This window comes from Ovis canadensis, chromosome 1, assembly GCF_042477335.2.
Source record: "Ovis canadensis isolate MfBH-ARS-UI-01 breed Bighorn chromosome 1, ARS-UI_OviCan_v2, whole genome shotgun sequence".
NCBI classification, from domain to species: domain Eukaryota; kingdom Metazoa; phylum Chordata; class Mammalia; order Artiodactyla; family Bovidae; genus Ovis; species Ovis canadensis.
Window position 1 is genome coordinate 240,589,477 of NC_091245.1, and position 144,179 is coordinate 240,733,655.

The window sequence follows — 144,179 nt, forward strand, 5'->3', positions numbered from 1 at the left end:
GTTTTTTCTCTAGTAAGAGTTGCTAGTACACAGAGTAAATGAGAATAGCCAGTGGCCCCAGGGAATACTGGCAGCAACCTGCCAGCCAGGTTGTAACACTTTACTAGCCAAGCCAAGCGACCCAACACTGGCTCCATCCATTCCAGATAATTCTCAGGTCCTAAGCACTTGATCTCAACAGCTTATAACCACAAAGCCATAAACCTGTCTTACACAGTTATGATCCTGAATAGGAAGGAGGTTGTGTGCAGGGAATAAAGTCAATAATTAGAAAAAAGCAGACTTAACATGTCAGAATTATTAGAGTGGATATTATTTGAGAAACAGAATCCAAAGAATGTAACTCAAGTTTCAACAAGGTGATTTGAGACTTTATCAACATTTTGTATTCCTTTCCCATTCTCCCCAGGCCCCCACAAAATCTCCCCAGTTACGGTGGAGGCGCATAGAAAATGAGACCAACTTTACCTTGGATTTTTCTATTACATGAAAGTTAATCTTTTCCTTTTGGGGGGCTTAAGTTTAGAGTGGGTTTCCCTAGTGACTTAAGAACTCTACTGTGGTTACTACAATAAAACTAAGAGTATACATTTTGCCTACTCAGAATGGTAAAAATTTAAACTCTGCCTTGAGAAAATCTGGCAATTCAAATGCATTATTTTATACTCAAAGATTTAACATTTACTTTTAAAATACCCACCCCCAAAAGTCTTAATATATTAACCCAAAGGATAACAAATACACTGTATTGATAAAACAGATTAACTGGGACAATTAAACCCTCAATTTATTTTCTTTAAAACAATCTCATCTCATTCCGTTTCCTCTTTGAGGTTCTCATTTTACTGTCTTGTTCTTAGTAAGTCATTCTACAAATGTGAAGTGAATGTGCAAAATCTTCTTCTGTTCCACAAGTTACATTTGTCCTGAGTTCTTTGCACTCTGACCTCTGGTACCTCTGGTACTGTGCTCTGCGGTGTGGACCTCAAACTGACAGCATCAGCATTATCTGGAAGCTGGGCTAAAGTACAAATTACTGGAACCCCTCTCAGACCAAATGAATAAGAATCTCTAGGGACAGGATCCAGGAATTTGCCTTAATTATTCTCTCAAGTTGTAAAACCACTGCTATTACTCCTTTGCCTAGATATCATGTTGTTTCCTTTTATTTGCTCATGCTTAACAAAGGCAACAAAAGACATTCTACAAGCCTCGACAGAATGGGTGATTTAACACTCTTCCCACTGTTCCTGAGACCAATTTCTATTTTTCTTCAGTTCAGATCTGTGTCTGCTTCTATTTGTTTTTAAGCCTAGAGGAAAGGAGCCAGGGACTTTGAAGGAAAAGGCTCAGCTGGATTTAAGGAAAAACAACTTTGCTTTCTCTTCTGAGATTATTAAATGGTCTGTATCAGTCAAGACAGAAACCCTCATTTTATTTCTCTCCAGATTTGGGGATGTTAGCATGACTTTCACAGGGATTCTGGAAGTTAGGGGTGAAGGACAATAATCTAAACTGCTCCTCTTTGCTCCACCTCAGCAAAGAACATACCACAGAGCTATTGAAAAGTAACACAGAAGTACACACAACTGGACCATAAGGTTCAGGAAGCAGGTTAAGGTCCAAGAGTAGTTAAGACTGGAGTGCCAAACTGGGGCTGGGGGTTGGGTGGGGAACGGAGGCGTGTTAGCACTGGTTGGGTTAGGAAGCCATCAGAAAACACTACTTGGTAACAACTTATACAATGTAAAATTTCCCAAATACAGTTATCAAGTGTTCTAGCACAGATTCAGCTTCAGAAAGGAGGGATTCCTTTCACATCAGCTTAACAAGTTTATTTTCACAATGCTGTAGAGGTAAGCCCCTGAACTTTACAATTCCTCATGTTTCTCTCAAAAAAGATTTTAAGTCTTAGTATTAAATATCAAATCATGCTTTAAGGTTCTGTAGGCTATTTTTAAAAATCAAAATTAATTAAAATTGTGACAATGATAAAATGCCAACCAATCAAAGTCCCAAACTAATAAAATTCAAAATAAGAATCATCATTAGGATCCTGTTAAATTTTGATAGTCATGTTTGATCAACTGCTATCATTAATCTCAGTGCCATGAGTTAATAATGCACATATATTCTGAAAGCCTATGTTTTTTGTACATTTTGTTGCTGAGGTATAAAGCCAGGTTTTACCAACTTTTTTTTTATTAATCTAATATATAACCTCTTCCACAACAGCAACTACGTAAACACCCCAATAACATTAACCAAACTGGTGTCACGTTCTATGGTCTTCTAATTAACACAGTACATAAACATTTATAAACTATACAGCCACAGCAATTTATAAGCAACTATGTAATAAATTTTGAAATGTTAGGAATATAATAAAGCCACATTTTAAATAGCTCTTTTTTGTATTTTTTTATATTCACACATTCCACTAATTTCTTCACTGGACTCTATTAAATCTTAAATTTAAATATGACCAAACATAAAATAATATTAAAGGGTGTCAACAAAATAGTTGAGTTTTATCAGTGACCATGTCACTTAAAGCTACTCTTCAAAGGACGAGTCATTCACCCAAGGCAAACATGGAAAAAGTTAGAATCAAATCTTAAATTCTTCAGACACATGGGACTATCTAAGACTCAAGTTTGGAAGTTCTAAATGTCAAAAGGCTAACCATCATAGTGGAATGTCTGATGCTGAAGAGAGTTCCTAAACAAACTCAACAGTGTTTTCAACTTGTAAGAGGGAAAAAGTCTGGGCTGGTACAAATCAAGTTAACAGGGCTTTAAACCCTAGTCAAAGACAGCGAAATGTTATTACACCTGAGTAATAACCTCCTAGTAACCTCTAGCTTAAATTATAATGACTCTTGCCACAGTGTGATCTTAGGTTAACAGTTCTGCAGCCTTAATTAGAAGGATAAGGCATTTAATCAATTTTCTGTCATGAATTGTTAGGCTAACTTCTGTTCAGCTAGGGACTATAGTGTGTTCTACCTTGAGGCTGTCACAATCATGATAATAACCAGACATGCATTTTAACAAATATTCACTGACAAATGAAGTATAACATTGTGCAAAGTGTTTGGTGGACTCAATATTGAAACATCTTATAACTTTTCCATAATCCCTTTTCTTACACTAACAAAACTGGACCTACCACTTCTGTTCCTACATGGAAGCTGAAGTATGTTACGACTGTTGCTATATGACTATTTTTCTACTTTATGGCCCTATTTCAGCTAAATTATATCTTTATCAATTTAAATTTAAAAAAAAAACCTACCTTTTTAGAACTCTGGAAAGACATTAAATTCACCAAATAAAAAACTTCAATTTTGTTCCTCAGATATAGTAAAATTCTGATATATGATGTCAAGTTTAATTATTAGACAAGTGATCTCCATGTACCTAACATTAATGTTGTAAAGAGGTTTAACTAAACTTAACTAAACTTTCTTTAGTGAAGCAAGTTTCAATTATCCTAAAAATGGTGATTGACCTATTACTTATGTGTGAATCTAAAGTGTGTCGCCTAGGAAATTATTAGTGAGTCAAAGAACAAAAATTTAGGTAGACAACTGTTAAATATAATGTTAACAGGTACGCTGGGCAATAAACTTGAACTTTTTATTTAACTTATGTCTGTTTAGTTTTTTATTGAGTTAAGTATAAAGGCCCAGTTAATCAACTCATTAAATTGGTCAAGGCAGAACACTTGAACTACATAACAGGATTTAAAAAGCGGTTGGTCTTTTAGTAGTTCTCTGGTAATCACACATGCGCACACACACACATACACAACTGGTAGAGTACTCTGGATATAGGATTTCCCCCCCCATAATCTTATATAATATGCTGTTCACAATCTGCAGTATTTTGAAAACTATATAAATTGGACATGACCAAATTAGAGATGTCTGATAAACTCTTATAAAGTATTTGGGAACTTCAGCTCTAGTCCCCAAAAGATCAATTTTAAACTATAAAAAAGGAAAATTCATATAAAATCACAACAGATTTAACAGAAATCTTTGGAAAAAAAAAATTGTAACGCAATTTTCTACTTTTGACCAAGAAAAAAAAAAGTATAAGGAGTATGTCTGCATTTTTTAAAACTATTAACTGAGTGGATCTGGGGAAGAAAAAAAGCTATACAGTATTATTGCACTCCACGAATGTGCAGAATTCCAAAATGTGCCAGCACTGAAAAACTGCCTTGCATTGAGGTTTTCCAAGAGGTACAACGAGCCTGCCAAGAAAGCATCTGGTCTGTACTAACAGCTTGCTGTCTTCGGTACAGGCCTTCATAATGTCAGTCACGCTGCTCTTGCAAAAATCCCTTAATGTCTGAAAGATACAGAGAAAAAAAAAGAGCATTTTATTTTAAAAATTCACTCATAAAATTAACTTGCTGATCAGAAAAGAACCGAGAACATCTCTGCTAAACAAAATTAACTTTCACCCCTCCATGTTCATGCACATTTGCTTATAAATTTTCTATCGTGAGCATGTGAAAAGAAATTGCATAGTCTTAAGAACTAGTTATTTGAAGGTAAAGGGAGGGTTTATATGTACAATACAGATATAGTACATGAATCCTAGTTATTAGGAGTTCGTAGTCAAAAAAATGCTATTACAGGCCCTATTATTAAGCCTTAAACATAAAACTAATAGCACAATCTTACTTTATGGTCCAAACTCTCTTGGACACTTATAAATTTTAATAAAAAAGACATTCATTTGTTAAATCTTAAATTGGAAATTCAATTGACAATAAATGTAATATCTATTATTATATATGTATATCTAGTATACTAATATAATATATATGTAATATCTTACTGATTCGTGCGAATTAACTGATACCTATAGTTACTGCATTTTTAAACTACTTACAAAAGAGTTTTCAGTGCTGATAGTTGGGGCTATGATCGATGATGTGGGATTGAATCCATATGCACGTTGAGCTTCATTTCATTGTCAAGAATTTGAACAAGCTGTTGCATGGATGGAAGGTGACCAGATTCCAACTTAGACCACACAGGTACATCTACAAAAATAAATGGTACCGCCCTCTCCAAATTAAAGATGATTCTATAAAAGACATTCATTCTACAAATATGTACTGTACTCTATGCACACAGCTGGAGACAGAATTAAGCTTTTTGCTTTTATGAAGTTTACATTCTAGTAGAGGAAATATAAAAAGAACTATACAAATAGCTACAAAATTACCCTTGTACACTAAAAATTAAAACGAGAAGATGCTACAAGAGGGATATATGAGGCTGGGAAGGAGCCTTTGTACTTAATATTATTAAAACAGAGATACTATTAAAGTTGAGAGATATTACTATTAAACATAAAAGCTAAAATATAGAAGAATGGTACAAACGAGGCTGGAGAGGTAAACAGGGATTAGATCAGGGATCAAAAAACTATAAAGGGTCAGAGAGTAAGCATGTTTAGTTCAAGAAGATATATAGTCTGTCTCAGCTACTTAATATCCATTATAGCCCCAAAGCAGTAACAGGCAACAGATAAATGAATGGGCATGGCTGTGTTACAATAAAACTTCATTTACAAAGCAGGAAGCAGAAGATATGTTACACAGGGCCATGGTTTGTCCGTGCCTACGCTATGTCATGCATGGCCTTTTGTCCATGTTAAATGTTCTGGTCTTTATCTTGAGAACAAAATAAAGCCATTTAATAAATTTGAGGCAGTGAAGCAACAAGATAAAAGGTGCATTTAAAAAAAATCTTCTTTTAAATGACTCAACTGTTTGGAGCAGGTATCAGCAAATTTTTCTGTATAAAGCCAGACAGTAAATATTTTAGACTTTACAAACCAAGAGGCAAAATCAAGGATATTATATAGGTACTTATATTAATTTTTCATTGATGAAACACAAGACTCTAGGTATGAGTACTGAAATTTGAATTTCATATAATTTCTATGTCACAAAATATTCTTTTGATTGTTTATCCATTAAAAAATGTAAAAAGGAATTCTCTAGTGGTACAGTGGTTAGGACTTAGCATTTTCACTGCAAGGGCCTGGATTCAATCCCTGGTCGGGGAACTAAGACCCTGCAAACCACACAGCGCAGCCAAAAAAACCCAACAAAACGTTAAGCACCACCTAGCAACAATGGATAGACCTAGAGATTATCAAACTAAGTGAAACAAGCCAAATATCATATGATATCACTTATAGGTGGAATCTTAAAAAAAAAGACACAAATGAGCTTATTCACAAAACAGAAAGACTCACAGACACAGAAAACAAACTTATGGCTACCAAAGAGGATAAGGATTAGGGAGAAGGATAACTTAAGAGGCTGGGATTAACATATATATATATGTTCCCATAAAGTAAATAAATAAGGACCTACTGTATAGCACAGGAAAATGTACTCAACATTAATAACCCAGAAGGGAGAAGAATCCGAAAAAGAATATATATATATATAGGAATCACTGTGCTGTATATTTGAAAACTACAAGCCATTGTAAATCAACTATACTTCAATTAAAAAAAAACTTTTAATAAAAATAAATAAGTAAAATTTAAAACTGTAAAAGCCATTGTTAGCTCATAGGCCATACTATACTTGCCACCATACTATACTTGCCACCTACTTGCCATAGGCCATACTATACATGCCACAATATGTTAAAGGGTAACGATAATTGTGGCTTGGATTAGGGTGGTTAGCAATGAAGATAAACAGAAGCTGACCTTTGAAAATTGTAAAACGTAGAATTGAGAAAAACTGGTAATACATTAGATATGGAGAGCAAGTGATGTTATCCTAGGCTTCTGACATGAGCAACTGGGTAGAATGGTAACGATGCCATTAAATAAGTGAAAGATGCCAGGAAAGGAGCAAATGGAACATAAAAGAACTGCAGGAAGCTGAGGTAATCAACCGTTTGGGAGTAGGCAATGCTTAGGATTCCTGGCTACATACAGAACACAGAAGAGAGGTCTAGAACTCTCCAGACTATACATTCAAGGGTCATCACACAGATGTTACTCTAAAGCCATGGAGTAGCTGAGGACCATACAAGGATATAATTTGGCATATTACAAAAAATAGAAAAGCCTGATGCTTAATATAAATCATTTAAAATTTATTACAAAATGCAAACTACTCAGAACCTACCATTCAAAGTTATCTCAAATGCACCTGTTGACATACACTGGTTTTCAATCATGTTGCTCAAGAAGAATACCATCATACATGCATAGACCTAAGAGAAAATACAACCAAATACAACAGGTTAAGTCAGTCTCAAATCAAAACAACATGACAAGTAAATACAGTCTCATTTTTATTTGGTAACTGTTTTTATATCTACCTGAAGATTATATACAATTACTCCCTTTCCATATATTCAGATAATGTACACAGAAAACTGCAACACTAATTCGCAGCTCTATATACTCTGAAGAATTTACACATGTTATTCCTAATGTACAGATAAAATTTCTGGGGACTTCCCTGGTAGTCCAGTGGTTAAGACTCCACACTCCCACTTCAGGGGGCATGGGTTTGATCCCTAGTTGGGGAACTAAGATTCCACACGTGGCCAAAAAATTGAAAAAAAAAAAAGATAAAAAATTTTAAAATCTCATAATAGCCTTAATAAGTTAAACAAAAGAATACCAGCTTAAGATGGATTCATTTTAGCATTTTTATGATCTAATGTATGAATTCCCAGGAGACTAGTGATGCAATCATCAGCAATTCCATGTATTCAATACAACCTGTCCATGCTCCAAACAAGTCACGTGAAGTCAAACTGGAAAAAAGTAGGTTAGAAAGCACTAGCATATTAAGTTATATTCATTCACTTCCTGAAGGCAAATCCATACTCTCCCAAGAAATTAAAAGCTCCTGCTAGACAGAAAGGTTTTAATTTAACAAAATCACCCAATCAAAAGTAGGATGTAGTCAGGATGTCAATTCACAGCAAGCTGCTCAGAAAAACAAATTAAAATGCCTACAGCAGATAAGAAGGCGCTTTCCCCTAGTCACACTTGAGCTAGGTGGGCTCTGATTTCATAGAAGTTATCCCGGTATTTAGGGACAAAGTTTGCTTTCTTGAGAACAATACACAAGGAAGTGTCATGAAAGCTATAGCTTTCAGGTATCCTCTTCCACAGTAGATCAACAATGTTTTAAGTCTATACAAGTAAACTGCACTAAAGATAATGTGGAATCAACAGAATTAACAAATATGGCACAAAACATTGTCGTAAGTACTCTTAATCCTATGTAAATCAACATTTTGTTAATAAGAGTAGATACATATCTCAATTAGAAGTAGCACCTGAGGATGTTTATTTTAAGAAGTCTTGGCCTGCTACTGGAAATTAAGTGATTCTGTAAGAAAAAGAACAGCTTTGTTATGAGCTGGCTAAAGGTTGTCTCAGCACAGAACTAATGGATAAGACAGAGAACTCCAAAAGACAGTAATTCTTAGAAGGAAATCTAAGCAATATCATTCAAGAGAGAAACAAAAATTAGTCCTATTTCTCAGAGAAGAAAGGTAGACCCTGCAGAAAAAATGATTTTAAGTAAAACAGATGAGAGCTCTAGAAAACAGTCCGCTGCAACAAAGAAGAAAATGGCACAAGACCCTTACATCTATTTATACTGATTTTTTCCAGTTAATTTGCTTTAGATTCCTCATGGACAGAAATGTCAAAGAACAAAGAATAAAAACAGAGAGCTGGATAAGAGTAAATTGGTGGAAATCTCATTTTTAATGTGAATAAACCTATTAATACTCATTAGTTTGTATAAAAGGCCTACATTGTGTATACACTGTTTTGCTGTATGACTTGGCCCAAGTTATACAATCAAAATCAGGTATGAAATTATTTTGTGCCCAGGTTCTACTAAAGTAACACTTCTTTAGCTTTCAAACAATAAAACATAAGACCTAATCATTCTTAATATACAAATATGGAGACTATGGCCAAAGGAAGTTAAGTGCTTTGCCAAGAGGAAAAAAAAAAAACTGATTTAAGTTGATATAGCACATGTAAATGGCAAAAAGTACTTAAAAAAAGAAAAACCCACTAGACTATTTCATTGACAACCTAAAAACCTGTAGGTATCAAACCTATTATATTACATACCTTATTTTCTTGGCCCCACTGCCAGATGCTAGGAGCTTGCATGCCAAAGAAAGCAAAAGGATCCTTGCCAACAATTATTAAGCCTATTAATACTAGCTTGAAGACTGACAGGAAAGATGCTATGTGTCTATCAAAAGAAAAGAAATAAATTAATCAGAAGCTGCAATTTCTATTTCAAAATTTCATAACTCAAGTCTATGTGTATAGACATTTTTTAAACACTAAATCTAAAAATTGCTAAATATACCAGGAAAAAGCTAGTAATTAATTTTTTTCTCTTCAGTAAGTCCTTGTTGTTTATCCATTTTAAATATAGTAGTGTGTACCTGTCCATCCCAAACTCCCGTAACTAAATTTTATTGTGCAGCATAAAACAAAAATGTTTAAGATCTTGGAATCAACCAAAAACTAATTTATAAAATTATATATAGCACTGATCTCTAAAGATACTATTATTTTAACAGTACACAACTTTGAACCATTGACTTGATTTACTGCCACAACAAAAATTAAGAAAACACATCTTTAGAAGGGTTGCCATCTCTGAAATGTCTTCCTGTTTCCCTTCTTACAGAAAAATTATTTGGTATTTACAAAACTGTTCTCTGTAAAGTATAACCAACTAAGAAATTATAATAACCAAGGATAGTTAATTCAACCAATTCATAAAAGTTTATTGACAAATGAGAAAAAAATTCATTTAAAAACTCCTTAATAAGCCAACATTTACTTACCTATATATTGGTTGAGGGAGGTAATTCTCTCCTTCTATGCGGATGTCAGGGTACCGCTGGCTAATAACCCGCATGTACTCCTCAAACACCCGCCTGTAACCTCAGGAAACACTGCAGAAAAACAGAAGTGTTTTCATTAAGTGGTTTAGAATGTGACTAGATTTATTTTGTAGTTATGGGACTTCCTTGATGACTTAGTGGTAAAAAAAAAAAAAAAAAAAATCTGCCTGCCAATGCAGGAGACACAGATTTGATCCCTGGGTCAGGAAGATCCCCTGGAGAAGGAAACGCAATCCACTCCAGTATTCTTGCCTAGAAAATCCCATGGACAGAGGAGCCTGGCAGGCTACAGTCCAAGGGATCGCAAGAGTCAGATATGACTTACTGACTAAACAACATTTTGTAGTTAAACAACAACATTTTGTAGTTATACAAAACCTAAAAATTATTACCAAGATTAAAAATCTTTCTCAAAACAGTTATATATTAGTAATGACTGATGGTGTATAAGTGGACTTTTCTCACAGATGAGTTATCTTACCTTCAAGTAAATTCTTCTATTAGAACATTAAACTTTATAGATGTGGGTTATAGAAGCAAATGCCTATTTACAGAAGTCACCATATTCTCAACTTCCAAATACCGTTTTTCTGTTTGTTTGTTTTTTTTTATCAACAACTGTATAAACAATGAAATGAAAACAGCTCATTTATATCTGAATTAGAGACATTCAAAATCTGGACATAGGGGACTCTCCTGGTGGTCCAGTGGTTAAGAATCCACCTGTCAACACAGGGGACATGGGTCTGATCCTTAGTCCAGGAAGATTCCACACACCCCAGAGCAAGTAAGTCCATGCACCGCAACTATGGAGCCCTCGCTCTAAGCCCATCCCCTGCAACAAGAGAAGCTACCACGAGAGGCCCATGAACAGCAATGAAAAGTAGTCCTCCCCTGCCATAACTAGAGAACACATGTGCACAGAAATGAAGACCCAGTGAAGCCAATAATAAATAAATATAATTTTTTAAAAAGTCTGGGCACAGGAATCTTAAAAAAATGCTAAGGCGTTAGACACGACATATTGTTTCTTACTCCAACTCTACCCTTAACTGCCTGCTCAATCACAATAAAAGAAACTTTACAATTTCTTAGATCCTTTCTGACTCTCTACTTTACAAATAAAAACAGACTGAGAAGACACTTTTCAGCAATGACAGTAATCCATGTCATTACTCCAGAAATTAAGTCAACAGCATCCAATCATCTCCATTAAAATCTCTGAATAACTAAACTGTGGATCTATATGTTGCTCTAGGAGGAAAAGGAAGATATGCCACCAGAATGCATATACAGGGGAAAAAAGTACATTGAAAACTTACTAGTAAGACACTGATTAAAGAAACTGAAGACACAAATAAATGAAAACATTTCGTGTCTATGGATCAGAAAAATTTATATTGTTAAAATGTCCACATTTTCCAAAGCAATTTATAGATTTTATGCAATGCCTAACAAACTGCAATGACATTTTTCACAGAAATAGAACAAATAATTCTAGTATTTGTATAAAACCAGAAAAGACCCCAAGTAGCCAAAGAAATCTTTAGAAAGAAGAATAAAGCTGGAGGCAACATGCTTCCTTACTTCAAACTATGTTACAAAGCTACAGTATGTATGGCAGGTGTATAAAGGCACATAGCGCAATGAGACAGAATCTAGAAATAAACCCACACATATATGCTCAAGTAATTTATAACACAGGAGCCAAGAATATACAATGGGAAAAGGACAGTCTCTTTAATAAATGGTGTTGGGAAAAGCGGACATGTAAAGAATGATGGTCTTACATCATACACAAAAATCAACTCAAAATGGAAGTTGAACAGAAGATCTGAAACCATTAAACTCCTAGAAGAAAACACAGGGCTAAGCTCCTTGACATTGATCCTCACAATGAATTTTTTAAAAGCTTCTGCACAGCAAAGAAAACCATCAACAAACAAAATGAAAGGGCAATCTATAGAATGGGACAAAATACTTGCATATATAACTTCCAATAAGGGGTTAATATCCAAAATATATAAGAAGTTCACATAATTCAATAGCCAAAAAAATCAAAACTCTACTTCAAAAACGGGCAACAGGGGAATTCTCTAGCGGTCCAGTGGTTAGAACTCAGTAATTTCACTGTGGGAGACTGGGTTCAAGCCCTGTTCCAGGAACTAAGATCCTGCAAGCTGCAGTGTGGCCAAAAAGAGAAGAAAATATGGGAAAGGAACCTGAAAAGACATTTTTCCAAAAAAGACATAAATATGGCCCACAACACTTGAAAAAATGCACAACATCATTAATCAACAGGGAAATGCAAATCAAAACCACAATGAGTTATCACCTCATACCTGTTAGAATGTCTATCATCAAAAACACATTATAAAGCAATGAAGGTACCACTTGGTAGGAGGAAACAGGGTCAGTAATTGATAGCAGGACGAAACCTGAGGTGCCAGCTTTGTCAATCATACAATCATCCAGGAAAAAAAATATCAACCACCACCATCACCAGCCCAAACTAACAGCATCAAATTTACATCTGACAGGGAGAACAAGTCCAAATGTTAGTAGATCTCAATGTAAGAAAACTCACAAAAAAAAAGAGAGAGAGAAATTCACCACTCTTTCTTTACAAATAATACTTCTACACTGAGAATGAAGATCTCACAAAAGTACGAAATTTTTGCAAAAGGAGACAAGTCTCTATTAACTAAACAAAAGAACTTAAGAATCTCCAGACACTTTATCTTTACTAATAAACATTTACTTTATCCAACATTTTATTATGACTATTGTTAGATTCATCAAGTATGTCTTTTTGCCACAACAGCTTTCTATATAAGATAATTTTAATGTTGCTTTTGTTTTGTTTTGCTTTACATTACAAAAATAACGTAAAGCACTTATGTACCTTTTTATACTGTGCATGAGGTTCAAACCAGTCAATGTGGAAATCAAACCAGACAATCCTAAAGAAAATCAACCCTGAGTATTCATTGGAAGGACTGATGCAAAAGCTGAAGCTCCAATACTTTGGCCACCTGATGCGAAGAGCCAAATCATTGGAAAAGACCATGATGCTGGGAAAGATTGAAGGCAAAAGGCAAAGAGGGCAGCAGATGAGATGGTTAGATAGCATCACCAACTCAACGAACATGAATTCAAGCAAACTCCAGGAGATTAGTGAAGGACACAGAAACCTGATCACAAAGAATCAGACATGACCAAGCGACTGAACAGTAACAACTTACACACCTAACTACCTTGAAGCCAAGAAATGACACATAATTTCAATGCCTAAGTTTGCATCAGTATTTACAATGGAGTTGATGATCCAAAATGATAATATATAACTTTTAATGCAGTATTTGAGAGCTGGAGACTTGAGTTGAAATTTCCTTTTTTATAGACAAAGAGGAAAAACTAAATCCCAGAGAGATCAAATGACTTCAGATATGGTCCCCCTTAGTCAGGGCTGAAACTGGAACACAGACTTTGTGATTTCAGATCCTAGGCCCTTTCCATTAAACCTCACCAAGGCAGTTACTGATGCCTGTGTCCACAAATCTCTGTGTCCACAAATCTCTGCTACTTTAAGGCTACAATCAAATACCCATAAAGTAGCAGAGATCTCTTGAGGTTCTTCTGATGAAGATACAGATTCTCCCGCCAGGCGAACTAAGCCTGTGGGCCCCAACAATCCTTGTGTTTGCTCTAGGAGTTCCAACCCTTCTTCAAGGGAAGCCCCAAGAGGCCCAGCTAGAGAGGAATGTCTAAGTACAGGCAACACACAGGTTAGATTCCTCCCAGTCACCCAGTTTTCTGGCTACTGTGCTCAAAAACCTAAGTCTATCCTTGGTTTTCCTGGTCCCAACTCCTCAGTTCAGTCTCTGATCTTTGTATCAAACTCCACACTATAATCTTGAATCAACCCATAATCTTGACATCTAAAAAGGACTTTAAATCTGTAACTTCCTTCAAATTTCCAGTTATAAAATGAATAAGTCATGGGGATGTATAATGCACAACATGGTGACTATAAACTAATAATACTGTATTTCATATATGAATGTAGCTGGGAGAGCAGCTCTTGAAATCAAGTTTTCATCATGGAAAAAAAACCAACAATGTAACTACGGCGTATAATGGCAGATGTTAACTGGACTTACTGTGTGATTATTTTGTAATATATACAAATATCAAGTCACTACACTGTACACTTGAAACTGTTATATCTCGAAACAACAACTGTATATTTATTTCTGAAAAATGAAGCAATTTACAAGACTGACAACATATTCTTAGACAAGCTTACTCATACGTAAGTAAACATTCCTCCCTATATTTGCCTTCAGATGTGTGAAGAAAAAAACAGGTAACTTTTTTCCTATATAATGATTTCCCCAAAATGTTAAAATTGTTTTGAAATTGCAATCATTACTGCTGACAGATGTTTTCCAAAATAAAACATATCTAGTGTTTACTGAGGTATGAAAGATGTTAAATTAAAGGCACACATGGTAAGGAATCAGTAATCATTTCACATCTACCACTACACCCAGCTCTTTCCACTTTTCCACTCTTTCTGGGTCAGTGAGTAAAACTACATAACTCATAGAATACCTTCAACAAAATAAGTAGGTGAACATACTAAACTGTAGCTGCCCCTGAACCAAAGTCCTTAAGAAGTAAATTAATCCACCTGCAGTGCAGGAAGGGAATATTAATCCACCTGCAGTGCAGGAAGCACAGGGGACGTGGGTTTGATTTCTGGATTGGGAAGATCCCCTGGAGAAGGAAATGACAACCCACTCCAGTATTCTTGCCTGGGAAATCCCATGGACAGAGGAGCCTGGCCGCCTACAATCCATGCGGTTGCAAAAGAGTCGGACACAACTTAGCAACTAAACACATAACCACTCTGCAAATCTCTTCCTTGTAATACAAAAATACCTTACAATAAGAAGTAACTTTTGCAACTGCTAAAGGTAAAATATTTCACATAATACTTCTCAAAGATTAATTTTCTAAAAGAAAGAACCTGCATACAAACTAGATGATCCTTCTGTAATGAACAGAAAGGAAATTTAGGAATGACTGTGTTGTTTCAAATACATTCTGTGCTTTTTTCAGTCCTTCGTGTTTCAGCCTAATTCATGGTACCAACCATCCCACTTTTCCTTTTCTATACCACATCTGCCCGTAACTGTAGTCAAATGCCTGCTTACATGAAACCCTATCCCTCCTATTTCCTTACTAAAGGAAAACAGGGCAAAATCTCACCTATTTGTTGTTATGAAATAAAACCTTGCGAGTTCTTTCTATTTCTTGCAACTCTTGAACTTACCGCCCTCTCCCCTTTTATTCAGAATAATCTCCCCTCCAATCATCCAACTACCCACACATAGGACTGGCTCCTGTTTATACAATAAAACTCAACTTCCTGCAGTATCTGATGTTGCATTTGCAGAAATGCAAACCTGTCACAGGAAGACTTGAGTGCCCTCTCTAAAAATGAAGAACCAGGATTTTAAAAAGTAACTATCAGGACTTCCCTAGGGATTCAGTGGCTGAGAATCTGTGCTCTCAACGCAGGGGGGCCCAGGTTTGACCCCTGCTCAGGGAACTAAATGCCAGTAACTAAGAGTTCACATGCAGCAATGAAGACTGAAGACCCAGCACAGCCAAATAAATAAAAAATATTTTTTTAAAAGGTAACTCTCCAGACAGGTGAACATTTAATCAGAGCTGTTGTGGGTAGAGAGGGGTAATCTTTTAAAAGGCCTAGGGAGAGGAGGTAAATCAATCTTCACAGAGAAAAAAATAAAATTTTTTACTGAGAAAAGTACAAGTGTGAGCCAGGGGAAGAGTGAGCAAAGTCCTCTCAGATGCTTCAGTCCTATATTTAGGCCCATCCTGAGCCACAGTTTGCATTCCTGCCTTTGGATTCTGTACTATTCTTTTAGTAATTTTAAATGGATTTCTAAATATGTTTTTTAAACCAGTTTAGATTGGGTTTCTCTTCTTGCATTCTAAGAATTCCAACTAATATTTCCCCTGTGCTGAACCCAGAAAATCAGGAAGATATTTGGTAAATACCACGTCTTATAAATATCAACAGCACTGACCAGTCCAACAGTTCACTGATCATCGAAAACTGCATTTTTAGATGTAATCTTTATTTCCCCTTGTTCTGTTTAGTAGACAAACTAGTAATAGACATTTGTCTAGGGCATCCCCTGCTATGCTCTAAGTGCTTTAAGCAATGAAATCTGAACAAAGGGTTCTATAAACCATATAAGAAACAAGATATTTGGGGTAAATAGACAAACCTGATAAATGCTTTTTAAGAAAAACTACAAACAAGAATGCTTACACAGTGTTCATAGCAGCACTATTTATAACAGCGAAGACATGAAAGCAATCTACATGTTCACTGACACATGAATGGATAAAGAAAATGTAGTACCTATATACGATGGACTATTACTCAACCAGGAAAAAGAATAAACCAATGCCATTTGCAGCAACATGAATGTACCCAGTAATTATCATACTAAGTGAAGTTAACTCAGACAAATACATGATATCACTTACAGGTGGAATCTAAAAAAAGATGCAAATTAATTTATGCAAAAAACAAAAGTGAGACTCACAGACATAGAAAATAAACCTATGGTTACCAAAGGCAAAAGGTAGGAGACAAATAAATTAGGAATTTGAGATTAACAGATAAACACTACTATGTATAAAACAGATAAAACAACAAGGACTTACTGTATAGTACAGGGAATTATATTCATTATCTTGTAATACCTCTAATAAACAAAAATTGAACCACTATGCTGTACACCCAAAATACTGTAAATCAACTACACTGTATTTCAATTTTAAAAAAAGAGTGCATACACACTCTGCCTGAAGATCAAAATGGAGACCAGAATTTGCTCAGCATTTTTAAAAGTTGCAAAACTTTTAAACAGGTATGAGCTTACCAGGTTTAAGAACGGTATTCAGTTCAGTTGAGTCACTCAGTCGTCTCCGACTCTTTGCGAACCCACGAACTGCAGCTCGCCAAGCCTCCCTGTCCATCACCAACTCCTGGAGTTCACTCAGACTCACGTCCATCAAGTCGGTGATGCCATCCAGCCATCTCATTCTCTCTCGTCCCCTTCTCCTCCTGCCCCCAATCCCTCCCAGCATCAGAGTCTTTTCCACTGAGTCAAATCTTTGCATGAGGTGGCCATAGTACTGGAGTTTCAGCTTCAGCATCATTCCTTCCAAAGAACACCCAGGACTGATCTCCTTTAGAATGGACTGGTTGGATCTCCTTGCAGTCCAAGGGACTCTCAAGAGTCTTCTCCAACATCACTGTTCAAAAGCATCAATTCTTCGGTGCTCAGCTTTCTTCACAGTCCAACTCTCACATCCATACATGACCACTGGAAAAACCACAGCCTTGACTAGATGGACCTTTGTTGGCAAAGTAATGTCTCTGCTTTTGAATATGCTATCTAGGTTGGTCATAACTTTCCTTCCAAGGAATAAGCGTCTTTTAATTTCATGGCTACAATCACCATCTGCAGTGATTTTGGAGCCCCAAAAAAGAACGATATTATATGAAATAAAAAAATATCCCTTCCACTTGCCTAACTCTCCGAACACTGCAGTGGCCACCATAGCAAAAACACTTAGGATTACAAAATACACCTAACAAAGCTTCTAAGATTCCAGGTTTCTTGAGTTTACTCCAAAGATTTGACAAACTTAAAATTCAATAAATGATCTGTTTTTATTCTCTTTATTCTTTGTGTATTATTCTTGAGGTCACTAGTTCCTAGTTTCCCTATACCTTTGGCATAATATTTCAGGAAATCTGCTGCTGCAGACTATTCCATAAAGAACTAATAAATTGTGTAAATTCCTCAGCTCTCTGTGGGGAAGGGCTTTTATCTCTTTAATCTGGAAAGCATTTCTCATCAACAGATTTATAAGGTATGTAGCCATTCAGTAAAAGTGATTTGATGAACGCATTCAATAAATGGCAATTCACCTGCATTTTGCAAGAATTTTTGTCTCAACTTAAAATATTTCACATAATTTCATGCTTTTATTCTTTTCAATACATTGTTTTAAATTGAGGTATAATTCACATGCCATAAAGTTCATCCTCAGTACATTTTTATAAGTTGTCAGAATGATTAGGAAAAAAACAACAACACTGTGTTCTATGCTAATTCATTGGCCAAACCAGAGACGTCTCCAGGCAGCTTTACAGCTTTGCTGTTTCTCTTACGCTTTTACCAGCATGTTGTAGACTGATTTCAGATATTAGAATAAACTCAACAAAAAGGCCAGGAACCTTAGCAAGAAAACCACCAACAGGAACCTTAGAAAGAAAACCACCAACAGGATAAGTAGTAGGGGTATCTCAGAAATGAGAGCAGCAGGAAGATGACGGACAATAACACGAGGAATCTTGGAAGGTTAGCCCCACCAGTAAAGGCGGCAGCCAGGTAAAAAAGGTCCCTGAGTATGGAGTACATTCAAAACCGATGTTTTACATGTGTCACATTCTACGCCTAAAAGCTACCAAACTGAAGTAGAGGTCAACCAGGTAAAAATCCACCTGAAAGGAACAATATTAGAAAGCACTGTTCAACACTCCAGTTAGAAATGTTTAAATGGGGGTGCGGGGGAGAAGACAGATTATGTCATGACCAGAGTGGACTGCCATGGGATTGTATTCATTTTTTCGATAAATACTGCCTGATGGCAGGTACTGTTTTAGGTTCTAGATATTCAGCAGCAAGCAAAATAGACAAAGATCTATGCTGCTGTGATTCTAATGAAGAAAAGAGAGTAAGCTGGTAACAGTCTAATGGAGAGGATACAATTCATCAACTGATAGTATCTGAAGCTGTTTTCCTTGTCTTGCTTGAGAAACAGGAATGAAAAAAATGAAACACCTGAGGGACTATGCAACAACTGTCACAAATTCAAAGAGTAGAAACAGCGGGGGAAAAAAAAAGATTCAACTAAAAGCCTACATCCAAAAATATTCTGCAAGAAGAAAAAAAGAATGATAAAAGAGATAAGGGAGGACTGTAAGAAACTGTGAAGCCAAAAAGCAGAATAAAATATATATATATTTTTTGAGGCCCTTAAAGAAGAAAATTGATGGGTGAAAAACTGAATCAGGTGAATAATACACAAAAATTACAGATTTGAGTAGTATCATCAGTAGAGGGAGTTTGTTGATAAACCAGCATTTTTTTCCTGTAGAAAACACCCTGAGAGACCACGGAATATTTACAACAGTTGGTCACAATTGGTCACAAAGAAAGCCCATAAGTATGTGGATGAAGAATGTCGTCAGCTATCTCAGTGAGCAAAGGATGCTGCAACCGTGAAGCCATCAGCCACTGCAGACACCCCCAGCTGCGCACCCTGAGGGGATTTGGGAGGGAGAAAAACAGGATACTGGACCTAGACAGTTAAAATACGTATCAAAGAAATGTCAGTTCTTGCAACTTCCCATATATGGAAAAGCGCTAAATTCATTGACTTGAGAGGTTTTTCTTTCATTCATTCTTTCAGTAATCTGACGCTCTGATAACCATTTTTTTCCCCCCTGCAAAAACTCCTGGCTCCTCCCCTACCTCTTTGTAATAGTCCCTTGTTGATGAGAGGCTGTCTCCGAGGGCTAAGTCCTCAGTATGTCCATGGAATAAAATATAACAGCAATCACGTTCTCTAATTACAGAGCAATAAACTAGAGAATTCTAAAAAATCCAACCTACTTTAAGATCTCCTAGTGAGAGTATTACCTAGTTTAACTATGTCAAAATTTTAAATGTGATAACCATTAATGTAATCATAATATTTTACTTCTATGGATTTAGTTTATGGAAATAATTGGACAAGTACACTAGATAACTGACAATCACCTTAACAAAGTAATTTTATGAAAAATTAGGATTAACATAGGACTTCTCTGGTGGACCGGTGGTTAAGAATCCACTTGCCAATGCAAAGGACACAGGTTCGATTCCTGGTCTAAGAAGATTCCATAAGCTCAGGCACCACAACTGCTGAAGCCCATGGGCTCTAAAGCCCATGCTCCGCAACAAGAGAAGCCAGTGCAGCCAGCAGCCTGTGCACCGAAACTAGAGAAAGCCTGTGGCAGCACTGAAGACCCAGGACAGCCAAAAATAAATGCATTCTAAAAAAAGAACACTTAGGTCAAACATAAATGTTAAACAAAAGATTGAGTAGCTTAAATAAATTAAAGAACACCTGTGGACTTCCCTATAGCTCAGATGGTAAAGAATCTGGTGCAATGCAGGAGATCCAGGTTTCATCCCTGGGCCAGGAAGATCCCCTGGAGAAGGAAATGGCAACCCATCCAGTATTCTTGCCAGGAGAATCCCATGGACAGAGGGGCCTGGCCGGCTACAGTCCATAGGGTCACAAAGGGTCGGACACGACTAAGTGAGTAACACAAAAAGAATACCTATCTTATGGAACACTATGCCTGTTGATATAGAAAGTGTTTACTGATATGAACAGATAAGTGGTGACGGGGAAGGCAAATTTCATAAAACCATACAACTATGAACTATGAACTCATTAATATAAAATATAGCATGTGTCTGTGAAGAGTCAGCTTGAAGGAAGATTCTTCAAAATGTTATCAAAGAGCTACAAACATTTTTCATTTTCTTCTATATACTTTCTTTTTAAATTATTTTTACAACAAACAAGTTATTTTCATAGTGAAACCAAGAAGGAACCTGTGGGGCTCCTTGGTACAGAAGCCTTTTTGTCCCTTGTTTCTTGTAGCTAAGACTCTAACCTCCAGGACACTCCCTGAGTTCCAAAGGGCAGACGAAACAATTGCTTTTAAGGAAAGGAGTAGTCAAGAAACCACCAGAGGTGAGATTTAAGAGACTACAGAAGCTCAACAAGACCACCTGGGGCCCTGCACACACACTAATCCAGTCAGCAACCCATCCTGAACTACTGTAAAAACTCATCAAATCCCCCTGGGTTGGGACACAAAGCAGGAGTCTGCTCTGTCTTCCTTTGCTTGGCAAACCAATGAAAGTGAAGTGAAAGTGAAGTCACTCAGTCATGTCCGACTCTTTGTGACCCCATGGACTGTAGCCTATCAGGCTCCTCCATCCATGGGATTTTCCAGGCAAGAGTGCTGGAGTGGATTGCCATTTCCTTCTCCAGGGGATCTTCACGACCCAGGAATCGAACCCAGGTCTCCCGCATTGTAGGCAGACGCTTTACCGTCTGAGCCACCAGGGAAGCCCAATAAAACTATTCTTTTCTGCTGCTGATGTGTTCAGTTGCTAAGCTATGTCTGACTTCTTTTTGACCCCATGGACTCTAGCCCATCAGGCTCCTCTTCCGTGGGATTTCCCAGGCAAGAAAACTGGAGAGGGTTGCCATTTTCTTCTCCAGGGGGTCTTCTGACCCAGGGATCAAACCCACATCTCCTATTTGGTAGGCAGATCCTTTTCTACTTCACCCAAAACTCTGTCTTTGAGATTCAATTCCGCACCAGTGTACAGAGAAGCTAAGCTTTCAGCATCAACAGTCAGTGATCTATCTGAATTTTTTTAAGGCGAAAGCCAGTAAGTAAAGCTTTCAAAGGTTTATTTACTGAAGTTACCATTATAACATTACGAGAATACAAACAATAAGTTACATAACGAGCAGCTGATAAATGGCAGTAGCAGTATACTGTGCTGGGTGTTTTTAACAGATTATCTGACTCCAGCTCTACTTATTTCCTGTCTGTTCTGCCTCTGTGCTGAGTCAGGCTTCATTTGCATGTGTTCTTCCTTTAGCTAGTAAAGCTCATCCTCTGTATCTCCTGATAGGGTTCCCCATACCCTTCAAGATTTCATTTCCTTCTCTGCAAAGCCTTCCAACCTCCTGAACAGGTAATCTTTCTTCCCTCTGGGTTTTTAAGACTTCTTTTAGAACACTCAGAACAGAATGTTTTACTGTAATATTGTTTATATGTCTGTCTCTCCTACCAGACAACTGGTTTTTAAATGTTACAGTTAAAAACAAAAATCATGTCTTCCTAAAATTTGAACAGAAAGGGAAAACAAATGGTATGAAAAAGGGGGCATTAAAAACCAAGGGCTTTGTTGAGGTTTGACAGAAAACAACAATTGTCCTTCAATCAAGAAACAAATTAAAAAAAAAAAAAACTAAGGGCTTGATTATCAGTTCTTGCTAACATCTACGTGGCCACGATTTCTGAACAATTTCAGGCTGCATCTCAATCAAGATAAAGTATTTGAAAACATGATTTTCCTTTTTGGAAAGCAGGGAACATCAATCAGATGAACTAGAGGACTCCAACTACACTCTTAAGTGACAAAGATGTAAATGAGACATACATACATGCTTTCACTTTTTTCCTTTAAGTTTCTTAACGGTACTTAATAGAATATAAGAAGTAACAGTGTGGAGATTCCTTAAAAAACTGGAAATAGAACTGCCATACGACGCAGCAATCCCACTGCTGGGCATACACACCAAGGAAACCAGAATTGAAAGAGACACGTGTACCCCAATGTTCATCACAGCACTGCTTACAATAGCCAGGACATAGAAGCAACCTAGATGCCCACTAGCAGACGAATGGATAAGGAAGTTGTGGTACATATACACAATGGAATACTACACAGTTATTAAAAAGAATGCATTTGAATCAGTTCTAATGAGGTGGATGAAACTGGAGCCTATTATACAAAGTGAAGTAAGTCAGAAAGAAAAGCACCAATACAGTATATTAATGCAAATACGGGGAATTTAGAAAGATGGTAACGACCCTATATGCGAGACAGCAAAACAGGCACAAATTAAAGAACAGACTTTGGGACTCTGTGGGAGAAGGCGAGGGTGGGATGATTTGAGAGAATAGCATTGAAACATGTATATTATCACATGTGAAATAGATCCCCAGTCCAGGTTCAATACATGAGACAGGGTGCTCAGGGCTGGTGCACTGGGATGACCTTGAGGGATGGGATGGGGGAAGGGGGTTCAGGATGGGGGACACATGTACACCCATGGCTGATTCATGTCAATGTATGGCAAAAACCACTACAGTATTGTAAAGTAATTAGCCTCCAATTAAAATAAATTAATTTTTTTAAATAAAAATAACTAAATAAATAAGTAACTGGAATACAACCAATATCCTTATTGTACAGAAGAAAAAGTGGAAAGCTAAAGAGATATATAATTTCTCCTAAGTCATTCAGAAGATAAAAAGGCAGACCGTTTTAGACCTCTAAACTGCTGGTCCAGTAAATGCTCAGCTTCCCAGTAACTATACCATTCAAAATTTATGAGGTTTCTAAATGATATATTAAATTTGATTTTGGCTACCACTTACCTTAATGGCAAACTATAAGGAAACAATATTCTAATTTTCTGTAAGAGGAGATAAAATCTTAAAACCATTCATATTTTACTTACATCTAAATGCTTTGAACTAAAGTACTTCATTCATTATTAAGAAGAAACAACTATTATACGCACAGCACTCAGTTAGCTCCTGCTATTTATCTTCAAAATGGTCAAAACAAAATGATGACTAAATTCTATATAACTTTAAACATATACCATAGTGGCAGGTGCAACAGCTACCATTTTATTTATCTCTATAGCACTCTACCACTACTCTACTATCTGGATCAACTTCCTATTACTCCTTTATTTCACTGTTTCCAAGTAGTACATTCTTCCCTTTTAGCATCTTTCTAAAAACCAAAATTTATCTCATAATCATTAGGGTGTCACAGTTTAAATGGCCATATTTTTTCCCTTCTGAGTGCTACATAAAATAGTGGTGTATCGTACAATCTATCATATCTTAGGTTTGGAGAAATATAATCCCTGCTATTTAAGTTTTTAGTTTCAGTTACTGTGACTATTTGGAAGAGATGAAACTTTCTTTGTAGGATTTTGCCCTGGCTACTCTGTTTTTAGTTTTAAAACTGAACAAACAAAACAAACTTGTGGTTACCAAAGGGGATGGGGAGGTGGTAAATTAAGAGTTTAGGATTATCAATATGTACTGCTAGATATAAAACAGGTAAACAGGGACCTACTGTACAGCACAAGAAACTACATTCAATATCTTATAACAACCTACAATGGGGAAGAATCTGAAAAAGAAAATATATATAATATATATAGCACTTTACTGTAGATGTCAAACACAACATTGTAACCTACACTTCAGTTAAAAAGAAAAATTCAGGATTCTTCCCCTTTCATTCCCCCACTACACACACACACACAAATCTGCAAAAAACTATTCTCTCTTTTAACCATTTATCATTAGACATCACTCCAGAACTGAGAAGCCACGTTTGACAAGTCTCATTCCATGCCACCTCTCCGGCCCCTCAAATATGTAATCACTAGGAACTAACTTAATCTCAGAAAGATCTCTTAGACCTGTCCCTTTACTTCTACCACTATCTTTCTATTCCAAGCTCCACTGTCTCTTGCCTGAGCAATTCCAAGAGTCCCCCTAAATGGTCTCCCCGCATCTATTTTTTGTCCCCTGTAAGGGGCTTCCCTAGTAGCTCAGACGGTAAAGCGTCCGCCTGCAATGCAGGAGACCCAGGTTCGATTCCTGGGTCAGGAAGATCCCCTGGAGAAGGAAATGTCAACCCACTCCAGTATTCTTGCCTGGAGAATCCCTGGACAGAGTAGCCTGGTGGGCTACAGTTCATGGGGTCGCAAAGAGTCAGATACAACTGAGTGACTAACACACACAATGTCTTTCCCACAGTGATACCTACTGATTTTTCCTTAACGTGGCCCTCCAGACCTTCCAGGGTCTGTGCCACCTTCTATCTGGTCTTTGAGGTCAGAAGCCTTGGCCTCAAGAAATTATGTTCTCTCCTACTATAAGGCCACCAAACGTGTTATTTCCGTTGCTCAAAAGTGCTCTCTAAATATATTTTAACCTTCAAATCTCTGTTCAAAGTTCATTTTCTCATGGAAACCTTCCCTGATCCTGTGACTAGGTCTCTCTCATACTATATTACTTTCCTATTGCAATTAACACAACAGTAATTTTATGTGTTGTCATGGATTAATGACTGCCTTCTATTCTTGCCTTTAACATCTATGAGAGCACTGAACTGAACTCCCAGCACCAAACAAAGCAGCTGCATAGACTTGGGGCGCAAAAATTTGTTAAACATACAAATATTTGTCTAAAAAACTATAACTCAAGATTTCTCAGATTTCTTCCATTCAGCATTTTACTAATCTTGATCAATATTAACATCCAAATCAGTCTTTGGTCTTTATTTTCTTGCCTCCATACTATGAAAGCAAAGGCTAAAAACTGGCATAAATTTAAATTAAAATGTCTTCTAGTAATTGTTCCATTTACTTCTTAAAACTCCATTTAGAAATTGGTTGTCCTAAAATTATAGCAATGGGTTCTTTAACAAAAATTGGAAAATTCTGATGCATTCCGCTTATGTTTTGAAATCTTAACTTTAATCTACTATTCTTAGAAAATCAATTGTCAAATGTTGACTAAGTATTAACCATGAAGAGCTGCAGATAGTAATCTCTTTAAACTGTAACAACTGATACTATGCTGTAAGTATGATTACATGTTAATTCACATATATGGGAGGAAACAAGCATGCATGCAAACATGCCAAACAGTGCCTGTCAGAATACATTTACACAAAAATCACAGGGAAAAAAAAAGTGATAAGGGAATTTTAAGTTTTGATCAGAAAACTTCCTTTTTTATGCTTAATGCTTAAACGTCCAAGTAAACAGTATAAATTTTCCTCCAAATATGCAACATCCTTACATGCATCTTCTTCAACTGCTTGATCAACTGATGTAATAAACCAAACATTCAGTTATATTGTGCTTCTCGGTAGGCTTTGAGAGGAGCCACATCTGCCCTGCTCACCAAGTTATCTTTAGCCTTTGGCACAAGCGGGTCTTAAATGAGGATTTACTGAAAAAATACATGAAAACAGAATAGGAAGTTTGTTCAAGCTACTCAGCATGCTTGATCTCTCTCTCTTCAATTCCATTATGCATTATTTTGTTCTATTAGCAATTACAAAAGTGCCACAATTAACAGATGGTATATTGAGTTACAGAAAGAGTACTCATAATGAATATAAAATAATAAAAGGCAAAAGAAATGGAAAGGAAGGGAAAAATAGCTCATGTACACACTGCTACATTTAAAATGGATAACCAACAAGGACCTATTTATTGTATAGCCATGGAACTCTGCTCAATGTTATGTGCCAGCCTGGGGGGTTTGGGGGAGAATGGATACAGGTATATGCATGACTAAGTCCCTTTGCTGTTCACCTGAAACTACCACAACATTATTAATTGGCTACACATCAATACAAAATAAAAGTTTAAAGTTTGAAAAAACAAAAAGTTTCAAGTTTGGGAAAAATGAGTTCTCTGTTAACACTGGTAATTAATGAAAAGCTGCACTTTACAGCACTTTGATTTTAAATGGAATTAAAATAATTTTCACAGATTTATCCTCGTCTTAACTTCCTTCTTTTCCCAAACTTGCAAATAAATGCCCAAGAGATTCTATCAAAATCAGAAACCAAATATTCACTTTACTATATACAGATTAGTCTCAGGGGGAAAAAGTAACAAGCTAAATTTACCTGTATTTGGTAGGGCATAGGGCATATTTTTTAAATTAATTTAATTGGAGAATAATTACAATATCGTCATGGTTTTTGCCATACATTGCCATGAATCAGCCACAGCTGCATGTGTCCCCCCATCCTGAACCGCCCCCTCCCCCTCTCTCCCCACCCCATCCCTCTGGGTTGTCCCAGTACACTGGCTTGAGTGTGCCCTGCCTGTTTCATGCATCAAACTGGCACTGGTCCTCTATCTTACATATGGTAATATACATGTTTCAATGCTATTCTCTCAAATCATCCCACCCTCACCTTCTCCCGCATAGTCCAAAAGTCTGCTCTTTACATCTGTGTGTCTTTTGCTGTCCTGCATATAGGATCGTCATTACTGTCTTTCTAAATTCCATGTATATGCATTAATATACTATTGGTGCTTCTCTTTCTGACTTACTTCACTCTGTATAATAGGCTCCAGTTTCATCCACCTCATTAGAACTGACTCAAATGTGTTCTTTTTTTTGCTATAGCTGAGTAATTCCATTGCGTATATGTACCACAACTTCCTTATTCATTTGTCTGCCGATGGACATCTAGGTTGCTTCCACGTCTTTAGCTATTGTAAACAGTGCTGAAATGAACATTGAGGTATATATGTCTCTTTCAATTCTGGTTTCCTCAGTGTATATGCCCAGGAGTGGGATTGCTGGGTCACAAATGGGCACAGGGCATATTAACAGGTTTTTTTGCCATATACAGATATATTTTTTTAAGAGTGAAGCATTTTTGTATGTAACATGCTTAAGATGACTGCAAAAGAATTTAGGACAAGTCTGTACTTTTCTACTTAAAGAATAAAAGGAAACAAAAACTAAGTAACAAAAGTTCAACTGAGGGCTTTCCTGGTGGCTTAGTGGTAAAGAAGCTGCTTCCCAATTCAGGAGACACTGGTTCCATCCCTGATCCAGGAAGATCCCACAAGCCAAGGAGCAACGAAGCCCGCCACAACTACCGAGCCTGCGGTCTAGAGCCTGGGAGCTGCAACTACTGAGCCCACATACTGCAACGACTGAAGCCCCGGCGATCTTCCCTTGTGCTCTGCAACAGGAAAAGCCACCGCAATGAGACACCCCTATGCCGCAACTAGACAGTGGCCACTACTCATCACAACTAAAGGAAAGCCCGTGCAGCAATTAAGAACCAGCACAGCCAAATATAATTAAATAAATAATCTTTAAAAAAGAAGTTCAACTGAAGTACTTATGACGTTTTTGAAGCTTAATTTTAAGAACTGAATGCCTTTCCCTACATTTATTTATACATTTTCAAAACTTTGCTGTGTACCTAAGAGGAAGGTACATTTGTTAAATTACTGTGACAAGTAAACCGATATAACCAACTGTAAAAGAATATTTTTGAAAAGCACAAATGAAACCCAGAGATAAGAAACAGAAAAATTACTTAACTTGGAAAATGCAGTCTTTTTTTAACTACTTAAATCCAAAAGTATCACACTTAATTCTTATTAATATTTATAAGTTAGTAAGAAGACTGCCACTTTCAAAAAAAAAAAAAAAGGACGGGGGTGGGGGGGGTGGGGGGTGGGGGGAGTCAAGCCAAAATTCTCATTTACAGTATCACAAATGAAAGATGATATACAATGATATATGCCAGGCACACAGTAAACACTACAGGAAGCTTTTTTCAATCAGAAAGAAGCAAGGTTTTAGTTTTCACTTCAAAAATCTTATTTTCTGACTTTCTTTAAATATCACTTAAACTGATTTAATTTTAAAGATTTGCTTAGTCTTTAAGATTGAGCAAAAAGCTAATTGGATAAGCAGAAAATCTAAATTTTAGTACACATATTAATACATGAAGCTTGAAAAAACTGACTTTAAATGTATTAAGGCCAACACCAGTATTCAAAAATAACAGGATTCTCCAGATTTACTAACCTGACCACCGTCTTCTGAGGAAAGAAAACAAAAAAACAAACCATCTTTTGAGATACAGGATTCTAATTTCTACAATTTTACAATTTTGTTTTTTGTTTTTCATCGGAGCCTTTCAAACGTTCCCCAACACCACTTACCTTATCGCATGCCTTGCTATTCTGCTTCTAGTACTTATCTAGGTAACAACAAACTTACAGAAAATTGTCAAAAACTGCCGGGTTTGGGGGGATGAGGGATTGTTTTTGCTATTTCTCTTAAGGCCCAAGAGATCTGAAAGGTGGAGAGAGATGCCAGGGCAAGGAACTCCCGGGAGTAAGGGGATTGGAGAAGAAGATGCAGTTGTCTGGGAGTGAACGCTTGTCAGAAGGGCAACGTGCTCCTTTTCAAAAACACTTTGGAAATTGCAAACGGAGAATCAGCTTCCCCATCCAAGCCCATCAGCTATCAGAATCCCGTCTCCCTCATCCAACAGTCACTTTGGCGGATCCTGGAGAAAAAGACGTCTGTCCCTCGCGGGATCCCTCCAATGGCCCAAGTTAACCTTCGTCTAGCAGGGCAGCGAGGCCGCCAGGCGTTACCCGAGAAAGGCGAGGGGAAAAGTGAAGCCAGTGACAAACGCTGGAGCTCCCGCGCTGACACTGCGCCGACTCATACATAACCCACCTCCGCAAGGCAGCCGGATGGCCGTGGCGTGACGCCGCCGACCGGTTCTCCGTACTGACAAGTGTCCCCAAGCCTTCGCCTTTCAGTATTTGCCATTCCCCTTCCCTCCGTTCCCATTCCATTCATTCGAGAAACCAAAGAAATAAAAATAAAAACAAAGTGAGCGGCTGTGCTTGGAGGCAAGGAGGGCGGCCAGGCCATCCCCGGGAAGAGACCGGAGGAGGCAGGCGGCGGAAGGCTGCTGGCGCCGTTCTTCCGGGCCGGGGAAGGTTCAGCCCTCTAGGCCGCGGATCCGGGGCCTCGCGTAGTCAGAGGGGCCGAGCAGAAGCGCGTCCGGGAACCGGCGTACCTACTTACCAAATCTGGAACTTGAGCAGAGGCCCCGTGGCGTACTGCATCTTTAATCTCTTGCCAGGCACGCCGCCGCCCAAGTTGGCTGAGGCATCGCTCCGGACCACCGCCGACGCCGCCACCAGCAGAAGTAGCAGAAGCCTCATCTTAAACGAGCCAGCCACTTCGGCCGCCCTCACAGTGAGACCGCAGCCAGCCCAAAGCCGAGCCGGTGCTGAGAACTGATCCCCACCGCGCAAACGCGATCCGCCAAGGTCGACGAGTGAAGCAGGAATGCGCATGCGCATCCCGGCGCCGGCGCAGGCTGTGAGAGGGAAAGCTGACCCATTTTACTGTCCTGACCCACCATGTTGGGTGTGCGCCGGAGGCTCTGGGGTGGGATGACAGGAGGAGCCAGTTAATGAAAGCTCGCGACACAACTGGATTCTGTATACAGTTTAATTCAGACATTTATATCCCCGAGACGTTTAAGAACACGTGTTTAACAGTCTTGATTCAGGTGTGGGAGCTAAAAGAGAAAGCCCCTGCCTTCCGAACGGAGAAGGAAATGGCAACCCTCTCCAGTATTCTTGCCTGGAGAATCCTGTGGACGGAGGAGCCTGGTGGGCTGCCATCTATGGGGTCGCACAGAGTCGGACAGGACTGAAGCAACTTAGCAGCAGCAGCTGCCTTCCGAACAGGAGTGCTTCAGTCTTTCTGGCCGCGTGCTATGGCCTTTTGTTTGAATTTCCTTGCAATATTGCTCTTTCCTAAAGGAATCTTAAAAAAAAAAAAAAAGACCTTTGGAAAACTTAATTATATAGTGGTTTTAGTCGCTAAGTCGTGTCCCACTCTTGTGATCCCATGGACTGTAGCCCGACAGGCTTCTCTGTCCATGGAATTTCCTAGGCAAGAATACTGGAGTGGGTTGCTATTTCCTTCTCCGGGGGATCTTCCCAATCCAGGGACTGAAGCCTGGTCTCCTGCAGTACAGGCAGGTTCTTTACCGAGTGAGCTACCAGGGAATTCCCAAAATCATATAAAAGAACAATAATTACCTTACTCACCGTTAACAATTACTGGCATTTTGACAATCTTAATTGTCTGTAGTATAGCTCTAACTGCTTTTCCCAAAGGGAAGATAGTAGGAGACAAATAACTTCATCTATAGATTTTTAAGGGTGTATATCTAAAAAATAACCATCTGGGGGGGAGGGGAGCGGGAACTGATCACAATACCATTCAGTTCAGTTCAGTCTCAGTCGTGTCCGACTCTTTGCGACCCCATGAATTGCAGCACCAGGCCTCCCTGTCCATCACCATCTCCCGGAGTTCACTCAAACTCACGTCCATCGAGTTGGGGTGATGCCATCCAGCCATCTCATCCTCTGTCGTCCCCTTCTCCTCCTGCCCCCAATCCCTCCCAGCATCAGAGTCTTTTCCAATGAGTCAACTCTTCACATGAGGTGGCCAAAGCACTGGAGTTTCAGCTTTAGCATCATTCCTTCCAAAGAACACCCAGGGCTGATCTCCTTTAGAATGGACTGGTTGGATCTTCTTGCAGCCAAGAGACTCTGAAGAGTCTTCTCCAACACCACAGTTCAAAAGCATCAATTCTTTGGCGCTCAGCTTTCTTCACAGTCCAACTCTCACATCCATACATGACCACAGGAAAAACCATAGCCTTGACTAAACGGACCTTTGTTGGCAAAGTAATGTCTCTGCTTTTCAATATGCTGTCTAGGTTGGTCATAACGTTCCTTCCAAGGAGTAAGTGTCTTTTAATTTCATGGCTGCAATCACCATCTGCAGTGATTTTGGAGTCCAAAAAGATAAAGTCTGACACTGTTTCCACTGTTTCCCCATTTCCCATGAATGGGACCAGATGGCATGATCTTCATTTTTTAAATGTTGAGCTTTAAGCCAACTTTTTCACTCTCCTCTTTCACTTTCATTAAGAGACTTTTTAGTTCCACTTCACTTTCTGCCATAAGGGTGGTGTCATCTGCATATCTGAGGTTATTGATACTTTTCCTGGCAATCTTGATTCCAGCTTGTGCTTCTTCCAGCCCAGCATTTCTCATGATGTATTCTGCATAGAAGTTAAATAAGCAAGGTGACAATATACAGCCTTGACGTACTCCTTTTCCTATTTGGAACCAGTCTGTTATTCCATTTCCAGTTCTGTTGCTTCCTGACCTGCATATAGGTTTCTCAAGGGGCAGGTTAGGTGGTCTGGTGTTCCCATCTCTTTCAGAATTTTCCACAGTTTATTGTGATCCACACAGTCAAAGGCTTTGACAATGCCATTATTCCACCGTAAAAAATGAATTATTGCTTCATACCAAAATATCCACCGTTCAAATTTCTCCTGTCTTAGTATTTATTTTTATTGTTAATTTTTCAAATTGTTACTGAACCAAATGGGTCTGCTCACTACAAGCTACTGACATTGGACTGTAGTGAAGGAAAACGCAGCATTTACTATAAATGCGCCAATACAAAGGGGATGAGTGCTTTGTGCCTAAAATCCTGAAATCTTCGATGGTTGGGGGGGATAGTTTTATAAGCAAAATTTGGGGTGAGGCCTCAGTGTGGGTGGCTTTCTTTTGATAGGTTGGTGGTGAAGTAATGGTGGTGTACCGGGAATCTTGGGCTCAGCCTTAAATTACCATCCTCCACCTGAGTAGGGGCCTTGTAGTCTCTGCCTATTTCCCAAGACCACACTGTTGTGGCTGCACAAATTCTCTTTTTTTTTCTTGGCTTCATCCAGTCTTAGTGTTGGCACTTGGGATCTTCACTGCGTCGTGAAGGACCTTCAATGCAGCTCAAGGACTCTCCAGTTGTCACACAGCAGCTCAGCAGTTGTGGCATTCTAGTATAGCTGGCCTAAGGCATGTGGGATCATAGTTCTCTGCATTGCCAGGTGGATTCTTAACCACTGGACCACCACCCTGCCCCCTTTCTTGACTGCACTTCTCTGGTTTCTGCATTCTCTAACTTCCCTGACAGCAACCTTTTGAATCTGCTCTTTGGAACTCAGGGAATGTCAAAGAGGCTAAATGAAGCCTACTTTCTGCAACCAAGAAATTGGGAACACAAAAAGGACTAAAATCAAAAGCAAAGTAAAAAGTAATCCATTGCCATTGGTTGATATCTGTTTTAGGTCCCATCAGAGAAAACCTTAAGGTCAAGATTACACCAGGAATTTGTAACGTTTCGTTTATTATTCAATGCAGCATACACCACAGGAATCAAGGAGGGTCTCAGTAAGAGGGTTTTAGGAAAATTATTATAGTATATGGGCTTCAGATGATTTGGAGAAGAGTATTGGGAATGCCAATAGAAAATTTGGCCATATTTTTGAAAAATAAAGCCTCAGAATTAGTAAATTTTAGTCATTTTGAATCATTTAGCCCAGATACCATAATTAATGAAATGCATCAGGTATGAGTTCTAGTTCTCAACAAATGTGTATGCCCATGAGTCAGATGTCCAAGCTAGATTTAGAAAACGCAGAGGAACCAGAAATCAAGTTGGCAACATCTGTTGGATTGTAGAAAAAGCAAGGGAATTCCAAAAAAATCTGCTTCATTACCTATGCTAAAGCCTTTGACTGTGTGGATCACAATAGACTACAAAAAATTCTTAAAGAGATGGGAATACCAGACCACCTTACCTGTCTCCTGAGAAGCCAGTATGCAGGAAAAGAAGCAACAGTTAGAACCAGACATGGAACAATGGACCGATTCAAAATCAAAAGGAGTATGTCAAGGCTACATTGTCACCCTGCTTATTTGACTCCTATGCAGAGTGCATAATGCAAAATGCCAGGCTGGATGACTCACAAGCTGGAATCAAGATTCCCAATCAACAATCTCAGGTATGCAAATTATACCACTTGAATGGCAGAAAGCAAAGGGGAACCTAAAGAACCTCTTGATAAGGGTGAGAGTGAAAAAGCTGGCTTAAAACTCAACATTCAGAAAACTAAGATCAAGGCATCCAGTTCCATTACTTTATGGCAAATAGATGGGGAAAAAGTAGAAACAATGATTTTCTTTTCTTGGGCTCCAAAATCACCATGGGTGACTGCAGTCATGAAATTAAAAGACTCCTCTCCTTGGAAGAAAAGCTATGACAAACCTAGATGACATATTAAAAAACAGAGACATTACTTTGCCTAAAAAAGGTCCATATAGTCCATGCTGTGGTTTTTCCCAGTAGTCATGTATGGATGTTTCTGGGCTCCAAAATTACTGCAGATGGTGATTGCAGCCATGAAATTAAAAGATGCTTACTCCTTGGCAGGAAAGTTATAACCAACCTAGACAGCATATTAAAAAGCAGAGACATTATTTTGCCAACAAAGATCCATTTAGTCAAGGCTATGGTTTGTCCAGTAGTCGTGAATGGATGTGAGAGTTGCCCTATAAAGAAAGCTGAGCGCCAAAGGACTGATGCTTTTGAACTGTGGTGTTGGAGAATACTCTTGAGAGTCCCTTGGCTTCAAGGAGATTCAACCAGTCCATCCTAAAGGAGATCAGTCCTGCGTGTTTATTGGAGGGACTGATGCTGAAGCTGAAACTCCAATACTTTGGCCACCTGATGCAAATAGCTGACTCACTTAAAAAGACCCTGATGCTGGGAAAGATTGAGGGCAGGAGGAGAAGGGGATAACAGAGGATGAGATGGTTGGATGGCATCACCAACTCAATGGACATGGGTTTAGGTGGACCCCGGGAGTTGGTGATGGACAGGGAGGCCTGGTGTGCTGTGGTTCATGGGATCGCAAAAAGTCGGACACGACTGAGCGACTGAACTGAACTAAACTGAACATGTATGGATGTGAGAGCTGGACCATGAAGGAGGCTGAGTGCCGAAAAATTGAAGCTTTTGAACTGTGGTGTTGGAAAAGACTCTTGAGAGTCTCTTGGACTGCAAGGAGATCAAACCAGTCAACCCTAAAGGAAATCTGTCCTGAATATTCATTGGAAAGACTGATGCTGAAGTTGAAGCTTCAATACTTTGGCCACCTGATGCAAAGAGCCATCTCATAGGAAAAGACCCTGACGCTGGGAAAGATTGAGGGCAAGAGGAGAAGGAGATGACAGAGGATGACATGGTTGGATGGCATCACTGACTCAGTGGACATGAGTTTGAACAAACTCTGGGAGGTAGTGAAGGACATGGAAGCCTGGTGTGCCGCAGTTTAGGGGTTGCAAACAGTCAGGCACGACCTAATGACTGAACAACAGCAACAGTTTCTCATATCCAACAGTTTAAATGAAACACATGATCAAAATTGTTTTCTAATTTAAGAATGTAGTGAAAGTCTGAAGACGTTTCTGAATAGTTATTTCAGTTCACTCTGACTAAAGCAAGTCATATATCTTAGTGAGACAGGAAGAGGGCAGGGCACAATCTTTCATCGACAATTTTAAAATGTAATAAGAAAAAAAATTCCCTGGTGGCTCAGTGGTAAGGATCCACCAGCCAATGCAGGAGATGTGAGTTCAACCCTGGGTCAAGAACACCTGGTGGAGAAGGAAAGAGCAACACATTCCAGTACTCTTCCCTGGAAAATCACATAGAGAGGGAATACTGGTGGGCTACAGTCCATGGGGTCACAAAAGGGTCACAACTTGGAGACTAAACAGAAACAAAAATTACTCCCCAGAATAAAGCTAAAATGAAATGTGCAAAACTTTTACAAAGAAAAGTAAATAACTTTCTATTTACTCTTCCAGGCCAATTCACTGTTCAATGACGTTTACCCTTAATCCTTCCTGCACTATACCCTTAAGGCACTCAGCTCTGACCGCCTACCTAGTCATTATGCATCATTGTAATCAGTTATTACTATGTCAGACTCTTCTGCTTTTAGCTGAGACTGGCAAGGGCAAGAACTGTCATTAGTCCTTGTAGTCCAGGTAACTATGGACTTCTTGAAATAACAACAGTGAGAATAAAATGAGAACAAATAATATCAACTACTATCTATTGAGTGCCTGGGGCTTTACCTTTATTATTTTTTATTTATTAATTCATTCTGACACAGCAAATAATGTTTGAATGTGTGTATGTCCTGGATGGTAAAAATTTTAAATAATGAAGAAGAAAAGAGAATATAAAAAAAGCCAGGAGCGGGGTGGTTGCATGACTACCGTGCTGGAGAGGGCTCCATTAGGGGATGAATGGGAAACCAGAATGGAAATGTAGGTGGGGCAAATTGCGGAAGTTCTTGAATGCCAGGCTAAGCAGTTTAAATTTTTTTCCTATAAAAAAAAGGGAGCTATTGAAGATTGGCAGCATTATCAAAGCACTAAAGAAGACTGATGTAGTAACCGTGTGCATCCCTGAAGAAAGAAGTGTCTAAAGGTAGGAAGTCACATACAACATGAAGATGCAGACAATCATTATAAACCACTTTGACATAGCACAGAAACAGGGCACAAGGGGACTTCCCTGGTGGTTCAATGGTTGAGAATCCCCCTTGCAACGTTGTTGTTCAGTTGTTAAGTCATGTCCAACTCTTTGTGACCCCATGGACCGCAGCATGCCAGGCCTTCCTGTTCCTCACTATCTCCCAGAGTTTGCCCAAGTTCATGTCCATTGAATCGTTGATGCTATCCAACCATCTCATCTTCATCCTTGCAATGTAGGGGACACAAACTCGATTCCTGGTCAGAGAACTAAGATCCCACATGCCACAAGGCAACTAAGTCCAAGTGCTGCAACGAAAGATCTCACATGCAGTAACTAAGACCCAGTGCAGCCAAATACCTAAAATAAATATTTTTAAAAAGAACAGGGCACAAGGAATAACTAGACTTGTGGGTTCTTGAGGAAAGACTTCTTAAAAGAGGGTCGCTATAGGATAAGAAAATATTTCAAGTGGAAACAATAAGATGTGCAAAAGCAGGCTAATGGAAAAATCTCATTTTTCACTGCTGGGGCTCGGACATGTGGGGTGTGGTTGGCAAGTAAACACATGTAGATTGTAGGTGGAGGTGGGGGGGACATGCAGTGAATCCTGGGAAATAAAGCATTTCAAGAGAATGAACCAGGGCTTCCCTGGTGGCTCAGTGGAAGAATCTGCCTGCCAGTGCAGAAGACACAGGTCTGATCCAGAAAGATCCCACATGCTGTGCAGCAACTAGGCCCATGTGCCACAATCATGGAGCCTGTGCTCTAGAGCCTGTGCTCCACAGCAAGAGACGGTACTGCAATGAGAAGCCTAGCACCACAACTAGAGAGTAGCTCCCGCTCTCTGCAACTAGAGAAAAACTAGTGCAGGAAGGAAGACCCAGCACAGCCAAAAATAAATTAATTAAAAAAAAAAAAAAGAGAGAGAGAGAGAGAACAAGCCAAACAACATAGAGCCCAGGCAGCAACAGAGCACAGGTCTCTGGAAGAAAGATGGTTCCAACTCCAGCATAAGAATACTGTCATTCAGATTGCTTCCCCAAGCCAGCCTAACTCGATTCAAAAATAAGTTAATAGGTCTAAAAGTCTAAGAATGAAGCATGACATTGGAACCCCAGAAGCACTGGTGGCTCAGACAGTTTTTAACAACTCTCTCCCAAAAGAATACAATGCAAAAAGGAGAGAGATTCTCCATCTCACCCAGGGTTACTACATATGGTATGATGAAGCTCTAGCATCTCAGGATTGTGATATGCTAAATATGCACAAATGTTGAAAGCAACCTCAGGGCCGGGTGGAGCAGCAACAGGTGCCAGCAGGGGTTGGGGTCTTCAGCAAAGGTAGCACTCATCAGAAGACTTATGGGGCAAGTGGAGGCAGTGGCAACACTTGGTAAGAGTGAATTCATTTGCTGACCATACATCAGATATCCCCTGAAGCCTCCTAGACATACCTGGAAGTGGGGTGGGGATGGCAGGCATAAGGAAAAGGAGAAACCTTAAATGCATTATTACTAAGTGCAAGAAACCAACCTGAAAAGGCGGCATACAGTATGATTCCAACTATATGACATTCTGGAGAGGGCAAAACTATGGAGACAGTAAGATCAGTGGCTGCCAGGGAGAGAGTGGGATGAATAGGTGGAGAACAGAGGATTTTCCAATCAGAGAAACTGTTCTGTATGATTCTATAATGGTGGATACATGTTATTGCACCTGTGACCAAACCCATAGAATGTTCAACACTAAGAGTGAAACAATGTAAATTATGGACTTTGAGTGATTATATGTCAAGGCATTCACCAATTGTAATAAATGTACTACTGTGGTGGGGGATCACCTCAATTTTGCTGTGAACCCAAAACTCATCTAAAAAAAAAAAATCTTCCCTTCCTCTGCAGCAGTCTTGTTAGAGTCAGCCACCATCTCTTTCTCCTCCAGGTAACAGGGGGATGTCCAGAAACCTTTGGGTCACTTCTTTTACGTCAGAGGGAATTTGGTTCCTTACAGCTTCTATGCAGGGTTGGCATCATGGCTGCACAACCTGTGCAGGTGTACAGGGTCCAGCATGTAAAGACCCCGCGCACTTGGTTTAATGCTTTGCTATCACCACTTCGAAATTCTTATTTTTTGAACAAGAACTCCCTATTTTCATTTTGCACTCCCCACTCCCCCCACACACACCCACTTCTATGTCTAAGGCTAATCACCTCTCTGCTCCAGTCAATATTATCAAACACGAAATTCTCAAGTCTTTCATTGCCAATGTTTAAATGCAAATGCATGCTTGAGTTTTGTTGTCCAAAGGTATTTTTTCAACCAATAAGTATGCCTGAATTGTCTCCATTATATGACTGTGGGCTTGGAAGAGGAGAGACAAGCCCGGGATTCTAAACTCCGTAGCAGGGTACCATTCACCCCTGCTGGGAAGAAGAGGGGAAGGGACACAAGAGCAAAGAAGACGGGGCACAGTGAAAGTGTCTCTCTGGTGACATCACAATTTTAGGATTTGACCTGTTTAGTTTCAACTGAACATAAACAAATAAACAAAACTGTCCAGAAGTAATTTTGCCTGAGAATGTGAATGCAAACAGCTCTGCTTTGCCAGGTCTTTCAAGACTTCAAAAATGTAGCTGAATTTTCTTCTAAAGGGAACTTAATTCCTAGGAGAATTGTGGAGGCATTCCCAAGTCACATAGTGCCTCATTTGCAACTATTTCTGGGTTACACACTGATTTCCTTTTTCAAGGGTGCCATCCTTCCTCAGCTCAAAAAAAACCCCCAACAACCCGAGATGGCACCCTGACTGTGATGGCTCCGATCCAATTACTTCCAGGGTCTCTTTGCTTCACTTCCCCTTTTCTCTCTTTCTCTGTCCATCTCATATATATCCTTTTCTCTGAAATGGTCTTTTTCTCGTTCCCTCTTGCATCCAGTTTTTGCTTAGTGATCTTAGGAAAAATCTTTCTTTCCTTCTCTTTGTTTCACTGATAAACACTCAGTGACCTTAACTGTGGTAGAATTTGAGAATAGTGATAATTTAATTGAGGAAGGGAAGATAAGTTTATGCGTATGGAACACAGAACCAGTATCTAAAGTGCAGAAAAATTATCAAAAGTATTTAGAATCCCCTTAAAATTATTTTCTTCTTTTTCCATCATTTAAGTCTGTTTTTTTTTTTTTAAAAAGTTAGCATTCAAATTTTCAAACAGAATTCTCATTTGGTTTTCTTCTATTGGCATTAATTTTTAAAAATGAACTTATAAATGGCATTTTTGTTTTAATTACTATATACCCAGTTCTTCCATGTAAGGTTTTCGTGGGATAATCTCAGCACCAATAACCACTTATTATCTCTGTGAGAAAACATGCAAAATTTCATTTGTAAACATTTGACCTACAAACAATCTCTTGAGACATGATTTATTTGCAACCAATAGTTCCTGACAGAACTCAGGGGTAAGGTAGGAATAAGTCTGATGGCAAGGAGCTAACAAGGGTTAATTCAAGGAGTTTGGAGAAATAAAAGCAAAGAGCAGCAATACAGGCGATTATATTTGCAACTAGTTGCAGGGTGTAGGCTTATTTTACCTGTGGCATGTGGTATCTCAGTCCCATGACAAGGAATCAAACCCGTGTTCCCTGCATTGGAAGGCGGATTCTTAACCATTGGACCACCAGGGAAGTCCCTACATTTGCAACTTTAAGTGAGTGAACATATTTTCCAGGTATGTTCTACAATTTCTAATTCCTTGCTGCTGCTGCTAAGTCACTTCAGTCGTGTCTGACTCTGTGCGACCCCATAGACGGTAGCCTACCAGGCTCCCCCGTCCCTGGGATTCTCCAGGCAAGAATACTGGAGTGGGTTGTCATTTCCTTCTCCAATGCATGAAAGTGAAAAGTGAAAGTGAAGTCGCTCAGTGCTATCCGGCTGTTAGAGACTCCAGGCCTTAATTTCCCAATATTCTGATCTTTGAAACCCTCTAGTGGCCATAACAGGAATTGCGTTTTGGGGGGAACCTGCATCAACATATGTTCCTTGTTTTATGACTTTTTTTCCGTATATGCTAAAGTGAGAAATAGATTCAAGGGATTAGATCTGACAGACAGAATGCCTGAAGAACTGTGGACGAAGGTTTGTGACATTGTACAGGAGGCGGAGGTCAAGATCATCCCCAAGAAAAAGATATGCAAAAAAGCAAAATGGTTGTCTGAGGAGGCCTTACAAATAGCTGTGAAAAGAAGAGAAATGAAAAGCAAAGGAAATAAAGGAAAGAAATACCCATTTGAGTGCAGAGTTCCAAAGAATAGCAAGGAGCGATAAGAAAGCCTTCCTCAGTGATCAGTGCAAAGAAATAGAGGAAAACAACAGAATGGGAAAGACTAGAGATCTCTTCAAGAAAATTAGAGATACCAAGGGAACATTCATGCAAAGATGGGCTCGATAAAGAACAGAAACAGTGTGGACCTAACAGAAGCAGAAGATATTAAGAAGAGGTGGCAAGAGTACACAGGAGAACTGTACAAAGAAGATCTCACTACCCAGATAATCACGATGGTGTGATCACTCATCTAGAGCCAGATATCCTGGTATGTGAAGTCAAGTGGGCCTTAGGAAGCATCAGTATGAACAAAACTACTGGAGGTAATGAAATGCCAATTGAGCTATTTCAAATCCAAAAGATGACGCTGTGAAAGTGCTGCACTCAATAGGCCAGCAAATTTGGAAAGCTCAGCAGTGGCCACAGGACCACTGCTGAAAAGGTGTTTTCATTCCAATCTCAAAGAAAGGCAATGCCAAAGAATGTTCAAACTACTGCACAATTGAATTCATCTCACATGGTAGTAAAGTAATGCTCAAAATTCTCCAAGCCAAATTTCAGCAGTACATGAACCATGAAATTCCAGATGTTCAGGCTGGATTTAGGAAAGGCAGACGAACCAGAGATCAAATTGCCAATATCTGCCGGATTATCAAAAAAGCAAGTGAGTTCCAGAAAAATATCTATTTCTGCTTTATTGACTATGCCAAAGCCTTTGACTGTGTGGATCACAATAAACTGTGGAAAATTCTGAAAGAGATGGGGATACCAGACCATCTGATCTGCCTCTTGAGAAATCTGTATGCAGGTCAAGAAGCAACAGTTAGGACGGGACATGGAACAACAGACTGGTTCCAAATAGGAAAAGGAGTACATCAAGGCTGTAATTTGTTACCCTGCTTATTTAACTTATATGAAGAATCCATCATGAGAAACACTGGGCTGGAAGAGGCACAAGCTGGAATCAAGATTGCCAGGAGAAATATCAATAACCTCGGATATGTAGATGGCACCACCCTTATGGCAGAAAGTGAAGAATTAAAGAGCCTCTTGATGAAAGTGAAAGTGGAGAGTGAAAAAGTTGGCTTAAAGCTCAACATTCAGAAAATGAAGATCATGGCAACTGGTCGCATCACTTCATGGGAAATAGATGGGGAAACAGAGGATACAGTGGCTAACTTTATTTTTGGGGGCTCCAAAATAACTGCAGATGGTGACTGCAGCCATGAAATTAAAAGACGCTTACTCCTTGGCAGGGAAGTTATGACCAAACTAGACAGCATATTAAAAAGCAGAGACATTACTTTACCAATAAAGGTCCGTCTCATCAACGTTATGGTTTTTCCCGAAGTCGTCTATGGATGTTAGTGTTGGAGTATAAAGAAAGCTGAGCGCCAAAGGATTGATGCTTTTGAACTGTGGTGTTGGAGAAGACCCTTGAGAGTCCCTTGGCTTCAAGGAGATCCAAACAGTCCATCCTAAAGGAGATCAGTCCTGGGTGTTCATTGGAAGGACTGATGGTGAAGGTGAAACTCCAATACTTTGGCCACCTGATGCGAAGAGCTGACTCATTGGAAAACACCCTGATCCTGGGAAAGATTGAGGGCAGGAGGAGAAGGGGACGACAAGAGGATGAGATGGTTGGATGGCATCACCAACTCAATGGGGATGAGTATGAGTAGACTCCAGGAGTTAGTGATGGACAGGGAGGCCTGGAGTGCTGTAGTCCATGGGGTTGCAAAGAATCAGACATGACTGAGCGACTGAACTGAACTGAGAGATCTCTTCAAGAAAATTAGAGATACCAAGGAAACATTTCATGCAAAGATGGGCACAATAAAGGATAGAAATGATATGGACCTAAAAGCAGAAGACATTAAGAAGAGGTGGCAAGAATACACAGAACTATATTAAAAAGATCTTCATGACCCAGATAATCATGATGCTGTGATCACTCACCTAAAGCCAGACATTCTGGAATGCGAAGTCAAGTGGGCCTTAGGAAGCATCACTATGAACAGAGCTTGTGGAGGTGACGGAATTCCAGTTGAGCTATTTCAAATCCAAAAAGATGATGCTGTGAACGTACTACACTTGATATGCCAGCAAATTTGGAAAACTCAGCAGTGGCCACAGGACTGGAAAAGGTCCAATCCCAAAGAAAGGCAATACCAAAGAATGCTCAAACTACCACACAATTGCATTCATCTCACACGCTAGTAATGTTCAAAATTCTCCAAGTCAGGCTTCAAATACATGAACTGTGAACTTCCAGATGTTCATGCTGGATTTAGGAAAGGCAGAGGAACCAGAAATCAAATTGTCAACATCCATTGGATATCAAAAAAGCTAGTGAGTTCCGGAAAAACATCTACATCTGCTTTATTGACTATGTCACATCCTTTCACTGTATGGATTACAGTAAACTGTGGAAAATTCTTCAAAGGATGGGAATACCAGATCACCTTACCCACCTCATGAGAAATCTGTATGCGGGTCAGGAAGCAACAGTTAGAAGTGGACATGGAACAATAGACTGGTTCCAAATAGGGAAAGGAGTACATCAAGGCTGTATATTGTCACCCTGCTTATTTAACTAATATGCACAATACATCGTGAAAAACAGTAGGCTGGATGAAGCACAAGCTGGAATCAAGATTGCCAGGAGAAATATCAATAACCTCAGATACACAGATGATACTGCCCTTATGGCAGAAAGCGAAGAACTAAAAACCCTCTTAATGAACATGAAAGAGAGTGAAAAACTTGGCTTAAAACTCAATATTCAAAAAACGAAGACCATGGCATCCGCTCCCATCAGTTCAGTTCAGTTCGCTCAGTCGTGTCCGACTCTTTGCAACCCCATGAATTGCAACACACCAGACCTCCCTGTCCATCACCAACTCCTGGAGTTCACTCAAACTCACGTCCATCGAGTTGGGGTGATGCCATCCAGCCATCTCATCCTCTGTCATCCCCTTCTCCTCCTGTCCCCAATCCCTCCCAGCATCAGAGTCTTTTCCAGTGAGTCAACTCTTCGCATGAGGTGGCCAAAGTACTGGAGTTTCAGCTTCAGCATCACTCCTTCCAAAGAATACCCAGGACTGATCTCCTTTAGAATGGACTGGTTGGATCTCCTGCAGTCCAAGGGACTCTGAAGAGTCTTCTCCAACACCACAGTTCAAAAGCATCAATTCTTCGGCACTCAGCTTTCTTCACAGTCTCTTACATCCATACATGACTACTGAAAAAACCATAGCCTTGACTAGACGGACCTTTGTTGGCAAAGCAATGTCTCTGCTTTTTAATATGCTATCCAAGTTGGTCATAACTTTCCTTCCAAGGAGTAAGCATCTTTTAAGTTAATGGCTACAATCACCATCTGCAGTGATTTTGGAGCCCCAAAAGATAAAGTCTGACACTGTTTGCACTGTTTCCCCATGTATTTGCCATGAAGTGATGGGACCAGATGCCATGATCTTCGTTTTCTGAATGTTGAGCTTTAAGCCAACTTTTTCACTCTCCTCTTTCACCTTCATCAAGAGGCTTTTTAGTTCCTCTTCACTTTCTGCCATAAGGGTGGTGTCATCTGCATATCTGAGGTTATTAATATTTCTCCCAGCAATCTTGATTCCAGCTTGTGCTTCTTCCAGCCCAGCATTTCTCATGATGAACTCTGCATAGAAGTTAAATAAGCAGGGTGACAATATACAGCCTTGACGTACTCCTTTTCCTATTTGGAACCAGTCTGTTGTTCCATGTCCAGTTCTAACTGTTGCTTCCTGACCTGCATATAGGTTTCTCAAGAGGCAGGTCAGGTGGTCTGGTATTCCCATCTCTTTCAGAATTTTCCAGTTTCTTGTGATCCACACAGTCAAAAGCTTTGGCATAGTCAATAAAGCACAAATAAATATTTTTCTGGAACTCTCTTGCTTTTCCATGATCCAGCAGATGTTGGCAATTTGACCTCTGGTTCCTCTGCCTTTTCTAAAACCAGCTTGAACATCTGGAAGTTCACGGTTCATGTATTGCTGAAGCCTGGCTTGGAGAATTTTGAGCATTACTTTACTAGCATGTGAGATGAGTGCAATTGTGCAGTAGTTTGAGCATTTTTTGGCATTGCCTTTCTTTGGGATTGGAATGAAAACTGACCTTTTCCAGTCCTGTGGCCACTGCTGAGTTTTCCAAATTTGCTGGCATATTGAGTGCAGCACTTTCACAGCATCATCTTTCAGGATTTGAAATAGCTCAAGTGGAATTCCATCACCTCCACTAGCTTTGTTTGTAGTGATGCTTTATAAGGCCCATTTGATCTCACATTCCAGGATGTCTGGCTCTAGGTGAGTGATCACACCATTGTGACTATCTTGGCCGTGAAGATCATTTTTGTACTGTGTATTCTTGCCACCTCTTCTTAATATCTTCTGCTTCTGTTAGGTCCATACCATTTCTGTCCTTTATTGAGCCCATCTTTGCATGAAATGTTTCCTTGGTATCTCTAATTTTCTTGAAGAGATCTCTAGTCTTTCCCATTCTGTTGTTTTCCTCTATGTCTTTGCACTGATCACTGAGGAAGGCTTTCTTATCTCTCCTTGCTATTCTGGAGAATAGCATTCAAACTCTGCATTCAAATGGGTATATATCTTTCCTTTTCTCCTTTGCTGTTTGCTTCTCTTCTTTTCACAGCTATTTGTAAGGGCCTCCTCAGACAGCCATTTTGCTTTTTTGCATTTTTTTTTCTAGGGGATGGTCTTGATCCCTGCCTGTTGTACATAGTCATGACCCTCTGTCCATAGTTCACCAGGCACTCTATCAGATCTAGTCCATTAAATATATTTCTCACTTCCACTGTATAATCATAAGGGATTTGATTTAGGTCATACCTGAATGGTCTAGTGGTTTTCCCTACTTTCTTCAATTTATGGCTGAATTTGGCAATAAGGAGTTCATGATCTGAGCCACAGTCAGCTCCTGGTCTTGTTTTGCTGACTGTATAGAGCTTCTCCCTCTTTGGCTGCAAAGAATAGAATCAATCTGATTTCGGTGTTGACCATCTGGTGATGTCCATGTGTAGAGTCTTCTCTTGTGTTGTTGGAAGACAGTGTTTGCTATGACCAGTGTGTTCTCTTGGCAAAACTCTATTAGCCTTTCCCCTGCTTCATTCCGTATTCCAAGGCCAAAGTTGCCTGTTACTCCAGGTGTTTCTTGACTTCCTACTTTTGCATTCCAGTCCCCCATGATGAAAAGGACATCTTTTTTGGGTGTTAGTTCTAAAACGTCTTGTAGGTCTTCATAGAGCCATTCAACTTCAGCTTCTTCAGCATTACTGATTGGGGCATAGACTTGGATTACTGTGATATTGAATGGTTTGCCTTGGAAATGAATAGAGATCATTCTTTCGTTTTTGAGATTGCATCCAAGTATTGCATTTCGGACTCTTTTGTTAACCATGATGGCTACTCCATTTCTTCTAAGGGATTCCTGCCCACAGTAGTAGATATAATGGTCATTGGAGTTAAATTCACCCATTCCAGTCCATTTTAGTTCACTGATTCCTAGAATGTTCATATTCATTCTTGCCATCTCCTGTTTGACCACTTCCAATTTGCCTTGGTTCATGGACCTGACATTCCAGGTTCCTATGCAATACTGCTCTTTACAGCATCAGACCTTGCTTCTATCACCAGTCACATTCACAACTAGGTATTGTTTTTGCTTTGGCTCCATCCCTTCATTCTTTCTGGGGTTATTTCTTCACTGATCTCCAGTAGCATATTGGGCACCTACTGACCTGGGTAGTTCCTCTTTCAGTATCCTATCATTTTGCCTTTTTATACTGTTCATGGGGTTCTCAAGGCAAGAATACTGAAGTGGTTTGCCATTCCCTTCTGCAGTGGACCACATTCTGTCAGACCTCTCCACCATGACCCACCCATCTTGGGTGGCCCCACAGGGCATGGCTTAGTTTCACTGAGTTAGGGCTGTGGTCCGTGTAATTAGATTGACTAGTTTTCTGTAATTATGGTTTCAGTGTGTCTGCCCTCTGATGCCCTCTTGCAACACCTACCATCTTAGTTGGGTTTCTCTTACCTTGGACGTGGGGTATCTCTTTACGGCTGCTCCAGCCAAGCGCAGCTGCTGCTCCTTACCTTGGATGAGTGGTATCTCCTCACCGCCGCCCCTCCTGACCTTGAACATGGAGTAGCTCCTCTCAGCTCTCCTGCGCCAGCGCAGCCATCACTCCTTGGACATGGGTCCCATCACACTGGAAACAGTGAGAGCCTAATTTTGGGGGCTCCAAAATCACTGCAGATGGTGACGGCAGCCATGAAATTAATAGATGCTTGCTCCTGGAAGAAAAGTTATGACCAACCTAGACAGCATATTAAAAAGCAGAGACATTGCCGACAAACGCCCATCTAGTCAAAGCTATGGTTTTTCCAGTAGTCACGTATGGATGTGAGAGTTGGACTATAAAGAAAGCTGAGCGCTGAATTGATGCTTTCGAACTGTGGTGTTGGAGATTGAGAGTCCCTTGGACAGCAAGGAGATCCAACCAGTCCATCCTAAAAGAAATCAGTCCTGAATACTCATTGGAAGGACTAATGCTGAAGCTGAAAACTTCAATAGTTTGGTCACTTGATGTGAAAAATTGACTCATTTGAAAAGACCCTGATGCTGGGAAAGATTGAAGGCAGGAGAAGCAGATGACAGAGGATGAGATGGTTGGATGGCATCACCGACTCAATGGACATGAGTTGCAGTAAACTCTGGGAGTTGGTGATGAACAGGGAAGCCTGGCATGCTGCAGTCCTTGGGGTAGCAAAGAGTCAGACACAACTGAGCAACTGAACTGAACTGAACTGAACTGATAGAGACTGAATGTTTGTGTCCCTTCAAAATTCATACATTGAACCTTGTTCCCAGCACCATGGTGTTTGGAAGTGAGGGCTCAGCAGAGCCCTCATAAAGGGGTCTAGCACCTTATAAAAGTAGCCCCTAGAGCTCCCTCCCACCTGCCACCGTGTGAGGACACAGTAAGAAGACAGAATGAGGAAGCAGCCTCTCACCCACTTCCAGATCTGTCAGAAAGGAATTTTTGTTATTGATAAGCAACCCAGCCTATGATATTTTGTTACAGTAGCCCTGATGGATTAAGACACCTGGCCACATCTTTTGGCAGGAATCTTCAAGTATCTTTTACTTCAATTCAATGAACTTCTAAATACACTATATTTCCTTTGTAACCTGCACTTTACACTATAAACAACTGATCTATGTAGCTTAAAAAAAAAAAAAGCATGAAAGTTATTCCTTCAAAATCTGATTTGATTCTATTACCTTTGGAGCCAAAGATGACCCAGAGAGTTAGGCACGTAGTGTTTGCTTATTCTTCCTCCTGCCTTTTAGAAATTTAAAACAAAAAAACACTTAACTTTGGCAAAATTGGAACAGCAAGGTAGTCACAGTAGTTTGTCATTTTACTACTTATAAATTCATACTTTTCCCCTGCTCTGGACAGTAATGTATTAATATTTTCAGAAGTGGATGAACCCAAGAACTGCTTTGAAACCTCACTTCAATAAAAAAAATTTCAATATTCCTAGTTATCTTTTCTTGTATTTCACTAACTCAAAGAAATATACTGCAAAACTGATCACAGTTAAACTGAGTATCCAAAGACCTAACTTAGTTTTTTGACACTCAACTTGGGGTTTCCCTGGTGGTCCAGTGGTTAAGAACTTGCCTTGCAATGAAGGGTACGCTGTCTTGATTTCTGGTCTGGGAAGATCCCACATGCCAAAGGGCAACCAAGCCCATGTGCCAGCAGAAAGTGAAGTGGAACTAAAAAGCCTCTTGATGAAAGTGAAAGTGGAGAGCGAAAAAGTTGGCTTAAAGCTCAACATTCAGAAAACGAAGATCATGGCATCTGGTCCCATCACTTCATGGGAAATAGATGGGGAAACAGTGGAAACAGTGTCAGACTTTGTTTTTTGGGGCTCCAAAATCACTGCAGATGGTGACTGCAGCCATGAAATTAAAAGATGCTTACTCCTTGGAAGAAAAGTTATGACCAACCTAGATAGCATATTCAAAAGCAGAGACATTACTTTGCCAACAAAGGTCCGTCTAGTCAAGGCTATGGTTTTTCCTGTGGTCACGATGGATGTGAGGGTTGGACTGTGAAGAAAGCTGAGTGCCGAAGAATTGATGCTTTTGAACTGTGGTGTTGGAGAAGACTCTTGAGAGTCCCTAGGACTGCAAGGAGATCCAACCAGTCCATTCTAAAGGAGATCAACCCTGGGATTTCTTTGGAAGGAATGATGCTAAAGCTGAGGCTCCAGTACTTTGGCCACCTCATGCAAAGAGCTGACTCATTGGAAAAGACTCTGATGCTGGGAGGAATTGGGGGCAAGAGGAGAAGGAGACAACAGAGGATGAGATGGCTGGATGGCATCACTGACTCAATGGATGTGAGTCTGAATGAACTCCGGGAGTTGGTGATGGACAGGGGAAGCCTGGCATGCTGCGATTCATGGGGTCCCAAAGAGTTGGACACGACTGAGTGACTGAACTGAACTGAATGTGTTACTATATAGGACATGCTTATAAATCAGTAAGATGAAAGCTAAATACTCAAATAGGGAAATGGGCCAATGAAAAGGAAAAGCAATTCACTAAAAAAATATAAACCACCCTCAAATGTGGAAAAATACATAACCCATTACTAATAAAAAGAAGTAACAAAACCAAAAAGTATCATTTCCCCTCTCTTGATTTAGTAAAAATTCAAAAGCCTTATAGATTGGATAAGAATATGGGAAACTTTCACTGGTAGAAGTTAAACTTTTACAGAAGGCAATTTGGCAGTATCCATGAATACTGAAATGTGCACAGTCTAGCAGTCATGCTTATACAATCTACAACTACACTAGATCAAGTGCATAAGGATATATTACCTCAGGATACAGAAGCAATATTATCATAGTGACCTAGAGCACAAGGACTGTCAGACTGCCTGGGTTTAAATCCCACATCCTAGCTTGGTGATACTGGCAAATTTCTTAATTCTACAGCCTTAGGGTCATATACATTACAGAAAGATCATGTAGGTACTCATTAATAATAAAAACAATTATACGTGAATCAGTATGTGAAGTAGGAGTCAAACTCATTTTTTAAATAATAGATAACAGACCAGGATAAAGATGGATCCCAACTTAATAGGCATTTATAAGAGAATACAGTAGATTTTCCATATTTACTTGCTAAAATTTGCTAGGGGAAAAAAAAATGAGAAGCATTTTTGCAAACATTTACCTTACTCTCATGCTGCCTCAGTTATTAGGTGACATATTCCAAAGAGCAAATGAATTGTATGTTAATACCTATAACATTGAGTCCTTACCTTAGATATTACTGGTGTATAGAAGGCATAAAATTGAACTGGAAGAGAATTTCCTAGTTTGAAGCCTAGTCTCAGTTGGTTATGATTTTAAAATTGTACAAAATTATATTTTCCTTTATGTATAAAAAATTACACATTTCAGATAAAGCTAAAGTTCCTTTTCACCACCCTCCACTCTAGTAGTCAATGTCATCAATTTAGTGCATACCGGAAGCAAACCTTTTTCTCTAAGTTTACATACTTAAAAATGTAACCATCAAAAAATGCAGTTTTGAAACATTGTTATTATTTGGCAACATACATGTCTTGACATTGTAGCTCTATTTCTTTTCTAAGAGAATTCTTTTTTTTGGCTATGAAAGTTGAGTTTTTGCTTTTTCTCCTCCCTCTCTGGGAAACTTGTGTAACTAATCAGAGCCTTTGTGCTACTGAAGGACCTCCCCTCAAGCTTATAATGTTCTTCACAGATGCTTATGGCAAATGCCATATACGTTTTTTTTTTTTTTTTTCCCAGCCATGCTGTGCAGCATGTGGGATGTTAGTTACCCTACAAGGGAATGAACCCACGTTCCCTGCATTGGAAGTGCAGTTTTAACTACTGGATTGCCAGGAAAGTCCTCCAAATGTATTTCTGAGAGGATTAATGAAAAGAGAGTTATGAGAATCCAGGAATTACATTTTTTCCTTTATAATGAATACACAACAACATATTTAAATTTTCAAGCATACTTTCATCACTTTATACACTTTTCTATAACCTTACTCATACTGCCAGAAGATAACTTCTAAAGCAGCCATAAGGTAACTGTAAAAAATACTAACTCATTTCTTTTGAGAGAGTAGATTCATTCATTGTTTTATAAAATATAATGTAATATGCTTTGTCCTAATTCCCATATTTTCAACAATTTAAAAGCTGGAAAATTTTAGATCATTTCATTAACTGGATAGTTATTTTTTCTGCTCAGATGGAGATTGGCACATGAGCATGGAATAGGCCACCAGTATGAATATGAGAAAATCTTTTGTCATCAGTGACTACAAGAGTAATATGTAGTTACACATTTTTAGTTGTATGTGTCTGAACTCATTTGCTTTCTGCATGTCCATGTATAATGAACAAGGGTCAAATGCAAGTATTTGTTGTTCAGTCGCTCAGTCATGTCTGACTCTGCGACTCCATGAATGCAAGTATTATCATTACTAAAGATAGTTAGAAGTTTTGCATAATAATGAATATCAATAAACCTACTAGTCACATTTTTTGTGCCCTAAAGAAATATATATATATATTTAAAATAAAAATAAAATATGTAGTCCAAGAACATCTCAGTGATTTTTACATTGATATGTGTTCAGAAATAAACATGATGCTAGACTGTGCAACGTCACTTTCACTTTCATGCCTTGGAGAAGGAAATGGCAACCCACTCCAATGTTCTTGCCTGGGGAATCCCTGGGACGGGGGAGCCTGGTGGGCTGCTGTCTATGGGGTCACACAGTCGGACACGACTGAAGCGACTTAGCAGCAGCGGCAGCAGTGGTAAAAGAACCTGCCTGCCAATGCAGGAGACACGGGTTTGATCCCTGGGTTGGGAAGATTCCCTGGAAGAGGGCAAGGCAACTACTCCAATATACTGCCTGGAGAATCGCATGGATAGAGGAGCTTAACAAGCTACTGTCCATAGGGTCGCAAAGAGTCGGTCACGACTGAAGCAACTTAGCACACAGAAATAAAACATTTCTTTGGAAAAAATTAAATAGATTGATTACAGAAATAAAGACAATTTAAAAACTGAGTCCATGCAATCTAATTTTAATAGGAACAGTCACCTTGGAGCAATTAAAAAGCATCTGACTAAAACAAAAGGTTCAATGATAATACTTCTAAGATAAACATTTCATTAAAAAAATTTGGGGGGGTGCCACATGGCATGCAGGATCGAATGCGTGCCCCTTACAGTTGAAGTACAGAGTCCTAACCACTGAATCACCAGGAAATTCCCATACACTGATTGATAAGATTTATTGATTACTGATTTACTCACTGTCATGGCACACAGTGTGTGGGATCTTAGTCCTCCAACTAGGGATTGAACTCAGGCCCTGGGCAGTGAGAACACCGAGTCCTAATCACTGAATGCCAGGGAATTCCCTTAAGAAGAACATTTTAAAAATGATTAATATATTTGCTGTAAACTGGTAATTAAAAACTCCTAAATTAAGAAAGCTTAGGCTGCTTGGTCAAAAAACATTATACTGGCTTAAGGTGAATTACTTAACATTTTATTAGAAAAATACATTGTTTTTACAATATATTACTTTTAAAAAGTTTATATTTCTATTATCAAAAATGAATTAATGTTGAAAGAAATTATATGTACACGAGTGTGTATGTGTCCACATTCACTCGGCACACAAAACATTTAAAATACCACTCAAGGGACTTTGACAGCGGTCCAGTGGTTAAGACTCTGTGCTTCCACTGAAGGGAAAAAATAAAAACAAAACACTCCAACTTTAATTCATTAGATCTGTACCAAATCTTATTTGTAGCTTTGGGACATCAGGAAGCTCAGTTACCTGTGTATCTCTCTCAAAGTATTCCTAAATTCTTTTCTTTTACTTAGCTTAAATATTAGCTCTGGATAATTAAAATCTGTATCAATGTAAATGTAATAACTTCAAATGTAAATCAGATTTTAAAAAAGTAGCTGTAACAGACTCCAAAACCAAATATAAATCAGTTTTGATAGCTGAATGTCTTGGGTTACCAGTACATCTTTTATTCATCATATAAGTGAACAACCACAACAATCAAGACAACTACAGCAAAATAATCATAGTTCACATTTAGAAACTATTACCTTGTCATTAAATGGCCAGGTTTATTATCTGAGATATCAAAATGTCTTATTTTCTTTTTTTAAAGTTTATACTTTAAAACCAGTCAGAAAAACTTTACTTCAAATACTACCAATAACATAAACAATTTAATATATTTAGTACAACCTGATTTTAAGGCTTTTCTTTAATGTTCGACCATAGAATCTTTTAGGATCAAGATAGTTATGTTATATATTCAAAGGAAAAATTTCCCAAACTTGTCTTTGTAAATTAATAAAGAACTTGTTAACTGAAGAACTTAAAACAGAGTCGACAATGATTAAAATTAAAATTTTTATTCATTGATATGGTAAATACTGTCTCCTACTAAAAAACAATGACATTAGTCTTTCAATCTGTCAAGCTTAGCTAAACAGAAAATCATATGTCTTCTTTCTGTATCGTATGTTGACATGATACAGGATGCAGGATGTAAAAATTAATTTAACAGACAAGTAATTGTATAGATATGTAGAATCTTAGATAAATGGTCAAAATTATAAGTGAACGTTAAATGTGGGCACATGGATATTTCTATGTACACTGATGGGTTTAACAGAAAATACGTTTGCAGTGATTTCTGGTAACCAGCTTGCTTTTGTGAATCTTTAAATACCCAGTTCCAAATCTTCCAGCTCTTGAAGAAGGGCTTTCTCTTTCTGAATTTTCTCCAACTAGAAAAGTTTAAAACAATAGTTATTAAACAGGAAATGAAATAATTATTAGATCAATAGCCACATAGCAAAAGAGAAAAAATTTAGAGAAAGAATATACCTGAGACTTTACCAGATTTTTTGGTAACCACAGATTTAAAAAACACAGATTAGAAACAAGGTCTAATTTGTTGTCTGATATGAATCAAGTACTTGGATGCAACCTCAAAAATGACAGAATGATCTCTGTTCATTTCCAAGGCAAACCATTCAGTATCACAGTAACATAAGTCTATGCTCCAACCATTAATGCCAAAGAAGCTGGAACGGTTTCTATGATGACCTATAAGACGTTCTAGAACTAACACCAAAAAATACATCGCTTTCATCATGGGGGACTGGAATGCAAAAGTAGGAAGTCAAGAAACACCTGGAGTAACAGGCAACTTTGGCCTTGGAGTACAAAATGAAGCAGGGCAAAGGCTAATAGAGTTTTGCCAAGAGAATGCTCTGGTCATAGCAAACACCCTCTTCCAACAACACAAGAGAAGACTCTACACATGGATATCACCAGATGGTCAATACCGAAATCAGACTGATTCTGTTCTTTGCAGCTGAAGATGGAAAAGCTATCTACAGTCAGCAAAAACAAGAGTGGGAGCTGACAGCAGCTCAGATCATGAACTCCTTATTACCAAATTCAAACTTAAATTGAAGAAAAGTAGGGAAAACCACTAGACCATTTGGATATGACCTAAATCAAATCCTTTACGATTATACAGTGGAAGTGACAGATTCAAGGGATTAGATCTGATAGAGTGCCTGAAGAACTATGGACAGAGATTTGTGACATTGTATAGGAGGTGGTGATCAAGGCCATCCCCAAGGAAAAGAAATGTAAACAGGCAAAATGGTTGTCTAAGGAGGCCTTGTTTACAAATAGCTGAAAAAGAAGAGAAGCTAAAGGCAAAGGAGAAAAGGAAAGATACATCCATCTTAATGCAGAATTCCAAAGAATAGCAAGGAGACATAAGAAAGTTCTCCTCAGTGCTCAATGAAAAGAAATAGAGGAAAACAACAGAATGGGAAAGACTAGAGATCTCTTCAAGAAAATTAGAGATACCAAGGAAACTTTTCATGCAAAGATGGGCACAATAAAGGACAGAAACGGTATGGACCTAAAAGCAGAAGATATTAAGAAGAGGTGGCAAGAATACACAGCAGAACTATACAAAAAAGATCTTCATGACCCAGATAATCATGATGGTGTGATCACTCACCTAGAGGCAGACATCCTAGAATGTGAAGTCAAGTGGGCCTTAGGAGGCATCACATGAAAAAAGCTTGTGGAGGTGATGGAATTCCAGTTGAGCTATTTCAAATCCAAAAAGATGATGCTGTGAACATACTACACTTGATATGCCAGCAAATTTGGAAAACTCAGCAGTGGCCACAGGACTGGAAAAGGTCAGTTTTCACTCCAATCACAAAGAAGGGCAACACCAAAGAATGCTCAAACTACCACACAATTGCACTCATCTCACATGCTAGTAAAATAATGCTCAAAATTCTCCAAGCCAGGCTTCAACAGTACGTGAACCGTGAACTTCCAGATGTTCAGGCTGGATTTAAAAAAGGCCAAGGAACCAGAGATCAAACTTCCAGCATCCACTGGATCATAGAAAAAGCAGGAGAATTCCAGAAATAAATCTACTGCTGCTTCATTGACTATGCTAAAGCTTTTGACTGTATGGATCACAACAAACTGTGGAAAATTCTGAAAGAGATGGGAATACCAGACCACCTGACCTGCCTCCTGAGAAAGCTGTATGTAGGTCAAGAAGCAACAGTTAGAACCCAACATGGAACAACAGACTGGTTCCAAATTTGGAAAGGAATACATTAAGGCTGTATATTGTAACCCTCCTTATTTAACTTCTATGCAGAGTACATCATGCAAAATGCCAGACTGGATGAAGCACAAGCTGGAATCAGGAGTGCCACGAGAAATATCAGTAACCTCAGATATGCAGATGACACCACCCTTATGGCAGAAAGTGAAGAGAAGCTAAAGAGCCTCTTGATGAAAGTGAAAGAAGAGCGTGAAAAAGCTGGCTTAAAACTCAACATTCAAAAGACGAAGATCATGGCATCCAGTCCCATTACTTCATGGCAAATAGAGAGGGAAATAATGGAAACAGTGAGAGACTTTATTTTTGGGGGCTCTAAAATCACTGCAGATGGTAAGTGCAGCCATGAAATTAAAAGATGCTTGCTCCATGGAAGAAAAGCTATGACCAACTTAGCATATTAAAAAGCAGAGACATTGCCAACAAAGGTCCTTGTCAAAGCTATGGTTTTTCCAGTAGTCACGTATGGATGTGAGAGTTGAACTGTCAAGAAAGCTGAGTGCCACAGAATTGATGCTTTCTAACTGTGGTGTTGAAGAAGACTCTTGAGAGTCCCTTGGACTGCAAGGAGATCAAACCAGCCAATCCTAAATGAAATCAGTCCTGAATATTGACTGGAAGGACATGCTGAACTTGAAGCTCCAATACTTTGGCCATCTGATGAAGAACTGACTCATTTGAAAGACCCTGATGCTGGGAAAGACTGAAGGCAGGAGAAGAGGACAAGAGAAGATGAGATGGTTGGATAGCATCAGTGACTCAATGGACATGAGTTTGAGCAAGCTCTAGGAGTTGGTGATGGACAGGGAAGCCTGGTGTGCTGCAGTCCATGGGGTCATAAAGAGTTGGACACGACTGAGCGACCGAATTGATCAATCAAGGAGACAAAAAACAGAGCTGTCTTACTGCATTCTCTAAGTCTAATAAATCTTCCATTCTACATTTGTGCTTCGAAGTGTGGAGGACAGGAGGAAGGAAAAGGGGAAACAGGACAGCGCAACCTGAGATACAGAAGAGAATCTTCTATTTGTCTAACATAAGAAGCCAGCAGCTACAGCATCAGTATGTGTCACAGGAAACAGGGAATCCCTCATTCACCATGATCCACATTTCCCCCATCCTTGTGTATTTCCAAATAAGTTTTAAAATCTATATACTCTTTAATCGGATTAAATAGTTGCTTGTAATAAAAAGGGGAAGGGTGGTAGTAACTATGAGCCCGAATGAAAAATGCAGAAAAGACCTGATTTTTCTCTAGCTGTTTTCCAGCTGCTGCTTGTTCTTTCAGCTGTTCAATTGCTTTCAGTTTCTGTAAACACCAAACAGGAGGCAAAAGGAAGAAAGAAAAAGCAATTTCAGAATGCGCAATCTACTTTCAAAATTAAACATAAAATTGTATACATTAAGAACATGAAATTTGGTATTTTTCAAAATTTTAATATTACTATACATGTACATCTATGTATATATATATACATTATGTAAATATATGTCTAATTTCACCATTTATTTCAGTACCTCATGATACCTGGACCATGTCTTTAGCTTTAAGAGAAACTTCGTAACGTAGCCTGGGAAGTGCTCTAGAAACCTGATTTTACCTCCTAGGCCACCATCACACAGTGATTGCATTTGACAAGTCAATAAACTTCCTTTTGTTCCTCTTTCTTCATCTTTAAAAATGAGATGAATATCTGTCCTACCTGTCTCACAAGGGTATAATGATGTAGTGAGTATAAACATGTTCAAATGTACATTATTTCTTATTACTCTAAAAATCAACAATAAAGGACTAATATCCCTTAGACATCTGTGAATAAAACTAAAATCAGTGCCATTCCTAAGTTACAGTATTTCATGGTGAGAAAGCAACAACAAGGATTGCTACAAACCTCTCAGATGCCTGTCTTTAGGCATCTAAACACTATTTCCTTTATATAATTCTCATGTGTTGTTTCAATAAACACATGCGCTTTTCACTGAAGCCTCCCACCTTCTTTAGGTTCTTGATTTTTTTGTCTGTCTCAGGGTCCCCAGAAGTTGACTGAGAAATAGTATTTCGTGGTGTGCTTTGTGGGGTAGGAACAGGTACCATATCTGGACTCTTGTCAATTCTTGCTTCCTGCAGGAAATATTTTCAAGAATTAAGTTTTCAAAAATGAAATCATTGAAGTATTTCAACAAACATAGCCTTTCATAAAACAAAATATGATTTTATCTTTTATGCACTCTATATAAAGAAAGCAAATGAATTGCTGGCCTCAAGTATGTTATATCATCCCATAATAGTTATAATGAAGCTTAAAAAAATATTTCAGTACAATGAGATATCCAAAAGGCAAGATCTGTAATTTAAAGTAACATAATAATAAAATAAAAAACAATAGCATATTGGGGAATTCCCTGGTGGCCTAGTGGTTTTAGGACCCTGTGCTTCTACTGCAGGGCACACAGGTTCAACCCCTGGTCCAGTAACTCAAGACACGTGATGCAGCGAAAAAAAAACAAGGATTTTAGTAATATTAGCAAAATGTAATAAAAATATTGTTAGTAATGTAAAATATAATTAGTAATATAATAACAAAGGGAAAGAGATGAAATGACCTAGAAATGAAATAAACAAGGAGATTATTGTTTCAGCCAATAAACATTCTAGATTTTTGGTTATTTTGGGATGTGTCATTATATGGATGATTTGGAAATGTGAGAGGGCTTATCTAACTAAGGTGTGTGAAGTTTCACTCTTGGGATATCCTCCAAAACTATGAGTATATAAACTCAAGTACATATAACAGACGATGCTACAGGGTAAGTCCCATAGAGATTTATTTACAATCAGATCAATTCAGCTCGGCAACACTGTGCCATGGAAAACTTTTTAAGTAGGGCTTCTACTTCTTCCTTACAGAGTTCCCAATGGAATACACAGACTCTGCAAGACTCTAGAACCTCTTAGAGTTCTGGGTAGAATACTCCAAACTCCCAAAGCATCCCAGGGGAACATGGGACAGGGTATCACTTCTAGATCTCCAAACCTAAAAACGTCTGCCGGAGAATTTTTAGACACTGCAGAATTGGAGCATTTTTTTTTTTTAGAGTCATGTTGGTTCTAATTCGTACACTACAATCCACAAATGTTAATTCCTAACCTTTTATATGAAAACATTACTGAGCATTTAAGAGTATTCAGAAAGAAATTATTTAGTTTTGACTCTTAAGGAGCTTGTAAATTCTAATAATATGGTGTAGTTTGGTATTTTTCATAATTAAAAATTAAAGGAGAAGAGTAGATAAAAGGAAAATAGACATACTTTGCCTACCAAAATTCACTTTTGAAATCTGATTAAAAAAAAAAGAAACTTAAAAAAATTATTTATTTTTATTTATTTTTGGGCCGTACTGGGTCAAATAGTACTGAGTCAAATCATACTGGGTCTGATCTTCACTGCAGCACGCAGAATCCTTTAGCTGTGGCATGTGGGATCTAGTCCCCTGACCAGCAATTGAACTCGGGTCCTTTGCACTGGAAATGCAGAGTCTTAGCCACTGGATCACCAGGGAAGTCCCCCACTTTTTTCAATTTAGTTGTTTGTGGGAATATCCTGGCAGTCCACTTTCACAGCTGAGGGCCTGGGTTCCATCTCTGGTGGGAGACCTAAGAGCCTGTAAGCTGGGTGGCATGTCCAAAAAAATAAAATGTAGTTGTTTGTAATCAGCTGAGAATACTAATTTTCTAAGAAGATTAATATCATATAAAAAACTATTAAAGTTAAGTGAAATATGACACAATTTCTCCATATTTTAAAAAACAAAGAGTAAGTCAAGGTGTCTATGTTACTGTATTTAAATTCTGGTCATTCTCTGGAAAGGCTATGCAATATGATAAAATTAAACTCTTTGTTTCAATTATTTTTGATAAAGATGATAAGTTCATAGAATCACCATAAATTTATAAAAGTACTTGGTTAGATTACATACATCTGACTCCTTCTCTTTGGTTCCTTAATTCAGTCAGGCATACAAAAGAAGGTCTGGTTAAGGTGAGGTCCTATCATAGACTGTTTACCTTCATTCTACCACACAATCATAACTTTTACTAACTTCAACCAGTTGTCTCAAAAAAAATAATAATTCTTTGCATACTGATAGAATTATCTTGAAAGTAGAAAACATTTTGCTCTGACGGAGAAAACATGCAAAGAGCAACTCCATAATGATGGGTTAGTAGTATCATCTTTAGTAAATAACATGTGTCGGTGATTATATGGCTGTATGAAGTGGGTGTGGGAGAGTGTTTCTGTAATTATTACGTTTTACAGTAAAAGCACTCATTGTTTTTTCAAAAGAGCCACAGGGATATCATTAAGAAAGTCACTATTTTAATACTAGTTTTTCTAAATTAGAAAACTGAGTCTACAACCCTCTTCCCAAACTTTTATGTATTCAAGTATCAGAAAAACACACAAAATAAACAACTAATATTTTATTACAAAGGGAATTTACTTAGCTCAGTACCAGCAATGGTCATATTAAAAATATCTTTTGATAAAGAGGAAGAAATATCACTTATAAGAATAGGATTCTGTGTTGAAAAGATTTCTGAAGACCCTTAAATTTCAATTAGAAGGAATCTTATACAGTCATTGTAAAAAACAGGATGGCAGTTCCTCAAGAAATCAAACAGAGCTACCATATGATCCAGCAATCTCTCTTCTGGGTATACATCCAAAGGAAACAAAATCATTATCCCAAAGAGGTATCTGTACTCCCAGGTTTGTCGCAATATTATTTATAATAGCCAGGGTATGAAAACAAGCTAAGTGTCTGTCAACAAAAGAATGAATATAGAAAATGTAATATATAAACATTAAACATATATAGAGTAGAATAGTATCCAGCCATAAAAAAATAAATAAATAAAAAGGAAATCCTACCATTTGTAACAACATCTATGAACCTGTAGGTCATTATGCTAAGTGCAAAAAGCCAGAAAGAGAAAGACAAACAGATAAATACTGCATGACGTCACTTATAAGTGGAATCTAAAAGAGAGAGAAGTCAAAATCACATAAATGGAGAGTAGAAATGGTGGCTGTCAGAAGCTAGAGGGGATGGGGGATGGGAGAAATGGGAAGGGGCTGGTAAAAGGGTACAAACTTTCAGTTATAGGATGAATAAGGTTTGAGGATATCATGTATAATATGGTGACTGTAGTTGATAATATTGTATTATACTGAACACAGTGATTGAAATTAGGTAAGAAAGCAGAATTTAAATGTTCCATCCCACAGAAGTAAATACGTAAGGTGATATATGTGTTAATTAACTTGATTGCAGGAATCCTATTACAATGCATACCTATATCATATCATCATGTTGGACATTTTAAGATTTTTATTTGTCAATTACACCTATAATCATTAGCTGGAAAACCAACAACAACAAAAAAGGAATCTTAGCTACTAGTCTGTAACATTCGGGACCAGCAGAGGTCCCTACCCACTCTGATGAGAGGCTAAGTCCTGCTTTCACACAAGTCTAATACGTGGACTAGATTATTTTACTTGGAATCACCAAAGCCTGGGTTATTTTTACATGTATTTCTGGAGATAAAACTATATCAACTACAAAAGAACACACCAATATTTTAAGCCCAGATTTTAGCAGAATATGGTTACACAATGAAATTCTACTGGAGAAGGAAATGGCAACCACTCCAGTATTTTTGCCTGGAGAATCCCAAGGACAGAAGAGCCTAGGAGGATACAGTCCCTGAGGTCACAAAGAGTTGGACACGACTGAGTGACTGAAGATGAAAGAAATTCTGTACCTTAAAATAGTAACTGCCTACCAAAACGCCCAAATAACCTAGAACTGTCAAAATCTAAGCATTAATAGGCAAGACCAAACTGTCTGAACCTCAAAAATGTGATTACCACAACTTTACTAACCACATATTTCTAGCCCAGCTGGTCTCACTACTACCATAAGCCACAAGCCATCACTATTTACTTGTCAATTGTTGTTTTTCAACTACGAAGTATATAAAAAAATTATTTTAGAAAAATTCTGTTCGGATACTTCTGGTATTTAGATTTCTAGTTGAACAATTTCCTGTAGCAATCTACTGAGTGACAAAATGGCTTTATAATCATGTAATTTCTGGTGTGTCCTAAATACATGGTTTAAGAAAGCAAACTATACCACTTCACCCAGGCTCCTCCAAACAGTCTGTTGAAAGTAACACACTACATAATCCCACTAGGGTTTCAGGTCTTAAGGTCAGTCCCAGTTCCCTCAGTCCCACGTTACACATACAGGACTACTGAGAAATTCATAGGTAAACACAAAAGAGACATTTTGGCTACTTATGTCTAACTCCAATTACATTTTATAATCTACCAATCAAGTTTTTAGGACTACAATTCTTTAAACTTTAAGGCATAGAGCTAATTTAACTGGTTTGGTCTGTTTGGGTTTGAAAAGATAAGTGTCCCAAGTACCTGCTTTGCAGCTTTCTTAGCCTCATGCTTCCTTTGATTTTTAAGGGCTGTTTTTGATAATGGCTTATCATTTCCTGGTTGTGGTTTCATATTCTGAGGTGGTTCTTCTTCATGCTATGGAAAATACAAATAAATGATTTTGAAATGGAGTCCATGTTTTTAAAAACATATATAACAAATTATACAATTTTGCTAGTACACGACAAATTTATTTTATCAAATTTATCTTAAGTTCACTGACAAAGAATATTTCAAAACTCTTGTGGCAGGTTTACTTCGATGGTCAGGATGGATTTAATAAGGATCTTCCTATTAGTTTATATACGATATCTTTCTATTATATAAGAGCCTGCAAAATTCACTTTATTTTTGTTTAAACAATGGCATTTTTCTTAGTACTACCACTGACACATGATTTTTATAAAATTAGATACTAACAATCGCTTCTTCTGTGGTCCTTTTGGATCTGACTACTGACAAAAGAAATCCAGTTGCCTCAATTATTTTCTCTGCACAAATAGCCAATTCATAGATCTTTACTTGCAAAATCAGAGATTAGAAGATAAATGGAAAAAAAACCAACAGTAAGAAAACAAATCGAATAGGAAGGGGTAAATAAATTACATAATTATAAATCCAGCTAACATAATGAAGAAGTCTTTAAAAAACTAAGCAACTTGTCAGACTATACAATGAAAACAAGCAATCATTTTCATCATCAGGTATTTCTATAATTATTAACTACATTCAATAAGAGGGTGAATTACACGTAGGATCAAGAAGGATTTAATGTAAAACATGATGACTATACTTGATAACACTGTATTGCATAACTGTACAGCTCAAATCCCTTGCGAGCAGAATTCAAATGTTCTCAAAAATAAATAAATAAGGTGATGGATGTGTTAATCCCCAGGTGAGAGGAAACCTTTTCAATGTATAGCAAATCACCATGATGTACCCTCTAAATATCTTACAATTTTATAGGTAAATTATGTTCCAATGAAGCTGGGAAACAGTAACACCAGAGTAATTTCAGGCAACATGTAGTACAAATAATAGTACTCAACTTCTTATCAGATTCATCTACTTATTGATTTCTCCCAACTTTGCTATAATCTGAATGTTAACTGTCTCTTAAACTATCCATATTCAGCACATCAAAAGGACCAGATCTCCATGAAGTGTTTTGAGTACTAGGTCTCAGAGCTGTATTGTACTTCAGTCCAGTTCAGTCGCTCAGTTGCGTCCGACTCTTTGTGACCCCATGAATCGCACCACACCAGGTCTCCCTGTCCATCACCATCTCCTAGAGTTCACTCAAACTCATGTCCATCAAGTCAGTGATGCCATCCAGCCATCTCATCCTCGGTCATCCCCTTCGTCTCCTGCCCTCAATCCTTCCCAGCATCAGTCTTTTCCAATGAGTCAACTCTTCGCATCAGGTGGCCAAAGTACTGGAGTTTCAGCTTTAGCATCAGTCCTTCCAAAGAACACCCAGGGCTGATCTTCAGAATGGACTGGTTGGATCTCCTTGCAGTCCAAGGGACTCTCAAGAGTCTTCTCCAACACCACACTTCAAAAGCATCAATTCTTTGGCGCTCAGCTTTCTTCACAGTCCAACTCTCACATCCATACATGACCACAGGAAAATCCGCAGCCTTGACTAAACGTACCTTTGTTGGCAAAGTAATGTCTCTGCTTTTGAATATGCTACCTAGGTTGGTCATAACTTTCCTTCCAAGGAGTAAGCGTCTTTTAATTTCATGGCTGCAGTCACCATCTGCAGTGATTTTGGAGCCCCCCCTAAATAAAGTCTGACACTGTTTCCACTGTTTCCCCATCTATTTGCCATGAAGTGATGGGACCAGATGCCATGATCTTTGTTTTCTGAATGTTGAGCTTTAAGCCAGCTTTTTCACTCTCCTCTTTCACTTTCATCAAGAGGCTTTCTAGTTCCTCTTCACTTTCTGCCATAAGGGTGGTGTCATCTGCATTGTACTTAACAAGTGCCATAATCAAATGGGCAGGGATCAAACATTTAAGATACAGAGTAACAGCAAAAAATCATAAGGTGCACTAACCTTAGCAGCTGCACTAACTATAGAAAGCATCAAGGTTCTATGTGTGAACATACCCTACTTGAAGCAACTGAATATATGAGAATCCATATTTGTATAAGAAACAAATTTGCACAGCAAGCCTTTTACTTTTTTTATATCCACTGCTCATAATGATAGTTAAAAATATACTAATATTTACTGAACATTTGTGTTATACATCAAAATTACTGAACATTTGTGTTATACATCAAAATTTTTTCAATTGTGAGCTCTTCTATATAGTATTTTGCTTTAGTTGAAAAGTTTCCACTCATGAGAACTTCAAAAACAGACAAAGCAATTAAGAAAGATGCAATAAGAAAGGATGAAGTCTCTTCCACTCTATAAGCATCATGTAGCCATTGACAGACTTTCATTTTAGATAAAAAAATCCACACAGTTATTACGGATCACAAGCTTTTCTGGCTTTAGTATGTGTCTACTCAACTTTGCTATAATCTGAATGCTGCCTTTAAACTATCCATACTCAGCAATTTCATTCTTACTAATAAAACTTGTTTCTTCAGTAACATTAACTCTAACATCGTTTTGATGAACACACTGTATAAAATTGAAGCTTTAGATGAATGGATAAGACAGCTGTGGTACATATACACAATGGAGTATTACTCAGCCATTAAAAAGAATACATTTGAATCAGTTCTAATGAGGTGGATGAAACTGGAGCCTATTATAGAGAGTGAAGTAAGCCAGAAAGAAAAACACCAATACAGTATACTAACACATATATATGGAATTTAGAAAGATGGTAATGATAACCCTCTATGCAAGACAGCAAGAGACACAGATGTATAGAACGGACTTTTAGACTCTGTGGGAGAGGGAGAGGGTGAAATGATTTGGGAGAAAGGCATTGAAACATGCATACTATCAGGTAAGAAACGAATTGCCAGTCTATGTTCGATACAGGATACAGGATGCTTGGGGCTGGTGCACAGGGATGATCCAGATATGATATGGAGTGGGAGGTGGGAGGGGGGGTTCAGGATTGGGAACTCATGTACACCCATGGCTGATTCATGCCAATGTATGGCAAAACCAATACAGTATTGTAAAGCAAAATAAAGTAAAAATAAAAATTAAAAAAAAGTGAAGCTTTTCTGAAAGCCAAGAAATACTTCTTTAATTAATATATAAACTTTTTATTTATTAAAAAAAGTAACCTTTTTTCTTCAGGGGGAAGAATCCAAACACATTCTTTCCTCCTTCTTCTATGTAACCCTCTTTCTTTGTGAAATTATCAACCAGGCTATCTTTGTTTCTAGTAATTTCTTGACAGTATTTAATTTGCCATTTAGCTCTTTTCTGGAATTAATACATACAAAAATTTCTCATTCATAGGCATGTAGCTCCTTCAACTAAAATGATGTGACAGGGTCACATAATCCCCAGGTTATATACAAAAGCAAAAATTTAGTGGAAATCTTAACTGTCAAAAAAGTTTGGTTTTAAGAAGCTCTTACATAGTTTTTTTCCCACTATTTTCAAAGTATATTCTTTCTATTTTAATTTTTCTCCCTCCACTGACCAAAACAAATTAATTTTATGAGTCAGAGAACAAAAATATATACTATTAATAATTCAGAATTTCTTTCTCTTGTGCTAACTTGCACAGATTCAGAAAGCAGGATGGGTTTAGGTCACTTCTTTTTTTCAATCTTGTGTAAGAAAAATTTCAATTGAGAGAGAACAAATTTTAAGACTAATATGTCCTTTTTAAAAAATCTAAAGACAAAAATAGTAAATAGGGCTTAATTTGTTATATATTTTTACTAAATAACAATGCAACAAAAATGTTTAAATATTAAGCACAGCACAGCACATAAGTGGCATAAGGGAAGCACAGAAATATTTATCCTTTGAAAAAGTATCTACTTCCCTGAGTGCCTAATCATTTCGTGACTATATAGTTGGACAGACTTAGCGACTGAGAACAAGCCCATACATTAGGTGTATATTAGGACAGTACACCTAATGTATAGTCTTGGGTTTGTGGTCAGTCACTAAGTCATGTCCAACTCTTTTTGACCCTATAGACTGCAACCTGCCAGGCTCCTCTGTCCATGGGATTTCCCAGGCAAGAATACTGCTGCAGGTTGCCGTTTCTTCCTCCAAGGGATCTTCCTGACTCCAAGATCAAACCTGTGTCTCCTGCATTGGCAGGCAGATTCTCTACCACTGAGCCACCTGTAAAGTACCTTTCTATTAATATCAGTAATTTTGTTGTTCATTCTTAGAGTAACTTGATTCCTCAACATCATCACAGAAACTCATGTCATTAATAAATGCTCTCTCCTGAGCTCTGAAACATTTTATAGTAGATTAGAATCTGACCAATACTCGAACCACAATTTTGCATCAGAGGTAAGAATCTAATGGTCCAAGGACAAGTATGTTTTGTTTGATCAGTGGTGTCTTAAAAAAATTGAGGCATTTCATACAAGCATCCAGACTTGTTCTGTCTTGAAAAATCAAACATTTTGGCAAACTGGGCCTAAAAATCTCCTGTGGAAACAAAATGCTACTGTTGTGCAGTTGCTATGGCCTTTAAAGAGGGAATGTTCTCTCTCTTTCACCCCTCCCTACCACTCACCACTGTCTCACACTACCAGCCTAGCTTGAAAGGCATTTGAATTTGAGCCCACACTCTACAGCCAGTTAAGTCACACCCACTCATCTTTCCCAAGATTTTACATTAATTACTTTGCCAAGTTAACAACCTTTCACCATCTTCAGCAGCAGGTCCTCCACAATTTCTACCCTAGAGTTTATATCTTCTAATCAGACACCAAGTAACACAAAAACATGCATGAGAAAAAGATCTAGGGCATAAAGAAAGGATATATGGATACCAGGGGGGAACGAAGGGGAGGGATGAATTGGGAGATTGGGTTTGACATATACACTACTGACACTATGTATTAAATAGATAACAAATGAGAACCTACTGTATAGCACAGGGAACTCTACTCAGTGCTCTGTGGTGACCTAAATGGGAAGGAAGCTTTTAAAAAAGAGGGAATATATATATATATATACACATATAGCTGATTCACTTTGCTGAACAGCAAAAACACACACAACATTGTAAAGCAATTATACTTCAATAAAAATTAATAAGTAAACTTAAAAAAAGAAAAGATCTAGGGAACTCTGCATTGAAAAACCTTTTCCTACCAAAGTAGTAAAACTCTACTTACCAGTTTGGAATTGGTGACTGGTTTATTTCTTAAAGCTGGGGGTCTATAAGCTGTTGCAACTTTAGGTTCTTCACTAGGCACATCACTTGGAACTACTTGGTAAGTTATTGCCTTTTCTGGAAATATTCCATCTAAGAATGGCTGCCAAGAAACCTGCCATAATTCTGCATTTGATGGTACATCATACTTGTGCAAGACAGAGCCCGTATAATGCCAAATCTTGTACCCATTATTAACACGTAACCGTGGAGCACATGTGGCTGTTAAAATATGCTCACCATCTGGGCACCAAGCAAAATATGTAGAATCAGAGGCCACTGGTTTAGAGATAAGTTTGTACTTTTTAACATCCCACACTTCCATTTGTCCCCTCAGATTCCCAAAACCAGCTAGTACTAATATATGTCCATGAGGGCTGTAGTAGGCCGCATTACGAGGGCCAGTTCCAAAGTCAAACACAGGATCGCACTTCAGGTTGAAAACTGTCGCTTTGGCAGGCATGAAACCATACACGGCACAAAACTCAGTAGAACTAGAATTCCAAACCACATCGTAGATGGGGCCGTTTTTTGCTGGAAAAAGAAGATAAAATCTGTTAGTGATAAAGAATTATAAACAGGAATATAATATTTAGTAGCACAAGTTATAATCATACAATACTCATAAACAAGTCAAATAAGAAAAATCCAAAACTTTCACAGTGTGATAAAATTAAGATTTTTTACATGACATACTGTGGAAATTAATGTAGAACTATAAATTTATTTAAGAACCCCTAATAAATCTCAATTTCTTTTAAACATTTTGGCAATTTGGACTCATAGAAGCATCAGCTATTATTATTATTAAACTATTGACAGTTTTCCTTGAGAGAGGAAATACATGTATATAGCAATAAAAACACAAACTATATAAAAAGACATGCCTCAAAAATAAGCCTCTCTGGTGGTTCAGTGGTAAAGAACTCGCCTGCCAATTCAGGAGATGTGGGTTCCATCCCTGGGTCAGAAAGAGCCCCTGGAGAAGGAAATGGCAACCCACTCCAGTACACTTGCCTAGAAAATCCCATTGACACAGGAGCCTAGCATGCTACAGCCCGTGGGGTCGCAAAAGAGTCAGACACAACTTAGAGACTGAACAATGACACAGACAACCAATCCTCTATCATATTTCCTGCATATTATTTCAGAATATTTTTGTTGAAATTAAGCATCTCTCCCTTAAATACATAAATGCACACACACAAAAAAAAGTTTTAAACCTTTCTTGTTTCATTTAATACTCCTATATTGGAAATTTTTCCATAAAAGCACATTGAGCTTTGCCTCATTCAGTTGCACTGTGTTCCATTACAAACCCTGTATTTACTTTCCATTTGTGTAAATGTACACAAATAACACCTGTAAGAGAGAAACTGCCTGGTCAAAGGACATATAAATTTACTTGATAATGTACACTGAAATGCCCTTTAAAGAAGTTGCACCCATTTATACTACCAATAATTTTTGATAGCAAAGACTTTTCTCTCACTCTCACTCACTGTTTCATATTTTTATCTTTGCCAACCTACTAAGTGGAAAACTGTGTCTTGTTTTCCTTTATTATAAGCTAAGCACCTTTTAATACACTTACACATAATCTTATTTCCTTTTTTAGTGTCCTGTAATAGTCCTGTGGACTATTTTTTACTGTCCTATATCTATTTTTCTTTCCTATTATTGGTCTATGTTATACTTAATATACTATCAAAATTCATCTTTTCTCATACTCATCCCTTTTCTAAAAATATTTTTCCCTAATTTATTGTTTGTTTTGCTTAATTTATGGACTCTTTTCTTCCCCTAATGTAGAAATCTAAAATTTCATATACTCAGACTTATCACTTTCCCCATATGACTTCTGTCGTGTTTAGAAAGTCTTATTCTACTTTAAGATTAGCAGAAAATTCTCCCGCATTTTCTTCTAGTTCTGTAGTTTTAGACATACTTTTTTGGCCCAGACAGAACTCATTTTGGTAAGCAAGTAGTAGCAAAACCTTTTTGTTACAAATAGCCAACTGTCCCCAAACCATGTATTAAAAGAGCAGTATTTTTACCCATGATTCAAATGCTGACTTAAGTCAATGGCTACAGAAGTATGGATCTATTTCTGAATCCTGTTGTTTTCCACTGATTTATCTGCCTATCCATAACACGAACCAAACTGTCTTCATCACAATTGTTTTACATCTTGATAGTATCAAAATCCCTCTTTCCTTATTCTTTTTTTACAAAGTTTTCAAACCATTGTTGCATGTTTATATTTTGATACCAACTTTGGAACGAGCCTATCTAGTTGTAAAAAAAGAAAATCCACTGGCATTCCAATTTAATTTTTAGATCAGTTTGGAGAGAAATGACATCTTTGTAAAATTCTTACAAAAGGTTAGTTTGCCCTTCATTAGTTTTAGTTTTCTTCCCATCAGCCCTATATATTTCTTGTTTTTTTTATTGCCATATATGGAATCTTTCCTTCCATTATGTTTTATAAGAGGATGCTGTTTATACTGTGACAATTGTATGAGCTGAAGTGATTTGCTTTTCACCTTTCAAAACTGTATACTTATTCTTTTGATCAGGAACACTGACTAGGTCTTTCAGAATGTTCAATAATAGTAGAAAGTGCATGGGTGGGAGTCATCCTTGTTTGGTTCCTGCCTTCAATGGGAATACATACGTTTTTAAAAGAAAGTTTACCTTACCCTTACATGTTTAATTCAAAATAAAAAAGATTACTGAGTTGTAGGAATTTTAAAACTATTAAGTTACTTTAACTCCTTGAAACAAAGTATGAAGTGGTTAACACTCTTCAGTTCTGAAGACAATGCTAAACCCACTAGATCAACTTGCTGTCATAGTGAGTTAAATAAGCTCCCAAAGAGCTAATACAGTAGAATTACCTCACTCAGCCAGTTCCCTACTCAACTTACAGCAAAACTAAATTAACTAATTGGATTCTGTCAAAATAGAGTATGTTTGGGGATGAGTTAAATTCCTTAATGAAGATAAATTTTATCTTAAAGGTTGTTAAAATATGTGAGTTCTATCACTTGATCAACAACTTAGATGTGGACTTCCCTGCTGGTCTGGTGGTTAAGAATTTGCCTTGCAATGCAGGGAAAGTGGGTTCAATCCCTGGTCAAGGAACTAAGATCACACATGCTGTGGAGCTACTAAGCCCATGTGCCCAACTACTGAGCCTGCAAGCCACAATTAGAGAGTCTGTGTGCTGCAGCTAAGACCTGACACAACTAAAAAAAAAAACCAAAAAACTTAGATGATAACATTTTTATGGCACAGTATTTTTGACTATCATCGATTCTACCAAAGGAAGACTACTGGAACACTCACGTAATTGCACCACAGCACTTTCTCCATTTGTTGCAATGTAGTGCAGCGTCTGTTCCCCATAGTAGGAAGCTCCTGTCTTGTCAACATCTGTACTAGCTATTACCAACACAGCAGTAGCTAAAAGGATAAAAACTGTAATTAGGTTTGAAACATAAATTAACCTAATGTTGATAAGAAAAGCATTAAAAAGTATAATAGACCATATGTAAATTTTCAATAAATAAGCACTGGTAACTTTTCCTTTTTCTATACACACAGGAATATAAGTCTAAATTAATGCTTAACAAACAAAATGGGAGATAAAAAGATATTTATCATACCTTTTTTATTCCATAGCATTGTGACCTTATCAGCCTTAAAGAAACTTTTATTGGCTAAAGCTGCATGAGGTTCATCAAAGTTGGGGTACTGATATAATCTAACAAATGAAGGTGCACCCTTACTTCCTGGAACATAGACAGCCACCTAAGATACACAGACATAAATAAATACTTAATATTTTGAAGCATATAAACTAAGATGGACATGTCTTTAAAGTCACTAAAAACTAGGAAAAGGCTTAATCTCATACCATTTCACATGAACAAACAAAAACATTAGCAATTACCTTGTACGGTTGGGGTCCAGGTGATAACACAAAATCATTAATTTTTTTCAAATGCAATTTATTTGCAATTGTGTCTAAAAAAAAAGTAAATGGTGTTAGGTTAATGAGCAAAAGCTAATAGATATCTGTCAAATTCTGAATACATCATAAAAGGTTAATGTAACTATACACAAAATGTAGTCTCATGTAGGCAAGGCAGAGCTACACAGTAGAAAAAAGCATGGGGTTAGAGCGAGATAGACCTATGCTTGAATTCCTACTCAGTCACTACTAACTGTGTGACCTTCGCCAAGTAAGAGAATCACATACTTAATTCCTAGCACACAGTGCCAGGCACAAAGTAGGTATTAAATAGGTATCAGTTCTCTTCCCTTGAACCTCTCAACTAATGTTGTCTTAGAGCCCATCTGATGGGAAAGATGACTTTAGCTTGCTACTGTAGAATGCAGATATGAAAATTTCGTAACTAACACGATACACAGATCCATAACAATGATAATCACAACAACAATGACAATGGCTGGATATTTGCTGAATGATTGCTCTGTGCCAGGCAGTAAGAAACCATGTTATCGACACTACTGCTCTCATGGTCAGTGGGATCAAGAGCTATTACTCTTCCTTTGTTCAAATACAGAGACCAACAGCTGTCCAAAAGTAGCCTATCCAGCTGTTAAACTGGCAGCCCCCTCCCTGCAGCATGCTCATTAAGTGGCAAGTAAGATAAAAAAGCAAACTAACCCCAAATCAGTGGGAGCAGATTAAGTCTCAAAAGCAGGAAATTTAGTCAAAAGCTAAATGACTGTGTGGATGTTATCAAAATCAGCCTGCACACCATCTCTGGTACATGTGAACAGTTTCTTATTCCCATTTTACTTTCTCAACTTACAACACGGTTATGTCCTGATAAACCCATTTTAAGTTGAAAATATCTGGTTCTATGGATGTACTATTCTCAAACTATCACCCCTGGTAGCCCAGGGAACCAGATTCTCAGTGTTAATAAAAAACAATACAGATGAAAGAAAAGAAAGAAGAAAAACAGGAGTAGAAACAATGATCAATCAACACAGTAGCAAAGAGAATCCTCTACACCCAGACTGTAGTCTCTAAATACCATTTTCCACTAAAAGAGAACAGAGTGTACTAGAGAATTGGCTGATTATAGGTATATAGCAAGAAATAAACAAGATAATCCTAGAATGACTTGTCCCACCATACAGCAAAGAAGTCATTAAAGACCAATGACAGGACAATTTAAGCATTAATAAGAATAATTTTTAAAATGGATTAATCGTATATGTTTATTAGGTTGGGGGGAGGCTAACTTGCCTAAGGGATCTAGTTGCTAGTGAAAGAATTCATTTGTTAAAAGTGATAAAGGAAAAGAATATTTATCTTGCCTTTCCGATATAAAAAGTAACACTAGATAACCAAATAGTAGAAAGGGGAATTCTCTTTACAGTGGTAGTATAAACTAACAAATGAAATGAGAAGGAGGGAAACTTTAATATCAGCAATTTCTAACCACTCATGAAATAATCGATCAAGGCACTGAATATTAGTGCCAATTAACTATACAAAATTAAAGACAATGAGACATTAGGTGCTTCTTGATAAAAAAAATACTGCCTTATGATGATGTAGTCTTATCCTCATATCTCCCAAAAAGAACTTGAAACTGACCAACTCTAGATTCAAATAGTTATTTATAGGAAATAGATGAATATGGTAAATTACAGAATAGGATACAAGAGCAAAACTTAAGTTATGGGAAGATATATAATACAAGTAACCTTGTTTCTAAAATAATAAACTGCAAGCGGAAAAAAAGAATAGAGAGGAAATCTGTATTTAAAGAAACATATATATATATCAACTGTAATATGAAAGACATTATCTAGATCTTGAGTTTTAAAAAACTTATATTTGCAATTATTAGAAATGTGAAACTGACCAGATTATTTTATAATCTGTGATAATAGTATTATGACTACCTTACTGAAATATTTACAGGTAAAATTATATGATGTTTACGATTTGCTTAAGCAGAGTAAAAGCGATGGTAGGTGAATAGATGCCTGGATGAAGAATGACTGGCAACAGGCTAATGATTACTGGGACTAGGTGTCTACTTTTGTGTTTGAGATTCTACACAACAGTTTAAAAATTCGTATCACAGAATTTCAACAGCAACTAAATTCAGTAAGAGCTATTCAAATATATTAATTTAGTAGTAATTAGATGGTAAAAATTTATTATAAAATAGTATCTTTGTGTTATAACATTTTACTAGCATTTAGACTTCAGTTACTCAAATGAATTCCTGTAACAGCAACTGTTAATATAAAAACAGTATTTAGGAGAACCATATGATGCCATATAAGGCAATAAAAACTGTACATATTTATAGTAAATAATAAAATTATTTCATAAATCTTTCCATACTAAAGTTGTTGTTTTCAAAAAAGTGAACTTCATTGTTAACATTTCGGGCACAAAGCGTTTCATCTTCTGACCAGGAAGGACACCTACAATGAAGAGCAAAAATGTAACTATAGCATGTTAAAGTTTATGATATTATTTACCATTTAAGGAAGAATACTTATAAACAAAGAAAGATCAAGATCTTACTCTATTACATTTCCACGTACAAAATCCTTAAAGATCTAGATTTTGATCTGACAAGTTATATTCTATATTATACCAGAAAAACAAACAATATACAAAAAAGATATTTAAAATATTTAAAAATAACTTATATCTTAAAGCACTTATTTACCAATTTTGCATTTTTTTCTGAATGAAGGACTTCAAACATGTTCCAGTTTTCACATCATAAAGTTGCAGATTGGGTATCCCAGCTGTATCATCTTTAGAAGCTGCCATAAAAACAAATTTTTTTGCAGTAACTGTGTCCTAACACCAGTAAAAAGATTTCATTCTTAGAAAAAATTTCAAAAAGATTATAAAGATCAGGTAAGAGATGCTTTAAATCAACTTTCCCCTCTAACGTAAATTACAGATTTAATCACCCATTCCTAAAGCCATGACGATATGACAGCTGTTTGAGAAGTTCAGTATTTCTGAAATGAGTCAATTACTACAGTTTTCAAAAATACTTAGGAGATTTCTTGTTTGTTAAGTCTGATGTGGTTTGCTGCTAAACAGATTAAACTGTCTTATCATGAAAGCTGTGTCTATAAGTCACACTCATGAAAAAAAGTTACATAAAACCACTCATAGTTCTCAACTGATTCTCCAATTCTCTTTTACTTACTTGGAAAACTAAGATTCATTACAGTCCATGCCTCTTGGAAGAACAAACTCAGAAGGTTTATAACCAAATAATCAACTAATTGATGCTGGGAGGGATTGGGGGCAGGAGAAGTGGACGACAGAGGATGAGATGGCTGGATGGCATCACCGACTCGATGGACGTGAGTTTGAGTGAACTCCGGGAGTTGGTGATGGACAGGGAGGCCTGGAGTGCTGTGGTTCATGGAGTCGCAAAGAGTCGGACACGACTGAGCAACTGAACTGAACTGAACATGTATTTATTCAACAATATCCACATTATTACAAAATGCTTTTTAAAGTAAGCTCTATACCAGTGCCCAATATTTTATTACTCACCTACAAAGCAGTTACATGAAACGCTCATATAAAGTATATTAGATCTTTAATTGTGCCAGAAAATGGCACACCATTTCCTGCTCTGTCATATCAGCCACATTTCTTAGATGATGTGTCTACTGTACTTCCTCTTTCATTTATGCTTATATAAAACATTTTATTTTAAAGTTCATTATTATTCTTAATTTTGAGATCTTCTTTATCCAGTGATTATTTACTTTATAAATTTTCCCTTGAGCTTTTTCTTTTCCTCTATCTCATGACAAATCTAATTTGAAATCATTTAAAGTATACTATATTTGGGGAATGCAAGATTCATTGTTTATTAAAAACATTCTTAAACACTGCTTAGTATCATAAAGATTAATTACTTTCCTATAAGGTTATAACCTCCTCTTTTTTCCCCTACTGAATTGCATTGGTCCTATCAGAATATTTTTACAATTGGAATATACTTACTAGTGTAAGGCTGCCACGTTGCCAGGACAGTGTTTTTTGGCGAGAACTCAAGGCAAACTGCCTTTGGAAGGTCAAAGGAGTGCAGCAGTCCCTTGTTAGTGACACTGATAACATTTATTCTGGTTTCAAAAGAAATACTTCAGCAATGAAATACTGTTTCACAATAGTCAGCACTATCCAAAACATTCATACTTCTTTTTAAATACAAATCACTCTAAAGTGCTCATTTTTCATAAAGATCAATTTTCAGTTAGTTCTAGAAAATATCCAATAAATAACATTAAAAAGTGTATGTTTTACTAAAAGGCCCCTATATAAGGCTGGTGCTGGGAATTAAAATAGAATTTTCAGGAAGACACAATAGATGATACCACCTTTAGCCAAAAAGGAAATAACAGGCCTTTGAGTGAACACAGTGCAAACCCAGACAAGCAAAGGAATATCAAATTCAAGAGAAAACAAAAGGTATATGTTTTAATTTGAGTAAATGGAAACTGCAGCAGCTGGGGAAATAATCAAGGAGAGTTTTGATGTCTATTAAAATCTCAGAAGCATTCTCCAAGAATTCTATAAGAATTATCATGATACGATAAAGACAAAAATGATAATAACTGTATATTAAAAAAGAAGTTTCCACTTTTGGGGAATATTTTTTACGTACTATGTTCTGTTTTAACCACTTTATGCACCTTTTAGCATTTAATCCTCACAACAATCTCATAAAAATAGATATTATCATCTCCATTTTACAAATGGTAAAACTGAAGGTTAGGAAAAAAAAAAGTGATATGATTTGATAATTTGCCCAAGATCATACTACTAAGGCTTTGAAACCCGTTTGGCCTGACTTGCTCTTGTGTAGTCCTTAGGATTAAAAAAAAAAAAAAAGATAGTCATTCTCACTGCAGAAATTCCTTAAAGTTATTTTGTTCAACTCAAGTTTGAGAATACTGGGTTAGGATAAGCAAAAACTGCTTAAACACACTGACACACACACTTACAGCTGTAGATTCTTTACAATTTACTGTAAATTACATATTTTAGAATTACATGAAGTTTTTTGTTGTTGTTGTTGTTAATAAACTTTGAAGTTATTCTTAGTTTAATGAAAGGTGTATATTTTATACACATATATTTAAGGAAAACTCAGCTACAGCTTCTGACTTAACTAACCATGGACTCAGCAAAGACTACAATCAATACACTACATCTGTTTCTCTTGCCCCAGGAACAATATGTACTGTTGTGGCTGCAGCACCTTAAGGAAATAAATACTAGAGCAAGGTATGAAAAAATATATTAAAAACATGAATGGACACAACATGTGGGGACATAGTAAAAGGATTGAGTTGAATTCAACAGAAAGCAAAGCAGAGATATGACATATAAAATAATTAATGATAATTGCCAAAGTGAAAATAAACTTAATAAACTCTAAGTTATCGGAATAAAGGATACATCAAAAAGATAATAGGCAATGAAAAGATATATAGTATATCCTATCAGATAGTAAATTTCTATCAACTTATTACCCAAATAGTACAAACTAAAATATGGATTTAAAAACAATACAACCCAACAGGTTACACCTAAAGAAATAAGTTGAAAGCGCATCCTTTCTTTTGAGACTAAGACGTTAACATTGTGAATAAGACCCGATATAATCACATTCTTAATAATTTGATAGTAGTTTGTTGATTGTATTTAGTAACTTACAAAAAAATACTAATGAACATTTTTAATTATGAAAGTGAATCCTGCCAGCTACTTATAGTTGTAAAAGGGAATCAACTAACTCAACACAATCTTTGTAGCACTTTTAAAAATCATGTGTTTAATCCAACTTGACCTGATAGTCGAAAGACCTGAGAATCTATTACTATGGTATAAGAAACATTTAAAATGCACTTTTCAAACTCATGTAATCGTTTTTTCCCCTTTAAAAATCTAAGCTATTGTATCTGGCTAAACACAACAACACTAAAATAACTTTAAATCAAGCAACAAATATTTGGGCATTTTTCCTGGTTCTGTTAATTAAAATACAGTGACTATGAAAAATGGAAAAGGATTCATTTTCTGAATGAAATTATGACACTGAAGTCTAAATACTTATTTTGCCGTAAGACCAATTTTATAATCAGATTATTTTATGTAATATAGACTATACCAAACATACTTCTGAATAACTTATACTTAATGACATGCTGTTATCTACAACAAAATTAAGAGCAATAAATACAGCTGTTAAGTAATTTAACAGCAAAAATATAAAGTATCTAAGATAAAGGAGCAAAGAGAACTACCCTCTAAGTATTAATGCAGAACTCAAAAAACCCTAACCAGTAACTTAGAGCACCACTTAAAACAAACTGTTGGCATTAAATTAATAGCCCCTTTTCATATGTTCCTTTTTAATTCTAAGAAACTAGAGAACTCAAACAAGTTTGACACATAAATAGAAACTAACAACTTTGGAGATGTTCTGTGGATGTTATACTGGAGATAATACCTAACTGTACCAAGATTATAAAGATGGAGTTTATAAATGACATCCAAATACATGTTACTCAAATAAAACAATTATGTTTTATATTCATGACATATACAAAAAAAAGTTATATAAATAAACACTAACTTTTCTCCATTGCCCCAGGCAAACAAGGTCCCATCCTTACTAAAGGTATAGGCTTTGCAATTTTTCCCAGATTCTCTGAAAAATGACAAAAAAAAAGCTTACATTAATAAACATTAATACTTTTAAAGAATCTAATCACAAGTCCACAATCTTACTAATTTAGTGACTAAGAACTTATATAAATTTTAGAAAATAATTCTACCATGCTTTAGTTTGTCCAAAATACTTTCTCTCTTAAAATGTAGCATTGACTACCAGTGTAAAGTAAGCTGGAAATCGATTTTTATACCAACAGATCAATCTTAAGTAAAAAATAGAGCCCTTTGGGGTGAATAACTAGTTTGTCTGAAAACCCAAAAAAGTAAGTGTATGTGGAAACTAGGAGTTCCCAGGTGGTTCAGTGGTAAACAATCCGTCTGCAATGCAGGAGACCTGGGTCTGACCCCTGGGTCAGGAAGATCCCCTGGAGAAGGAAATGGCAACCCACTCCAGGATCCTTGCCTGGGAAATCCCATGGACAGAGGAGCCTGGTGGGGCTATTCCATGGAGTCACAAAAGAGTCGGTCAGGATTTAGCAACTAAAAACAAACCACAATGTGGAAGTTACCAGCTGTCAGTCCTTATCCTGAGACAGCTTGAAGGATTTCAACACAGCTTTGTAAAGAATTTCCCAAACTACCAGCGTAACAAAACAATGGTGGATACAATATCCTCAAGTAGCCAACAAGTGCCCCTGGATTTGAAAGACAAAGATCTTCTATCAATTTCTCCTGTGCAGAGACAGAAAGTATTAACAACCAGAAGAGGATATTCACATTAAATAAATATGGATGCAGGATTCTGTACAAAACTAACCTGTGGAACTTGGGCTTATTGGCAATCTTCTATCAAATGATCAAAACTTTAAGCACTGTATCTCTCAAATGGAGATGGCCACTGTGAGCACATCTCCCAGAGAAAGTGAAGACCCATAAAGAAATGTGTGTGTGTGTTCAGTAATGTCCATACATGTAGTCACAACACCAGATCAGAATTTTGTAGCTAATAAATATGTAAAAGCCTGACTAGAAGCAGGTTTTAAAAAATCTTCATAGAAGGTAAATACTACACTGTTCCTATTGCAACTCACCAAGAGACATGCAATGTCTCCTTGTTCTACTCTTAGTGATGCTGAGATTGTATTGGACTCATTATGCGCCTCCTCAGATCCAGCGAATCCTTCCTGCTCCCAGGTGCCAGCCATTCAAGAAAGAGATGTGGCCACCTCATCTCCTTGACACCACTGGTGGTCTCAGACTCTTCAGGAATGAGGGCCACATTTCAGCATGGCTTCCATCACACCTACTGCATTAGCAGGAAGAGGAGCACTGGCACTCAGATTCAGCCCAAAGAGATCAAAAGAGACTCTGGCTGCAATCAATTCTGTACCCATCCTCTTAACAATAGGTTGCTCTAAGGCACAGTGGTTTTTTACAACCTCACTGGAGAGATTTGCATGACCAAGCAACCCGGCTGGATTTTGTGAACTGGTGGTCAGCTCAGTGTATCCTATTCTATGTTTCCTTTCACTTCCTTTTCTCATTTCCCTTTCTCCCTCAATCCTGCTGCCTTGGGACTGCACACCCCAATGAAGCGCAGCACAAAAGCTTTAATACAGACTCATTTTCTAAAGTGGTACTTCTCAAACATTAATGTGCATACAAATCACTGAGGACCTGGTTAAACTACAGATTTTGATTCAGTAAACTGAGTAGGGCCTGAGATGTTATATTTCTGTACTGACTCAAGGTGTTGCTAATACCGTTGACCTTGGGCCCATATTTTCTGTAACAAAGTTCTAGAGAACTGGATCTCATAAAAAAAAATCATCAAAAGAGTCAGACGATGGCAGTCTGATTATAAAGTTCCCTATCAACAGTTCATCTAACAGTTTCAGCATCTTTTGATGATAATTTGCCTAGATCAGCTGTTCGCAAAGTGTGGTCTCTAGACTTGAAGCATCAGCATTAACTGGGAACTAAAAAATTCTTATTCATGGGGTCCTGCCCCAGATCTACTGAATCAGAAAACCTAAGAGACAACAGTATCCTGTGTGTGTGTGTGGTTTTTTAAACAAGCTCTTCAGATGATTCTGAGGCATGCAAAAGCTTGAGAACCACTGATACATGACTTCTTTAGGATAAAGAAATGGTAATTATCTAAGCCCAACTTTCCTTCTGGGTTTATTACTGCTCTATAGAGTTTTCTTCATCAACAGTTTGGTTTCTCTGAAAAAATTTGTACAGGAAAGGTAACATAAATGCTTGATTTTTTTTTCTTTATCAGTTTTCAAAGTAATGAACAGGATCCCATTAATGTCTAACACTGACCAATAATATTTGGAAGGAGAAAGATTTTGGAGGGAATATTTATATACTTGACATGCCTTAACTTTTGGTCATTATTCTCCTTAATCCTCAAATTGTTTTCTTTAAGGTTGGCATGAACTCTTTCAGGTTGACTCCTATCACAGTTTAGCAAAACCCCCTTAGGCTATAATTTAATGGAGATGATAGGCAGTGGTCTGGCTATCACAGTCACAAGTTTTTCTTCATTCCTCTAAGCCTCAAGCATGAACTAAATTACACTGTTGTCTAGACCTTTTAAAAGCACTCAAGCTATTGTTTTCAAATCTAAAGGTTATTTTTTTTGTTATACAGAATATGCATTCTTCCCATCTTCTGTTAACATTATATGGTATGTCCCAAGAAACTAGCTTATCTGTTCTTTCTTTTTTTGTTCTCTGTAAATTACTCAACAATATAAAACCATACCTTGGGAACACTGTGCTTTCTGTAAAATGTGGTGGTCCATTTACCATGTACAGCCCTTCTGATCCTCGGACTAAAGGGAAAAAAAGGGAAAGAATCACCATTACTTCGTTAACGAATACTCAGTCATCACAAATGTTTAAAAAAGTGAAAAGTTTCCAATCAAAATACTAATAAAATCACTAAATATTTCATAGAACTATTGAACATCAGCATTAAATGGGTACATTTTTCTTGCTCTTCTGCATAAGATCATGTAACTGCTGGGAAATAAATAGGTAATGCAATGAGTTGAATGTGTCTCCACAAAAGGCTCATGTTGAAACCCTAACTCCAATGTGATGGTACTTGATGGTGGAGCCTTTCAGAGGGTTACCAGATCACAAAAGTGGATTTCTCATGAACAGGATTAGTACCCTTATAAGAAAAACACAGAGGATGTATGAGGCTACAATACACTGGCAGACAGCAAACAAGAAGAGGGTTCTTACCAGCACCTGACCGTGCTGGCACCCTGGTCTCAGACTTCCAGCCTCTAGAACTCTATTTTCTGTTGTTTACAAGTTACCTAGTATGCGGCACTTTGTTATAACAGCCTAAACTGACGAAGGGGCTTCCCAGTTAGCGCTAGTGGTAAAGAACCTGCCTGACAATGCAGGAGACATAAGACATGCAGGTTCGATCTCTGGATCAGAAAGATCCCCTGGAGGAGGGCATGGTAACCCATTCTAGTATTCTTGCCTGGAGAATCCCATGGACAGAGGAGTCTGGCAGGCTGCAGTCCATAGTGTTGCACAGAGTTGGACACGAATGAATCAATTTAGTGGGCACACATGCAAACTGACTAAGACAGTCAATACTCTTTTTTTTTTTTCCTGCAGAGCATACTCATTTAGTCTCTAAGGAGATTACTTCAATAAACCCACTTTTATCTATCTTAAAGAAATCTATGCATGTGCCTTGAAATATAACATTCATACTTATATCCTTTCATTCAAATGGGAAAAAAGTGATCTTAGTATTATGTTTTCACATTATTGTGTAATCTCATTTTCAAAATGTATGGCTGTTGGAAACAGAATTAGAAGCTGAGTCTAAGTTAAATCTTTGTATCAGCTTACTGTTTCAAGTAAGTTTTATAAATAAAAGCTCAAAATTGTAACTGTCACCAGTGAAAGGTAGTTGTATTGTAACAGAGAGGACATGAACTCAAAGGCAGACCTCAGTTCCTACCTGGCTGTGGAACCTTAGCTACATTACTACCTCGAAGTCTGTGCCCTAATCAACAAAATGAAAACTTTAGAACACTGTGTGCTTTATGTAAAATAATAACATAAAAATATAGTACAAATTCATGGAAAGTTCTTTAAAAAACAACAACAACAACAAGGCACTGTTGTCACAATTTCTTGAACTAAGAGAATAAGTAGGATGAGACACCGACACCCCCAATGATACTAATGTCCTAAAAAAATTAGGTGGGAACAAAGTTCAAGATTAAATAAGCAAAAACATCTACAGGACTAGATTCTACTTTGTTTTAAATGGCTGAAGTAGAAGCTTATAAAGCTGAACCAAACAAAATGATCCATTCATTCAACAAATGTTTACAGGGGGAAAAAAAAAAAACTACCTCTCATGTTGAGTACTACAGATACAATAGGGAGGAAAATCACTCTTGTCCCTGACCTCGCTGATCAAATAATTAGTCAAATAGATGGAAATCTATAACTGCATTTGGTGCTACAAAGGAAAGACAGAAGAGGCTACTGGAGTGAATAATTCAGAGTTTCAATCTAAAAACCGAAGGATGGGAAAAGCATCCTTGACTAGTAATTTGTGTGCTGATATGAAAGATAAAATAGCAGTTAACAAGCAAGGTGTAACAGTAACAAATACAGAAGCTCCATGGCAGGAGAGATGACAGCATCGCAGGAATGCAAAGAAGGCCTGTGTTGCTGGAAGGAGATGGATCTAGAGAAGAAAACAGGGCTCAGACCAAACAAGATCCCGGGGCCTGAGTTAGGCAGCACTGGACTGGAGCCAAAGAACCACGGGAAAATTCAAAGTTTTAGGCAGATTTTAAAACCAGATTTGCAGTTTGAAAAGGCCAACCTGACAGAGTGTAGAGAGAGACCCAGAAGGCAGTGAGAGGGTGTGAAGAGACTGCTCAAGATGGTCTGCAGGAGCCCCACAGGAGAGATACAGAAACCGCGGCAATTCCCTGGTGGTCCAGTAGCTACGGACTCTTGTGTTTCTACTGCTAGGGGTCCGGGTATGATCCTTGGTCAGGGAACTATGATCCTGCAAGCTGTGCAGCATGGCAAAAACAAGACAAAAACCTTGGACTAGGGACAGGCAGTGGAAATGCAAAGTGGAGAATGAGCATTCAATATTCAAGAGAGAAAACTGACAGAACTTGGTGATGAGTCACTATTTTACCAGCTGGAATTCCTGCTAGCAGCAACAGTACAGACCCGAAGAAAAGGTTTCACTGAAGTGCACCTGCTTCCTTTTCTACCAGCTATTTCCAAATCTCCCGCTCTTCAGCAGCAAAGCTGGTACCCAAGGGCCACTCGAGGCTCCAACTCTGATCCCTGTTTCCTCTCCCTTCCCAAGGGACAGTTCTCACAACACTGATTTTCTGCCTATAGATTATTAACTAGCTCAATTTTCAGATATTGAAAATTGTTATTTACTTTTCAAAGTAAATGCTTTAAAGTTAGAATGAAAGTAAAAGAACTAGTGACAAACAAGATAAAAATCTGTGTACTCAACGGAGCTTTCATTCTAGTGGAAAGATGAGAAGTAAGTTGAGTAAACACATAACTGAATAAGTTTCTTGTCTACATTCACAAGTATAAAACTGGATACCATGCTTCCTCATATACTAAACTGAATTGCCAAACTGTTGTGGGTAATTTGCCCTTGAACAGAATGGAGTCTAGCAAAGTGTTCTACATATCGGTTCAGTTCAGTCGCTCAGTCATGTCCGACTCTTTGTGATCCCATCAACTGCAGCACACCAGGCCTCCCTGTCCATCGCCAACTCCCAGAGTTCACCCAAACCCATGTCCATTGAGTTGGTGATGCCATCCAACTATCTCACCCTCTGTCGTCCCCTTCTCCTGCCCTCAATCCTTCCCAGCATCAGGGTCTTTTCAAAGGAGTCAGCTCTTTGCATCAGGTAGCCAAAATATTGGAGCTTCAGCTTCCACATCAGTCCTTCCAATGAACACCCAGGACTGATCTCCTTTAGGATGGACTGGCTGGATCTCCTTGCAGTCCAAGGGACTCTCAAGAGTCTTCTCCAACACAATTCAAAAGTATCAATTCTTCTGCCCTTAGCTCTCTTTATACTCCAACTCTCACATCCATACATGACCACTGGAAAAACCATAGCCTTGACTAAGTGGACCTTTGTTGGCAAAGTAATGTCTCTGCTTTTTAATATGCTGTCTAGGTTGGTCATAACTTTCCTTCCAAGGAGTAAGCATCTTTTAATTTCATGGCTGCAATCACCATCTGCATTTCTACATATATCAAAACCTAAACTCTAAAAAAAAAAAAAAAACCTAAACTCTTCATAGGACTGCCTACAAGTCTCTCTATCTGGCCCCTGCACAGCTTCATGTGCTATGCATTAGGGTTTTTTTTTTTTTTCCACTGTGCAACCCACTTCAGTGCCTGCAGCCTACGGGCAGAGGCTGGGCAATGGTCCAGGGCCAATTTTTTCTGGCATGGGACACTATGAGAGGCCCAGGGGGACGGGCCTGCCATAAATCCAAACCCATGCATTGCACTAAGGATCTTAAAAAATTAGTCCACCACCACACTCAAGATAATGGTTTCAAATGAGCTCAGTCCATTGCTACACCTTGAATGAAACACTGATGAATACCTATTCTAAAAATCTCTAATATTTAGTAAACATTTTCTGCCAAAAAATGTTATTTTAGATGACTTGAAAACTATGAAGTTTAATTCTTAACGTCAGAAATTCTCAACTGTTTCTTGTTTTTTTCCTAAGATTTTTGGACGAGGACCACTTTAAAAATCTTTATTGAACTTGTTACAATATTGCTTCTGTTTTATGTCTTGGTTTTTTGGCCATGAGGCATGTGGGATCTTAGCTCCCCGAAAAAGGATGGATAAAATCTGCACCCTGTTGTACTGGAAGGTGAAGTCTTAACCCCTGGACAGTCAGAGAAGCCCCATTCTTGGCCTTTGACTAAAATCAAGGATTCCATCAAAATTCTCTTACTACACAGGCAAAGCTGTGCTCTCTCCTGTCGCGAAGTCAATCACCTGCTGCAATACAATGTATGATACACTGATTTAGAAGAAAAGACACCATTCTTAATACTACAATTACAGTTTTAATAAATACTTGAAGGATTAATAAAAAATGAATTTCCCAAACTAGGGCATATACAGTTATCAGATTACATGTTACAGCTAGGTTACATAATATTCCATTAGCCTAACGAAGTCCCTCTCACAAACTGCAGTGACAGTTTAACTCACTAAGCATTCTCTTCCAGAATTCTCACACTCATCTAGGAAAACAAAATGGTACATTGTCAGCACAGACCCAATGAAGCCTCAAATACTTTTTAAGATGTGCCATATGCTGAATGCAATCAAACCATGTTCTACCCAAAATAACTGGCAAAAAAGAAAAAAGCCATCCCCAGCTTGTCTCAACTTCTTATGCTCTCATGGTATTTGTACCTAGTGACCTCAGTCCTCTGTATCTGTTGATTCTGTTGTCATTACCAACCCAATGTTGACCTGATGAAAAATCAAAGGTTTTGTATGTTATACTAAAGTGGCAGCTGTACCTCAGAACCCAAGAAGGTGGCCTTCTGCTACAGCAGTGGTAACTTTCAGGGTATTCAGGGCAATCAGTACAGGTACAAGATTTTCCTCTTACAAAATTCCTATGTCATGCTTATACTCCAAACTAAGATAAGTAGAAGATCCCCAAAGAGTTGCTATAGACTGAATGTCTGTGTACCCCAACCCCAAATTCATACACTGAAACAATCCTTAATGGTATTTGGAGTGGCTTTGGGGACTCCTTTTCAACATGCATATGTTCTCATTCTAAATAAAGAACACTTTAAAAACAAAAATCCAAAGTGGTCTATGATCCCGTTTATACAACACTCTTGAAATGACAAAGTATCATGATAGAGGACAGATCAGTGGTTGCCAGGGGTTACAGGTGGATGGAGGCTGCAACTAGAAAAGGGTGACAAAGTAGTCCTTTGTGGTGATGGCGCAGTTCTATATTCTGATAGTGGTGGTGACATGAATCTGCAAGTGTGGTAAAACACATGCACGCACAAACGAGTAAAATCCAAATAGGAGAGCAGTTTAGTAAATACTACCGTACCAGTGTCAATTTCCTGGTTCTGACAATACACTATAGTTATACAAGATATTACCATTGAGGAAAGTTAGGTGAGGGATACACGGGAACTCTCTTTTGACTCTTTTTGCAACTTCCTGTGAGTCTTAATTTACTTCAAAATAAAAAGGCTTTTTAAAAGCCCATCATTTTTTGGTAATACTTTGTTTACAATATTCCAAGAAATGAAACCAATCAAAAGTCTGCCAACATTCTGCAAGAATGGATTTGCTTGGGAATACTGAACAAAAGTGTTATATTAAAAATTGCACTGACCAAGAATTTCTGTACTAATATAAAAACATATTCTGCAAGATGAAAGTACGTACTAAAATCACCGCAGATGGTGATTGCAGCCATGAAATTAAAAGACGCTTACTCCTTGGAAGGAAAGTTATGACCAACCTAGATAGCATATTCAAAAGCAGAGACATTACTTTGCCAACAAAGGTCCACTTAGTCAAGGCTATGGTTTTTCCAGTGATCATGTATGGATGTGAGAGTTGGACTGTGAAGAAAGCTGAGCGTCGAAGAATTGATGCTTTTGAACTGTGGTGTTGGAGAAGACTCTTGAGAGTCCCTTGGACTGCAAGGAGATCCAACCAGTCCATCCTAAAGGAGACCAGTCTTGGGTGTTCATTGGAAGGAATGATGCTAAAGCTGAAACTCCAATACTTTGGCCACCTCATGCGAGGAGTTGACTCATTGGAAAAGACCCTGATGCTGGGAGGGATTGGGGGCAGGAGGAGAAGGAGACGACAGAGGATGAGATGGCTGGATGGCATCACCGACTCGATGCACATGAGTTTGGGTGAACTCCGGGGGCTGGTGATGGACAGGGAGGCCTGGCGTGCTGCGACTCATGGTGTTGCAAAGAGTCGGACATGACTGAGTGACTGAACTGAACTGAAAGCTACTTTATGCACTAATGATACAGTTGGTTCCCATTAAATTAGACAACTTCTTTATACATGATGCTCTACAGTAGATATGTCTATTATAGGGGAACTAAATATCAATTATATTCATCATAAAAATCATAATGTGTCATTACAGCTTTGTTCATACATGTAAACCACTATTTAAAACAAGTATTTTATTTTATAGTTCCCTACAGAGAAATACAACGATAAGAAAGTGCTGTAAGAAATTTTGGAACCACTAAGATATGCTACTGATAATATACTGTATTATCAATGTAAGCAACTTCTTCCACAAATTTGAATACACAGATATACAAAGTTTATCAGATGAAATGCAAAATCAGGTTCATAACAGAACATAAACTTCATTATAAATTAATAAAAGCAAAAATAAACATGGACTCAAAACAAACTCTTTTCAATAACCGAAACAATCTTTTTCTACATGACTTTCTAATGAGGCATTCATTTTAATTGGAAGTGACTAAATGTAAAACAATGAGTAAAGTGTGGGGATAGCTTAATGCAGTGTATTGACATGACATGATTCCTTATTTTTGATGATTTTCCCCTTTAATCAAAAAAGGATCAACATGTTCTATAAAAAAAGAAAAAAAAGAATACAAATGGTTCCTTTCATTAAAGCAACAAATAAACGACAAAGTTCCACAAAGAATTACTGTTTAAAAACAGTAATTACGTTAAATACTGTGCCTATACAGTATATTTTTAAAACTTCCTAGCCTTTCTAGATACATACCATTCATTGCTCTAGGCCTGAGTTAATATGAGAAAACTATGAGGCTTCAATGAAAATTGGCCCTAGGTCTGGGATACAGTGATTATATCTTACTATTTCCAATCCTTGTACCCACTGAAGTATATATCAATTTAGGAAAATGACTCAATCTTGATTATCTCAATGGCATCAAGTAGGCAAGCTGATTGAACAACATGAGCTTCATGTAAGGGTTACTGTTCTTTTATGGCCAAGCATCCTGGACCCCCTTTACAGGAGACCTTAGTTTTCCTTTGAGAAATATCCAGGGGTGAGAATAATTTGGTTCTGGTGATCCAATTAAAAACTGACTAATTTAGGACTTCCCTGGTGGCACAGCGAATAAGAATCCACCTGCCAGCAGCAATGGAAACAGAGAAGAGATGTGTGGTCAAGGGTGCAGGAGGGGTGGGACCAATGGCGAGAGCAGCATGGAAATATAGACGCCACCATCTGTAAAACAGACAGCCAGTGGGGCTGTGCCATATGACTCGGGGAACTCAAACCAGGGCTCTATGACAAACTAGAGGGGTGGGATGGGGTGGGAGGGGGGAGGGAGGTTCAGGAGGGAGAGGACATATGTATACCTATGGCTGATTCATGCTGATGTATGGCAGAAACCAACACATTATAAAGCAGTCATCCTTCAATTAAAAATTAATTAAAAAACCAAATAGAAAAAAAAAAAGTAATCCTGAGAGTTCTCATTACAAGAAAAAAAAATTTTCATTTCCTTAAATTGCATATGAGAAACTTACTGTGATAATCATTTTGTGATATAAGTCAAATCATTATGCTATATACCGTAACCTTATCCAGTGCTGTAAATTATATCTCAATAAAACTGGGAGAACAACAAAAAGACTCCACCTACCAATGCATGGGACATGGGTTCGACCCCTGGTTCAGGAAGATTCCACATGTCCTGGAGCAGCTAAGCCTATGTGCCACAACTACTGAAGCCCGGGCACCTAGAGCCCGTGCCCTGCAACAAGAGAAGCCACCGCAACCAGAGAAAGCCTGTGAAAAGCCACAACGCAGCGCATCCAAAAATAAATACATACATGGGGGGAAAAAAGACTCTTAAAAAATAAATAAATAAACCTGACTAATTAAATGGCAAACAAGAGCCAAGCCAACTCAAAGACAGCCAACCTTAACACTGGCACAGATGTGCACTTTCCTTAGGGGCTGCTAAGCTGGCTGAATGTAAACCTGGAAACCCCAGTTAAAACATTAACCTGAGAATAAATTTAACCTGAAAGAAAGTAAGAGCTTAGGGATGAAGAAAAACAGATTTTTGGAATCATGAGAATACCTGAATGTAACAGTGAAAGCTTTAAGGTACATGAGATTTTTTTTTTTTTAATCCTTTCACTTGTTTTAGCTTTCTGTCATTTCCAGTGAAAAATAATAACTAATATAATTTACTAGGTAATCTTAAAATCATTAACAACTCCAAAATCCCTTAAATGTAAAAAAGATTTTGGAAGTAAAAGGATCCATTGTTGACTGAAACACCTATACTCAGAATGTTTCAAAGATTAATCAGTATGTTCCAATGAAAGAGTGCCAGTGAAAGAAAAATGAAACATGGGGTTGAATGATTGAATATAATTCTGACTTTGCCAATTTGTGATGTGAATCTCACCACTTAATTTCTCTGAGCTGCTATAAACGTGAGAATATAATGAGAAGACTGACTGGATAACTCTTAAGCTCTTAAGTCCTTGATTTTAAGCATTGTAAGAAAACTGTCACTCTTGGTTAGTCTGACTACAAATAAAGGGGTTATCTTTCATTAATTTACTCTTCCATTAAATATTTAGTGTCTCTTGTATACCAGGCATTGTACCTGGTATTGAGAAGACAGGGATGAATAAGACTCTGTCCCTGCAATTAAGGAGTTCACAGTCTACCAGGGGAGAAAAGCATCTAAACAAGTAGATAATTATCTTATGTGATGAATGAGAAGGGAAAAAAAAAGTATATATGAGGTACAAAAACAGCCTGAGGAAAGACTGACTATCTGGGAAGATTAAGGAAAGCCTTCATAAAGCAATGACGTCTAAAATAAAATTAAAAAGATAAAAAGAAGTCAGCCAAATCAACAGAAAGAGGATAGTGTTAGACTAAGGAAATACGTGGCTCAAGGGTTTTAAAGTTCAATATTGATGAAGAACAAAATAGGATGAGGTTGCAAGAAGTAAAATGAATGACAAGAGCTATTCAAAAGATTATAAAGGGTTCCACATGCTGTGCTAAACAGCAAAGAATTTACCCTGTAAGCAGTTACTATAAGGATTTTAAAAGGCAAAAGATAAAATGATTACATTAAAAAATGTATTAATTTTTAAAGTTCAAAAAAGCATTCAGTATTCCTAAATTGTAAGTAACATACAAGCTACCTTTGTGAAATTAGAGAAATAAATTCATTTAATTAGGTAATTATGCTTTTAGGCAGTACCTGCCTGGCAAGGTATCTAACAAATCAGTCAGTATTTGACAAACGTTTGATGAAAGAACTGTGGTAGCCACACTGAATACGAATGAGCCTGGTGCTTAACACTGACACTAAAGATCTCCAAATGCAGAATGGCAAAAGGTGCAACAGTTTTTTAAGGTTCAAGTCTCAGGGGGAAGTAACCCCTTTCCTCAATGGCTTCTTTTTCCTTCTACATGTTATTAAGTTATTGGTAACTTAATTTAAGCCTCTTTTCTCTCCCAACTCCCTTCTCCTTACTTGAAGCTCATATATGAGACTCCAGCCACTACTCTAATCCAGAGTCATCGCCGATATTACCTAAGAATAAGTTTATTGTCTTCTGTAACATTACAAACTATGCCTCGGCTTCAAAACCTCAGGAATCACATAATGTTCTAACGTTGCTACTTTATAATGCTCATTGCTACTCCTCTAGACCACACTCTCCTCTACTTAAAACTTAACTAGCACAGCTCCATTCAGTCCCACAAACTGCATTAAAACAAAGAGAATAGGATTTGTCATTAGTTAAATTTCGGTGTATTTAACGTGCATGGTTACTCTAGTATTAATAAGACTTTCCTTTTACAGAACTAAATGACTTCACACTGTCAACAGGGCCTGTGACCTGGCAAGCGTTAGAGTACTACCGGTATTGCAGACCCAGGTTAACAAATTCCACTGGCACTCTGTTCTTACGCCCCTTTCGCTATTCCCGTAGAACTTGAAGTGTTAGGAAAGAATGATGGATGGGCAAAAGCGGGGGGCGGGATGCTGGAGCCCCGATGCTAGGGCCTAACTTCCTATTGCCACGCTACATCAAGAAATCCAAAAGGCGCTCCGGCTCTACTTCAATCCACAAAAAAAGGCAGATCTGACTCCAAGGCTTCTCGCGTAGTGCCCAAGGTCAAAGACAGAAAAAACTCTGCTCTAAAGAAATAGTCCCTTGCACGTTCAGAACTCACCTGTCAGGAGCGGCGTGGACGGCGCCATCTTGTCCCGGAAAGAGAAACGCAAATACTTGGGTCAGAGTTCACGAGGGCCGAACCCGGCCCCAACACGTCTCCTCCGGCGTGGAGACGGCGAACTTGTGTTTCCTGGGTCATGAGCCTCGGGGCCAATTCACTTCCGGTCGGAGCAAGACGCTGAAAAGACCTCGAACGCGCGCACGCGCAGCTTTGGGGCCGCGCTTTACGAAGCGTGGGGGGGCGGGGCTAGGGTCGGTGCGCCGGACTTCACCCTCCCTCTCCGTCTGCCTCAGCAGGCGGAGCCTGCACTTCCGCGGGGCGGGGCCAGTCCAGTGCTGACGTTGGCAGCGGATCCCGAAGCAGTTTGAGGCGGCGGGTTGCTGCACTGTCTCGTTGTTGCGTTGTGTTCGTTTCCTTCCTCTTACACTCCACGCTCCCGGCGGCGGCCAGAGCGGCAGCGCGAGACTATCCTGGCGGCCCGCTCTCCACCTCCCGCGCGCCCGCCTCGCTCGGCCGGACAGTCCGGCGTCGTCAGTCGGCCCGCGCCCCGCTAGGGTTCAGACCCGGAGCCCGCCTCGCCCAGGCCCAGCGGTCGGAGCTAGCGCCCCGCCTGAGAGCCTCCTCGCTCTGGCGGCGCGGCCACCGGGAGCGGAGCGTCGGTCGCAGCGGCCCGAGAAGAAGCGAGCGAGCGAGACCGAGGGGTGGCCGGGGCAGGCGGTGGCGCCGCGAAGATGGTCGCCAAGCAGCGGATCCGTATGGCCAACGAGAAGCACAGCAAGAATATCACCCAGCGCGGCAACGTCGCCAAGACCTCGGTAAGGGAAGAGCGGGCGCCTCTCTCCGTTCCGCAGCTGGTTCTGAGGCCCGGGATCCAGGGCCGCGTCGAGCTCTCTTCCCCAGACTCCGGCCCGAGGTCGCGAGCTGGATCTAAGTTGGGAGCTTAAAAGACGCGTGCGGGATCTGGTCGACTCGGGAACGCGGGAGAGACCTGTGATGTGCGGGGACCCGGCCACCTGGCCCGGGGTGCGGGCGGTGAGAGCCCGGGCTCAGGGCGGGTTTTTTACATTGCAAACCGCGGATTTTCCATTTTGCAGAGAAATGCTCCTGAAGAGAAGGCATCTGTAGGACCCTGGTTATTGGCTCTCTTCATTTTTGTTGTTTGTGGTTCTGGTAAGTGTTTTGGGGCCGACCGTCGGGTTGGGTGTTGGATGACGGGTTTGGGGATGACGTGGTGACCCATGAGTGGTGAGTCCTACCCGCGTAGTTCTCAACCCACCTGCCGGGAGATCCGTATAATTTTCTTTCGTCCGAACCAAATTACTTGTCCCACATATGTACAGAGGGTAGTGCTCTAGAAACTTCTCCCCGTTTGATTTGCGCTCACAGAACAGAAAAGGAGGTCAGGTTCTCAGTAATTACCGAGTTGAAAAACATTAGATCAAAACAAAAAAACACCTTCCAGAATGAGAATTTAGAATGTTTAGCAACCTTTGAGAAAGAGAAGCTTGTGAATTTCACGTTCATGGAATTATTCGAACTTTAATCTAACGTGTTCCAAAATCTAATGTCTTTAAGTCAAAATTGGTTATGTTTTATAAAGTAAAGCTAGTACAAGGAATTAATCCACTGTAGAGGAATTTGTACCTGATTAACAATTTAATGTGTGAGACAGATGTTTTTAGTTTAATGAAAGAAATGTTTGGCATATGGTAGGAAGAATTAGTTGTCAGGGCAGACTGCTGTTCTGTGGCAGACAAGAGTGGTAGACTCTTGTCTCTGCGAATGGATTACAGAATGTCTTTCCTCTCTTCATTTATTATCTTAATATGCAGGCTCTTAATATGGAAATAACATGTTTCTGCTTTCCTTGTCTTGACATTTTAAAGTCACTGGAGGTTTCTCTCAACCATTTCCCTTTGTCTGTCTCCTGAACGTTGGAGAAGCTTTCCAGATAAATGGCCAAGAGCCAAGCAGTTTATGTAACCTAAAGATAATTGAATTTCAGCTTCCTAAGAATGACGAAATATGCATATATTACAGGCCAGGTACACCTGATATTTAGGGTTAAACCAAAATACTTATATGCTAGAAAAAGCTGTTCACTTCGGTACTTTAATTTCTTTCTTAAAAATCACTCCTTATTTGATAACGCTTAAACATTTAGACATAAAATTCAGGAAAGCTAAGGCATAGAAAAGTAATTGTATTATCACAGTAGGCCTGTTTTCATATTACTTGAAGTTACATAGTATTTGCAAGTAATTGTCAGGGTGTTCTTGGATTCTTGAACTACTTTAATATTTGTCGGTTGCCAGGGCTGTTTCATTCAAAGCATGTTTTAATTTTTGCTCTTTCTTTTTACAGCAATTTTCCAGATTATTCAAAGTATCAGGATGGGCATGTGAAGTGACTGACCTTAAGATGTTTCCATTCTCCTGTGAATTTTAACTTGAACTCATTCCTGATGTTTGGTATCCTGGTTAAAAACAATTCAGTAAAGCATCCTGCCTCAGAATGACTGTTCATATCATCCTTCATGTGTCATTCCAAGGTTTCTTCACAAGTCATTCCAAGTTTTCTAGTCCATACCACAGTGCCTTGCAAAAGCACCACATGAATAAAGCAATAAAATTTGATTGTTAAGCTACAGTAGTGGACCCTACTTATTCAGTCAGTAAAGAGTAAGTTTTTGGTTTTTTTTTAAATGTGGTTATTAGAACAAGATTTAGAATAGAAAATTAGATTAAATCTATGTAGACAGGGTCTAGATTTTGTTAGCCCAAATGTGTAAATGCAGTTAGCTTAATTTAAAATTTGGAATCGTACAGTTTTTATATAGCTAGGCACTTTATTACTATTTCTTGAATTGAAAGCACACTCCCACAGAGGGTCGTGTAACTGTCCTGTAATAAGGTACTTATAAATGGAACAACTACACGGCTAGCCTAGTTTACCCACAGTCTTTTAGCATCTAAAATTTTTTTTAAAAGCTTCTAAATGCCGGATATAAAGGGAGATGCTTACATCCACAATGTCTATTTTAACATTATTGTTTCTATTACACTACCTTGGATTGTGCATGAGTGAATATACTAACCAAGGATGCCATAGAAAACAACTTGGTTGAGCATTTTACAACTTAGTCACTTCAGTTTCACTAACAGTAGCCATGGTGGAATAAAGTCAGGGAAGGTTTTTTAATATCACCATTGATTTCAGCAGAATTACTGTACTATATCAAAGGGGTCTATTATGGTGAACAACATTTTAGGGGAAAATACTACTAAAAATGGATGCCTCACCAGGACATAATATTCAGTCCAGTGTGCCATAAGACATCTTAGCATGTTGATAGCACTTTTAATACCCAAAAGGCACATCAACTGAAAAGTTACACTTAGTTTGGAAATGCTTTTCTTGATTTATGGTTAAAATTCTGTTAGGATACTAGATATATCAGACTAAAGTGTCATTGGGAATTAAATGGATTTACTGATAAGAATCAGTCCTTAGTCTTCCCTTTGTTGTAGGATTTTACAGGTTATGATTGATCAGACTTTGTTTTTACTAATGGTAAGGGTGAGTGATAAGGCAGGTTTGAGGTTTACTGGTACTATTGAAAATTTCAAGTATTGGCTATTTGAATACTTAGCCGTAAGGTTGATGAAAAAAGCCTGAGAGGTGTCTGTGTGTTAATGAATTGGAGAGAAAGCTGCTTGTTTGCTTTGTTGATTGCCTCAGGATATCTCTTTAAAATAAGCTGTTTTAAGAGGAGCAGAAGGGAAATCTACTACCTAGTCTATACAATATGAACCTCAAAGCTTCTGATAGCCCTAAGTATGGGGGAGAGTGATCGAGAGAAGTGGTTGGGATGGTCCTTGACTGCTCTGGAATAGGAAAGGAATCCGCTGACCTTGGTCCAGCACGTTTTTACCTGCATTGTTAACCTGCCTTTCTCACCCAGGAAATCAACCCCTGTGTTTGTTTCCCTCTTGGTTAACTAATTCTATTGTACCTTTAAAAATGAAATTTATTGTTCTAAATTCATAGCAGGTGCCTTAGTCTTTGCTTTTGAGTCAAACTATTCCATATCTCCATATCAGAATTTCCCTTTGGTTTACTATAGATAGTTGGCTTTAAAACATTGAGTTTTTTTTCTTTTTTTTTTTTAACAATGTCTGTTAATTTGATTGTTAAATTGCCATAGTGAGCAATCATTTTACATAAGTAAAGTTGCATTCCTTTTGTATTTCATATGTAATTACCAATTGGGTACATTTTATATTAAGGATGGATTATGCATGTTTGGGTCAATGAAAGCTATGTCTTATTTGATTTACCCTTTAAAAATAAAGATCCCTGAATAGTTGATGTTTTCTAAAAGAAAATGATTTTGTAGAGTTCTTAATCTGAGTATACTTTTTATAATTAATAGAAGATGATTTTAAGGAATGCCTGGTGTTATACTTGAGTTAGAAGAAATAGTACACAGAGGCACAAATTTTAAGGTTTATAACTGGGAATAGGTACTAAAACATATATATAAAAGCACAATGGGTTAAATACTTTCCCACGTGGAATTTACCCTCATCTCATTATTTGAGTCTGATACAAGGAAAAAGCACAGTTTTTTTGATCTCCCTTTCCCAGTTGAATTTTATATGTCACCTAATGTTGAGTACAATGTAGAGAATAAATAGTTATTGGGGTGGTCTACATTATCCAATTACTCTTTTGTATTTTAGCTATAACATTTCAAGGAGTTGTCAGTGACTTCATTTTATCTGTTGGGTTGTATATAATGTTGCTCAACGTAATTAAGTGGGTTTCCAAAATAAGTGAAGATTTTCATTGTAACAGGATGCATTGTAATAGACTTTTATTTACATTAAAGAAGTGTATATATTCAACTGCAAGGCCATGGCTCTTCTCACTGAGGTTCCTGGAGTTTTGGCACATGGGAGATTCCACAACAAAATTTTATTATGCTTTAACATCTCTAGGACATCATCAAATTTTCCACTTAGAAATTGTCTTGAAGTTTGATTTAACTTTACCTACCTTTTTAGTTTCTTGTCATTTTAGATGCAAACCACAACTTTAAGAGGTAAGGAGTTCAGTTCAGTAGCAAATATTACGACACTCCCTCAGAGAATCCTTTCCTGTCTGAACAGTCCCACTGTGCTTGTATTACTGTATCTTCAGATTGAGTTAGAACAAAAATGTCTGAATTTGGAAAAAGTTCTAATGAGCAATAAAAGGGTAGAAATTAACTTGAAGGGAAAAATTCAACTGTCTAAACAAATAATTCAAAGTAAATTCATATATATGACAGAATCTCAAAGATAGAAATGACATAGGAAATTTAGCACAACTGCCTCAATTTACAGATAAGAAAATTCGTTTATTCAAAGGTAACTTAGGTGCCAGCTCTGGAAATTGAGCTGTGAATATAGAGTCCCAGCACTCAGATGTCTTCCAGTCAAGTGTTAGTCACTCAGTCATGTCCGACTCCTTGTGACCCCATAAACTGTAGCTGTCCATGGGATTCTCCAGGCAAGAATACTGGAGTGGATTGCCATTTCTTTCTCCAGGGGATCTTCTTGACTCAGGGATTGAACCTGGGTTGCTCACTTTGCAGGTAGATTATTTACTATCTCAGCCACCAGGGAAGCCAGTAGTAAGGAAAAAAAAACAATGCAATGAAAACAACTGTAATTGTGATAGGTATTTCAAAAGAGAAGTAAAACCAGATAAATGGAGTCTTTGCCCTCTTGGGGCCAGTTGAGGTAGAAAAGAAACTAGGGCCACGGTTTTCTGGCTCACTAAACCATCTAGAAACTGTAGGACTGATTGCAATATATCCACACAGGACACTTCTGTTTTCATGAACTTTTGCTTCTGCTTTTAGAAAAGCTCAAATTTTTTTTCTTCTGGCTGTGCTGAGTTGTCATCGCTATGCATGCTTTTTTCTAGTTGTGGGAAGCAGGGGTACTCTCCAGTTGCTGTGCTTGGGCTTGTTGCCATGGCTTCTCCTGTGGAGCACAGGCTATAGGGTGCCCAGACTTCATTAGTTGCAGCTCCTGGCTTCAGAGCACAGGCTCAGTAGTTGTGGTACATGGGCTTAGTTGCTCCATGGCATGTAGGATCTTCGGGATTGAACCTGTGTCTCTTGCACTGGGCAGGCAGATTCTTTACCACTGAGTCATCTGGGAAGCCCCTAAAATTTTTTTTCCTCTTGCCAATTGAAAGAAAAAGAGAATTTGTCCTTTTATGGATGCAACTTCTTTTGAAAATGAATTTGTGACAAATTTACTATTGTTTCCTGTACAGCATGAAATTAACAAAGATTAAATCAGTAATGTTATTCACTATAACTTATTTAAGGGTACATTTTTTTAAAGTTGTTTTGCTAACACTTCGTTTAAATTTGTTAATCTGTGATGTTGAAAAATATTTTTTGTTAGCCCAATAGTTAAAAAAGATACATGCTCTCCACAGATACAAGGTTCAGTGAATAATGCGTGTGTGGCTTACTTTCCTGTGTACAAATTTCCACTTTGGGATGAAGATAAAACTTAATCTGCACATTTTAATAATTAAAGCTAAGATTTCAGTATGCTCAAATGGGTTAGTAACCAGTTTTTCTTTTTTTTCTTACTTAGGGAGAAAGTCAAACAGGAGAATGAGAATAAATTATTTTGGAGCTAAAAGGAACTCTTCAAATGATCTTTATTATCCCCCTTTATTTACACTTGAGGAAATTATGGCCTAGAGAAGTTATCTTTCTCATCATCAACAAACCAGTAGCAGAGCAAGGATTAGAAAACTGGACTTGGGGCGACCAAACTGGCTCTTTATTATGCTGAATTGTAATCCTTTAGGAATCTCTCCTTTTACCTTAGAAGATTATATATTAATTTCATGAGCCCCCTTGAGTGAGTGATAAAGGTAAGATCTGAGGATTAACTAAACTTCAATGGCTTCCTACTGCCATTGGAATGAACTAACTCTCTTAACTATGATTTTTAGGCCAGTTCATAACATAGCCCAACCTTCCTTTTCAGCCTGGTGATGCATATCTTCCTTTCAGAGACCTGTTCTTGCCCCATGAGTACTTTCATTTTTCAGATACCTTGTGCTATCTTTTTTTAATGCTTCCTTCCTTTATTTGTATAATTCATTAAGATTCTTGTACCACAATTTTTAAGATTCAGCATTCCAGACATGGCAATGAATTATTTTCCTTTATGTGGAGAAAGAACAAATAGAATTGAACTTAAATACAGATATAAAGTGGCCATTTGCCTACACACTTTGACCTGAGGGAGGTTACAAAAGCAAAAACAAAAAGTATAACTCCTGGGTTTTGGCTCAAAATTTTTATCATTTTGAGTACTGTCTTCTCCCTGGAGTCCTATTAAGATTGTATGTACATGTAAGGCTCATTATATTATCCAGGTTCAATGTACATGAGTTCTATTGTATGACTTTTATTTTGACTGGGGGAATTGGATTTAAATCATTTTTTTCTTCCAGAAAGAAGGATGAACTCTGAGAGAAAACTAATCCCTATATACAGGCATACCTCAGAGATACTGTGGTACACTTACTGACCACCACAATAAAGTGAATATCGCAATAAAGCAAGTCACAGGAACTTTTTGATTTCCCAGTACATACAAAAGTTATGTTTATACTACACTATAGTCTATTGTGTAAAGTAGTAGTATGTCTGAAAAACAATGAATATACCTTAATTTAAAAAATATTGCTGAAAAATGCTATCATCTGACAGTGCAGGGTTGTCACAAACCCTCAGTTAGTTTTAAAAGCACTATCTGCCTAGACATTTTTTATACTCTATTGCCCTTCCTCCAGATACTGCATTTTTATTTTTGTTTTATTTTTTTTTTTTTTTTTTGCATTTTTAAATAAAGGTTGAAGCAACCCATGTTGACTTTAAGCACCATTTTCCAACAGCATTTGCTCACTTTACTAAATAATTTTTCTTCAGTCATATTAAAATAAATTGACATAAAGCATTGTGTAAGTTTGATTTAAGATCCCCTTCATGGATCACAGCCTTGTTATGGTGAAGAGGCTTGCGTAAACAATGGAATGATCTTGATTCATTTCCAAGACAAACTATTCAACATCACAGTAATCCAAGTCTATGCCTCAACCACTAATGCTGAAGAAGCTGAAGATGACTGGTTCTATGACCTTATAAGACATTCTAGAACTGACACCAAATATGTCCTTTTCATCATAGGGGATTGGAATGTAAAGGTAGGAAGTCAAGAGATACCTGAAGTAATAGGCAATTTTGGCTTTGAAGTACAAAATGAAGCAGGGGAAAGGCTAACAATTTTGTCAAGGGAACACACTGGTCATAGCAAACACCCTTTTGCAACAACACAAGCTCCAACTATATATGGACATCACCAGATAGATGGTCAATACAGAAATCGAATTGATTTTATTCTTTGCAGCCGAAATGGAGAAGCTCTATACTGTCAGCAAAAACAAAAACGAGAGCTCACTATGGTTCAGGTCTTGAGCTGCTTATTGCAAAATATAGGCTTAAATTGAAATTTTAATTTCCTAGTGGGAAAACCACTAGACCATTTAGGTATGACCTAAATAAAATCTCTTATGATTATACAGTGGAGGTAATGAATAGATCTGAGGGATTAGATCTGGTAGACAGAGTGCCTGAAGAACTATGGATGGAGGTTTGGAACTTTGTACAGAAGGGAGTAACCAAAACTATCCCCCAAAAAAGAAGTGCAAGAAAGCAGTGGTTGCGTGAGGATGCTTTACAATTTGCTGAGAAGAGAAGAAAAAGCAAGGGAGAAAGGGAAATATACCCAACTGAATGCAGAGTTCCAGAGAATAGCAAGGAGAGATAAGAAAGCCTTCTTAAATGAACAATACAAAAAAGTAGAGGAAAACAATAGAATGGGAAATAGAGCTATCAAGGAAATTGGGGATATCGAGAACATTTCATGCAAGGATGGGCACAATAAAGGACAGCAATTATAAGGACCTAACAGAAACAGAAAAGATTAAAAAGAGGTGGCAAGAATACATGTAATAACTACACACAAAAAAGCTCTTAATGACCCAGATAACCATGATGGTGTGATCACTTACCTAGAGCCAGATCTTGGAGTGTGATGTCAAGTGGGCCTTTAGGAAGCCTTACTACAAACAAAGTGGAGGTAATGGGATTCCAGGTGAGCTATTTAAAATCCTAAAGATGATGCTATTAAAGTGCTGCATTCAGTATGTCAGCAAATTTGGAAAACTCAGCAGTGACCACAGGACTAGAAAAGATCAGTTTTCATTCCAGTCCCTAAGAAAGGCAATACCAAAGAATGGTCAAACTACCATAAAATTGCACTCATTTCACATGCTAGCAAGGTAATGCTCAAAATTCTTCAGGCTAGGCTTCAGCAGTACATGAACCCAGAACTTCCAGAAGTACAAGCTGGATTTAGAAAAGGCAGAGGAACCAGAGATCAAATGGCCAACATTCATTGGATCATAGAGAAACCAAGAGAATTCCAGCAAAACATCTATTTCTGCTTCATTGACTATGCTAAATCTTTAGACTCTGTATCACAGAAACCTTGGAAAATTCTTAAAGAGATGGGAATACCAGACCACCTTACCTGTATCCTGAGATACCTGTATGCAGGTCAAGAAGCAACAGTTAGAACCGGACATGGAACAACGAACTGGTTCCAAATTGGGAAAGGAGTATGTCAAGGCTGTATATTGTCACCTTGCTTATTTAACGTATGCAGAGTATGTCATGTGAAATGCTGGGCTGAATGAATCATAAGATAGAATCAAGACTGCTAGGAAAAATATCAACAACCTTAGGTATGCAAATGATACCACTGTAATGGCAGAAAGGGAAGAGGAACTAAAGAGCTTTCTTGATGAGGGTGAAAGAGGAAAGAGAAAAGGCTAACTTAAAACTCAACATTCAAAAAAGTAAGAACATGATGTCTAGTCCCATCACTTCATGGCAAATAGAAGCGAAGTGGAAACAGTGACAGATTTTATTTGGGGGGGCTCCAAAATCACTGCTGATGGTGATTGCAGCCATGAAATTGAAAGATGCTTGCTCCTTGGAAGGAAAGGTATGACAAACCTAGATAGTGTATTAAAAAGCAGAGACATTACTTTGCAAGCAAAGGTCCATATAGTCAAAGCTATGGTTTTTCAGTAGTCAATATGGATGTGAGAATTGGACCATAAAGAAGGCTGAGCACCAAAGAATCGATGCATTTGAACTTTGGTGCTTGAAGAAGACTCTCGAACAGGAAGGAGATCAAACCAGCCAATCCTTAAGGAAATCAATCCTGAATATTCATTGGAAGGGAGGATGCTGAAGCTCCAATACTTCCACCAACTCATGCAAAGAGCTGACTCATTGGAAAAGACCCTGGTGCTGGGAGAGATTGAGGACAAAGGAGAAGGGGCGACAGAGGATGAGATGGTTGGATAGCATCACAGACTCAATGGAAATGGGTTTGAGCAAGCTCTGTAAGACAGCGAAGGACAGAGAAGTCCAGTGGGCTGCAGTCCATGAGATTTCAAAGAGGCAGACACGACTGAGAACTGAACGAGTTTCAGATCTAGAGCCTAGGTAGTTCCCTGGCAGTCCAGTGACTGGGCTCTGTGCTTTCCCTGCTGAGGGCCCAGATTCGATCCTTGGCTGGAGAACTAAGATCCTATAAGCTGCATAGCAAGGCCAAAAGAGATGTAGAGCATAATGATTTGACCTACATCAAATCATCATCATGTAGGTCATTTCATCTACATCATGAAATGATTACCTACATCATGGAATGATTACCACAATAAGTTTACTGAACATCATCTCATACAGTACAAAATTAAAATTTTTTTCCTTGGGATGGGGACTCAGGATTTACTCTTAACAACTTTCATATATAATATGCAGCAGTGTTGATTATATTTATCATGTTGCACATGGCATCCCTTGTATTTATCTTAGAATTGGAAGTTGTACCTTTTGATTGCCTTCATCCAGTTCCCCCTTCCCCTAACCCTACCACTGCCTCAAATCTGATCTCTTTTTTCCTATGAGTTAATTGATTTGTTTTTGAAACATGTTTGACCTCCATCAGTGTGTTAGTTCCTGGTACCCAAAATGGTGATTCAATATGTCTCTGCATTTCAAAATGATCATCCTGGTAAGTCTAGTTGTGATCTGTCACCATACAAAGACATTACCTAACTACAGACTGTATTCCTTACTGTACATCTTGTCTCTGTGACTCATTTATTTTGCAACTGAAATTTTGTACCTCCTAATTTCCCTCACCTATTTCTCTCCTCTCCCCCTGCCACTCCTCCCCTCTGGCAACCACCTGTTTGTTCTCTAGATAACCTGTACTATTTTTCTTCATTTTCTTATATTATCATACTACATAGCCTTCAAAATCTAGCTTAAATTTCACCTCCTCTGAGAAGTTTCCCCTTCCTATTGGAATCAGAAATACTCTCTTTGAAACTGATGACCCTGGACCAGTCAGCATTTATTATGTTACCTTGATTCATAGTTTTGTTTCTTAATTTCTCAGCTAGTGTATGAAAATATTTAAGAACAAATGCCATATCTTTCTTTTTTATCATTTATTTCTCATGTCTTTCGTTTTCAATCTTTTCATTTACTCTCACCACCACAAAGGCTGGTGTGAAACTTTGCAGTCACAGGGGGAGCTTGACATTTCAGTTGCATGGTAAAGTGAAAGAGCAATGAGAGCTCTATTGTATCAGAATCACGTTTAAAGTAAGACTATGTCTTGTACGATCATCTACCCCCGGAATAACATGTCCCAACTACTTCCAGTCCTGGCCACCTCTGTTTAATGGCTGGACTCAGCAGTAGAATTCAGACTACCTTAGTTAGACATAGCTTCTCCCAAGATAGGCTTGATATTTGAAAATATATCAACAGCTGTATTTGCCCTTCGGTCACATTTGAGAACTGTTCATAATAATTGTAATTGAGAAGACCAAAACCTGCTTCACAAAGAAAGCTGACACCTTACTATACCAGTCTGTCCAGTTATAAGGGAAGAGTCAAACCAGCACACTTGCTGTTTAGAACAGGTGCCTATGGGCTGTCCTCTCAGCCCTCTCAGCCCCAACCTAGGGCACAGCTGCCCTCTCAGCCCCAACCTAGGGCACAGGAAGGGGCAAGGATGCCACACTGGGGTGTTCTGCACCCCAGACTGGGAACCCAGAATGGCTCTGTTTCTGCCCACCCCCACCCCCCAAACCAGGTCCAGTCCCTGGGAGAATAGCTGCTTCTCCTCACAGAGGAATTCCCTACAGCAAGGCCACACCACATTGTTTAGCATTTATTAATAGGATGTGGTGTGGTTACCAAACCAGATCTCATACCTGAGGCAGAGGAGGCTGCCAGAACCCCTCTGCGTAAATGCCAGTTGTGCTGCAGGGCTCCTGGAGAGCATCTAGCTCCTGTCACCCAGGGGTGCTGGGGAGCCAGGTGAACCACAAAGGCGCTGTAAGTTTGTTTTATTTGATGCACTGCTGATAAACAACTGTAGAATGTAAGGTGCAAATGCAACCAGGATTGCTACAGACTCTAATTTTTGACAAAGCCCAAATCATAAACACTGGAAGTACCCAAGCATATTTCCTCCCGACTCCAGTCTTTGTTATCCATGCATGACCCATCTGTTAATTACATATACAAAGAAGGAAGGTGGCCACAGAGAATGAAAACACAAAATCATGTCAGCTTGCTTAAGTCATATCTGCTTGCTTAACAACAACGTCAGGATTTTCTGAAGGTGATAGCCCTTTCTTCCCCTGTTATCATTTGCACCACCAAGTACACACAGGGAAAGCAGACCAGTGCAGTTTAATACCTAGCCCGAGTCAAAGGCTTAACCTCCCACTACCCAAGAGTGTGGCCTGGGGATCAACAGTAACCGGGAAACCTGTTGGCAATGCAGCATCTCAGGCCTTACCCAAGGCCCACTGAATCACAATTTGCATTCTCACTGGATCCCCAGGTGATTTGTACGCAAATTAAATTTTGAGACTTTCTGAAGGGGCCTCTTGAGTTTTAGAAGTAGATGTTCTAAAGGAAAGCAGTTCTGAATATTCATTGGAAGCAGTGATTCTGAAGCTGAAACTCCAATACTTTGGCTACCTGATACAAAGAACTGACTCACTGGAGAAGACCCTGATGCTGGGAAAGATTGAGGGCAGGAGGAGAAGGGGATGACAGGGTGAGATGGTTGGATGGTATCACCAACTCAATGGACATGGGTTTGAGCAAGCTCCGTGAGTTGGTGATGGGCAGAGAAGCTTGGTGTGCTGCAGTCCATGGGGTCGCAAAGAGTAGGACACGACTGAGCAACTGAACTGAACTGAATTCTAGATCTTTGACCTTAAATCCCTTAAGCTTCTTAGCCTAAGGAAAAGGAAACTCTCCTGTTACAGGCAACTGTTATGAAACCTAACGATGGTAAAAGCACTTCAAAAAGTTAAAAATACTCTATGCAAATAACATTCCCCTACTTCATGAACCACAAAAACGAAAAGATCTCTGATAGGGTGAGGGGCCTTCCTCATTGAAAACAAAAAAGGAAAGCAGGCTCCATATTTAACTTGGCAGCAAGTCACCAGCTTTCTTTTTCTCAAAGCTTGTGAGGCTGTAAAAAAAAAATGTAGATATTTATACATTGCTTTCTTGTACAGATAAAATATTGTAGAATTTCCCTAGTCTAGAAGTGGAATTTCTGACTGTGAGGTATGTGCCTCTTCAAATGTATTAAAAGTGGTGAAATCATTATCCAAAAAAGGCTCTAAAAATTAAACAATGTGTAAGAGTTCTTATATCCTCAAGTGCTCACTAAAATGTCATTTTATTCAACGTTAACTTTTGCAGTTCTAATAAGAAAGCATCTCAATGTTATTTTATCAATAATATGCATTTCTCTGATTCTTAACAAGGTTGACCAAGTTTTCAGATGCTGGCCTGAAGCCTGGGTTTGTATCTTTTTTTGGTCACTTTGTTTCTGTGTAACCTTGGGCAGTCTATTTAAGTCTCAGTTTTGTCAATTATAAAATTAAATGAACTGATGCATGTCGTACATTCCGGCTGTCTCTTGCCCGCTCTACATCCCCTGCCCAACTAGTGCCTGCTTCATGTATACCCTGCTCACCCCAGCTAGCAATAGCTTATCAGAGTTTTAACCGCTGAACCACCAGGGAATCTTGAGTGATAGCTTATCAAGGATGTGATAAGTGATAGCTTATCAAAGAGAGGCATGTCCCTCTACTGGTTTCCCTGGTAAGCCCACCTGAGGTCAGTTCCCCTATAACTGTTATTGCCCCACTGCTCCCCCCCAGGAGGGGAGACTGCCATCACCTCCTGCCCGCAGACCTGCCCACTGCACATGGTGGGGTGTCACTCCAGTACCTTGTTTCAGACGCATTAGCTCCCCCCCATCCATTAAACCAGTGATGTCTCTGTTGCTGACTGTGGACTTCTTTTTCAGTCTTGAAGCTGGGCAAGCACAGGACTTGTGTTGGGTGCAGCCCAACACATGTAAAGCACACAGAAAAGAGACTGGCATAACAGGTTACCCCAGAGTCACCTGAGATATTTGCTGCCCAAATATGGATTCAGCAATTTTCTCAAAAAGCCCCTGGTTCTTTGTATGAATATATGGTATTTAGAAATCACAACCTGAAGTCTATGGGTGTTCATTACCCACTATGTTCTTGTTGCTACTAAGACTTTTGGTGAACAAAGATAGAAAATATGTACTTTAAAGATAAATGCATTTACATGATTTTATATTGATCGCCGAAGAATTGATGCTTTTGAACTGTGGTGTTGGAGAAGACTCTTGAGAGTCCCTTGAACTGCAAGGAGATCCAACCAGTCCATTCTAGAGGAGATCAGCCCTGGAATTTCTTTGGAAGAAATAATGCTAAAGCTGAAACTCCAGTACTTTGGCCACGTCATTTGAAGAGTTGACTCATTGGAGAAGACTCTGATGCTGGGAGGGATTGGAAGCAGGAGGAGAAGGGGACGACCAAGGATGAGATGGCTGGATGGCATCACGGACTCGATGGACATGAGTCTGAGTGAACTCCGGGAGTTGGTGATAGACAGGGAGGCCTGGCATGCTGCGATTCATGGTGTCGCAAAGAGTCGGACATGACTGAGCGACTGAACTGAACTGAACTGATATTGATAATTCCAGTTCAGATGTAAGATTATAGGCTTTCACATATTTCTTGAATTCTGTGTTTAAATCCTTTTTTCTTAAATTGAAAACCTTGGCTCCCAAGAACGTTAATGTAATTATATAGTTACTTTATCCTACTAAATATACAGTAGCTTCAAAATACAGTAACAATTTTATTAACATTTATGACTACTGAAAACAGTATTTTAAAATTGCTCTTTGCAAAAAAAAATTAAGAAAAAAAAAACGTTTAAAAGAAAAATTGCTTTGCTGTTCTTTTTGTCCTTGGCAATATTTCATGAGGGAGACAGAGTCAATATGTTTTATATACTTATATATTTAGTCAGTGGAGTTTTCAACAAGGATGCCAAGACAATTCAGTAGGAAAACAAGAGTCTTTTCAACAAATGATGCTGGGACAACAATAGCCACAAAGGAATGGAACTGGACCCTTGCTTTATATCATATACAAAAATAAACTCAAAATTGGTGAAGACCTAAATGTAAGAGCCGAAGAAAAGTCAAGAAGAAAACATGAGCATAAATCTTTACTACCTTGGATTTGACAATAAATTCTTAGTGTGACACTAAAAGCACAAACAACAAAAAGAGTAAATTAATTGGACTTCCATCAAAATTTAAAACTTTTGTGCTTCAAAAGACACTTTTAAGAAAGTTGAAAAGACAACCCAAAACTGGAAGGAAAAATCTTGTAAATCATATATCCAATAAAGAACTTCTGTTTAGAATTATATCAAGATCTCTTGCTGCTGCTGCTGCTGCTGCTGCTGCTAAGTTGTTTCAGTCGTGTCCGACTCTGTGTGACCCCATGGACGGCAGCCCACTGGGCTCCCCCGTCCCTGGGATTCTCCAGGCAAGAACACTGGAGTGGGTTGCCATTTCCTTCTCCAATGCATGAAAGTGAAAAGTGAAAGTGAAGTCGCTCAGTTGTGACCGACTCTTCGTGACCCCATGGACTGCAGCCTACCAGGCACTTCCTCCCTCCATGGGATTTTCCAGGCAAGAGTACTGGAGTGGGTCGCCATTGCCTTCTCCAATCAAGATCTCTTACAAATCAATAAGAAGAAATAAATAACTTTTTTATTGGGCAAAAGAGATCTCATAAAATCATTCTTTCTTTGACTGACAGTTACCAGAGTCAGGGGGTGGAGGTGGGTAAGTGAAAAGGAGTCAAAAGGTATATACTTCCACTTATAAAATAAATTAGTCATGGTATGTAATGCACAGCATGATGACTATAGTTAATAATACTGTACTGAGTATTTGAAAGTTGATAAGAGTACATCGTTTTGCTTTTTTTTTTTTAATGATTTTTTTGATGTGGACCATTTTTGAAGTCTTTATTGAGTTTGTTACAATATTGCTTCTGTTTCATGTTTTGGTTTTTTGGCCACAATTGTCCATGTCAAAATGTGGGATCTTAACTCCCAGAGCAGGGATCAAACCTGCACCCCCCTACATTAGAAGGTGAAGTCTTAACCACTGGGACAGTTAGGGAAGTCTCAATTATTGTGGTCATCTTGCAACATATTGATGTATACAAATATTGAATCATTATGTTGCACACCTGAAACTAATATAATGTTTTATGTCAATTATACCTCAATTTTAAAATGTTCTTACTAAAATCAAATATAAATCAGCACAGGGTCTGCATAAGTATCTCAACAAAGAAGATACACACCCAGGCAATAAGCACATGAAAATCATTTGCCATCAGGGAAGTGCAAATTAAAACCACAATGAGATACCACTTCACTCCCACTAGGATGGCCGGAATCAAAAAGACAATAATAAACATTGACAAAAATGTAGAGAAACAGGAACCCTCATATACTGGTGTGGATGTGAAGTGGTGCAGCCGCTTCAAAGAACAATCTGGCACTCCTCAAAAAAGTTAAGGACTTAAGCAGTTCTACTGCTAGAGAAATGGAAACTTATGTTCACACAAAAACTTGTACACAAATGTTTATAGCTGCATCATTCACAATAGTCAAAGGTAAAAAACCCAAATCTCCATCAGTTCATGAGTGGATTCACAAAATATGGTGTATCTATCCTATATGCTGGTCAGGAAGAAACAGGTAGAACTGGACATGGAACAACAGACTGGTTCCAAATAGGAAAAGGAGTACGTCAAGGCTGTATATTGTCACCCTGCTTATTTAAACTTATATGCAGAGTACATCATGAGAAACGCTGGGCTGAAAGAAGCACAAGCTGGAATCAAGATTGCTGGGAGAAATATCAATAACCTCAGATATGCAGATAACACCACCCTTATGGCAGAAAGTGAAGAGGAACTAAAAAGCCTCTTGATGAAAGTGAAAGAGGAGAGTGAAAAAGTTGGCTTAAAGCTCAACATTCAGAAAACGAAGATCATGGCATCTGGTCCCATCACTTCATGGGAAATGGATGAGGAAACAGTAGAAACAGTGTCAGACTTTATTTTCTTGGACTCCAAAATCACTGCAGATGGTAACTGCAGCCATGAAATTAAAAGACGCTTACTCCTTGGAAGAAAAGGTATGACCAACCTAGATAGCATATTCAAAAGCAGAGACATTACTTTGCCAACAAAGGTCGGTCTAGTCAAGGCTATGGTTTTTCCTGTGGTCACGTATGGATGTGAGGGTTAGACTGTGAAGAAAGCTGAGCACCAAAGAATTGATGCTTTTGAACTGTGGTGTTGGAGAAGACTCTTGAGAGTCCCTTGGACTGCAAGGAGATCCAACCAGTCCATTCTGAAGGAGATCAGCCCTGGGATTTCTTTGGAAGGAATGATGCTAAAGCTGAAGCTCCAGTACTTTGGCCACCTCATGGGAAGTGTTGACTCATTGGAAAAGACTCTGATGCTGGGAGGGATTGGGGGCAGGAGGAGAAGGGGACGACAGAGGATGAGATGGCTGGATGGCATCACGGACTCGATGGACGTGAGTCTGAGTGAACTCTAGGAGTTGGTGATGGACAGGGAGGCCTGGTGTGCTGCGATTCATGGGGTCGCAAAGAGTTGGACACGACTGAGCAACTGAACTGAACTGATTTAATAAAATGTTATTCAGCCATAAAAAGGAATAAAGTGTTTGTACAGGTTACAGCATGGATGCAGCCAGTCACAAAATACCACATATCAAATGATTCCATTTATATGAAATGTCCACAATAGGCAAATATATAGAAAGAGAAACTAAATTAGTGATTGTTTTAGGCTATGAAGTGAATAATTGAGTGGTAATTGCTAAAAGGTACTAGGTTTCTTTTTGAGGTGCTAGAAATGTGACTGTGATGATGGTTGTAGGACTCTGAATATCCTAAAATCCACTTAATTTTTCACTTTAATAAAATTGGTGATTTGTATGGTATGTGAATTATATATTAGGAAAGCTGTTAGGAAAAAAGAAAGAAAAGTCTGAAAATAAAAATCAAATGGAACAAATGAATCTAACAGTGTAACAAATTAAAGGCATAATCACAGAGAGGAATTTCAGGAATTTATTTATTTATTTGGCTGTACCACAGGCTTGTGTGGTCTTGGTTCCCTGACCAGGGATAGAAACTGCGCCCCCTGCATTGGAAGGTGGAGTCTTAGCCACTGGACTGGGAAGTCCTGCTTTTCAGTTTGATTTTATTTATATGTGGCTTATTTACATGTTCTAAAGTCAAAACTCCAGTACTTTGGCCACCTCATGCAAAGAGTTGACTCTTTGGAAAAGACTCTGATGCTGGGAGGGATTGGGGGCAGGAGGAAAAGCAGACAACAGAGGATGAGATGGCTGGATGGCATCGCTGACTTGATGGACGTGAGTCTAAGTGAACTCTGAGAGTTGGTGACGGACAGGGAAGCCTGGCGTGCTGCGATTCATGGTGTCGCAAAGAGTCGGACATGTCTGAGCGACTGGACTGAACTGAACTGAAAATCAAATCTATCAAAAAACGTAAATATATTCAGAGAAATCCAGTTTCTTTTCCTATCTTTTCTATCCTGTTTCTTCTTCCTATTGATACAGTTAAAGCATTTAAAATATTTAGATATAATTAATATACCATAACACTCACCCTTTAAAATGTATAATTCATCGTTTTTGGTATATTTACAAAGTTGACAACTATCATCACTATCTAATTTTGAGAAGAATATTTTATCTTCGCAAAAAAAAAAAGTCACTCCCTATTCCCCATTCACCTTCCCCCTAACCCTGGCAAATACTAACTTACTTTCTTTCTCTCTGGCTTTGCCTACTCGGGACTGTTGTTATTGATGGCATAATTTAATCTATGGCCTTTTGTGACAGTCTTCTTTCACTTAGCACAATGTAGTCAAGATTCATTTATTTTGTTATATGAATCAATATGTTATTCTTTTTTATGACTGAATAATATTCTGTTGTTTGGATATAACAATTTGCTTACTCATTCATCAGTTGATGGACCTCGGGGTTGTTTCCATTTTTTGACTATTATGAACAGTGCTGCTGTGAATATTCATGTTGAAGTTTCTGTATGAACATATGCGTTTCCTTTTCTTTGGGATATTTCTAAGAGGAATTGCTGGGTTACGTAATGGATAACCTTTTTAAAAAAGTTTTTGTTCTTCCAAGACAGAGTAGAGATATGAATATTAATATTATGCAGATATCATCATTTTCTTAGCCAAATGGTAACACTGCACATACATTTTTTTCCTTCTCTTTGCTTTTTTCCCTTAAAATGTACCCTCCAAAACAAAATAAAAATTGTGTATGCTGGGCATCAGTCCATCTCAGTATGCAGATATTCCTCACTTCTTTTTATAGTTGCATAATCAGGATGTGCCACGTTTATTCAGTTCAGTTCAGTTACTCAGTTGTATTAGACTCTTTGCAACCCCACGGACTGCAGCATGCCAGGCTATCCTGTCCATCACCAACTCCCAGAGCTTTCTCAAGCTCATGTCCATCCAATTTGTGATGCCATCCAACCATCCCGTCCTCTTTTGTCCCTTTCTCCTCCTGCCTTCAATCTTTCCCAGCATCAGGGTCTTTTCCAATGAGTCAGTTCTTCGCATCAGGTGGGCAAAGTAATGGAGCTTCAACTTTATCATCAGCCCTTCCAGTGAATATTCAGGAGCGAATTCCTTTAGGATTGACTGGTTGGATCTCCTTGCAGACCAAGGGACTCTTAAGAGTCTTCTCCAACACCACAGTTCAAAAGCATCAATTCTTCTGTGCTCAGTTTTCTTTATATTCCAACTCTCACGTCCACACATGACCACTGGAAAAACCATAGCTTTGACTAGACAGACTTTGGTCAGCAAAATAATGTCTCTGCTTTTTAATAGGCTGACTAGGATGGTCATAGTTTTTCTTCCAAGGAGCAAGCGTCTTTTAATTTCATGGGTGCAGTCACCATCTGCACTGATTTTGGAGCCCAAGAAAATAAAGACTGTCATGGTTTCCATTGTTTCCCCATCTATTTGCCATAAAGTCATGGGACCAGATGCCATGATCTTCATTTTTTGAATGTTGAGTTTTAAGCTAGCTTTTTCACGCTCTTCTTTCACTTTCATCAAGAGGCTCTTAAGTTCCTCTTCACTTTCTGTCATAAGGGTGGTGTCATCTGCACATCTGAAGTTATTAATATTTCTCCTGGAAATCTTGATTCCAGCTTGTACTTCATCCAGTCTGGCATTTTGCATGATGTACTCTGCATAGAAGTTAAATAAGCACGGTTACAACAGCCTTGATGTACTCCTTTACAAATTTGGAACCAGTCCATTGTTCCATGTTGGGCTCTAACCATTCCTTCTTGAGCTGCATACACATTTCTCAGGAGGGAGGTAAGGTAGTCTGGTATTCCCTTCTCCTGAAGAATTTTCCACAGTTTGTTGTGATCCACATAGTCAAAAGCTTTAGCGAAGTCAATGAAGCAGAAGTAGATGTTTTTCTGGAATTCTCTTGCTTCTTCTATGATCCAGTGGATGCTGGCAGTTTGATCTCTGGTTCCTCTGCCTTTTCTAAATCCAGCTTGAACAACTGGAAGTTCTCAGTTCCTGTACTGTTGAAGTCTGGCTTGGAGAATTTTGAGCATTACTTTGCTAGTGTGTGAGATAAGTGCAATTGTGCAGTAGTTTGAGCATTCTTTGCCATTGCCTTTCTTTGGGATTGGAATGAAAACTGACCATTTGCAGTCCTGTGGCCACTGCTAAGTTTTCCAAATTTGCTAGCATGTTGAGTGCAGCACTTTCATAGCATCACTTTTTAGGATTTGAAATAACTCAACTGGAATTCCATCACCTCCACTAGCTTTATTTGTTGTGATGCTTCCTAAGACCCCCTTGACTTCGCACTCCAAAATGTCTGGCTCTAGGTGAGTGATCACACCATCGTGGTTATCTGGGTTAGGAAGATCTTTTTTCTATAGTTATTCTGTGTATCCTTGCCACCTCTTCTTAATATGTTCTGCTTCTGTTAGGTCCATACAGTTTCTGTTCTTAATTGTGCCCATCTTTGCATGAAATTTTCCCTTGGTATCTCTAATTTTCTTGAAGAGATCTCTAGTCTTTCCCATTCTATTGTTTTCCTCTATTTCTTTACAGTGATCACTGAGGAAGGCCTTCTTATCTTTCCATGCTGCTCTTTGGAACTCTGCATTCAGATGGATATATCTTTCCTTTTTTTTGCCTTTAGCTTCTCTTCTTTTCTTCTACTTGTAAGGCCTCCTCAGAAAACCACTTTTCCTTTTTGCATTTCTTCTTGGGGATGGTTTTGATCACTGCCTTCTGTGCAAAAGTTCCAAACCTCTGACCATACTTCTTCAGGCACTCTGTCTATCAGATCTAATCCCTTGATTTGTCACTTCCACTGTATGATCATAAAGTGAAGTGAGTGAAGTCGCTCAGTCGTGTCCGACTGTTTGCGACTCCATGGACTGTAGCCTACCAGGCTCCTCCCTCCATGGGATTCTCCAGGCAAGGGCACTGGAGTGGGTTGCCATTTCCTTCTCCAGGGGATCTTCCCGAGCCAGGGATCGAACCCTGGTCTCCTGCATTCCAGGCAGACACTGTAAGCTCTGAGCTACCCCTGGGTCAAGGGATTTGATTTATATCATACCTGAGTTGTCTAGTGGTTTTCCCTACTTTCTTCAATTTAAGTCTGAATTTTGCAATAAGGAGTTCATGATCTGAGTCACATGTTTATTCTACCAGTAACCTATTCATAGGTGTGTGGGTTGTTTTTCAGTCTCTCACTGTTACAAATTGAACTGGAATAAATTGCCTTGTGTATGTATCTTTTCACATTTAGAAAAACTTTTTTCACTGCACCATGGGGCTTGCAGGATCTTACTTCCCCCTGGCAGGGAATTCCTTATCTTTTCATACTTTCACACATGTACTTTTGAGATTAAACTCCAAGAACTGAGATTTCTGTGTCAGAGGATAAAGGCAGTCTTCTCAAATTCCTTTCCCTTAAGGTTTCTCTACTTTATATTCCCAGCCAGTATCCCTATGTGGTTATTTTTACATAATGTGTATTGTCTAGTTTGTGGTGCCAGTTCGCATTTGTAACCTTGACCAAATTGTTAATTATGTTGTTTAAATCTAGATTCTTATTAATTTGTAAACTTCTTGATAGGAATTTATAGGTTGGTAAGTTTCTTCTAATATTTCTCCATGTTTTTGCTTTAAATATTTTGAGACTATTTTCAGTTCAGTTCAGTCGCTCAGTCGTGTCCACCTCTTTGCGACCCCATGAATCGTAGCACGTGAGACTATGTTAAGTGTATTCAAATTATACTTAAAAAAAAAACAAAAACGTTTTGGCCACACTGTGTGGCACGTAGGATCTTACTTCCCCAACCAGGGATCAAACCCGCTGCTCCTGCTGTGGAGACCCAGTCTTAACAGCTGGACCAGGAGAGATGTGCCCAAATTACACCTTTTTGATAACAATTTTTTCACTATGTAATATCTTTTCTAATCTCTAATCATAGTTGCTGACTTAATTTACTATACTTCATGTGGAATATATAGATATGTGTATATTTATATATAGGCATATCTCACACACTAGTAAAGTAATGCTCAAAATTCTCCAAGCCAGGCTTCAGCAATACGTGAACCGTGAACTTCCAGATGTTCAAGCTGGTTTTAGAAAAGGCAGAGGAACCAGAGATCAAATTGCCAACATCTGCTGGATCAGGGAAAAAGCAAGAGAGTTCCAGAAAAACATCTATTTCTGCTTTATTGACTATGCCAAAGCCTTTGATTGTGTGGATCACAATAAACTCTGGAAAATTCTGAAAGAGATGGGAATACCAGACCACTTGACCTGCCTCTTGAGAAACCTGTATGCAGGTCAGGAAGCAACAGTTAGAACTGGACATGGAACAACAGACTGGTTCCAAATAGGAAAAGGAGTACATCGAGGCTGTATATTGTCACCCTGCTTATTTAACTTTTATGCAAAGTACATCATGAGAAACACTGGGCTGGAAGAGGCACAAGCTGGAATCAAGATTGCCAGGAAAAATATCAATAACCTCAGATATGCAGATGATACCACCCTTATGGCAGAAAGTGAAGAGGAACTAAAGAGCCTCTTGATGAAAGTGAAAGAGGAGAGTGAAAAAGTTGGCTTAAAGCTCAACTTTCAGATAACTGAGATCATGGCATCTGGTTCCATCACTTCATGGGAAATAGATGGGGAAACAGTGGAAACAGTGTCAGACTTTATTTTTTTGGGCTCCAAAATCACTGAAGATGGTGATTGCATGAGATTAAAAGATGCTTACTCCTTGGAAGGAAAGTTATGACCAACCTAGACAGCATATTCAAAAGCAGAGACATTACTTTGCCAACAAAGGTCCATTTAGTCAAGGCTATGGTTTTTCCTGTGGTCATGTATGGATGGACTGTGAAGAAAGCTGAGCGCCGAAGAAGTGATGCTTTTGAACTGAGGTGTTGGAGAAGACTCTTGCAGGTCCCTTGGTCTGCAAGGAGATCCAACCAGTCCATTCTAAAGGAGATCAGTCCTGGGTGTTCATTGGAAGGACTGATGCTAAAGCTGAAACTCCAATACTTTGGCCACCTCATGCGAAGAATTGACTCATTGGAAAAGACTCTGATGCTGGGAGGGATTGGGGGCAGGAGGAGAAGGGGATGACAGAGGATGAGATGGCTAGATGGCATCACCAACTCGATGGACATGAGTTCGGGTAAACTCCGGGAGTTGGTGATGGACAGGGAGGCCTGGCATGCTGTGATTCATGGTGTCGCAAAGAGTCGGACACGACTGAGTGACTGAACTGAACATATATATATGGATTTAATGGTACTTCCCAGGTGGCACTCATGCTAAAGAACACATCTGCTAATCCAGGTAGGCTCTGGATTGGATTGGTGGGTGGGGAAGATGCCCTGAAGGAACGGCACAGCAACCCACTCCAGTATTCTTGCCTGGGGAGTCCCATCAACAGAGGAGCCTGGCAGGCTGCAGCCCAAAGTGTCGCACAGAGTCAGACATGAGTGTAGTGACTTGGTATGCATGTACACACATATATATTTAATACATATATTCATATATATATTCACTTTCCTTTTGGGTGCTGTTTATGTGTTGTCTGTTTCTCTTTTTCAATCTTTTTATGTTATTCTGTTCAAAGTATCTATTTTAAATAGCATATACCTGAAATTTGAATATGTTTTTATGCAGTTCTTTAAAAGACCTGTTTTATTTACACTTATTATTATTAGTGACATTTTAAGATTTATTTCTACTGTCATATTTATTGTTTTCTCTTTACCATGTATTTTAACTTTAATCACTTAAAGATCACTTTATTTTGCTTATATTTAACTTCTATTCCTGCCTTCTAATGGGTTGTTTAGATTTGGAATTTCTGGGCTTTTTAATGAATAAAATTAATCTCAGCAGCACGACATTTTCTTTGCTAAAATTTCTACCTATATCATTTTTTTCTTCAGGAATTGGAGACCATTTTCCCATTGAGTTTAGTTTCTTCGTTTCCTCCCAGCTTAGGGATATACTTGAGAAGGGCTTTTTGTAGAAGTTAGTATAAATTTTTTTAAATTTCTAAACCGTAATTTAAGTACACATAAAGCACACAAAACCTACAATGTGTGAAGCTTTTGGGAAGATTTTTTATCTTAATCTTTTGTACTATAAAATTTTTTCTAAATACCATCAAAAGAGAGACTCTTTTGAATATCCCTATTATCAGGAAATACACACTAAAATATTCAAGGGTAAAGACTCCTATGTATGTAACTTTTCTGCAAATAGTTTAGGAATATAATTATAGTTAGGTAGAAAAAATTATTAGGGCTTCACAGGAGGCTTAGTGGTAAAGAATCCTCCTGCAATGCACATACATGGGTTCGATCCCTGGGTTGGGAAGATCCCCTGGAGAAGGAAATGACAACTCACTCCAGTATTCGTGGCTGGAGAATTCCATGGACAGAGGAGCCTGGTGGGCTACAGCCATGGTATCACAAGACTTAGTGACTAAACAATAGGAACAACAACAAGAAAAAATTATTAGAACGAGAGAGAATGATACAAGTGAATGATGTAAAATGTTCACACTAGGGAAATCAGTGTAAAGACTATATGACTGTTTTCGTACTATTTTTATATTTGCAAAATTTTTTAACTTTGAAATTATTTCCAAAGGAAAAAATGATGAAACTTTATGTTCAGCAAAATATTGAACAGAAAATTTCTTTGTGTGTGAAAATTTCCACACATTAAAAAAAAGTGGCTATAGTTATATTTTTGATGATGATTGGGTGCCATCCAGTGTTCAATTTCTGCAACTGCTAATCTTACAAATTTAAACCCAACTGTTCATAACTGTATTTGGAAATGGCTTTTTGTTGATTTCTTTATGCTGGTGCCATAAGACTATAAAAATAATGTACCTGATCAAAATTAGTAAAACAAATCTATTAAATATGAAAAAAATTGCCATGTTTTGTGAGATAAAATGCAGGTTTCTGCCTCTCTGGAATTTTATCAAAATCTTGAGAGGGAATCAAAGTAGCTGGTGCGTACAAAAAGCTAGTGATCAGTGTCCAGACTAGTCAAAACTAGAGATTTACATATAATCTGTGATAATCACAGGCACTAAAATTTATTTAAAAATAATTGTATTTTTAAATGTTTATTTATTTATTTACGGCTGTGCTGGGTCTTTGTTGCTGTGCGTGGGCTTTCTCTAGTTGCAGTGTGAGGGCTTCTCCTTGCAGCGGCTTCTCTTGTTGGGGGCACAGGGCTCTTGGGTGCGAGGGCTGCTTCGGTAGTGGCAGCTCGAAGGCTCAGTAGTTTCGGACTTTCAGACAGGCTTAGTCATTGTGGCGCACAGGCTCAGTTGCCCCGCAGCCTGTGGGATCTTAGTTCCCTGACTAGGGATCAGATCCATGTCCCCTGCATTAGAAGACAGATTCTTAACCACTGGACCACCAGGGAAGTCCCTAGGTTATCTTTTTAATTACAGCCAGTTCTGGTACTTGTATTCACGGACTCACTTATGCTGGAATATTTCCTTATGCTTTAACAAAGTTTTTAGATTAGTCTTTAGTGGGGGCTTCCCTGATAGCTTGAAAGGGAAAGTCACTCAGTCGTGTCTGACTCTTTGACTGCATGGACTCCATAGAGTTCTCTAGGCCAGAATACTGGAGTGGGTAACTATTTCCTTCTCCAGGGGATCTTCCCAATCCAGGGATCGAACCCAGGTCTCCTAAATTGCAGGCGGATTCTTTACCAACTGAGTCAGATAGCTTAGCTGGTGAAGAATCTACCTGCAATGCAGGAGACTCCAGTTCAATTCCTGGGTCAGGAAGATCCCCTGGAGAATTGATAGGCTATAGGCTACCCACTGCAGTATTCTTGGGCTTCCCTTGTGGCTCAGCTGGTAAAGAATATGCCTGCAATTTGGGAGACCTAGGTTTGATCCCGGTTTGGGAAGATCCCCTGGAGAAGGAAACAGCTACCCACTCCAGTGTTCTGGCCTAGAGAATTCCATGGAGTCCATGGGGTCACAAAGAGTCAGATATGACTGAGTGATTTTCACTTTCACATCTTTAGTGGGGGTTGTGTTTTCTGTGAAAATAGTGGCCTGTGGTATAAAAACATTATTCCAGAGAAGAGCATTGGATGTTTTACAGAGCTGGGAGATATCATTAATTTCACAGTATTTTATATTAATTTTTCAGCTGCGGTAGCAATAGGCACTGAGTTCTTGAATCATGAAATTCTTACATCAAAACTGAATGAGGTATTAAGCCCAGGGCTTTACAATTCTATACAAACAAACAAACAAAAATAAGTAAAAATCCAAACTTAAAAAAAAATCTTTTCTCTTTTTATGATTGTGCTGCATAGTATGCAGGATCTTATTTCCATGAAAGTGAAAGTGAAAGTGAAGTCGCTCAGTCGTGTCCGACTCTTTGCGACCCTGTGGACTGTAGTCCACCAGACTCCTCAGTCCATGGGATTCTCCAGGCAAGAATACTGGAGTGGGTTGCCATTTCCTTCTCCAGGGGATCTTCCCAACCCAGGGATCGAACCCAGGTCTTCCGCATATGCAGGCAGATGCTTTAACCTATCAAACCCACGCCCCTTGCAGTGGAAGCTCTGAGTCTTAACCACTGGACCACCAGGGAATTTCCCACATGTGATTTTAACCAGTCTAGAGTAGGGACAGACGAGCCTCCTTGACATCTTGCTGACTTGGTGGACACATTTCATTCTGATCCACTCTGTCACTGAGGGCATAGACCTTAAAAAGGCTCCATTTATATACTACATTCCTCCCTCAATCCTTGAGAAACAAAGGTTTGTCTCTAGTCCCTTTGTCACTTCTAGAATAGCCACAGAATTATCTCCTGTGTTTACTACCTTGGTTTTCCATTCCTTCTTTATATTGGCACTTAGGAATTCTCCATTATAATCTGCGAGTTTAGCCACTTGCTTAGGGAGAGTATTGTTATATTTTATTTAGCAGGTCTTTGATGGAAGGCTAGATTTTTCTACTACTCTTATTGGAATTGGGAAGTTTGACATTGTTAAAGTACGATTTTCAAAAAAGCCCAAAATCATAACTCTTATTTAGATAGAATATAAATATGTGTTTAAGATTTATTTAATCTGTTATTAATGAAGAGGCAGGTAAGATGCTAACCATTTCAAATAGGAAGTCAAGAAACACAAACTTAGATGGAATAAAGGAATGTTGAAATGAATTTACAAATGAATAGGGCAACTGACTTTTTCCATGGGGAGGAGAAAAGTCAGTTAAACATCCATCAGACATAATATATTTATGTCTCTAGACATGACTTTCCTTGCATTTCTATCATTTACCCATAATTTTCAGACTTGTAAAATAGGTAAAAAAGCAATGAATGGCTAGAATCAGGTAACCTGAAAAGGTAGGCTCTAAATATGCCAGTTTTTCATTGGAGACTCCTAGTAATCGTCTTCATTTTATTTTTGGCTGCACTGGGTCTTTATTGGTGTACACAGGCTTTCTCTAGTTGCAGCAAGTGGGGGCTACTCTCAAGCTGTGGTGTGCCAGCTTTTCACTGCAGGAGCTTCTCTTGCAGGCTCTAGGGAGCGTGGGCTCATTAGCTGCAGTGAGTTTAGCTGCCCTATAGCATGTGGAATCTTCAAGACCACAGACTGAACTCATGTCCTCTGCACTGGCAGGTGGATTCTTAACCACTGGACCATAATGGAACTCCCCCAATAATCTTTCTTGCTATTTCCAAATATACTTCAATTGACTAAGAGTCTCTCTTTAACCAAACTTTAATGAGGCATCTCTGAACTCTTTTGTGGACTAGATGCTTGTGTCTCCTCCAATTCCTGTGTTGAGATTCTTATCCCCAACATGACGGTATTAGGAGGTGTGGGTCTTTGGAAGGTCATTAGGACATGAGAGTGGAACTCTTGGAAACGGGATTAGTGCCTGTTAAAAGAGGCCCCAGAGAGCTCCCTCACCTTTTACCACCGTGAGGACAGTGAGAAGATAGTCTTCTATGAATGAAGAAGAGGGCCCTCAGTTTGGTTCAGTTCAGTTGCTCAGTCATGTCTGATGCTTTGCAAGCCCATAGACTGCAGCATGCCAGCCTTCCCTGTCCGTCACCAATTCTCAGAGTTTACTCAAACTCATGGCCATCAAGTCGGTGATGCCATCCACCATCTCATCCTCTGTCTTCCCCTTCTCCCTCCATCTTCAATCTTTCCCAGCATTAGGGTCTTTTCCAGTGAGTCAGCTCTTCGAGTCAGGTGGCCAAAGTACTGGAGCTTCAGCTTCAGCATCAGTCCTTCCAATGAATATTCAGGACTGATCTCCTTTAGGATGATCTTTTTCTTTTCCTTTAGGTTGGATCTCCTTGCAGCCCAAGGGACTCTCAAGAGTCTTCTCCAACACCACAGTTCAAAAGCATCAATTCTTCAGTGCTTAGCTTTCTTTATAGTCCAATTCTCACATCCATACATGACTACTGGAAAAACCATAGCTTTGACTAGATGGACTTTTGTTGGCAAAGTAATGTCTCTGCTTTTTAATATGCTATATAGGTTGGTCATAACTTTTCTTCCAAGGAGCAAGTGTCTTTTAATTTCATGGTTGCAGTCACCATTTGCAGTGATTTTGGAGTGCTAAAAAATAAAGTCTATCACTGTTTCCATTGTTTCCCCATCTATTTGCCATGAAGTGATGCGACCATGCCATGATCTTCATTTTCTGAATGTTGACTTTTAAGCCAAATTTTTCACTCTCCTCATGCACTTTCATCAAGAGGCTCTTTAGCTCTTCTTTGCTTTCAGCCTTAAGTGTGGTGTTATATGCATATCTGAGGTTATTGATATTTCTCCTGGCAATCTTGATTCCAGCTTGTTCTTCAACCAGTCCAGTGTGTCTCATGATGTATTTTGCATATAAGTTAAATAAGCAGGGTGACAATATACATCCTTGACGTACTCCTTTTCCAATTTGGAGCCAGCTTGTTGTTCCATGTCCACTTCTAACTGTTGCTTCTTGACCTGCATATAGACTTCTCAGGAGGCAGGTAAGGTGGTCTGGTCTTCCCATATCTTGAAGAATTTCTGCAGTTTGTTGTGATCCACACAGTCAAAAGCTTTGGCATAGTCAATAAAGCAGAAGTAGATGTTTTCCTGGAACTCACTCGCTTTTTTGATGATCCAGCAGATGTTGATCTCTGGTTCCTCTGCCTTTTCTAAATCCAGCTTAAACATCTGGAAGTTCACGGTTTGTGTACAATTGAAGCCTGGCTTGGAGAATTTTGAGCATTACTTTGTTAGTGTGTGAGATGAGTGCAACTGTGTGGTAGTTTGAGCATTTTTTGGCATTGCCTTTCTTTGGGATTGGAGTGAAAACTGACCTTTTGCAGTCCTGTAACCACTGCTGAGTTTTCCAAATTTGCTGGCATATTGAGTGTAGCACTTTCACAGCATCATCTTTTAGGATTTGAAATAGCTCAACTGGAATTTCATCACCTCCACTAGCTTTGTTTATAGTGATGCTTCCTAAGGCCCGTTTGACTTCACATTCCAGGATGTCTGGCTTTAGGTGACCAATAACACCATCGTGGTTATCTGGGCCATGAAGATCTTTTTTGTATAGTTCTGTGTATCCTTGCCACCTCTTTTTAATATCTTCTGCTTCTGTTAGGTCCACATTATTTCTTTCCTTTATTGTGCCCATCTTTGTATGAAATGTTCCCTTGGTATCTCTAATTTTCTTGAAGAGATCTCTAGTCTTTTCCTTTCTATTGTTTTCCTCTATTTCTTTGCACTGATTACTGAGAAAAGCTTTCTTATATCTCCTTGCTGTTCTTTGGAACTCTGCATTCAAGTGGATATATCTTTCCTTTTCTCCTTTACCTTTCACTTCTCTTCTTTTCACAGCTATTTGTAACTCCTCCTCAGACAACCATTTTGCCTTTTTGCATTTCATTTTCTTGGGGATGGTCTTGATCACTGCCTCCTGTACAATGTCACAAACCTCTGTCCATAGTTCTTCAGGCACTCTGTCTATCAGATCTAATCCCTTGAATCTATTTGTCACTTCCACTGTATAATCGTAAGGGATTTGATTTAGGTCATAGCTAAATGGCCTAGTGGTTTTCCCTACTTTCTTTAAGTCAGAATTTGGCAATAAGGAGTTCATGATCTGAGCCACAGTCAGCTCCTGGCCTTGTTTTGCTGACTGTACAGAACTTTTCCAAATCTGGCTGCAAAGAATATAATCAATCTGATTTTGGTATTGACCATCTGGTGATGTCCATGTATAGAGTCTTCTCTTGTGTTATTAGAAAAGGATGTTTGCTATGACCAGTGCATTCTCTTGGCAAAGCTCTATTAGCCTTTGCCCTGATTCATTCTATACTCCAAGGCCAAATTTGCCTGTTACTCCAGGTGTTTCTTGACTTCCTACTTTTGCATTCCAGTCCCCTAAAATGAAAAAGACTTCTTCTTTGGGTGTTAGTTCTAGAAGGTCTTGTAGGTCTTCGTAGAACTGTTCAGCTTCAGCTTCTTCAGCATTACTGGTTGGGGCATAGACTTGGATTACCATGATACTGAATGGTTTGCCTTGAAAACAAACAGATCATTCTGTCATTTTTGAGACTGCATCCAAGTACTGCATTTCGGACTCTTTTGTTGACTATGATGTCTACTCCATTTCTTCTAAGGGATTCCTACCCGCAGTAGTAGATAAAATGGTCATCTGAGTTAAATTCACCCATTCCAGTCCATTTTAGTTCACTGATTTCTAAAATGTCGATGTTCACTCTTGCCATCTCCTGTTTGACCACTTCCAATTTGCCTTGATTCATGGACCTAACATTCCAGGTTCCTATGCACTATTGCTCTTTAAAGCATCAAATCACCAGTCACATCCACAACTGGGTGTTGTTTTTGCTTTGGCTCTGTGTCTTCATTCTTTCTGGAGTTATTTCTCCACTGATCTCCAATAGCATATTGGGCACCTACAGACCTAGGGAGTTCATCTTTCAGTGTCCTATCTTTTTGCCTTTTCATACTATTCATGGGGTTCTCAAGGCAAGAATACTGAAGTGGTTTGCCATTCCCTTTTCCAGTGGACCACATTTTGTCATAACTCTCCACCATGACCCGTCTGTCTTGGGTGGCCCTACACGGCATGGCTCATAGTTTCATTGAGTTTGACAAGGCTGTGGTCCATGTGATCAGATTGGTTAGTTTTCTGTGATTGTGGTTTTCAATCTGTCTGCCCTCTGATGGAGAAGGATAAGAGGCTTATGGAAACTTCCTGGTGGGAGAGACTGCCTGAGGGGGAAACTGGGTCTTGTTCTGCTTGCTGGGGCTATGCTCAGTAAATCTTTAATCCAATTTTCTGTTAATGGGTGAGACTGTGTTCCTTCCCAGTTATTTGACCTGAGGCCAAACTATGGTGAAGGCAATGAAGATAATGGCGACCTCCTTCAAAAGGTCCCATGCATGCACTCTGCACTCTGCCCCCCACCCTGCAGCAGGCTACTGCCAACCCATGCCTCTGCTGGACATTCACGGGTGAATCACGGTCAGTCTTTTGTGGGGTCACTGCTCCTTTCTCCTGGGTCCTGGTGCACACATGGTTTTGTTCGTGCCTTCCAAAAGTCTGTTTCCCCAGTCTTGTGTAAGTTCTGGTAGCTCTATGGTGAGGTTAATGGTGACCTCCTGCAAGAGGACTTATGCCACAACCAGGTCTACTGCACCCAGAGCCCCTGTCCCTGCAGCAGTCCCTTGCTGACCTGTGCCTCCACAGGAGACACTCGAGCGCAGTTCTGTCTCAGTCTCTGTGGGGTCTCTGTATCCTCATGCACACAAGGTTTGTTTGAGCCCTCTGAACATCTCTGGCAGCTATGGGGTTTGATTCTAAATGTGATTTCACCCCTCCTACCATCTTGCTGGGGCTTCTTCTTTGCCCCTGGACATGGGTATCTTCTCAAAGTCACTCCATCGCCACACAGCCGCCGCTCCAGCACCTACCATCTTGCTGGAGCTTCTCACAAGTGGCCCTCACCAGATGTCAAATCTGTCAGCACCTTGATCTTAGATTTGTTAGGTTTTAGAACCTTGGGAAACAAAGGTCTTGTTTAAGTACCTAGTCTATATTGTTGTAGCAGCTCAAACTTATCAACTGCCCTGACTTTTGGGCTTCTGTGTTTGCCTTTTCATTGTTGGATTTCAGCAGGAATCCTGCCAAGTTGCTTTAGCCATACTCCTTCATCCTCAATAGCTGATCAGGTTCCTTTTCCTCCACCATCCAGATGATACCTGATCACCTTGACTTGCCTTCCGCAAGAATCCTGCCAGTGCAGTTTAGCTAGAGTCCCCCTTACTGCTGATGTTCCCTCTTAGTTATTTTCTATTCACTGATCCCCACCCTGTTCCTTGGCTTCAAATTCCCACTTTTCCTTATTGCATTTGAAGTTGAACCCTCTCTCTCTCCTGCTGCAAAACCCCATTGCAGAGTTCCGTACACATGTAGACATAGCTTTGAAGTCTGCCTTACCATTCTTTCACTAGCGTCATGAACAAAATTTTTTTAAAATACAACCTTGGATTTCTTGGTATTTTTTCAGAGAAGACTACTCTCATCAGTCAGTTCGGTTCAGTCGCTCAGTCATGTCCGACGCTTTGCGACCCCATGGACTGCAGCGTGCCAGCCTTTCCTGTGTATCACCAACTCCTGGAGCTTACTCAAACTCATGGCCATCAAGTCAGTGATGCCATCCACCATCTATCTCATCCTCTGTCCTCCCCTTCTCCTTCTACCTTCAATCTTTCCCAGCATCAGGGTCTTTTCCAATGAGTCAGCTCTTTGCGTCAGCTGGCCAAAGTACTGGAGTTTCAGCTTCAGCATCAGTCCTTCCAATGAACACCCAAGACTGATCTCCTTTAGGATGGACTGGTTGGATCTCCTTGTAGTCCAAGGGACTCTCAAGAGTCTTCTCCAACACCACAGTTCAAAAGCATCAATTCTTCAGTGCTTAGCTTTCTTTATAGTCCAACTCTCACATCCATACATGACTACTGGAAAAACTGTAGCTTTGACAAGATGGACCTTTGTTGGCAAAGTAATGTCTCTTCTTTTTAATATGCTGTCTAGGTTTGGTCATAACTTTTCTTCCAAGAAGCAAGCGTCTTTTAATTTCATGGTTGCAGTCACCATCTGCAGTGACTTTGGAGCCCAAAAAATAAAGTCTGTCACTGTTTCCATCGTTTCCCCATCTACTTGCCATAGAGTGATGGGACTGGATGCCATGATCTTAGTTCTCTGAATGTTGAGTTTTAAGCCAACTTTTTCACTCTCCTCTTTCATTTTCATTAAGAGGCTCTTTAGTTCTTCACTTTCTGCCATAAGGGTGGTGTCATCTGCATATCTGAGGTTATTGATGTTTCTCCTGGCAATATTGATTTCAGCTTGTGCTTCATCCAGCCTGGCATTTCACATGATGTATTCTGCATATAAGTTAAATAAGCAGGGTGACAATATACAGCCTTGATGTACTCCTTGATGTACTCCTTCCCTGATTTGGAGCCAGTCTGTTTTTCCATGTCCAGTTTTAACTGTTGCTTCTTGACCTGCATAGAGATTTCTCAAGAAGCAGGTCAGGTGGTCTGGTATTCCCTTCTCTTGAAGAATTTTCCACAGTTTGTTGTGATACACACAGTCAAAGGCTTTGGCGTAGTCCATAAAGCAGAAGTAAATGTTTTTCTGGAACTCTCTTGCTTTTTTGATGATCCAATGGATGTTGGCAATTTGACCTACTAATTTCTTTATCTTCATAATGGAAAAAACCTATCATTTTCTCTATCTTTTGTTCAGTTGATGAAGCCTAATTTGAGGGTGTGAGCAGGGGATAAAGAAAGAAAAGGAATCTTTAGTATCATTTCTCCCATTTCCTCCTTAAATTTTGAGAAAATATAAGGGACCATAAATGCATATTTGGTCCAAGTCCTACACAAGATCTTTGTCTATCAGATTCTTTGTTTGATCTGATGGAAGAGTAGGTGATTGGTTAGTGGGGGAGAGGGCATTGATTTCTGAAAGATGCACAGGGCATAAATGCTTTCAATTCCTGGGACAGAAAATCCATTCTCCATCCATCTACCACTCCAAACCACTTCTTTTGAAGCATAATTTTAAAACCACTACAGGAGTTTGAAAGGTGAAGATCATTCAAGATTTTCCTTTACATTTCAAGGTTGTACCTTATTACTTTTTTTGGGGGGGAAGGAAGATTAGCAGATTTTTCCCAGGTATTATCAGAGGACTGAAGGCACTTTGGGGACAGCCCTGCATGCCCATCCCTGGGAACCCTAAGGGAGTTATAGAGACAAAAGCCTGCTTATGTTGGGATAAATGCAGGTAAGGTAATCTCTTCCTCCAGCAATGGGGGAATAGCTGGCTCTGTTGTCACTGATTTAATGTCTTTGTGAGGCAACAACAGTGTCCTTCAGGCACTTGACTGAGGCAGTTGCTGTTTCATGTAGGAGAGATTAAAGGGATGGAGTAAAATGTGTAAGCATTCTATGGTTTTAAATGTGGTGAGGAATGAAAAAAACTGACAAGGAAAATACCTGTCTTAGGTTTGCTCTGGTCATTTGTGTTAAGTAAAATTTTGAGGAGTGGAATTATTAGGCTGAAGAATTTAGGCATATTTTAACCAGCTTTATGTGGTTCCTAAATATTAATTTAATAACGCTTGTGTAGTAACATGGAAATCCTTAATAATAAGCAAGAAGTGCACTCAGTTGCTTGGTTGTGTCCAACTCTTTGCATCCCCATGGACCATAGTCCACCAGGCTCTTCTGTCCATGGAATTTTTCAGGTAAGAACAGGTTGCCACGCCAAGGGATCTTCCCAGTGATCAAAATTCTTGTCTCTTGTGTCTCCTGCACTGGCAGGCAGATTTTTTTTTTTTAAAATTTTAACACTAGTAACACCTGGGAAGCCCTGAGCAAGAAGTGCAGCATATAAAATAACAAGTGTACTGATATAATGATGCTAAAATGGGAAAGGAATATGGGTAATATTAAGTTGGTGGACTTTTTATTTTAAACATTAAAGGGTCATGTGTGTTTTTTAAAAAATTTTATTTTTGTCATTGTGTCCCTATTGGGCAATTTTAAAAAGCACAGTAACGCAAGAGAAGGAATAAGCATTTGCTTATTGTCATTCCCACTTAATTGCAAACGTTTCATTTTACCTTCATACATAACCTTGAGTGAGGGAGTGAAGTCACTCAGTCGTGTCCGACTCTTTGCGACCCTGTGGACTGTAGCCTACCAGGCTCCTCTGTCCATGGGATTCTCCAGGCAAGAATACTGGAGTGGGTTGCCATTTCCATCTCCAGGAGATCTGCTCGACCCAGGGATCGAACCCAGGTCTCCTGCATTGCGGGCAGATGCTTTAACCTCTGAGCCACCATAACCTTAAAGAGGAACAAATAATACACATCAGAGTACTAAGGTGATACTGGAAAATACCAATGGCAAGATAACTTATGGAATTTAAAATGTGTGTTTGCTCTCCCTGTATTTTAGGTCCTTAGGCCTTTGAGCCTTCAGGGATTCTTGTAGGATTAAACACAGAGGCAACCATAAGTCAAACATTCTCCACCTTTTGTAAAAGCCCAGAGAAGTGATAAAGCTGGGGTCATGGAGGGTGAGAAAGGAGAGAAGCACAGTGGGTCCCTTGGGGCTGGAAGTGACTCCCGTGGGCACTGGAGGAGAACTTTGGAGGAGATTGCCTAATCCCTCGTAGGGTGCGGAGGCTGGAAGCCCACCAGGCTCACTGCCAGTGAGGACTCCAAGGGAGTCAATGGGGTCTTGGGGGACTGGAAGTGAGACCCATTTTCCTGATCTATACCTACTTCTAATTCCTGACTTATACCTACTTCTAAGGCTGCATCTGGAGAAGGAAATGGCAACCCACTTCAGTGTTCTTGCCTGGATAATCCCAGGGACGGGGGAGCCTGATGGGCTGCCGTCTATGGGGTTGCACAGAGTTGGACACGACTGAAGTGACTTAGCAGCAGCAGCAAGTCTGCATAGCTTATGAGGGGAAAAGAGCCCATCAGGATGGAGATGAGTCTCCTTCCACTACTTGAGGATGGGGTGTTCAAATTAAGGTGATAGAAAATAATATAAGCCCCAGTCTGTGGCTTGAGATTCATACTGCAAAGCAGATAACCCCAGCAAAGAATGAGAAAGGAGAGTTAAGAACCGGAGCCTGCTGCCCAGTGCTTGAGAGCTAAAGCCAGGTGTTTGAAATGCTAATCACCTATGAATACTCAGATATCACAGAAAACTAGCCAATCTGATCACACGGACCACAGCCATGTCAAACTCAATGAAACTAAGACATGCCATGTAGGGTCACCCAATACAGGCAGGTCATGGTGGAGAGTTATGACAAAATGTGGTTCACTGGACAAGGGAATGGCAAACCACTTCAAATTCGTACCTTGAGAACCCCATGAACAGTATGAAAAGGCAAAATGATAGGACACTGAAAGATGAACTCCCTAGGTCTACAGGTGCCCAATATGCTATTGGAGATCAGTGGAGAAATAACTCCAGAAAGAATGAAGAGACGGAGCCAAAGCAAAAACAGTACCCAGTTGTGGATGTGATGACTGATGATAGAAGCAAGGTCCGATGCTGTAAAGAGCAGTATTGCATAGGAACCTGGAATGTTAGGTCCACGAATCAAGGCAAATTGGAAGTGGTCAAACAGGAGATGGCAAGAGTGAACGTCGACAGTTTAGGAATCAGTGAACTAAAATGGACTGGAATGGGTGAATTTAACTCAGATGACCATTTTATCTACTACTGTGGGCAGGAATCCCTTAGAAGAATTGGAATAGCCATCATAGTCAACAAAAGAGTCCGAAATGCAGTACTTGGATGCAGTCTCAAAAACGACAGAATGATCTCTGTTCATTTCCAAGACAAACCATTCAATATCATGGTAATCCAAGTCTACGCCCCAACCAGTAACACTGAAGAAGCTGAAGTTGAATGGTTCTATGAAGACCTACAAGGCCTTTTAGAACTAGCACCCAAAGATGTCCATTTCATTTTAGGGGACTGGAATGCAAAAGTAGGAAGTCAAGAAACACCTGGAGTAACAGGCAAACTTGGCCTAGGAGTACAGAATGAATCAGGGCAAAGGCTAATAGAGTTTTGCCAAGAGAATGCACTGGTCATAGCAAACACCATCTTCAAACAACACAAGAGAAGACTTGACACATGGACATCACCAGACGGCCAACACTGAAATCAGACTGATAATATTTTTTTGCAGCCAAAGATGGAGAAGCTCTATACAGTCAGCAAAACAAGGCCAGGAGCTGACTGTGGCTCAGATCATGAACTCCTTATTGCCAAATTCAGACTTAAATTGAAGAAAATGGGGAAACCACTAAGCCATTCAGGTATGACCTAAAATCAAATCCCTTATGATTATACAGTGGAAGTGACAAATACATTTAAGGGACTAGATCTGATAGAGTGCTTGGTGAACTATGGACAGAGGGTCATGACTATGTACAGCAGGCAGGGATCAAGACCATCCCCAAGAAAAAGAAATGCTAAAAAGCAAAATGGCTATCTGAGGAGGCCCTTACAAATAGCTGTGAAAAGAAGAGAAGCAAAAAGCAAAGGAGAAAAGGAAAGGTATACCCATTTGAATGCAGAGTTTGAATGCTATTCTCCAGAATAACAAGGAGAGATAAGAAAGTCTTCCTCAGTGATCAGTGCAAAGACATAGAGGAAAACAACAGAATGGGAAAGACAAGATTGCTTCAAGAAAATTAGAGATACCAAGGAAAGATTCATGCAAAGATGGGCTCAATAAAGGACAGAAATGGTATGGACCTAACAGAAGCAGAACATATTAAGAAGAGGTAGCAAGAATACACAGAAGAACTGCACAAAAAACATCTTCATGACCCAGATAATTACGATGGTGTGATCACTCACCTAGAGTCAGACATCTGGACTTCTAGAATGTGAAGTCAAGTGGACCTTAGGAAGCATTACTATGAACAAAGCTAGTGGAGGTGATGAAATTCCAATTGAGCTATTTTAAATCCTAAAAGGTGATGCTGTGAAAGTGCTGCACTCAATATGCCAGGAAATTTGGAAAACTCAGCAGTGGCCACAGGTCTACAAAAGGTCAATTTTCATTCCAATCCAAAATAAAGACAATGCCAATGAATGTTCACACTACTGCACAATTACACTCATCTCATACGCTAGCAAAGTAATTCTCAAAATTCTCTAAGCCAAGCTTCAACAGTACATGAACTGTAACTTCTGGATGTTCAAGCTGGATTTAAAAAAGGCAGAGAAACCAGAGATCAAATTGCCGACATCTGCTAGCTCATCGAAAAAGCAAGAGTTCCAGAAAAACATCTATTTCTGCTTTACTGACTACGCCAAAGCCTTTGACAGTGTGTGTCACAATAAACTGGAAAATTCTGAAAGAGATGGGAATACCAGACCACCTGACCTGCCTCTTGAGAAATCTGTATGCAGGTCAGGAAGCAACAGTTAGAAGTGGACATGGGACAACAGACTGGTTCCAAATCGGGAAATGAGTACGTCAAGGCTGCATATTGTCACCCTGCTTATTTAACTTATATGCAGAGTAAATCAAGGGACTGGGCTGGATGAAGCACAAGCTGAAATCAAGATTGCTGGGAGAAATATCAATAACCTCAGATATACAGATGACACCACCCTTATGGCAGAAAGTGAAGAAGAACTAAAAAGCCTCTTGATGAAAGTGAAAGAGGAGAGTGAAAAAGTTGGCTTAAAGCTCAACATTCAGAAAACAAAGATCATGGCATCCGGTCCCATCACTTCATGGGAAATAGATGGAGAAACAGTAGAAACAGTGTCAGACTTTATTTTGGGGGCTCCAAAATCACTGTAGATGGTGACTGCAGCCATGAAATTAAAAGATGCTTACTCCTTGGAAGAAAAGTTACGACCAACCTAGATAGTATATTCAAAAGCAGAGACATTACTTTTCCGACTAAGGTCCGTCTAGTCAAGGCTATGGTTTTTCCAGTGGTCATGTATGGATGTGAGAGTTGGACTGTAAAGAAGGCTGAGCACTGAAGAATTGATGCTTTTGAACTGTGGTGTTGGAGAAGACTCTTGAGAGTCCCTTGGACTGCAAGGAGATCCAACCAGTCCATTCTGAAGGAGATCAGCCCTGGGATTTCATTTGAAGGAATGATGCTAAAGCTGAAGCTCCAGTACTCTGGCCACCTCATGCAAAGAGCTGACGCATTGGAAAAGACTCTGATGCTGGGAGGGATTGGGGGCAGGAGGAGAAGGGGACGACAGAGGATGAGATGGCTGGATGGCATCACAGACTCGATGGATGTGAGTCTGAGTGAATTCCGGGAATTGGTGATGGACAGGGAGGCCTGGAGTGCAGCGATTCATGGGGTGGCAAAGAGTCGGACACGACTGAGCGACTGAACTGATACCCAATAAGACACTATTCTCAGCGCTTTACGTATTTTGTGTTTAAAGCAACTTTTGTTTTTCTTGTTTTCAAATGAAGAGTCACTGAGAAATTAACTGCTTTTCCCGAAGTCACACTGTGAGTGCTGGTGCTGGGCTATGAACCTTGATAGTTCCAGAGCCCAAGGGTTTAAATTAACCTCTATGATATCAAGTAACATATTTAACAGTTTGCGATGAGTATATTGGCATACATTTTGCATTTACTTATGGGTGAACCTCTAAAAACTCAGAGATGCTTAAGAAAAACAATTGGTGGCGTTAATATTGAGCCAGTTGTTGCATTTCTCCCCAGTTCTATTCATTTTTACCTACTGTCCCCACTGTGGACCAGAATGATGAAGAATGAGGGATATAAAAAATGTTTAACTGAAAAAATGTAAAAAAGATTTACCTCTCAAAATGAAGAGTTCTCTTACATATTATTTCTCTTTTAGCTCTCCTCCTTTTGAACCAATTTTCAGCCATTGTAGTATTTTTTTTCATGCACTTCAATCACCTGTGGAGACATGGGTTATTACTTTTCTTCTTTCCAGAGAAGGGCACTTTGTCTCTGCTCCACTGATGCTTTAATCTGGGCTTTCCCAAGAGCTGAAACTGAAAAACATTATTGATTTGAGAGCTTACTGCTTGAATGACTGTAAATTGTGACTAATTCACTCCTCTTGGGTCTCCACATCCATGACCATAGTAATTTAGAGCAAAAGAAAGGTCTTGAACCAATATGACTGTTATTTCAAGTCCTGCTATGCTGCTATGTCACTTCAGTTGTGTCCAACTCTGTGCGACCCCATAGATGGCAGCCCACCAGGCTCCGCCATCCCTGGGATTCTCCAGGCAAGAACACTGGAGTGGGTTGCCATTTCCTTCTCCAATGCATGAAAGTGAAAAGTGAAAGTGAAGTCGCTCAGTCGTGTCCAACTCTTTGCAACACCATGGACTGTAGCCCACCAGGCTCCTTCGTCCATGGGATTTTCCAGGCAAGAGTGCTGGAGTGGGGTGCCATCACCTTCTCTGAATTCAAGTCCAACTGCACGTAATTGTGGAAAGAACTTTATGTATCATTAAGAACAAAAAAGAATTCTGCCAGTTGAACTATGACACAGTATCTCAGCTGAAGTTCTTAGGCGATAGTTCTTAATCTCTCATGTCTTTCATCTCTTCTGAAGGATTCCACGAGGGCTCCAGATTAATTCAGGTGCATTTCTTGGCTTTAGATATATCAGGCTGCTGCCGCTGCTAACTAAGTCGCTTCAGTCATATCTGACTCTGTGCGACCCCATAGATGGCAGCCCACCAGGCTCCCCCATCCCTGGGATTCTCCAGGCAAGAACACTGGAGTGGGTTGCCATTTCCTTCTCCAATGCATGAAAGTGAAAAGTGAAAGTGAAGTCGCTCAGTCATGTCCGACTCTTGGTGACCCCATGGACTGCAGCCTACCAGGTCCCTCCATCCATGGGATTTACCAGGCAAGAGTACTGGAGTGGGGTGCCATTGCCTTCTCCGGATATATCAGGCAGAGCTTTTCAAACTTGACCTGTCATATGAATCACCTGGGAGTCTTGTTAAAATGTAGATTCTGATTCAGTGGGTCTGGGATGGGCTAACAGTCTGCATTTCTTTCTTTTTAAAACAGTATATATATCCAACTTATTTTTAATTGGAGGATTAATTGTTTAAAATGTTATGATGGTTTCTGCCATACAAGAAAGTGAATCAGCCATAAGTATACATATAGCCCCTCCCTTTTGAACCTTCCTCCTACTCCCCACCCCTTCTCGCCCCTCTATGTTGTCGCAGAGCACCAGGCTGGGCTTCCTGTGTTATATGGCAACTTTGTGATCTGTTTTACATATGGTAATACATATTTTTTTAATGCTATTCTCTCAATTCCTCCTACCCTCTCTTTCCCCAACTGTGTCCACAAGTCTGTTCTCTGTGGTAACGGTCTACATTTCTAATAAAATTCTAGATACTGCTGACGCTACTGGTTGCACACCACTTCTTGAGTAGCAACGTGGTAGGCAATCTTTTACATATATCTCCTTAACAAAACGTAATTCCTCCTCATCTACTCTTGGCTATCTTGCTTCTTAGGTCTGATAAAGCACTTGTTTGCTGCTTTGCAGAAAGAAACAAAAACCCATAGAGTTCCTTCAACAACATATATTTACTTTACAAATATCAAACCTAAGTACCACACCTGTGCTCTGAGGGCTTTCTTCGTGTGCAATGACTTTCTGTTTCAATACTGAATCACAGAGTAAACATTTTGAAGACATTGTAAAGGGCAATAAAGCTGAACATATCCGATAGGACACTGCACACAACTCGACAGAGGAGAGGATCACATGCATAGCCATGACCAAGTACACGAATGCACAGGGGATGACAGCCACGCCACAGCTGCCTCCTGGGTGACAGTGAACAAGGGACACCATTAGGGTCCATGACTTATTTGGATTTCTCTGCAATATCAAAATATGAAGAAAGAATATATGGAAAGTATAATTATGGTATATTAAAAACAAACAAAAGAGAGCTTCCTTGGTGGCTCAATGCTAAAGAATCTGCCTTCCAATGCAGCAGATGTGGGTTCAATCCCTGGGTCAGGAAGATCCCCTGGAGGAAGAAATGGCCACCCACTCAAGTATTCTTGCCTGGAAAATCCCATGGACAGAGAAGCCTGGTGGGCTACAGTCCAAGAGAGTCAGACATGACTGAGTGACTGAAAAACGATAGAAAACCAAGAGCCACAGGTAGGCAAGTAAAGACACTGGAAATTAAACTGTATGAAGCGCTTTCCACTTATTGGGTTGGTCCTGATCTATTCTTTTATTTTCTATACCTGCAGGACTGTACCCGGAGGAAACAGCAGTGAACAAGCAGAGCCACAGTTTCTGCCTTCATGAAGCTTAGAATTCAGCAGGGAGGCTGACACTAAAGAAACACAGGCAGAGGCCATTATTTGTGGATTCTGTGTTTGCAGGGAGGAGTTAAAAGGAGTCCTTTTTTTTTCTTTCAGTTCTATGAAGGGCTTGTGTTCTACTTTCCAACCACCAGGTGGAGACCACACAAAACTAATTAAGGCAATCCCTAAGTCTCCTCGGAGAAGGCAATGGCACCCCACTCCAGTACTCTTGCCTGGAAAATCCCATGGACAGAGGAGCCTGGTAGGCTGCAGTCCATGGGGTTGCGAAGAGTCGGACACGACTGAGCGACTTCACTTTCACTTTTCACTTTCATGCATTGGAGAAGGAAATGGCAACCCACTCCAGTGTTCTTGCCTGGAGAATCCCAGGGATGGCGGAGCCTAGTGGGCTGCCATTTATGGAGTCGCACAGAGTCAGACACAACTGAAGCGAGAGCAGCAGCAGCAGCTAAGTCTGCTTTATACTGAATTTGCTCAATTTCTTAACCTCAATCAAGGGCACAGAGAATTGTTTCATCTTGAGAGTGACCACTGACCTCCTAGAGAATAAAACTATAAACCAAATAATGCAAATTCAAAACAAACACGATTTTTTCCAAGAGAACCTACTGGATTCAAATCAATGATTTTTATGTGTTTATTTTTGGTTGCACTGGGTCTTTGTTGCTGCATGAGGGCTTTCTCTCGTTGTGGCAGTCTTGGGCTGCTTTTCGGCATGGTGCACAGGCTTCTCACTGCAGCGGCTTCTCCTGTTGCAGAGCACGGCTTGAGGCTCGCGGGCTTCGGTAGTTTCAGCACGTGGGCTCAGCAGCTGCAGCTCTTGGGCTCTGAAGCTGTGGTGTGCAGGCTTAGTTACTCCCTGGCATGTGCAATCTTCCTGGACCAGGGATTGAGCCTGTGTCCCCTGCATTGACGGGAGAATTCCCATCAACTGCACCACCAGAGAAGTCCATCAAACCAATGATTTTTAAAATAAAAATTGGGAAACCTGTATATTTTATTTTTGGCCATGCTGTGGGGCATGAGAGATCTTAGAGCCCTGACCAGAGATCAAAACTGCTCCTCCTGCAATGCAAGCTTGGAGTCCTAACTGCTGGACCACCAGGGAAGTCCTGAAACCTATATATTTTAAATAAGTTTAACAAAAGTAAATGTATTTTCATGTTACCTTATGTCCAGTTAGAGGGTGAGTGAGATGAACTAGAGAAAAATAGCAGCCCCTCACTCACCAAAAAAGAGGAAGAAAGAAAAAGCAGGCACAGACAGGCCTACACAGAGTGAAACACCAGTGATTGAAAGTTGGGCTAGAGGGTGAGCAAGAACAGGGAGCCAAGCCTGGTTGTCTTGGGGCCAGCATTGTTTTGATCCTCCTTCTTGTCCCTGTGTACCACGGCCATCTGGGCCAGCAATCTCTTTCCTGATTAACCTCCAAGCATCCCCCTTTCTGAACAAGTGATTCTCTGTTTTTCTTTGCAAACTTCCAAGCTGAATGTTAAAATGAAGATTTCTGGGCTTCCCTGGTGGCTCAGTGGTAAGGCATTCACCTCCCAATGCAGGGGATGTGGGCTTGATCCCTGATCTGGGTAGATCCTGCATGCAGTGGAGTAGCTGAGCCTATACACCGCAGCTACTGAGCCTGTGCTCTAGAGCCTGGGAGCTGCAACTTCTGAAGCCAGGACACTCTAGAGCCCACACTTGGCCACAAGAGAAGCCGCCACAATGAAAAGCCTGTGCACTGCAGCTAGGGAGGAGCCTCCTCCCCCCCCCGGCCCCTGCTCGCTGCCACTAGAGAAAAGGGCACGCAGCAACGAAGACCCAGCCCAGCCCAAAATAAGTAATTACCTAACTAAATACACAAAAATTATAAAACATATGCGCCGTTCATGGGGTTGCAAAGAGTTGGACACGACTGAGTGGCTGAACTGAACCGATAAAAAGTATGGGTCATTAAAAAGAAATGAAGATTTCTTTTTCTATCCAACTTGACAAAATTTCCCCACCCCATGTGAAGCTATCACTTGTGTTTTTAAAGTTCCCTCTTTGTAATTTTATAAGTGCTGTCTTTGAGGGTGAGATATTTACTATTCAGAAGCAGTCAAGTAGCCTTATGTCTGGCTTTCCTTCCTCATTTTTTAGGTTGGGGCTTCTCATGCCATAATATTTGGAAGTTTTAAGCATTCTAGTGGCCATATCACTGTTCTGAAGCTTGTTGCCAGTCCAACCTCTTGTGCATGTGTGTGTGAGAGCCATAGCGAGTCACAGGCACACTGCCTGATTATGCCTGGAGAGGATGTTCTGTGGTAGGAACAGAGACAAAATTGCCCTCTGGGGACCAACAGGCCCTGTTTCCTGCCTCTTCAGGGATCCAACCATTTCAGTCACTACAGCTTACCACAAAGAGGGGGAAATAGCCCTGTGTCTGCAGCTCACTTCTCCTTATTTACCAGGAACTAGACGCAGTGGAATTAGCAGCAGAACTTCTCCCTGAGGGTCCTGTTTGTGCAGATGGTCTGGCAGAGTTGTCACCGTGACTAGAAAGTCGTGGGGGTATTGAAACCAGTTGCATTGTTCCAAAAAAGCCCATCTCATAGATACTGAAAATGACCACATTTTGAGGCTTCTGTAACATTACATCATAGGAAAGTTGGCAGCCTTTTGATGAAAATGTGACAGTGCTCATATTTCTTCCTGTACCGCTTGGGGATTTAAAATGTGGGGCAGGGGATTTCTCTGGCAGCCCAACATTTTATAATATCTAGTAGACATGGATATAGAATCTCCCATGAAATAGTGGTAAAGGGAATCCTCTGGCAGTCCAGTGGTTAGGACTCTGTTCACTGACAAGGGTCCAGGTTCAACTCCTGCTCTGGTAAGTAACAGCGTGTAAGCTGTGCGGTATGGCAAAAAAAAAAAAGTTGGGCAAAAAGAAAGCTAATGCTGTCCTGTTATTTAATGAGTATCTACCTACTTTTTAAGAACTTTAAAACAAACTCCCCAAAATTGCCTTACTGGAAGCCAGCTGTGTGACCTTGGGCTCCTCATTGATTCTCTCTGGGTGTCTGAGTCTTGAAGGTGGAGCATGCCCTCCTGGAGCCTGGGTGAAGATGATCCACTAGGGATCTGGAAGAAATGTTACAAGTTTTATTTACATTTTTTCTATCTTAAATGTAAGAAAAAATATGAAGATTTACTAATAAGTGATACATGGACCAAGAGAGTATAAGTATATAATTTATAAATATACGAAATTGGGACTGTATGCTCAAAAGTGTTTCTGTGAATGGAATATGATCAAAAAAAGTGTGGAGATGACTGATCTACACATTTTCAAGATTAGGCTACATTCAGGGTTTTTTCAAATTGCTGGTTGTGACCTGTTGTTGGATTGTGCGGGCCATTTAGGGAACTTTTAAAGAAAAGGGCTTCCCAGGTGGTGCTAGTGGTAAAAGAACCTGCCTGCCAGTGTAGGAGATGTAAGAGACGTGGATTCGATCCTTAGGTTGGAAAGATCCCCTGGAGGAGAGCATGGCAACCCACTCCCATTTTCTTGCCTGGAGAATCCCATGGATTCCTCCTGCCAGAGTAGCCTGGCAGGCTTCGGTCCATAGTTGCAGAGAGTCAGACATGCCTGAAGCAACTTAGCACACACACAAAGAAGTAAAATTAAGTATGAAATGTCAGAGTGCATTGCTTGTAGTAAGAATTAAGTATTGTTTTGTGGAACTCCTCAGATGAACACATATATGAATGCTAGGTTCTGGTGTAAAATGTGTCTCCTACTGTGTGGCTTGTACTTAAAGAAAATTGAAAGCAACTAGACTACAGCGCTAATGTCACCCTTGAACCAGCAGCTGCATCATAGGAGAACGTGTTAGAAAGGCAAATTCTTCAATCTCACTCCAGACATACTGTATCAGAAAGTGGGGGTGGAGCCAGGCAATCTTGTGTTCTAGGTGATTCTGCAGAATGCTAGAGTTTAGAGCCACTGGCTTAGACCATTTCTAGGCCTCATCTGGTTAGAAAACCTTAAATCTCTGTTAGATATTCATCTAAGGCAGCGCTTTTTGAACTTCCCGGTCATAAGATTCACCTGGTAATTTTAAAGTATCTCAGAGAAACTCAGTAAGCAGCTCTGGGTTGGAGCCTTGGAATCTGATCTTTAGCAAACATCTCTGGTGATTCTTGTGATCAGACAAGTTTCCGAGCGACTTTACCAAGAGATAGGGAGATTAGAAAGAGTCTGGAGAATGTAACACTTCAGTGAACAGAAACGTGTTCTAGAGAAACAAAGTCCAAGGTGGGAAAATAAACCATTCAAACCGAAACCAAAAAGCTAAAATTATTTCAACATTCCTAAACTGAATGAAATGACCCACCTTTCATTTTGAGTCAGCTGAGACCGTGATTCTCCTCTGAAAAGCTTGCTCTGGAGTTCTGCACAGCATTTCAACTCTAGCACACACTAGCTGTTCAGGAAGAGCTAACTGAGGAACTTGCCTCATGGTCCAGTGGCTAAGACTCTGAGCTCCCAATGCAGAGTGCCCAGGTTCGAGCCCTGATCAGGGAACTAGATCCCACATGCTGTAACTAAAGATTGTGCATGCTGCAACTAACTCCCAGCACAGCCCCCCGCCTCAAAAAAAAACCCCACCCATAAACATTTTAAAAAGAGGTGCTAATTGTATAAACCTTTCAGGCCTATAACATTCAGTCCTGGGATGGGGGAGGAGGGCAGCTCTGGATTCAGGGAGTTTGGGGCAAATGTTGTGGCAGGGGTATCCTCAAATTCCTTTGTGATTGAACCAGACAAGTTTCAAATGCCTTGATGTGATAGGTACCCCACTTTCAAAAAGTAACTATCAAATTTGACTTAGTTTTGTTACTGCTAAAACTCAATTCCCAGTTGATTGTAATTAAAAATAATATCTTTATAGGGTAGAAACATAATGTCTGCATATTATAAATATATTCAATAAAAATGTGTATTAAAACGTAAAAATCCTCTGACATCCCCCTCCTATTGTCAGCACCAAACCCCCAGATCATCATTGCTAACAATTTGGAGGATATTTTCTGACTTGTTGATAAACATGAATGTTTTTTGACATACATACACATAACCATTAAACATCAAAAGTATTATTAATGTAATTTTTTAGCAGACAATAGACCATGGATATTTTTCTGTGTCATTCTGTATCTAGCCCAATTCTTTTGAACACCAGCAGATTTTAAATGTCTAATTTGTTTTCTCAAGACTTAAACTTTTTATTTTGTATTGGGGTATAGCTGATTAACAATGCTGTGATAGTTTCAGGTGAACAGTGAAGGGACTCAGCCATACATACACATGTATCCATTCTCCTCCAAAGTCCCCTCCTATCCAGGCTGGCATATGACTTAAATGTTTAATTTTGGGGAAACTTATTTGATCTCAGAATACTTAAAATTAGAATGCATTTTGATCGAATATCCCCAAGTGCTCAAGGCAGACAATATATGCTTGGATGAAAGGGGATAGCAAAACAATGTCTCCTAAACAGTGTATACTGCAAGAAATGATATAAATTTAATTTATCACATTTTAAAATCTTTACGACAGGAAGAATAATGAGTGAAAAATTAAATTATCATATTTTACAAAGAACAGATTATGCTGAGATTAAGTAAAATGTTTTTCTTTTGTTATAAAATGTGACATAAAAACAAACTAAAAGTAAAGACAGCATTTCGGGGTTATTTCATCCCAAATTAGTAGCTGCAACACTGTTATGGGGGTAAAATTCGTATATGTGGTAAGATATCAGATCAGTTGCTATATATTATTTTATAGCATGATGTTAAAGAAATCTCATTATTAATATGAGAACACTGTAACAAAAGAAAGTATACAAGTCATACAAACATTTTATGGTCTCCAAGTATTCTTGATTTAAATCTTCTAAAAGCGTTTAATTATGTCCTGTTGAATAGCTCTCTGCTGACTTTTCTAGAAATGACTTTACTAGAATGATGAGTACGATCGTTCATTTTCATGTTGACTTGCTCTACAATTCTGTTCTTTTAATCTGCACAAAGCTTTTGAACTACAAGGTTGTGTTTCGTTGGAACTCTTTTTTCTTTCAGCCTTTAGTCTGTGAGGAGAAAGTTTGTGTATTATGTGATAATAATACCATAAGCATCAAACAATAATTTCAAATGTGTGTATCAGTATGAGATAAGACACGTAGCATGGAGCAGAGCCATTATCATCCAAAGAGGATGTGCGATGAGGCATTCGGAGACTTAGATACTGGGCATCTTTCTCCTGCAACTTCCTACCATTCTGGGGTAGGAAGCAACTTTAGTGTTTGATGAAAGTTTATGGTTTAGTATTTGATGAAATTTTATGGAAAGTTTATAGTAAGGGAGTAAATAAATGCTAGTAAGATGCTATAGATTTAATTTGGGGGTAAGTTTTTCTAATATCAGAATAAAACTCTTGAATCTGGATTCTTCAGCCCAGGACTCAGGCCTATGGGAGGATATTCCTTTACAGAATTTATTATTTATTTAATTTATTATTAATTTATTAATTTAATTATAGCAGGTGAGGAGGAAAGGAAACATCCTTCCATCATTTTCATCAAGGCTTTATAACTTTATTTTATAGTCTACAGAAGTATTGTCTATAGACTATTTCATTTAGCCCTTAGAAACACACTGTGAAGCAGGTATTATTGCCACTTTACAGATGAAGAAACTGAGGCTCAGAGTGGTAAAGTGACTTGTTCACAAGGCCATTCTCCACATCTGTGTCTCTATTCCTGCCCTACAAATAGGTTCACTGGTACCATTTTTCTAGATTCTGTGTGCATTAATATACAGTATTTGTTTTTCTCTTTCTGACTTACTTCACTCTGTATGACAGACTCTAGGTTCATCCACATCATTACAAATGACCCAATTTTCTTTCTTTCTATGGATGAGTAATATCCTGGCTATTGTAAATAGCTTGTGTTCTTAATAATTAGCAGCATTCCTGGCTTCTGCCAACTAGATACCAGTAGCACACTCCCCTGCTTTGCCCCACTTGGCCCCTGGCAAGTTATGATAACCAAAAATGATCTAGATATTTACAAAAGTCCCATGTAAGGAAAAATCACCTGAAGTTGAGAACCACTGTATTAGGCTATAGTTTGTGTGAGGAGTTAAAAAGAAAATGGAAATTCAAGGAGAAAAGGAATCATGCAATTTCTGCTTATTACAGAAGAGCCTGTTCATTCTTAGTTGATAACATGTGATTTCAATTCTACTACTCTGTATCACCATATAAAGGGAAAGCCAGTTTTCTTTAATATTCTGGGTTGAATTTCACCCTTCCCCCCCCCCCCAAATATATTGAGATTCTAGTTCCCATGACACCCAAATATGACATTATTTGGAAATGGAGTCATTACAGAGATAATAAAGGTAAAGCGAGGTTATAGGGTGGGTCCTAACCCAGTCTGACTGGCATCCTTATAAAAAGGGGAATTTAGACTGAAACAGAGAGGGGCACAAAAGCGAGACAATGTGGAGATGGCCACGTGATGCTGAGGGCAGAGATTGGACTGATGCAGCTACAAATCAGGGATTGTTAAGGGCTGCTAGTCAGCACAGGAAGCTAGGAAGAGGTGAGGAAGGATTCCATCCTGAGTCCTAGAGGGGCATGGCTTTCCCAGCACCTTGGCTTTGGACTTCAAGCCTCTAAAACTAGAAGGTAATTTTTTTTTTTAAGTTATCCATCTTGTGGCCCTCTGTTATGGTAGCCCTTGTAAACTAGTATATTTGTCATAAAAGTAAAACTATTAAAAACAAATACAATAAAACAAGACATGCTCTTAAATATTATTAAATTTCAGCTAGATGCTTAGTAATCCACTAAAAATAGGCTTGAGCCGCAGTTCAGTTCAGTTCAGTCACTCAGTCATGTCTGACTCTTTGCAACCCCATGGATAGCAGCACGCCAGGCTTCCCTGTCCATCACCAACTCCTGGAGCTTACTCAAACTCATGGCCATTGAATCGGTGATGCCATCCAACCATCTCATCCTCTGTCATCCCCTTTGCCTCCCACCTTCAATCTTTCCCAGCATCAGGGTCTTTTCCAATGAGTCAGTTCTTCGCATCAGGTGGCCAAACTACTGGAGTTTCAGCTTCAGCATCAGTCCTTCCAATGAATATTCAGAACTGATTTCTTTTAGGATTGACTGGTTGGCTCTCCTTGAAGGCCAAGGGACTCTCAAGAGTCTTCTCCAACACCACAGTTCCAAAGCATCAGTTCTTCGGTGCTCAGCCTTCTTTATGGTCCAACTCTCACATCCATACATGACTATTGGAAAAATCATAGCTTTAACTAGACGAACCTTTGTTGGCAAAACAATGTCTCCCTTTTAATGTTGAGTTGGTCATAGCTTTTCTTCCAAAGAGCAAGTGTCTTTTCATTTCATGGCTTCAGTCACCATCTGCAGTGACTTTGGAAGCCTCAAAAATAAAGTCTGTCACTGTTTCTCTGGTTTCCTCATCTGTCTGCCTTAAAGTGATGGGACCAGATGCCATGATCTTACTTTTCTGAATGTTGAGTTTTAAGCCAACTTTTTCACTCTCCTCTTTCACTTTCATCAAGAGATTCCTTAGTTCCTCTTTGCTTTTTGCCATAAGGTTGGTATCATCTGCATTTCTGGAATGCAAAAGTAGGACCTAAGTCAAGAGACACCTGGAGTAACAAGCATATTTGGCCTTGGAGTACAAAATGAAGCAGGGTGAAGGCTAACACAGTTTTGCCAAGAGAACATGCTGGTCATAGCAAACACCCTCTTCCAACAACACAAGAGAAGACTCTACACATGGACATCACCAGATGGTCAATACTGAAATCAGATTGATTATATTCTTTGCAGCCAAAGATGGAGAAGCTCTATACGGTCAGCTTAAACAAGACTGGGAGCTGACTATGGCTCAGGTCATGAACCCCTTATTGCCAAATTCAGACTTAAATTGAAGAAAGTAGGGAAACCGACTAGACAACTTAGGTATGATCTAAATCAAATCCCTTATGAATATACAGTGGAAGAGATAAATCAAGGGATTAGATCTGATAAACATAGTGCCTGAAGAACTATGGATGGAGGTTCATGACATTGTAAAGGAGGGAGTG

The 144,179-nt window shown here is 39.0% G+C and overlaps 3 protein-coding genes and 1 non-coding gene across 7 annotated transcripts; 1 reads left to right on the plus strand and 3 right to left on the minus strand.

Annotated features, from left to right (window-relative positions):
- Positions 1-291: 291 nt before the first annotated feature.
- On the minus strand, positions 292-30,014 carry SELENOT (selenoprotein T). The gene is made up of 6 exons (XM_069562754.1): positions 29,649-30,014; positions 9,905-10,015; positions 9,171-9,297; positions 7,186-7,273; positions 4,911-5,064; positions 292-4,361 (listed from the first exon to the last, which is right to left on the minus strand). The coding sequence occupies exons 1-5, from the start codon at positions 29,927-29,929 to the stop codon at positions 4,940-4,942; spliced, it is 732 nt and encodes a 243-aa protein (XP_069418855.1). The 5' UTR covers positions 29,930-30,014; the 3' UTR covers positions 292-4,361; positions 4,911-4,939.
- Positions 30,015-51,580: 21,566 nt separating this feature from the next.
- EIF2A (eukaryotic translation initiation factor 2A) lies at positions 51,581-92,350 on the minus strand. Of its 4 annotated transcripts, none has more exons than XR_011251114.1 (14): positions 91,162-92,350; positions 80,598-80,667; positions 77,785-77,859; positions 75,147-75,265; positions 73,834-73,933; positions 73,500-73,582; positions 71,052-71,125; positions 70,765-70,909; positions 70,445-70,561; positions 67,056-67,627; positions 61,733-61,846; positions 57,122-57,351; positions 56,473-56,538; positions 51,581-53,340 (listed from the first exon to the last, which is right to left on the minus strand). XR_011251114.1 is itself a non-coding variant. In XM_069562777.1 (14 exons), the coding sequence occupies exons 1-14, from the start codon at positions 91,187-91,189 to the stop codon at positions 53,275-53,277; spliced, it is 1,758 nt and encodes a 585-aa protein (XP_069418878.1). In that variant the 5' UTR covers positions 91,190-92,350; the 3' UTR covers positions 51,581-53,274. The 4 variants fall into 4 exon arrangements, 2 of the variants coding, with proteins under 2 accessions (XP_069418878.1, XP_069418880.1); XR_011251115.1 differs by lacking the exon at positions 91,162-92,350 and adding an exon at positions 88,586-89,744; XM_069562777.1 differs by having other exon boundaries at positions 57,223-57,351.
- On the minus strand, positions 84,259-84,390 carry LOC138431639 (small nucleolar RNA SNORA42/SNORA80 family). The gene has a single exon (XR_011253790.1). It is a non-coding gene; the product is annotated as a small nucleolar RNA SNORA42/SNORA80 family (small nucleolar RNA).
- On the plus strand, positions 91,188-95,552 carry SERP1 (stress associated endoplasmic reticulum protein 1). The gene is made up of 3 exons (XM_069562785.1): positions 91,188-91,979; positions 92,259-92,334; positions 93,529-95,552. The coding sequence occupies exons 1-3, from the start codon at positions 91,896-91,898 to the stop codon at positions 93,567-93,569; spliced, it is 201 nt and encodes a 66-aa protein (XP_069418886.1). The 5' UTR covers positions 91,188-91,895; the 3' UTR covers positions 93,570-95,552.
- Positions 95,553-144,179: the final 48,627 nt, after the last annotated feature.

Excerpts from the sequence above, each read along its gene's own strand:
- EIF2A (XM_069562777.1), bottom strand. The coding sequence starts at position 91,189 with ATGGCGCCGTCCACGCCGCTCCTGACAG. Across the intron at positions 75,266-77,784 it reads GCCTGGGGCAATGGAGAAAA|AATAAATGTTATCAGTGTCA; the intron begins GTTAGTGTTTAT and ends TTTTGAAACCAG. Across the intron at positions 73,934-75,146 it reads AACGTGGCAGCCTTACACTA|CTTCTAAAGATGATACAGCT; the intron begins GTAAGTATATTC and ends TTTTTATGGCAG.
- SERP1 (XM_069562785.1), top strand. The coding sequence starts at position 91,896 with ATGGTCGCCAAGCAGCGGATCCGTATGGCCAACGAGAAGCACAGCAAG. Across the intron at positions 91,980-92,258 it reads GCAACGTCGCCAAGACCTCG|AGAAATGCTCCTGAAGAGAA; the intron begins GTAAGGGAAGAG and ends TCCATTTTGCAG. Across the intron at positions 92,335-93,528 it reads TTTTGTTGTTTGTGGTTCTG|CAATTTTCCAGATTATTCAA; the intron begins GTAAGTGTTTTG and ends TTCTTTTTACAG.